Raw genomic sequence first — 133,572 nt, forward strand, 5'->3', positions numbered from 1 at the left:
GTAGAACTCTTAACTCGTGGAGTTTATTCTCTTCATATGGCAGTATGTTGACCTTTTAGCTTTGTGTTATAGCTTTAAGGGAATTGAAGTGAACTGAAGTGGAAAAGTTTGTCCGTCACGTTTTCATGTATGTGTTTTTGTTTGATCGTGGGTCGAGTGTCGGGTGACCAGACGTCCCAAATCCATTGTTTTGTCTTTGTTGTGCTTTTTTGCCATGTGTATGCCAATCACACAGTTGTCATAGCGATTCATAAGCTAAGCCCATTAAAAGGGAATTTAACTGTTAAATTCCTTCCTATTTACTTTCATCTTCATGTTCTCATTCTCATCCACATCTAATCACTACCAGGTGTGTTTTCATCATACTGGAACTAGAACTACTTCCTGCTTTTGTGTCTAAGAATCATGGGAAATGTAGTCCTACCATCCATTTTGGTCGTCTCTCGACGGTCAGACTCAACACAAGCTGAGCTTTCTAGCGGTATATTTCCAACATTACACTCTAAAAAAAAGTTGGGTCAAGAAACGGATCTTTCAGTGTAAAACAATGTCATTTTGTATAAAACCCAGAAAGTTGGGTCAACTTGACCCATAAAGTCATTCAGTCTATTTTTGAGCCATAATTGGGTTACTTTTGACAAAATAGTTTTTAGAATGAACGATAAATCCATTAAAAACGAATTTCACTGTTAAATTCCTTCTCATTTACTTTCTTGTCGCATTCTCATTCTCATCCACATCTAATCGCTAGCAGGCATGTTTTCGTCATACCGGAACGAGAACTACTTCCTGCTTCCGTGTCTAAGAATCATGGGAAATGTAGTCCTATTATCCGCCAAGCTGCCAGCTGTTGAACTGACACCCAAGCTAGCATTTAGCATTAGCGATTGTCTCATTTCCTTCTAGGATATATCTCGCCTATAAAAGATGATTCGATACATATCTCGATAGATTTCAAAGTGGAATAATTCGTTGCGCTTGTATCTTTTGAATCCAAAAAATGAATTGCCGGATCAAACCGGTTTTTGATGCACCCATAATAGGATAGTTGTGACTTTACCAAGAACAATAATAGACAAGACAAGAGACCTATCATGTCATCTACCCAAGCTACAGTTTTATAAAAACACCACTGGATGGACAGGACTCTGAACACTGCTTTGTCCATCAAACCCCTCCGCCCCCTCGCCCATCTCATCCTACTGTCATCACTCGCTCTGATGAGGCCACGAAACAGGTGGCGAGAGAATTCAAAGCGACATAGGAGCGATGGAGACCAAAGTGTTTGCGCGCACGTGTGAATGTGTTTGTGCAGAAAATCGAGCAAGAGCAGTCCAATTAAATGACTAACACAACGCACGGGGAATCTAAAACATGTTTTATTTTTGGTAACAGTTTCTCTGGCTGATCAATTCTGCAACACATGTCCACATTTCTCTTTGAATTATGTCGCCCAGTTATTTTGCGCAATTACTGCTCCCTGCCCAGACTCCTAATCAGCTGCCAGCCGCGCACATAAATCACATTCAAACTAATCAACTCCATCTTGAGACGAACCGGCTGGCGTGCAGCGCACATGAAGAGGCGAGAGCGTCCAGAGATGCTTGGTGCCGGCGCGAACGGGACTCTTCAAAGTACTGTCAAAGCAGCTGTAGCCACGAGGACGGGGTTATTCCACAATTTGAGGACATTTTCTCTTCCCGCTACCATGAATAAAAAATTAAAAAACACAATAGAAAAACATGCACTTGTCGGTTTCCTAAATAGTATTAAACTGACGAAATAGCTTTGGAATACCCTCTGAAAATATCACTTGAACATCTTTAGCCTTTTAGAGAAGGAAAAAAAAAAAGCAAGAAACATCATCAACCAACTTATTTGCTCTTTCAAAAATGTTGGTGCCTAAATTGCCCTCCAATTCTGATATGACCCAACAGCATAAAGAATGTGTTTGAACACATCCAAACAATTGCTCACCATCGTGGCTGTGCCGAAAGAGAGCAAATCTGCTCGGACATCTGTTCCCAGAATCCCCAGCAGACCGTCTGGAGACCGTGTGACGCATCGAACCCGTCGCTTAAACAACTTCTCTCCCTGTGGCTTAGCTGTCAATTGAATTAGCTTGGTTGAAGCGCCTTTCGAAAAGGGCGTCACAACTGTCCCCTGTCAAGTCCTTCAGTCTTTGCGCCTTCTGTTTTCTAATCATGAAAATTACATTCAGCAAATATTTACTTTACTTGAGTTTTTACTAGGGGTGTGCCCAAAAAAAAAAATCGATTCTCATCTGAATCGCGATTCTCATTTAGTACCATTCAGACCTGATTTTAAATGTCCCAAAATTGTGTTTAATCTATTTTATACTGTCTTGCCATTGTTTGTGTGTGCCTTTATTGGGAGCGCTGTTCATGTTGTACACAATTTGACCACTTAGGGGCAGTATGGTTCCGCATGTTCTGATACATTGTTAAGTTGTAGCCACATTAGAGAGTAACTAGAAGGAAAACGTCACGATCAAGTTATGCCAATAAAAGTTTTTTTTTTTTTGCAGCGTAGAACGAGCAAATGATGTTAAGATAGTTCTCTGTATATTCCTGAAGCGTTTTGTATGAATAGCCATTCTCTAAATAAAAGCGCCGCGAGTAGCATGCTAATTAGCGTTATAGAGTCAGACTGGAGTAGATCATGACCATTCTTTGCACATGTATAAATTGAAGCAGAAATCATTGTGAATCAAATCATTTTGAATCGAAAATGGTTTTGAGTCCATCGCAAATGTGGTATTTGTAGATTGCATAACATCGCATGTTTAAAAATAAAAAAATATGTATTAATCGAAGTATTCAAATAAGGTGCTGAGCTGTGCCAACGGCAAAGAAGTTTAGCTCACTTGTAGTGTTCTGCGCACCCAAACCGATGGGTGTGGGTTCGATCCCCAAGCAGGCGGCAACCCCCGCCCCCATTCCATATCAATGGCTTTAATACAGTATAAGAGTCGAGCATTTAAAAAAATCTTCCACCTATTTTGTATTGCAATCCTCGGCAAATTTGATATTTTTTATTAGTCAGTTCAAATTGTTAGCAAAGCTAACACATTGGAACACCTTTTTTTTGATAGCATGTCCAGTGATTGTTTTGTTATTTCAGTACGTGCAGTGTGCAAGTTAATAAAAGTGGAAGGGGTATTTTTGTCACCTTTGTTGTTTTGAATATAACTGTGAGTTCAGCTAAAAGTCACTTTATTAAGATGGCAAGGTAAAAAATAAAAATAAAATAAAAAGTTCTAGGTATCACATTACAAACATGGCTACACCACATGTTGACAAGTTTATGGCCGGCCACTGGGGACTGTTAACCTTGCAAGGCTCAATAGAGAATGAGGTATGTAATGTCGCAAATACATCACGTGTCCCGTTTAAAAACGCCAAGACCGATCTGCATGCTTAGTGGAGACGGATGAGTGTGAAAGTCAAGCTGTTGACTTTTTGAAGTTTGGCAAGTCATCAAACTTAGCTGCCACCCTCTGCCCACACACAATGATGAAGACTAAAGTTCTTGGAAATAGAGTGGCGCATATCTGTTGAGCATAAGTGGTAGCAAAATAACAACATCGCTTGGCCAAGTTCATTTTTGAAGGACCACTGGAAATGAGCAAAAAAAAAAAAAAAAGCTGCTAAAATGGTCAACTTGCTGTTTGTCTGTTTGCATGGCTCCCCGTGACTTTTTTTGTGGGCCTACTCGTGATGCACACGCCATCCAAAATGTTATGGAGGAAGCTGCCAAAATTCAAAATAAATAAATTACTAAATAAATTACTAAATAAATAAATTACTAAATAAATAAATAAATATATATATATATATATATATATAAATTAATTAATTAATTAATTAATTAATTAATTTCGAAATATATATTTTTATATCTGTTTTTATTTTCACTTTTAGTCATTTATTTATTTATTTATTTGTTTTGGTCCTCCATAAACTGTACGTTTTGGTAGCAATCCGACAAAAATCTTTCTGTCAAGTTGGTCATTGAATGACTTTTGGAAATGGGCCAAAATGACTCCAAAATGTCCGCTTTAAACCAAAATGATTGACTCCCTGTTTCTTTTCCATATTGGATCTTAAACTTGTCCAAATGTAAACCAGTTGTAATAAAAGGAGTACAAGTCTGCTATACTACCTTGAAATGTCCGTCATTGAATGGGAAAAAAAAAGAGGAGCGCCTTAGCATAATCGCTAACTCGATTGTATAGCAGTGAAGGAACCAGAAACCCCCAAATCCGTTTGATTGTTTTTAAAACAGTCTCTTTTGTTTGGAGTACTTCTAAAAGATGCGTGACAGAGGTTGCGCAAGCTCCAAGCTCGATGTGTTTCTGATGCAAACCATCCGGCGGCGACGGCGGGGCCAAGGCTTGGATGCTCTGGCGCTTTTCTCCAGGACGTGTGATGGATATTGGCCCACGCACATACACATTCCACATCAGAACTCGCACCCCAAAGCGGGCTTGACAGATTGAGCAGTTAACTCGATATACGCTCGGCCACCGCAAACGTGGGCTAAGTTTTCCTCGCTGTTGCGCAATGGCAATGATCAGCACGTTTGCTTTGTTTGTGCTACCTGTCAGCGCTTACTAACAGTACGTGCAGCTGCTTTTTTCACGGGGACTAGAATAGCACTCGCCTCCGGCAAAGTTGAACCGTTAATGAAAGATAAATGGAATATTAACGTCGGCGACTCACGCAACTACCAGCATTCAGTGTCGTTGACCACACACAAAGATTTGCCATTGCGAATATTAAACCGGTTCAACATTTAGAAAAGCCGGCCTGAGTGTTTTCTAGGCAAGATGGGAAGGAAAAACTCATTCACTCCCAGCCATATTCACTGAAGCAACCTCCTTCGCTCCCGGCTGTTTTCATGGATTTTGACAGATTTTTGCAAGGCCCACAGAATATTGTTGCTATAAAAACATGGAACCTACCAAAAGAAAGATTAGAGTCTCTTCTTTCATCAGGAAAAAAGTATATTTGTATTTGTTTCCGTTTTGCAGCAATTAGCATTAGAATATAGCTAAGTTTCATCATTATTCACATTACTGTTAAAAACACTGGCAAAAAGAGCTTGTTGCAAAAAGATATCAGCCTTAAACTCTGCTTCCACCTGCTGGCCGTTTTTTGCAATAACTACCATTGCCTTAAGCCACCTCTTCGTGTGAGAAGCTGCATCAAAGCTTTCTGTATGCTTTAGCATACAAAAAAAAAAATTCAATTTTTTTTTATAAATACGTTTCTGGGAGTGAGGGACAAAGTATTAAAAAAACGTATTTACACGTTTTTGGGTTTGAATGAGTTAGGGGAAGTCAAACCATTTTGACACTTGCTTTTGACTGAAGATGACATCCCAGTTGCTCAGGGCTCAGGCAACGGCCAATCACAGCTCACCTGTTTTCTGAAGCTGAGCTGTGATTGGTTGTTACCAGAGCCCTGAGCAACATTGATGTCATCTTCAGTCGACAGCAAGTGTCAAAAGCGCCGCCCCCGGCGATAGAAACGGCTGTTTTTTTTCTTCATAACTTATATTCCAAAAATGTAATATTAATCACAATGTCATCTTTAACATTTTTGTCAAGAAATGTTTAAGGTTGACTTCCACTTTTTAGAAGGCATCCAATGGCCTCAGTTCAAGTTGATTGCATGAAAAGGAAAATGCTGAAACTCACATACATACATCGTAAATATTGAACAAGTAACATTTATGATTTTTGACCAAGGTAGTTTTTTTTTAATGCTCAGATGGGGACCAAAAATCACTCTCACCAAACTTCCCACCCCAGAGGATAATCATTTAGGATAATCTTTTAGAGATATCTGAGTATCAACCCGTTGTTGATTTCGCATAGAATAAATAGTGAATCAACTCCTATAGGTAAAATTGAAAGAGTACAGAAATGCTACTAATGTACAGTTGCAAAATATTTGTACTTCATGGCTTCCCAGCACTGCCTGTTAGCTCACCAATATCTCCAGCGACATTCTTGCTGTGCTAGCGAGCTAAAGTCACGATCTAAAGCAGCAACACATGTAGGCAGCAACCTGACTGGCGCGTTGGACAGACAGCCCAGGGAGAGGTGGCGCCTGTCCTGTGGAATGGATCTCATTAAAAGCACGCCCCGGGTCACACTTTGATGGACAGCCAGACGTCAGTCATCTGCCAACCTGATTAGGTGGACCGACGCGCTGCCCCCCCCTCGAGAGTCCGCGGCCGTACCGGGGGGCGGACTAGGCGCCCTCCAGCCTTGGTTCAACCTCTCACCTCGACGGAACAAACGCGTGCAAGCCCAAATGGAAAGGAAATAGCTCCTCAGCTCGGGTTTCTATGAAGGTTCGATTCAGAGCCCCCTTGATTTTTTTTTTTTTTGCTTTGCAACTACTACTACTACAACTTGTTCTTGTCATGTTGGACGTGAGTGGGAATACAGGGAAGTAAGGCAGTGAAACAGTAATCGAGTGCAATATGTGGAACTTGAATGAAGGACAGAAAAAAAAGGTGAGCAGACAACCAGGACTTGATGGGAATGGCCTGACATAGCGCAACTACAGTATGTGCAGGACATGACCGGACTGGTCGCCGTGACTAGATAGGACGTGTCTGGACTGTTCGTAACTAGACTGGTCGCCGAGATTGGACAGGACGTGACTAGACTGGTCGCTTGACTGGACAGAAATGTGACTAGACCTGTCGCCGTGACTGGACAGGACGTGACTAGACCTGTCGCCATGACTGGACAGGACGTGACTAGACTGGAACAAGCGTGAAGTGACCTGACTTGCCTTGACGTGCTGTGGCGGTGACAAAGGTTTGGCTGTGGCTGTGACGAAGGCTTGACTGTGGCTGTGACGAAGGCTTGGCTGTATCTCTGACAAAGGTTTTGCTGTGGCGGTGACGAAGGCTTGGCTGGGATGAAGGTTTGGCTGTGGTTGTGACGAAGCCTTGGCTGTGGCTGTGGCTGTGGCGGTGACGAAGGCTTGGCTGTGGCTGTGACGAAGGCTTGACTGTGGCTGTGACGAAGGCTTGGCTGTGGCTATGACATAGGCTTGGCTGTGGCGGTGACGAAGGCTTGGCTGTGGCTGTGACGAAGGCTTAGCTGTGGCGGTGACGAAGGCTTTGCTGTGGCTGTGACGAAGGCTTGACTGTGGCTGTGACGAAGGCTTGACTGTGGCTATGACATAGGCTTGACTGTGGCTGTGACGAAGGCTTGGCTGTGGCTGTGGCGGTGACGAAGGCTTGGCTATGGCTGTGGCTGTGACGAAGGCTTGACTGTGGCTGTGACGAAGGCTTGACTGTGGCTATGACATAGGCTTGGCTGTGGCTATGACATAGGCTTGGCTGTGGCTGTGACGAAGGCTTGGCTGTGGCTGTGGCTGTGGCGGTGACGAAGGCTTGGCTGTGGCTGTGACGAAGGCTTGACTGTGGCTGTGACGAAGGCTTGACTGTAGCTATGATATAGGCTTGGCTGTGGCTATGACATAGGCTTGGCTGTGGCTGTGACGAAGGCTTGACTGTGGCTGTGGCTGTGGCTGTGGCGGTGACAAAGGCTTGGCTGTGGCTGTGACGAAGGCTTGACTGTGGCTGTGACGAAGGCTTAACTGTGGCTATGACATAGGCTTGGCTGTGGCTGTGACGAAGGCTTGGCTGTGGCTGTGGCGGTGACGAAGGCGTGGCTGTGGCGAAGGCTTGGCTGTGGCGGAGGCTTGGCTGTGGCTGTGGCGGTGACGAAGGCTTGGCTGTGGCTGTGACGGTGACGAAGGCTTGGCTGTGACGAAGGCCTGACTGTGGCTGTGACAAAGGCTTGACTGTGGCTATAACGAAGGTTTGGCTGTGGCGGTGCTGAAGGCTTGGCCGTGGCTGTGACGAAGGCTTAGCTGTGGCGGTGACGAAGGCTTTGCTGTGGCTGTGGCTGTGACGAAGGATTGGCTGTGGCTGTGACGAAGGCTTAGCTGTGGCGGTGACGAAGGCTTGGCTGTATCTGTGACGAAGGCTTAGCTGTGACAAAGACGCACAAACATCCACACATAACGTAGACAAGGAACACAAAAACAAAGCACTGAACACACAGACAAAAAAGAACATGAACACCCAAAACCAAACAAAAACCCAGCCCCACAGAACCGAGACGTGACAGTTCTCAAGCAGTCCGGATTCTTGAAGATAAAAGCAAACCCCAATGAAAACGACGTCAGAGCATCATTTGTATTTTCACTTGAGATGGCAGCACTTCCTTCTCTAAACTGTCGAATGTTTGTCAATTAGTATGGCGGGTTTGCGCATGTGGTGCATTTGCCTTCTTTGTAGTCCGGGTTTTGCCCTGCAGGCTCGCTGCCAATCTATGGGCGGAGAAGCCCTTTGTGTGGCTGGTTATTATGTAAATTGGTCCTTCTGTTAAAAGGTGGAAAAATTCAGAAAGAAAAGAAAGAGGCAGAAAACAAAGGATTTATTTGGTTGTTTAATTTCACACTTGATGGGCGTGCTGGCCCAACTGTTTGTATACAAGCCATTTAAAAGTCCATTTTCTTTCAAATGTCCTTGTTAAAGCTCATGTGCAAATTTTACAACCTTTTTGTTCCTGTTATCCTCCCAGGTCTGTCTTGTAGTTTGACCCAGCGTTTACATCCCGACATTCCCAAGAATTCACATCTCCAGCAATAGACCCGTGGCTCGATGCCCAGGACAACATCCATTGAGGTGGGGGGGCTCACTGGGACAAACGTGCGAGAATAGGATTCCAAGCAGGCTCTGACGTGCGCTGAAGTACTACAAAGCTTTTATTTTTTTTTCTCACTGAATGAATGAAGACTAAATGTGGAGCTGGTCAAAGTCATTTGGGTCATTTACTCGCTCGCGGAAGCTTGTGAGGAAATGTGTTTAATAACTCTCACTGGCAAGTGTGACAAGCGGGGGGGAAGTTTCCCGCATTGTGACCGTGCTGGAGTGTGACTAGAACGCCGCATGTCATCGCGCATGCATCGAGTAGATGTTTGCTATTCTGCTATATCAAGACGCATGCCAGGCTACATAATATGACCCCTTTAACGGCAGAATCTATTTAATTGGAGCTCATCATGATGCCTTTATGTGTAAAACTTCCAATAAGAATAAATGATAATTTGTGCGTGGTTTTTTTTCTGGTATCTGCACTCTACAAAAAGGATTCTGACTTTTGTCATCTCTGCAACATAAGCAACCCCACGGTGCCTCCCCTCTGCACAGCGCCCAGAGACCTGGGTCATAATTGGGTTCTGACACAACCCCCGCACCTCTGCTCCTCTTTAGATGCCATAGCAGTGTTGGGTAAAGCGATACGTATGGGAAATGTCAAGTGGTGCCGGCGCTCGCTTTTCTCCTCTTTTCTGAAACTCGAGGTTTGATCGTTTGCGTACGAGACGGTTAGCCAAACCAAAATATTAAATTTAATAAACTCATAATTAATTAAACCTAATATATTCACTTTGGATTAACTTAATTCAATTGTGTGTTTCCAATTGAAGTGATTTTTTTTTCAATTTTACAATTCACTTTGTAATCTTAAATTGATTCAACAATTCTCTTTTAGTGGACTTGGCCAGCCAATCGAAATAAAGAAATATGTTATGCTTTCTTATCACAATTTAAAACATTTCTCAAGTGTTTTAATAACACAGAGCCAGAGTGTGGAAAGTGCTCATAAAAACATTTAAAAAATGATCAGACGTTAACACTGTCATTTTTTGCTTATTTGTGTATCTGACAAAATTTAACGCAGCTCTGCTTACCTTTGGCTTTGACGTGGGGCATCATGTTGTGGGGTTGGGGGAATTTCTGTATGATAGTGGTTTGGCAGTCACTTGAAAGTGGCGCTGAATCTTCACCGTGCCTATCATTGCGCAATGGGCGGGGAAACTCAGTATGAGGGCGGGATTATGTAAATTAGCGGCGCTATTGTGTCACAATCCAGCAAAGATCCAAATGGCTTGTTTACAGAAACATTATCAGTTAAAGACAGATAACAAAAGTTACTATTAAGTCAACTTTATAGATTATAATAAGGGATGTTGAGTATGAGCATGTTCCATTTTTCAAAGATTTCAATGTTCTTAAATCAAAGGTAAGTGCAAATCTCAGCAGGGCTTCAATGCATTGACTCACCAATTGTTTACTGATAGTAATAACACATGCATTACAAACCCACATTGTAGTTTACAGAGAATTGAGCAGGATTTTGTACAAAAAGTAAATTGACATTTTAGAGAATCATTGCAGCAACAAAAAAAGTGTTTTTCTCAGCACGTTCGCCACGTTGTGAAAATGTCGCGGGTTGGTTATGCATAAAAAGCACGCAGCTGCGGTCACACTCATGTTACATTGATTTATGTTAGAGTAGATATAGTCGACGGCAGTGTGTGTATTGTTATGAACAGTGCAGGTTCTTAAATGTCAGACACAAATAAATATCTTCTATGTGTATGAGAAATAGCCAGTCCTTTCATTTCATTTGTTGTGTTTCCGGACCACGAGATCCCAGCGTGTGTTACAGAATCCAATAGCATGATAATTGCTTCAGCGTGTATTGTAGACTGGCAACATGTGCATATCTTTTTGCTCATTAGAAATAGCAAGGGAGACAGCAGGCGTCCGCCGTCGGGTAATTAAGCTCCCGTCTCTCGCTCACGTTGTTGCCTTAATTGCGTTTGACTGTCACTCAGTGAAACGGCACGGTTCGCTTTGGCTCTTTAATCACCCGTCGGCCGGGCTGATATGACGATGCTGATATTGCAGGTTAAAAGAAAGCCATGTCTTCAGGATCTTGAGATTTAAAAAATAAATAAAATAAAATTATTGAGTCAATTATCAGTCAGGAACAGGGTAATTATAGTTTTGGAAATTTCTTTATAGTTAGTTTTTATTTCATTTAGATTTTTTTTTTTTATGTAATTAGTTTTTATTAGTTTTAGTTAGTTCAAAAAAAGCTTAGTTTTAGTTTTAGTTTAACAAAAAAATTGTTTTACTTGTGTGCAAGATTTAATAAATATCATGGTAAATGAAAAAAAGTAGCACACTCGGCTGAATTAAATTAAATTAATTAATTAAATTAAAGAAAAAAGGTGAGCCATTGGAGTCAAACGCGCAAAATTGTCACCTTGAAGCAACGTCATTTGAAGGCTCTTTTCTATTGGCTGCTGCTACGTCACTTCTGTGTGACACATTTTCAAACGTCCTTATTCCGGTTAATGTCGAAATAAATATACTTACATCACATTTAAAATCAACCCCAAAGGCTCATGTAGTACATCAATTACCAAAGACTAAAACTAAGGACATTTTCACTTAATTCTAGTTTTAGTTAATTTTGTAAAGGTAAAATGTTTCAATTAGTTTTAGTTTTTTAAAAAGTATTTCGTTTTTATTTTATTTCATTAACGATTTTTTTTTTAGTCATTTCATTAGTTTTAGTTAACTAAAATAACCTTGGTCAAGAGGTAGGCGAGACTTGGGAATCCCAACCACAGGTTTGTTGTGTTTGTACATAATTAGGGTTCTGTTTTCGTGCCCAGTGTAAATCTGGCGTGAGGCGATGCGTAATTCTGCACAGGGGTGAGCTAGACCAAGTTTTGGTATTCCCGCACTGCAGTGAAAAATATTTGTCTTGCGCCGTTGTGGGTGTGATCACAGGCCAGCTTTTTGTGCCACCAATAGAAGCAGCTCCTCTTATTCCCTTCCAAATCAGAGCACGAGAGGCACACAGTCCTTGCCGGGAGACGAAGCCCAAACTTTCGAACTGTGAGGCAGACTTGCTAACCACTCAACCACTGTACTGCCCTGGATTTCTTCCTATTCCCATTCAAATCCGGAGGTCGTCCTGCGCAATATGCCGCTAAAAGTTTTGCCCCTGGCTTTTGTGCAATTGGCTCATTTCCAGGCTGTTGCAGCACTCGCAGACTTAGCTTAGCTTAGCTGCTCCTGTTCTTCTCGCAAAAGCTTTATAGGAGCTCACCTAGAACCACAAGCATCACCTCAACTCTCAGGCACAGCTCACAACCTGCTGCTATGGCCTAATTTAAAAAAAAAAATTATATTAATATTAATGAAGCTATAGCATGCTCCAGCCTTTCAACCCAGCACGGAGGTGTAAGCGCACTGACGCGCCTCGTCAAGCGTGCACGCTGTACTGTATGTGTGTCAGCAGCAGGCGTGCATGTCACGGCCCCGGAACCCCTGTGGGCTGATGTGTGCTAACACGTAGGGTTAATCTACTGCACCCTAATGTGACTCGATCACTCTTATTTGACTTGTGTTGCCATGGCGACGGAAACTGTAGAATATACTCTTTTGCAACCACAGCATAAGGTGGTGAATTTGGATGGAGGACCAAAACTGCCAAAATTAAAAATAAATAAATGACAAAGTGAAAATAAAAACAGATACAAAAATATGATTCAAAAGTCAAATATGAAAAATAAATATAAATGGAAATAAAAACAAAAAAATATAATAAAAAAAATAAAAACTATATAACTAAAAAATTAAAAATAAATGTCGAAATAAATACAAAAATAAATATATAAATATAATTAAATATCAATCAATAAATAAAAACGCTCTGCTCTCACATTTATTTATTTCATGGTGCAGCCGCGCTTTTAGTCATTTATTTAGTCATTTACTTATTTTAAATTTTAGCCCTCCATAAGTTAGAGAGTTCATAAAATATTTCTTCATATTGACGGTTTCTGATATTTTGGTTACCTATTCAACCACATGAGGGAGTCAAAATATTAGAAACAGCTTTTCATAAACTGCCGTGCACAAACTACAGCCAGAAATAGAGGATTTCAATTTTCAAAACTCAACAACAGTTAATTATTTTATTTAGTTCAATATATTTGCTTCCTCCATGACGAGACTGTCGTGCGTGACCAGCCCATCGAATTTGAAAGGAAGACGACAAAAAAACGATTAAGTATCAAAATTATGACATACCCTGTTTCTGTTTTTGTTCCCGGTTTCGGTTGCATTGTGTACAAAAACTGTTTTTGGGCACGTACAGCATATGCATAACCTAATCATATTCTGAAAATATTAATCTCGCAATATTTTGGATTACATTAACGTCAGACGTGCGCACATAAATTTTGGTGACAATTGGTCACGGTATTGGTACATTAAGCAACCGAAATGGAACTGTTGCACCTGCTTCATGCACCTGGCCGAATTCGCCAGCTGCTGACGATATAAATCTCTTTTTTCCCCTTCTCAAAGGAACGTATGAATGAAGCGCTATCTAAACTATATCGATACCAATAGACCAGGAAGCAAGTCCAAAATGAACAGTTTCATGTTCACTCTCGCAGCCCTGCCTCTCACAGATCCATCAACCTGCACTTATCTGGGAAATGATCAACATTAGGTTTAACCTGCCTCCGCGCAGAGATGTGGCACAGCGCTGTTCAGGATTTACACCTGTCACAAAGTTGCTAGATCTGTTGCGCTCTGCCTCAATGCCTTGCGCAAGTGTACCTATTGTTGTGTCCTGTTTGCAACAGGCTTTCTCAAGAGCACAAACGAGCACGGTGAACTCTGAACCCTCTCTCCCGCAAGAAGTCAGCCGGTGTGCCGTGCCACCCCCTCACCCCCCCAAACCATGCACATGACATTAAGGCTGCCCTACATATTAAAGTGGTCACGCTCTGAATTGGGGTTATCCCCGCACCCACTCCCACAGCAGACCACCCTCTGGTTGTTTCCTGCCCTCGTGCACAAACAACACACGATGTTGCGATAACAAGGCCACTCACAAATGGATTCATTCATTCCTGTTGTGACACAAGAGGAAACGCCTCCGGACTCGTACCTTTACATCCTCTCTATATTACTTGATTAGCATATTTGAAACGCGCACTTTTTGTTGTTGTTGTTGTTTCTTTGACTTTCCCCTCGGTCACTGGCTTCAGCGTGAGTGTCACCAATCCGCTCTGAGGGTTCGTGTGAACATGCTTATTGAGTTATTTTGATAATCCTGCACACACATGACCTAGATCTATCTTCTCGTCAGCGCTCACACGGCATTAATATGTTTGAACATTTACAGTAAAAGTGCTCACTTCATCTACTCATTTTAATTCATGGGCCACTTCCACCCAAATGTGATCCCAAGTGGGCTGGGCCAGTATGTCTGTTGCCTAAATAACCTATAAATAATGACAGATGTAAATAATTATGTGTACATTCTGAAACTATTGTAATTTATTATCTTCCTGCAGAGTAATCTGAAATTTCTTAACCTTTTTTTTTCATTAAATCCTGAGTAACTGCCAAATTTCAGAATGTCATTTAAGTGGTTGTCAATGCGCCCTCTAGTGGACAAAAATAATAACAACAATAATTTGACTGAAAACGGATGTTTGTGTTGTCCTCACGAGCCAGATTGGACCCCCTGAGGGTCCGGTTTTGACCCGCGAGACCTATGTTTGACACCACTGAGTTCCCTAGCAGGCTACATTGTACTTTATTATTGTGAAAATCGCTTGCCATATTTTTATACGCCTGCATTTCATTGTTATTATTTTACTCTTTTTCTTTACTTTTATTATGGAAAAAAATGACAACCAAATATCCTTGTATAGAATAAATTGCTTATTTTATATTAAGCAGGGATGTTCTCTAATTAATTAATCAATTAATTAATTAACTAATTAAACTGTTTAAATGTGTATGAAGAAAAATTATGGTACAGATTTTCTGCCAAAATGGAAAGAATAAGCCCCTATTTAGCAACAAACATGAAGTAGATACTCTTGGTTGCCTCAGTGGGCCTAAAACAAACAGTGTGGCAGTCCAGTTTTCTGCGGAAATTTTAATTTGATACCCGTGCTCTATGGCCTCCTACACCTGCCCCACTACAGGACCAATGCCTTTCAAAATGTCATATTTCATCCAAAAATGTATATTCCCTTCAAAAACAAAAAGGAAAAAGGAAAAAATAAACACCTAAAAGCACAAAAAACACTAACTAATGCAGCTCTGCTTGCCTTTTTTTTCTTTTTTGCCTCAGATAGTATAGTGACTACACTGTAGTCACTCGAAAGGGGGTTGGGATCTTCACCCGGCCTAGCTGATCATGGGTGGAAGAAAAGAAGAGCGGAGGGAGTGTGTTATTATGTAAATTAGCTGCACTTTTAACAGAAATTTTGGCAGAGAAAAATATTGAATTGGTTGTTTACTGGTGGTCAAAGACAAGAATGAAATTGAATCAAAGTGCCACTAGTGCCAGACGTTGCAGCGAAGGCACATTTATTTTTTTATTATTTGATTTTTTTTTTTAGTTCTTCTATAAACTGCTGCGTTAAAATGTCTTTGGTGTAGAATTACATTGACTCCTGCTGTGGTTGCATTGCAAAGCCCACGTGATCAGTTCCAGCCAAAACTTGCACAATCGATCCCCCAACACTTCATCAGCATAACTGTTCTCCTTACGGCCCCGAGACGCACGAGATGAACATGTGTCTGTTTTGTTCCCGCTTTCCTCTCCTCCAATCCAGCCCTCATTTCACTGTCGACGATGCTAAGGTGACAAACTCGCGTGATTGTCCTCGTCAGGGTATCGGCGACATGTTACAATGCGCCATTTAGTGGGTGACCACAATTATCGCAGGGGGACGAGGGGGCGGGGATATGGTCCAGATCCTGTGAAAATCTGGGATTTAGAGAGACCATTTAAAATAACATAAAAAAAAATAATGTGAACACAGTCCTCAATATGGTTTCACCGCTGGTTTGATATAACACAAAAAAGTACGGTGGAGGGTGCATCATGATTTGGGGCTGCTTCGCTTCCTCGGGGCCTGGACGGATTGTTATCTTTGATGGGAAATACATTGCCAAGCTTATCAAGACCTTTTGCAGGATAATTTAATGTCATGTTTCGGTTCTGTGGGTGTTGGGTTTTTGTTTGTTATAGGTGTTTTTGTGTTCCTGGTTTCTTCCCTTGTCTCATTATGTCTAACCACGTCCACCTGTGTGTGTCTTCCCTTCCCCAGGTGTATCTCATTAGTGTTGGTGTATTTAGTCTGTTGTTTGTCCAGTCGGTGTGGGTGCGTTGCCTATGTTATGTGTGGAAGTTCGTGCGTGAAGTCTTTGTCACAGCCAAGTCGTCTTCGTCACACCTAAGTAGCCATTGTCACCGCCAAGAAGCTTTCGGCACCGCCAAGTCGTCTTCGTCACACCTAAGTAGCCATTGTCACCGCCAAGAAGCTTTCGGCAACGCCAAGTCGTCTTCGTCACACCTAAGTAGCCATTGTCACTGCCAAGTAGCTTTCTTCACCGCCACGTAGCCTTGGCCACAGCCAAGTCATAGCCTCAGCCAAGTCAAGTCAAGTCAAGTCAAGTCAAATCAGGTCCTGTCACGTCATGCTCCGTTCCAGTCATGGCGACCAGTCAACTCACGTCCTGTCCAGTCATGGTGACCAGTCGAGTCACGACATGTCTAGTCACGGCGACCAGTCCGGCCATGTCCCATCAAATCATGGTTGTCTACTCACCGTTTTCTCTTTGGTTCATTAAAGCACCACGCGTCGCACTCGATTCCTGTTTTCGACGCCTTATTCTCTTGCATTTGAGTCCGCCGTCCCTCAACCAACCAGTTCCACCTTGACACTTGACCTCGACAGAGAGATTCACACCAGATATTATAAGAATATCGCAGAACTGATTTTTTTTTATATTAAAAAAATTTAACAAAAATTATTATTATTATTTATACAGGGTGTCCATAAAGTCTCTTTACCATTTCAAAAACTTTGAACAATTGATTAGATATTTTATTTAGATTTGTTCTATTGTATTCAGCGTTTATTAAAGTTTCCTCCAGAAAAAAAAAAATAAGTTTTTTATCACACTGCATTTGTGTCTTTCAGGGATCCTGTTTGTCAAAGGTCAAAGGTCGCCCACTCCTTCCTTTATATAACACTGTCCCTGTCTCCATAAATTTCTTGTGCCATGCACGAATTGACGGACGTGATGGTGGATTTCTTCCATACTTAGTTCTGTAGTTTCGCTGAGTCTGCATATCCGATTTTGAGACACATTGCGCCTTCTCTTGAGGGGTAGCCATTTTGTAGGGGTTCATTCAACATCACCTCTTTGACAAACAGGATCCCTGAAACACACAAATGCAGTGTGATAATTTTTTTTAATAAACACTGGATACAATAGAACAAATCTGAACAAAATATCTAATCAATTGCATTTTTAATAATTTTTTTAAATGGTAAAGAGACTTTATGGACACCCTGTATATTAATTTTTGTGGGTGATGGGGGGTTGTTATGGGGCGTCTGGTACAGATTTATGACCAATTTATTACACTGGAGAAAAATAGTTCATGTTCCCGCTTGGACCAGAAACAACTCACCCTGGTCACCGGGCGGCAAATTAAGCTTGGTGTTAGAGCGCTCGCACATTTTAATTAGCTGTTGAGGCAAATCCCCTCAGCTGCATGTTGTCAGAGAAGCTGTTTTCTCCATTTACGCGCCTCCCTTCCGAGTCATGAAAGATCTCCGAGCCGTGCAGCCAACATGAGCTCCGCCATCTGCGAAAGACTACAAATGGGCTGACGGAGCCCCGCTCATTGTGGCGGTCACAGTCACTGAAAATGTCCTGTTAGTTAGCATGTGTGCGTGTTTGAGTGCGGTGAACTTCCTCTTCCCAGTCAGACACCCGGAGGATTTGTGCTCCATAAACTCTGTGGCCTTTTGCACCTAAAAGGAAGTCCATCTGTTGAGGAGTGTGTGGCGCAGGCCTGCAGGCGGCGGGGATGCGTGCGGACCGTGCGGGTCAACTGTGACCACTACGCATGGATTTCCACCTCCTAAACCAGAGCTGGGAAAGACCCGGCCTGAAGGCTGCGTGCCACATGATATTTGTGACATTAATTTCGCCATATTTCCATTAAAAGGCGATCCGTAGTTTCCTCCCACGGGTGGGGGCGTGTCAGGCGTGTTGTTGCGTGGTGTGCAGCGTGCAACAATAGTGGTAAAGCGTCAGGTGGACTGCCGAGGCTTACGAGCAACAGCTGATGATTGACCTCGGTCACATCACATCTGCTGTTTGACTTATTGTGAAATGCAAAGAATCGGGAGTCGACCGTGAAGAAAAAGCAAGGAAGTCCCTGCGTACGTCATTAGAAGGCTGTGTTCGGGCTTGGGAGTATCATGTAGACTACTGGGGTTACGTATTCACGATAGCAAAAAATTGTACTGTAACCAGTTACCGGGAAAAGAAGACAAATACATTACATTCAGTAAAAATTTGGATTCTTTTGCAGAATTACATTTGTAATGTGGTGAGAGAGACGCTCAAAATAGTTGGCTAAACAACTTTCTTGGAGTTTACTGTATAACTGATCACAATATAGGTCAACGGACTGCTATTACCATTTGTTGGGGAACAAGCAAACAACATACAAACAACACAGGTTACTTACTGGCTGCTTACATATTGACATGGGCGTGGTCTGTTTCAAAATATTTTGTATCGTATTCACTGGAGTTGACTTTCGTTCAAATTAACATTTACAATGAAACGTGTGAGTTGTCAAAATCATCTGGGCTGCTGGTTACCTTGAAGTAGCTAGCAGGCTAGCCCTACGCCTGGAGTAGCTAGCAGGCTAGTCCTACGCCTGGAGTAGCTAGCAGGCTAGCATTACGCCTGGAGTAGCTAGCAGGCTAGCACTACGCCTGGAGTAGCTAGCAGGCTAGTCCTATGCCTGGAGTAGCTAGCAGGCTAGCACTACGCCTGGAGTAGCTAGCAGGCTAGCACTACGCCTGGAGTAGCTAGCAGGCTAAACTTTACTATAGCCTACTTAATGTAGAGATACTGTAGGTTGCAATACTTCTTGTTTACGCATTATATTAGATTGTTAAATTTTGCTTTACAAAACTTTACAATGCTTTGCTATGATTCTTTGTGTTATGACACTTACATTACGATACTTTACGTTGCTAGGTTTTCCAAGTTTTATGTTATATTGTGCTTCTTTATTTAATAATACTTTTGATTACAATGCTTACAAAGCTAGCACTTGAGAGATACGGAGGTGATAGCAGATACAAAATTATTGTATGATGATGTTTTATTACTTTATTGTATGGTACAATACAATGCTCTATTGTAAATACACATACTGACAAAAAGCCTTATGTCGTCGGGGATAACAGTGATTCCGATTATATCAATATGTAAGGTCTTAAACGGAATGGAAATGGAAACCTAAATGGAAACCTTAATGATTCCAACCAGCCTATTGACTGTTTTACAACGTCAATGCCAACAAAGCGAACAGCAGCGTATAAAACCTGTTTCTAGTTTAAAACGTGCAGCGGTGCAAAAGCTGTGCGTGCCAGATTGTCATGTTTGCCGACAACTTCTCTTCTTAATTCTCTCCAGCCTGTGAGGAGCGAACGTGAGCGACTGGCGCTTCACGTGCGATACTTACGGCCATCCATCTACAAGTCACGTAAGGAGATGTAGAAAGCTTAACGGGGCTGTCAACAGCACGGCGTGTTATTTGCTGTTCCTAGCGTCACGTAATCCCGGCAGATTTTCTAACGCAGACAGGTTGAGCACACAGGAGTATTCTTTTTCCTTTTTTTTCTTCTTCTTTTAAATGGAGTTTGCTCCCAAAATGTCTTCACTATCTCTTACCAGTGTTTCTACTTGTGTTATGTAAAATGTAAAGTATGATAGCTAAACTAGCTTTTCCCAGTTGCAGATCTATTTTTCCTGATGCCACCAAGTCACAGCACGTTTTCCTAATTACAGAAGCTGTCCCTCCACATCTGCAACGCTGCACTCACCCGGGATCGTAAATCTACTTGTGGTATGTTACGTCATGTATTTTCACTCTCTGCTTAGTTTGTCGCCCACCAGCAAGTACTCGTGAAATTGTATAAAATGTACCATTAAAAATATAATACATTTTTTACACTTTCCAAAACAGTTAGCAGTTAGCGGGTTATACTAAGCCTGGATGTTTATTATTTTCTTTTTATTATTTTTAATAGTGCTCGCCTATTAGCAGTAATAAATTGAATAATAATGCATATATTTGTGAAGACTGGGATCAAGTTGTATTTTACGATTTAAAAAATGTGCAGAATTTTACAAGCTACTTAGATTCGATCGATCTCAATATGAAAAGAAAATGCGCCAAAATATTACAAATACAGTTATGCCATCTAGTGGCAGAAAAATGACCTCAACACAAATCAATATCACACAAGTTTTTTACAGTACAGTACATATTTTAATTTTAACTCAATTTCATTCATTATTAGGGAATTACCGTATCAATGACTAAAAAATGCAGCTATATTTCCATTAGTTTAACAAATTTTGTTTTTTAACCACTTTTATGTTAACAAGAGTATGAAAATGTGTTGCGATGACAATTTTTAATCGCCTGACACCCCTACTTTTTATATCATGTTTGAGACTCGGCTCATTCTTTTAGGCGCGGTGCAGGGTATTTTGTACTAAATCACATGTATTTTCCCGTGAAATAACGCCATGCTTATCTCTGACAAAAGCTTTCAAGCCACTGTGTCAGTATCACAATTTAATGCCCCGCTTGCTTTTCTAGATAAACACCACCTCTCTTGTGGGCCGTCCTTTTATTAGCCGAGGCCCGGTCCGATCCGTTTTGCGGCGTCCTGACGACCAATGGGCAGAGACGGGGGGCCTGTTTCGCAGCCGTCAAGCTAAAAAGGGGGGTGCGCTCGACAGCAGAAAGGTGAGCGCTTTAAATGCTCTCCAAGGCCCCTGCTGAACATGTGCGGTAAAATACATCACGGCAGCTGGAGAACTGTCATCCCGTGTCAGGATTAATCAACCTCTGTGCACCCGGGACCCCCCACACACACGCAATGGTGTGTGGCGAAGTCAAATTTCCAATGAAAACGTTGGGATGAGCAGGAATAACGGCGGGGCTGTGACGTTGCTGGGGTACATTTAACGCACGGGCTGGAGTCAGAAGGATAAGATTTTTTTATTTTTTTTATTTTTTTCCTTTTCTTTTCTGGAGAGCTCAGAATTGTTCATTCGGTAATTTTACCGATTTGACATGTCATCATCATTGCTCTCTTTTTTTTTTTTCAAGGATAAGATGATGCTGGAGGCGGAAGAGGGGTTATTCTTCTGAAGTGTTTAGCACCCCTCCCTCCACCACCACTACCACCTCACACTGCGGGTCTCTAATTACACAGCCCTTCACATACCCTTGGCATGCTCTCTGGTCCGAGTCCCTTTCACGCAGTGGCTTGTGAGCTGAAAGAATAACAGGGACAGCTGTCGTGGCGTCATCGTTGGCTTATATGGAAGATCATGTTTACCTGAACGTTGTCTTTTACTTTTGGGAAATACAGTGCTCGGTTTTCGGATAGTTGGGTTTCCAAAGTTAGTTTTTGAAGAATTGGAATTTCCGGTTCGCTAGTAAAGTCTATATCCCAATAGTGCCACATGAAAGCATAAAAAAGTAATTGTTTCACTTGAACCATGCAGTGTAAATCTAACCTTGGAGAATTCTACTGTGAAAAGACAAAAAACAAGCAAATCCGTCATGTCAGGTCATGTATCATCTTGTTTTACTTTTCCGAAAAAAGCTGCTTGGAAGACCCTGGAGCATTCTCTCCAAAATGAATAACACATCTCTCTTGACCTGTGACCCCCGATCCCCTTGCCGCGCTTCCACATGATTGTTTTGCTCGTGTCAGAGTACAATTACGTAAGGCTGATTTGAGCAGATCTCCGCTCTGCTTTCAGGCACTCCTGAATGACTGCAATAATTTACTGGACCCTGACGTACTATTTGCAAAATGACGTTAAGACTATATTACATTAAATGCCGACAGTCATCTTGGTGCACCTTTTTAACTGTTGGTGATGCATGTGAATAGCGCATCTTCCATATTCATAAAAGGCTAATGACCAGGACAGTCAATTTCAAGTTAAGATAAAATATATACAGATACATTACCATTATTAAGACACCTTAAAATCAACAGTCATGTTAATTTCAATGCAAAATAACACAATGTCTGACGAGACAGCAAGAGGTCAGGAATTAGAAGACGGGACAGCGAGTGGTACTGACACAAAAGGTTTTTCTTCTCCACCGCGATGATGGGAAGGAAAAAAAAAAAATGCAGCTGTCATAGTTAAGAAAAACACTAAATGAAGGTCACAAACAGTAAATTGACGGAGGCCTTGAAGAAGAAAACTGTAGCTACAGTACACAAGCAGAAGTAGGCCTACTTAAAATATGTTGAATCTGGAAGAAATAATAAAGATGGATCAAACAGAACAGGCAATGTTAACATTTACGTTATTCTGGCATACTTGTGTAGAAAGGTGGTGTAGGTTATGTTTGTTTCTTCTACACCAAAATTTTTTCCTGGATCAATGTAGCCCATTATTAAAGACATATATACAATATATCCATGTATATTTATATAATAATGCCTGTATCCTTATTTTGACATTTTAAAAAATATTTTCTTTGATTTTTAAACTTCAAAACCGATAAAAGGTTAGCTTAATGCTAACATATAATGTGAAATACCATAGACGGGCTAACAGAAATTAGCACTGATATTTCGATAATTATAACCCTTCAAGCAACTGTTACTTTAATGGCCAGCAAGACATTCAAGCAGAGCGTACAAGATGGACCATATTAACATAGGGAATTATAAAACATCGAATGGGGGCGGGAAGACAATTACTCGCAGTTCTTCGCCATTCACGGCAGGGCCAAGACGGACCAACCGTAACCCCCCACGGGGGTTTACTGTATAAGAATGAAAACATTCAACAAAGCTTCCATGCTATCCTTCAAATTGGCATCCCAGGGGAGCCCTTAGCTCATGTCCAATCTAATTGCTCATTGCTATAGATTGCGGTTGATCTGCTTCCTACAAGCTAATTACGTAGTGTCAGAGTCACTAAATCAGGGTTGGAATGAGGGCTCTCACCATGTTGGCTCTGCCGCGGATGATGTCTGGGGCCTGAACGTTATCTTGATTCCTCTGCCGTCCTTATCTGCCGAGCGTGAGCCTGCAGAGAAACAACAGCCAAAGCAGACAGATATTTGGAGTGCCAGGCATGCAACGCAAAGAGAACAAGAAGCCGGTAAATACGCACGCTTGCACGACTCATCCGTTTGGCTTTTTTTTTTTGTCAGCCAGTATGACAATGTTGCACAATGTCCTTGCGAAAGAAAACATTTGGAACTGAAACTGGTTGATTGTCCACTCTCAATGTGTCCTCTGACTGTCCCCTGTCACTTCAACATGCTGATTAAACTGATGGGACAAACATTTGACGGTTAGTGTTTTGGCATTGTGCCGTGTGGATTTCGATTGAGCCCGTGTTGGCCGCAAACCCGAGCCAAGGCTGTCGATGTGCCACAATTGTTTGACATTCATTTGCTGTGAGAGAACTGTGCTATTTTGATTGCTTTTTAATGCGTAAGGGATGTGGTTGAAATCATTTTAGTATTGTGAACTATGTAGTCGTCCGTCATGCATGTTGTGGTGATAATGTGTCTCCGGAGGGTCTTGAGCTTCTAGGCACAGATCACATAAGGTCTTCTTTTATTCCTTAACTGTCAATTATTATTGCTGGCAGACTGTATGCCATTGTTGGAACTTTTTTTTATGTCTTTGTTTTGTGACGTCAGGATATCTTAATTAATAAATGATACCAAAGCCAGACACAAAATAATCTAAAAGGCTTTTTTGATGCCGGGCTCAGACTCCACGATTGTACCCTGATTTGGACCTGACAGAAACGTCACAGACAAACGGTCACTATCATGCCCTATTGTTTGAGTTATAAGTTGCGAAAGCACGCGTCGTTACCACGCGGAGTGCGAAATCATTAAAAACTGCCGATCTGGCATCTAGGACACCTCACCACGACAACATGGAAAGTCTGGCGTATCGGAATTTTTAGTTGTACCACAAGTCTTCTGAAAGAGAAGAGACATGGCGGGATGATTGAATGGACGGGAAATGGATGGACTGTCTGCTTAGAAACTCGATCAGTTTTCTTTCTTTAACCACCAAACAATCTTTTTTCGATTCTGGGGAACCATCCATCGATCCATTTTCTATGCCACGCAGCCTGGTCAGGATTACGGCGAGCTGGACCCTATCCCAGCTGACATCTACACCAGTGGTCCCCAACCTTTTTTTCTCACCACGGACCGGTTCATACATGTCCACAACTTTGGCGGACTGGCAACCCAGTGGGTTGGGGTTGGGGGGTTTGCTTGGCTGTTCGTCGGCTGATTAACTCTTTGACTGCCAAAAACGTTAAATAACGTTTAGTAAAATCCTATGGAGGAGTGCCAAAGACGTTAAAAGACGTTTGTTTCAAAACAGAGGTGAAACTAACCATTTTCTATTGTTGATTACTCAAAAACGGAATAAGGTAGAAACAAACTTTTTTTTCCGATGAAAGATGAGAGTCCAATCTTTCATTTGGTAGTATGTGTGTTTCCATAGTCCAAACACATAATTTTCTGTGGACCTTGAAAGATCAGTCAAAAGATCAGTCAAAATGCTTAAATCGGCTGGCACCCACGGCATCCCTTTTCTGAAAACGTCTGGCAGTCAAAGTTAATAAAAGGCTACGACAACCTACGCAAGTCCACTATCAGAACAAGGGTAACAAAACGCGACGGAGATAATTAGCATCTTGACATGTGTCAAGAGTCCGTCGTAAACAGAGAGAATCTGGTCACTTTTCAAAATAAAATATTTTTAAGCCTCGGCTAATCAATTAACCGGAAGTACAGTAAGTTTTTTTTATTCTTTCAACTGTGCGGCCCGGTCCAAAGGTGCCCACGGCCCGGTACAGGTCCGCGGCCCGGTGGTTGGGGACCCCTGGCCTACACTACAGGGGACTTCCTTAGAGGACCAACAAATGATTACCTGAGAATCAAGACACCATTGTCCATTCAGCCATTGACCAATATCTCCTTCTGGTTGTTTTGGATTGTCTTGCCCTGAATGATCGTCAGCGTTAAAATTTCGGGAACAGTAAAGAGTGCCTTGTTGTTTCCTGGCCTGTCCCACTTGTCCTAAGCCGGGAACACATACAATAGAACACAACTGACTTTATCTCGAGTCATCATTTGTGGATGCAGCCACTATCCATCATGATGTCATGGCCTCGGGTCTTTGCACGCTATCTGCTTTACGGGTGTCGCTGGACTCTCGTTCTTTCTCATCAAACTTATCGTCCCTTATCTTCCACTTCAAACAAGAGTTACCCACCCTCTCCTGCCCCCCCCCCCCAATGAACATTGTCTAAGGATGCTCCCGATGCTCTCCACTCACTCATAAAACCCGCCGCCTACTCTCTTTCTCCAAGGCCGAGGCACGGAATGGAGATAATCGGCGGAGCATTCCTTTGTTGTTGCGCGGAGGGGATGCGGGTATTTGCGTTAGATCTCCCGGATAGCATTGGAAGCACCCAGATTTCGTTTCACGCAAAGCCCTTTCATGCTGATGGATGATGTGATGTTGATATGCTTCTTCTTGTTATTTGTGAACGTTTGAGAGGTAAGCTTCACACTCAAACTTTAGCATAAAGTAACATCAGGAAGTATTTACAATTCATTCATTTTTGTCCCCGTTAGGGTCACGGGTGAGCTGTAGCCCTTTTTCTGAGGGAAGCAGGTTCAAAGTATGTTGTACCGTACAATAGCATAGTACATCCTAAAATGATTGTACCTTAAACGATCTTTAATAATACAGTACAATTGATACTCCACCATTCGTTATTTCATTCATTCCTTTTCTAACATGTGAAGTTCATGAGCTGCAGGCTGTTTTAAATTCAAGAATTTGATCCAACCTCCTACTGTAAATCCACCCACCCATCAACTCATCGATTTTCTTTGACTTCTACTGTTTAGGATTACAGGCGAATTAGAGTCTAATGCTACCGTGGAGACCGTGGACGAGACCGTGGACGAGACCGTGGACGAGACCGTGGACGAGACCGTGGACGAGACCGTGGACGAGACGTTTCCGGCGGCGCGATTGTACTGTAGTCAATGGACTTGGCCCGTTTGAGACGTTTCCGGCGAGCATTTCGCTACTTTGCTTTGGCTGAATTGAACTTTTGGCGCCATCGCGTTAGCCAATCGGTGTCGAGATCACAGACAAAACACAGGAAGCGGTTGTGTGCAGAACGTGTAGCGTAGCAATGGAGGATAGCTTGATCGTCGCGATTTGCAGACACCGGGAGCTTTACGACACGGCGAGCTACATGTACCGGGACCGGCCCAAAAAGGAGATTGCTTGGAGGAAGAAGTGTGGAGGTTGGCTTATCTGGTAAGTTTGTTTGTTTGTTTAATTGTTGAAGTGTGAAGCAAGCTAGCAATGCTATGATAAAGTTAGCACCACCTACCAAAGCAGAAATTCCTACTCAAATGCCATTGAGACTTGGATGGAAGTCGGACTACCCAGACAAAACCCACCCAAGCTCCAAACTGGGCCGAGATTCAAACCCAAAACCTCTCAACGCCGTGTTTCCGTGCTTTGGCACACCCTTGACCAATTGCCAGCCAATTAGGGTACATCTAGACAAACAACTGTTCACTTTTGGACATCTTCAATGAACTAACAAATGAAGGAGGAAGCCGCAATTACCTGAAGAATATATCCAACCATTTTCTACCGCCGGATTCCAGCCAATTGCCGCATACAGACAAACAAACACTCCTCTGCTGAGCTTTGAGCCCGAAAGACAACGGGATGGACAGACCAATCGTTTGGTTGCATGAGGGATGGTTCCTTATCTGCGGCTATTCTGTTAAAGCTGATAGACTGAAGAGGGATATCTGATCCAGCTTTTTTGTTTTGATGTGCTCAGACTGCTTATCTGCCAGCTAGTTGGGCGGAATCCAACCGCAGACGTACCAGTCAAGAGAGAGGCGACGACACGCTAGGGTAGCGGTTATCATCTTAACGTAGTCACGCTTCCAACGTTTGGCTACCACCATAGACATCTTGAATGTCTGTTTGATTGCTCGGTTTTCTCTTAAGTGTTATTTGTTAGGTAAGATATATAGTAGACCATCCAGGATAACATCCATCCATCCATCCATTTTCTTAGCCGCTTGTCCTCACAAGGGTCGCAGGGGTTGCTGGAGCCTATCCCAGCTGGCTTCGGGAAGTAGGCGGGGTACACCCTGAACTGGTTGCCAGCCAATCACAGGGCACACAGAGACCAACAACCATACTCACAATCACACCTATGGACAATTTGGAGTGTCCAATCAACCTGCCAGGCATGTCTTTGGAATGTGGGAGGAAACCGGAGCACCCAGAGAAAACCCACACAGGCACGGGGAGAACATGCAAACTCCACCCAGGAAGGCCGAAGCCCGGACTCGATCTCACGTCCTCTGCACTGGGAGGCGGACGTGCTAACCAGTCAGCCACCGTGCCGCCCTCCGAGATAACATTTGGAGACAAATTCTGTATGATAATATTAAAGTGTTTGGAGGAGTTTTGACTTAAAAGACTGGTAGGAGGCGGTCAGCACCAATGCCAGTAAAGAAACGTACTCTTCCTTCAGCACTCACAGATTGCTCGACATGCAGAATGTCAGAGGCGGCGGCGTCCTCTCAGAAGCGCCAATGTACTCCTCTTGTCTTACTCCTGGCCATTCCACCGACGTCCATTCCAAGGGAACGGCCTACGTCAGGCAATCCTTCCGGAGCTGTCGTCAGAGGACTCTGGCGGCGGCGCCTGTGAAACCGGAGAGCGAGCTGGACAGACTTCACAAGGGGGGCCAAGAGGTGACGGAGGGATGGTTTAGCGCTGTAGAAGAGGTAACGCACACCTCGAGTAGTGGGGATACCAGCGCTTGGTGTCCAGCCACGGAGGCTGCCAGGGTGTTGAGGAAAGCCAACCCGCTGCTTCGGAGGGGCTCCGATTTCCTCACAACTTGTTGCCTGGTGCTATATAAACCCCGGCATGCAGTGTTGACACCTGATCTAGGCTAAAAGGGCCGCGGGAGAGGTTGTTTGGGCTCGCCATTTCCAGTGATCTTTCAAGTGCACTGCCCCCTCCTGATACCCACATAAACCCACTGGCATGGTCACTCTTCATGGGGGTGAAGCTCCAACCACAGCTTTCACTCACTTTCACTCATCGCTGCTCTGCTAATGAGGGACACTTTGGGACCGTGGTTACAACTGTGAGCTGTCAAATGAATCTTTTTTTTTTTTTTTAAATCAGATGAATTGAAGAGCCAAATCGTACTTTTATACTATAAAGACATTATGGGAAATTTCACCTGTGGACGCAGCACTTCATACACCGATGTCCCTCTGTGATGGACTCCCAATCAGTCCAGGGTCATATATTGCTTCCCTCACCAAAAGCCAGCCGCAATTTGCTCCAACCCAAATCCAACTCTACTGTAATGAGGGCAAGTAGTATAGAAAATAGATGTATGGAAAAATGCAAAGCAAGCGAAAAAAAACCCTCTGTAACTTGACAGATTCCAACCCGTGACCACTCTTTGACCGCTTCATGCTGTGAAAGGATTCATGAGAGCAGTGAACATTAATTATTAAACTTAACCGAGAACCATGTGAGTTTTCTACTCTTGTAACATCAGAAAACTGATGAGCTGGCTTTTCGCCGAGTGAGGTCCTCAGTTTACATTTTTTGGGGTGAATGCTTGGGGTCTTCGTGCCCTTTTGCATGTCCCCTGTGCACCGCACAGGTCTGCCCGTCCTGTTTTTCCCATCTGCGACGCTTTAAGCCGTTTAGAGAGTCACTTCAGATGCGGATTACGATGGTGTGTGTGTATGGAAGAGGAATGCGGTGGAAAACTGGGAAAGGAGCACATATTTCTCAGGGAGTTACAAAGGCGCCACATGAGGGGCCCAACTTCTCTGCTCGCCATACTGTTTATGATGTCGACACGCAGGCCCGCTAATTCTCCTGGAGTCGGTCCGCCTTGCATTATTTATGAGCTTCAATCGCATTGTTGATACCTCATCATGGGGGCGCAGTAATGAGGGGGACAATGAATTTAAGCGCTGTCAACGGCCACTTGAGTGAACAAGTCGGCCCCGCCCACTGATGACATCAGATCCTTCTGTGTGGACGTTTTCCCTTTCAAGGCTCGTTTCACAGTGGATTATCTTTCATTTCAACTCCCCACAGGTGAATTTCCACACTCATATAGTCAGGTCTCCAAAAATGGATTTTGACTTTAATTTCATTATATACTTTTTTTTTTTTTATACGACGTCTTTCTTGAAAAAACACTGCAACTTTTTTCCCCTGGGGTGAAAAAAAAAAAGATTTATTGTTTATTATTGGCCGCAAATATTTATCTCTGGGAAAATGACAACTTTTATTTTGTAATATAACTTCTCTTTTAAACTATTCTTTCAAATTTTTTTAAATATAAAAAATTAGGACTTTTTTGTCTATAAAATAAAAACATTTTCCTCAGGACAATTACTTTTTCCTAAAATATCACTTTTTTTCCTGAAAAAACAGGAGAACATTTTCTCCCTTTTAAAAAATGCTTTAACTTTCTAAAAGCTGTCTTTTTTTCTTCAAAAATAAAATATTTTTATCCTCATATGGCAACAAATTTCCCGCTGTAAAATTATAGGCTCTCGTTCTCCAGAAATGATTTTTTCTCAAGAATTTTTAAAAATTGTGATACAACTTTTTTTCCTCCAAAAATAGTACTTTTTTTTATCTTATATTATTTCCAAAAATAAAATGTCTTTCTTGAAAGAAATTAATAATTTTACCTTTTATACACCCCAAATAAAACTTTTTTTCAAGAAAAAACATTATTGTGTTATTATTATAATATTCCCAGACAAAAACTTTCTCAAAAAATATGAATGAATCTCATAACATTAATTTCTCTCATACAACCCAAACCCCCCTCCGCCCAAAAAATGCATCCACGACTGCTCCATACTGTTACCCGTCTTTGTTGTTGTTTTTATTATTAATTAAATTACTCACGTAATTATTCCTTCCTTCCTAAGCTCTTCCTTTACTCATTTACTCATCGACATACACACATCCACCCCACTACAGCGCCCTCTCTGGTGTGGGAGGCGACAAACACCCCAAAACACAACTTTTGGTTTTGTATCATTTCAACTTCCTTCTCCCAAAATGTCTATCTATAATAAAATACAACTTTGACCTCATAACATAACAAAATGAAACTATAACTTCAAACACCTGACGACATAAAAAAAAGCGTGTGTGCATGCACGCGTGTGTATGTTGGCTGTGAGCACGTGCACGGACACGCCTGTGTATATATCGCACAGCCGACAAGCGAGCATGTTGACGAAAGAAAAGACAGGAATGTAATGAAAAGCGTGTTGGTGGTCTTGCAGTTTACAGCCCCGATGGCTTACACATCATTTAATTGTGCTGACGACGTGATTAATGTCATAACAACAAGAATCTGCCTCATGAAAATGACTTAGTTGAAATAGAAACAAATGGGAATGATGCTTTATAGGGGTCACATACTCTACACACAAACACACACGCAACTAACAATGCAGATGGACTTTGAGGCACAATACAGCTGTGCGCTCGTCGTCGGGTGTCCTTCTACCAGATGTGCACACAGTTCAGTCATTAGTTTGTTTCAAACAGACACCTCGTTACCGTCACAAGTTCTCAAACGATGTTTGGAGGGGCCAAGGCAAACCCCATAATGTTTTTTAACAAACACCCGTTTTTTAACCCCTTCATGATATTGAAACAGATATCGTAGGAAATACTTATTTTTGTTTGTTTGTGACATCGTTCCTCGTTTAACCCTGGAGAACCCAAGAACCCTTTTCTTCTTTGGACAATTATGAATTATACATTAAATGACTGCTATAAGTACAAAATATATGTTTTTTCAATTAGGGAATTAAGGATTAGGGCGAAATTTGACCCTTTGGGATTTAGGGGTATCATTTCGAAAAATCTGAATAACAAAAACTGTCAGTAAACTATTTAGAATTTAAGAAAATAATCAATCAAATACACAGCTCCATTGAACAATATATTTTTTTGTTTTAATTTGTTGCATTTTAGCCATCTTGTCACCACCACTCTGGCTCATGTAAGTGCAATATTCATCCACTAGATGGCCCCATGCAGGGGTCAGAAGTGGCACTCTGGACTTTTGAAGTTAAATTTGTAAGAAAAAAAAAAGGTCTTTGTTATTTGAGTAGCAGAATTTATAGGGGCCAAATTTGACCCCGTGGGTTCTCCAGGGTTAATGACAAATTCAATTAAAAACTATTGAATTGGACCACCTCAAAAATGAAACCAAACCAGGTTCCCAAGTAACACAACATATGGTGAAGTCCATTCTGTTGTCAATTAACAATCGGCCGCGTGGCTGAAAGAATATGAGCAGTCATCGCGTAGCACCTCATTACAACAAGCGTGCAGCCGCACCACATTTACTAACCGGAGACCAGGCCGGAAACCATTGCTGTTCTGACCTTTTAACCCGGAGCGCAGGCATCTCTTGCTTTTCTGCAGGGACCAATGCAGAATTCATGAATTGTACAATATCGCGTATGTGTGTTTCTTACACCCAATTTAGCATCCATCAGTGAAACTGGTGTCAAGGACTGACTTGTTTTTAACATTCAAGTCTTCTTCACAAAGTCCATTTTGGGATTTGTCATCAACAGCGAGCCTCAGTTAACTTAACTTAACAAGCAGGAAGACGTTCTTTGGTGCAGCTCTCCTGCAGATTGTGCATGTGCGCCATATTGCAAAAGGGGTCACGACCATCCTGGTTTCATTAGAAGGCTTAACCTTCAATAACACAGCCCTGCATCGTGCTTTGCCCTCCGGTCTGTTATGGCTGAAAGGAAGCTGGAGAAAGGCTGGCGTATATACTGTCGAGGATCATCAAAAAAAAAAAAAAAAACGCTTAAGTGCGTCGCTTCAACTGATTAAATGTTTACATTTGAACGAGTAAGCTATTTAATTGCTTGCATCAACTTTTCTTACATACTGAAAGGAGACATATGTATTTTTTCCACAATTTAAAACAGTTGCCAGATGTCTTAATAAAAAGTATTTGACATTCTTTGGATAAAATACACAAAGGATAAAGGGTTACACTACATAGCCAAATGGGTTTCATTGCCATGACAACTGGGGGGGCGGGGCTATTCAGTGTTGCTAATTGAGCAACTTTTCCAATTCGCTATAGAAGGGTTTCCCATCCTTTATGGATCAATGGCACAGGGAACACCATCAAGCTAAAATGTCACCCAAAAAAGTTGTTCAATTAAAATAATTATTGAAATAAAGGTTTTACCTTTGGCTATCTAGTGTGAAAGAATTTAATTAGACGTCACTAGACGTCACGAGTATACAAGAGATGAACAAAAATATACTGTATTGTTTGTAGTAATACAGAATTAAATTAGCCCATTTTGAGGGTGTGGTCCAGTCCAACTTTATTCTCATAAAATGTTGAATTTTCTAAAAAATAACTAAATAAATACTACAACTACAAATAATAATGAATACATAAATAATAATAAATTTAGTTTTTTTTTTCATAAAAAGATTTTTCAATTGTATTATTTTTATTTTTTTTCTCATAAAATCTGCACTCTTCTAAACTTAATATGTGAAATTGTTTTTTAAAGAGAAATTTTAGCCTTACCCTTTTCATGAAAAAATATAACTTAATTCTCACAAAATTTATATTTATCTAAAAATAAAATGTGACCTTCTGCTGTAATAATGTAACTTTTTTTCCTAAATAAAAATACAATTAAAAATTAAAAACCCAGGGAAAAAAAACTTTGTTCCCTGAGTATTGTGTATTTTTATTTTTAGACGTATGATTTTTTTTGTAATATTTTTATTTAATTAGTTTAGGATTAGTTTTTTTTTTTTTTTTATCTTTAAAATAAGTTTTATTATTGCAATTTATTAGTCGCCCCCCCCCCCCACCCCCACCCCCACCCCCCCAAAAAATCTTTATCCTTGAATCACTGGAGCTTTTATTTAAAAAAAAAAAAAACAGATGTTGCTCTTGTTGAAAAAGTCTTAAAGAAAAGATACACAGTATAGGCCTATATTCTATAATATTACAATATTTTTGCTGCCCCCCCTCCCCCCCCCATTTTATTTTTCCAAGCCATCGTGCCTTATCACCATAATAATTTTCCATATTTCCAGACCAGACGTACGAATTGCATTCGGGTGGTTGAAGTGAACGTGCAAATGAAGTGATAGCCAAGGTGAGTGTGTCTTCTAACCAGCTGTCACACCTTTTGCGGCTTTCATTTCCTCCTCGCCGTGCCCCCGCAGTCCATTTGAGGCTTTTTTCACGCCTCCTCCTTCCTAGTCTGCTGGCTTGATGAGGCCCAGATGTAGTCCACGTGAGGGGCCCCGCGCCATCCGATGCTGGGACGCGAGAGGAGCTGCGCGCTCCGAGGGGGGGGAGCATCCATCAATGAGGAAGTGTAAAGTAGACTCTGTGAATGTTCTGCCTTTTAACCCCTTCGTCAGACAAGGACGCGGCAATATTGGGTGACTTGAGCGGAAGATCCTCCCACACCTCATCGGAGGCGTGTGTGTTTTCCCAGGCAAAATTGTCATGGTTAAATGGTCATCAAACTTTGATGCCATGCTCTACTCACGTAATTATTCCTTCCTTCCTTCCTAAACTCTTGCTTTACTCATTTACTCATCGACATACACACATACACCCCGCTACAGCGCCCTCTCTGGTGTGGAAGGCGACAAACACCCAAATGTGGCAGTTACACTTTTTTCTATTTGGTGTTACTGAGCGAGTTTTGGTGTCCGTGTTGAGAAATATTTAGCAGGATAGACACTCTTGCAAAAAAAAAAAAAAAAAAAAGAGTTTTCAAGCATGTTGAGGTCATTCATTTTGACACATGAACACCAAAATGATAGCAATAAGGAAAAGTAGAGTCGGACATACAGTGCAGGTGTACAATATGTTACGTGTTAGGGGGACAAATTGCGACCATATTAGTGTGCAGGCAAAGCTGATTGCTGGCAAGGACTAAGTACAGCCGTGTAGCGACAGCTGTATGATGTCATGTCTTTGGCAGAGATCGCACAGATGTGATTAAAAGCATGCCGGAGATTAAGCATGTTGTCCGCACAGAAATTCCAAATCGTTAAGTGGAGCGGCGGTCTTCAACCACCGTGATATTTGGCACCAGGCTGCACAGAGACGCTCAACAAATACAGTGTGTGAAGTTGGATGTTCAAATTCAGGTCCGTCCGCTTGTACGTGTCTCATATCAAATTTTGCAATCCAACTTAAAACGTGAGAATATCGCTTAAGGTGATTCTAAGGAAAGCTAAAACCAAGATTCCAACCAAGAACCAAGGCAACCAAGCCATCAGTCATAAGATCTGAAATCAAATCACCACCAAAGGTGTAACGCAGCACTGTCCAACCATAAAGCTTTCATTGTGCGCCGAACACCCCCGAGGATGCAGGTTGATCCGTCCGGCATCAGGGGCGGGCAAGTGAAGGATAATGAACGGTTGTCGCACCACCGCAGACGACGTATAAATTGCTATGTAATTTCAGACCCCCGAAAAATGATATTCAAATAAAGGACGGAAGGCCGCGAAGCGAGACGTACAATGGACGAGGAGGACAGACCATATCGGAACTCCTTCTTGGGTTTCACCAGACAACAAAAGAAGATGTGAGAAAATTGAAAATGTGGCCAGAAATGGCCGACACAAATAAAGCCACATAAAAGTGGCGTTTTTTTCCTCCTCCTTCTCGTCTCTGCAACACAATCTCGACACTCCTTCAGCTAGCTTTGTTTTATTGTAATTTTCCAATGAGCTAAATGAGGGTTCAAGACACACTGAAAAAAAAAAAAAAAAGAGCAGTGTAAAATTAACACTTAACAGAGTTGTTTAAGTCTCTAGTGTTAATCTTCTATAACTGAATGTAGTGCTAAAGAGTGTTTGAGGGAGAGTTGATTTTCGAGAGTGTAGAATATAGAGTAAATAATCAACACTGCTGGGAGTCATGTTCACTTTCTCCAGAGGTTTTTAAACTGTAGTTACTGTAATTGTATTAACACTGAGCAGTGTCAAAAAAATGTTTTACTTTAACTTTACATTGAAATTTTAACACTGTGGAAAGAGTTACTTTAACACCAATAAATGCAACTATTTGTATTAGCAAAATTTGCTGCGCACAAGAATAAAGTAATTATAATTTTACACAAATTAAATATCTTCATCAAATAAAGACAATGAAATATATCCATACATTATGAAGTGTGAAACGTAACAACCAAGTAAATATATTTTATATTTATATTTATATTTAATTATAAGAATTTTGCAGGCCTGTGATTTAACAGTGCAGCTAATTTACATAATTCCGCCTCCACACTGAGTTTCTTTGCTAATGATTTAGTAGTAAGGGTGGGGCAAGAGGTGAGTTTCTTCAATGACATGACAGAGACATAAATTTAAAATAAATCTATATTTTTGTTGGATGCACAGATTAAGTGATGAAGTGCTGCCTCCATGACTGAAAATACAAGCCGTGCCTTAACCGTCTTTATTGGTTTCAAATTGTCCAACTCTCAGCCACCCTCTATCCCACCCCTGGTTGCCATGGTAACTTGGACCCGCAAAAGAGGGGGCAGGGTGAGCAATGCCTCGTTGTGTAATTGTCATGGTCATAATTTTATGACAATAAAGTTGTAATGTTATGAGAACAAAGTCATACATTTATGAGATAATCTCATAAAACTACCAGAAATCATCTTAATTTTCCATGAATTAAGTTTTAACATAGTGACAAAAAAAAGTGTAGTATTTTGATGAAAGTATGACCGGGTATTAAGAAAGAGTTTTAACTGTAAAAACAATGCGTTTTATAGATTATTATAATATAAAATGGGCATAATTGTTTTTGGGATTGCATCCCATTAGTATACAAAGGTGCTTGCTAAATATAACAGGCCTAATGATTTCTTTGAAATCCAAAGTCAATAAACATTAGTGAGAATTTGCCTTTCATGATGCATATGTGTGAACTTCTGCATATTTTTGTTTGCATATCGGGGCCGTACATTACGCGTAAGAGCGCAGGTTTCTGCGATCCCTCAAAGGAGACAATCATCCAACATTTTCTCATGCTGCTGCTGTTGCTGCCTCCAGGACACAATGAATAACAATGAATAATTTCCTGACTACCTTTTTTTTATTTTCACCGCAGGAGTTGGCTACAAAGCGGTGCGATTGTGTTACGGTACTTGCAAAGAAGAAAATAACCTGAAGCTACTTTTAAATGTTGGCTTGGATTCTCAGGTGAATACAAAGTTACGTCTTTGTCATGCTCACTCGAACCTGACGCTCTTGGGTCCCGGGCTACATTTACAACTGATCGTGCGGAACTGTGCCTTAACGATATGGATTGATTGCCATTAATAATAATAATGAACAATGTTAGGGCAAACCCTGGAAATGGCCAAAATGACCCAAAAATGGACGCTTCAAAACAAAATGGCGGACTTTCTGTGTCTTTTACAACATGGATTCCAGATTTTTTTTTGGGGGGGCGGAATTTTGGAGTGACAAAATGGAGTCTGCTTTATGACTAATGTAGACTAAAACCCAAAATGGCTGACTTCCTTAATTTGGCCCGAGAACAATAATGACAAAATAGACTTTCCATATTAAACAGCTGAATTATATATTTTATCATGTTACAGCCATTACACACGTTCCCACGGGTCATCATAACCGGACCGGCATGTTGACAACTTTACTGCCAACAATATGGAAATCTCCTCAAAATATTCCCTGCTAAGCACACATGTACCCGTATTGACAGCATATTATCGTTTCCGCCTCGGTGCTCACTCCGCCTAATATCGCATTAAATATTTAATGTAGGCCGTTAATAATATACCAGGGTGGAAATCTAAATATGAGAGTGGTCCAACTTCATGAAAAATGAGATTAGCTTGACGTGATGTCATAATAACTGTGCTCTATCTTTCAATACTTAAATGTATCTAGGTAAGAAAAAAAAAATCTCATTACCAAGATCCAGGATACCCCTAAAGTCACAGCGTACCCCATAGAAATTTAGAAGAAAAAAAAATAATCCCCAGCAACAGTTTCACAAACGGAGACTAAATTGGGTGGACAAGTTCTTTGATGGATTCCTACTAGGAAATTCGCCCAATCGAGGCATTATCTGAAGCAGCTATTTGATATGTTTTAGTAAAATTGGGTGACAGAATGCATTAAAGAGTCTCAAGGACCCATGCAAGAAATCGAACCGGATGTCAGACATTTTGTTTTGAAGTAGTCATTTGGGGCAAATGGGCAGAATTCCAATAACAGGAAATAAGGGTTAGAGAGCGAGAGAGGGAAAACATCTCATCTTGGCCTTCAAATGCCCTTGGACTAAATGGCCCACGTTCAAGACAATGGACGGTTGTCAATTTGATGTGAGATTTCCGACACTTGTCGCTTTAAAGGGATCGCAGGCCTCTATTATTTGTAGGTCGGCGTGTCCTGTGGCGACAGTCAAACAAACACAGATTGAGACATGCAGTCTGTCTTTTGTATTTGCATATAAATGAACTATTTATCGCTGACATCCACACGGGTTGAGCCCGACTTTGCTTTTCCTGCCCGAGACTCCGAAATGGGGGATGAGACAGGAAGGAAGTATAAGATTTCATTCAAACAATAAAAAATCTCAATCCTATCATATCACCCTTTTCTATTTTATGCACAAAGACGTTTACACTCACATTCCCACCGCCGGATAATTTTGAGTGTTGGATGAACCTAACATGGATCTGGAATGCGGAAAGGTGTGGCTTTTAAGTCCAATTTGAAACACAAACAAACCATTGAAACCCGGACTTGGGTTTGAAATCCCAAATTTGTCCTCAAACCCTGATTTGAATATCTAACCCAGGCTTGAAACTAATCTGAAATCGTAACTGACTGGAGGCCCCATATTGACCCCCCTTCCCACTGCAATTAAACCCTGACTTGAGGAGCTTCAAACTTCAAGTTCTAACTCAGCATAAGCCCCCCCCCAAAAAAAAATTAATGATGTATTGTCTTCTTAGGACAGTAAAAAGCAGAAATGGCCCCAGATAGCTTGAAAAAAGGCTCAAAGGACATACACTGAATTTTGCTGCCTCCTTGTGGTGAGGAGAGTGTACTGTACTTCAGGACTCTTGTAATATACTCACAGGGTTGACATGGGTCTGACTAAGAATACAGTGGACCCGTGCATATTTACGGTTTGGCGTTTGCAGAATAACCTATTCATGGGGTAATCAACAATTATTCAATTATTTGCTTTTGTAAATACTCGAGTAGGGGTCCACTGTGCTTTGTCATGTGACACAAGATGTTATATACTCACCTACCTACAGTATGTATTTACTGATTTACATTAAATTGCATATTGTACAAATATTTATGAAATTGACTTGACTACAGAATTAGTCATTGCATCCAGCACCTTACATGATGTAATAATGCTCGACTTCCTGAACATTTTTTGACCAAATTCTTATGCAAAAACATTGAAAATGAGAACAAAAGTTGAGTTCAATATTTTTTTATGTAGAAAAAAAAAATGCATTTAATATTACATCCACACACACACAAATGAGGACAGGAAATAAAGTTGAAGCTTTAAAACAAACTTTAACCGTGAGTCTGTGTGGGTTTTCGTAATTACAAGTTCATAAAATATGGCCTTCATGAAGGCCGCCAAAAAAACATCCCCATCTTTGTGATGTTTTTTGTTAGGGCTTGTGTTCACAATGTAACAAAGAGGGGGGCGAGGGAGAAGGTTTTCTTTCAGGTTTTGGTGTGAGGTCACTCCAGTTCCTTAAAGCGTGCAAACATGGCCTTGCGCACGGCTTGTTTGTAGGTGGCGTGGTCCCAAGCGACATGTTCTTTCTTCTGGCGTCTCTGTGGACATGGGTTCAAAACTGGTGTAAATAAGGAGAGAAACATGTGCATGAAATTACAGGCAGAGAAATAGGACGGCACACTTACGGGCGGAGGTTCGGAGCCCAAACCAGGTCTGTCACTTGCTTTAGTCATCTCCCTAAGAGCCAAAAAAACAAACAAAAATTTTTTTATTCAAAAGTGTCTTAACTCTTTCACTAGCGGCCATTTTGAAAGAAGAGTATATTGACAGCTGTTTTAACAAGACCATTTTTGACTTATCTTTCTAGACCCACATAATATTGTGTTCTTTGACAATAGTAGCAATGAACCTAACAAAAGAACAAGTAGGCTCTTCTTTCGCCTGACAGAAAAAAAAAAAAAAAAAGCTTTCTAGCCTTTTCCGTTTAGCATCAGTCGAACACGAGTTGGCTGCACCAAAAACACAGGTTAATTAGAGCTCAGACTCCAGTCAAAATCTACATTCACTAATTGTACTTTTGCCAAAAATACAGATCATGGTCATCATGGTAAATTGAGTGCATTTACATAGCATTTTGTCTACATCATGTTGTCCACAGTGCATTACCCAAGCCTCATATTTCCCTTTTTGAACATAGCGGCGTGTACTAATGAGACTGTATGAGGGACGCCTTACTTTTTAGTTTAAGAGAACTTACTTTAACCTCCAGGATTCCTCGCATACCATGGGCCGTTGGAAGAATCCAGGGTGTTTTTTCCACTTCTGGTCAAGTTTTAAATCCATTCGCGTTCCGTACTAGCTAGCTAGGGCTAAGATAGCTAGCTCGTGGAGGGTTTGTCTCATCCGGGGTTCAACATCCAAAGTTTGCAAACTCTTTCGCGCTAGGATGGCATCAGAGGCCAACAGCCAAGTGACGACAAAGGCGCTTGATACACTGCCTAGATTGATTTTATTGACCGACTGCTTAACAGTTTAATGTAACGCTCGTTAGCCGGCTGAACAGCCATTTCACTGATGATAGCATAATATATTACATTGTATAACAAAATCCCAGGGTGGTGATGTTGAATAGGGAATGAGTGAAAGATTTCCAACAAGTCAATAATAAACAACTTAACGGAGGTTGTGTTGAGTCGTACCTGGATCCTCCGGCCCAGCTTTTTTTATGATGAGGATGATGCTGTTGTTGCTGGTGCTGGTGCTGGTGCTGCTGCGGCGGTGGCTGTTGGTGATGGTGTTTTCTCTTCTTCTGTTCTGGTGACTTGACAACTTCCATGGTGCCGAGCTGTGTGGGGAACGTTTAGGAGACATTTAGAACACCCTTAACTGGTTGCTAGACAATCGCAGGGCACATATCAGCAGCCGGCCATCATTCAGTCACAATCAAACAACCACATGCAATGATGGAACATCCAAACTTTACAAGGCGCTGATTCACTTCACTCACTTCTTTTTCCTGGTTCTCCAGCGCCTCCAACTCTTTTTTGGACCTCTTGATCTTCAAGTGGATCTCCATGTTTTGCTGAGGGTACAAACCAGCGTGAAAAGGAGACATCGCCACGGTCGGCGCTAGCAGTGCAAGCAGGCAGTACTGTACTTTGTGAAGGTCCGAAAGTTGCTGGTGGCGAACGAGCGCGTCCTTGTTGGGGAACTGCCTCCTGCACAGCAAGCAGGCCATCTTCTTCCAGTCCGTCAGCTTGTCCTCACGCTCGACCGGCGCCGCTTTGCCGACCTGGCCGCCGCGTGCCATGTCCTCCTTCTCTTCCTCCACCTCCTCGTCGCTTCCGGCGGCATACTCTGACGCCAGCATGCCCAAGGAGCCCGTCAGCCGCTGGCGACGGGCAACACAACGTGTTAAAATCATGTGTTGACTTGTGGGGGAAAAAAAACGAGTTAAAAGTTTATATTGTGTTTTATCATTTTGTAGTGCACATTTTGAATCAATCTTTTTTTTTTTGGTGTTTTTACAGTATACAGGTAGGGCTGGGCAATATGGCAAAATTCATATCACAATATTAATTGCAACCCTTCACAGTAAAAACAGGGCTGCTCGATTATGGAAAAAATAATCATCACGATTATTTTGGCAATAATTGAAATCCTGATTATTCAAAGGATTATTTTTTGGTACAAAACGAGAAAATGTTTAAGCATTTAAAAATATTAAGACCAATTAAAAAATAAATAAAAACACTATAGTTATGTAGGTTTATTTTGTACCTAACAATGTATAATAAATAATATATATTTATAAAAAATATTTTTTGTTATTTATTTATAATTGTATTCATTTATGTTGGCAAAAACTTGAAGTTGGAGTGCAGCTTGTGCACTGTGCAGTAGAACAATTATTTATTTTTTTGGTACAAAACAAGAAAATGTTTGCACATTTAAAAATATTAAGACCAATTAAAAAAATAGAAGCACTATAATATATAACAGAATTTACAATAATATATATTTATTTATTTAGGTTTGCAAAAACTTGAAGTTGGAGTGCAGCATGTGCATTGTGCAGTACAAAACAAGAAAATGTTTAAAGGTAATAAAAACAAATACAAATCTTTGAAACACTAAATTCATTTTTGAATGAAACAACATTTATTAAATTAGTTATTTTAAAATTGAAAAAAAAGGTCCAAATGTATAAATTTAAACAAAAAAATTAGTATTAATAATCTTTTTTTAACGATTAAATTAAATTGATAATTTGTGAATATGTTAATTGTGTACTGCATTAGAGAATCTAAATTGATAAAATAAGGCGCAATAAAACATGAATCAGATTAACATTTTCTGTGCAAATCTCAACTCAGAATTAAATATTAGCATACTTTAAAGCAAAATAATGTAAACAAAACAACAATATGGCTGATTTTCAAACAATACTATACAACTGGCTTTCAGTTCAGTTCAGTCGTTACACATAACAGGCAGATGTTCGGAACTGAATAATATCGCAATGTAACTCCCGCGATAAATGGGGGGTCACTCCGCCTGAACGTCCTTACCTTTGACTTTTCATCTTTTTTAATTGGAGTAAGAGGCTTCTTGAAGAGTTCTTCACTGCCTGAATTCTGTGGGCACAAAACTACGTGAACGACTTGAAAGTAACGGGATGTAAACCTTGGCGGATGCGCGTTCTCCCAACCTTCCTCTCGAAGACGGCAAACGCTGCATCAGCCGTCTTAGATTGCTTCCTGTCGTCATCCACGCCGCCTTTCAGCACCGGTGACGGGGAACGCACGCACTCCTTTTGCCGGTTTTGGATCTTGGCCCAGCGCTCCATATCTTTCATGATCTGAACAATAAACATTAATTCAGTCACTCATTCTCCCATACATACACAATTTTAAGTCGTTTTAGCAACAACCTTGACAGCAGCGAGACTTTTTGGCTTCTCGTCCCTTCTTAGCGAGTCGTCGTCATCTTTCTTCTCAGGAAACGGACTTTCATGGATGTCAGCAGAAACGGGCGGTTGCGTGCTGGGCAGTGGAGGCTCTAGGCGTTTCTTCATGTCCAGAGGAGCGTCAGCAGCCGGGTTGGAAAGAATTGCTTGGTCCTCGGCCGTCATGACCACAGGGTGGTGCCCCGGATTGCCTCCGGGCACCGGGACGTACGCCTTTGTTGCCGCATCCCAGTACAGGTACTCTTGGTTCTGAGCATTGTAGAAGTACTACGGAATAGCAAAAATTTGCGTATAATTAGAATTGGAAAAAAAATAAATAAATAATAATTCTATTTATTTATTCAAACCATCAGGAAAAAAAAACTCAGCAAATTGGGAAAAAATATCACAGAATAAAAGAGACACCCCCCCTCCATAAAAAAAAAAAAAAAAGAAGTATTGGCCTATTGTGTTGTCTTCTATACTCACTCTAGAGCCAGGGTCATAGTACAGGGTGGTCTCAGGGTCATAGTAGAAGCCTGATGTGGCATCGTACAAGTAACTTGACGTATCATGCGTATCAGCATCTGAAGGGATTATGACAAAGATACTTTTTTTTTTTATGATGAAAATGCATAACTTTTCTAAATCTTACTAAATAATTTCTGTGACAGGCTGCTGTACTGTAAACTGAATTTAGGTCATGCTTTTGTGTGAATCAGTTTCTTCTTTTCCATTACCAAATTCAGGCACTTTTTAAGGACTTTGAAGGTCAATTTTCCAGTTTTTCCAGTACCCTTCAAAAGGCGAAAACCAGTGTGAAACTGTGCATACGCATAGCTTTGTTTGAGGTTACCAAATACTGTCTGTAGGAAAAATACCGAAAATCTACTAAAACCTAAGCCTAACATTGAACCAGCAGTTATTAAATGAATGGGGTCTAGAAAATGAAGCAGTGTTTTTGTATACTACTCAATGTCATTGGTGTTGTTTTGTCAAATTTCTTGTTCTTTTTCTTATAACACTCAACGACGTCGAAGAGCACGGATTGATTCACACCATATTTCCGCATGTAAACTTACCTGCATAATGTGATATAAATGTTAACTTATTTTCTAAAGACAATTTACAACTGTAGGCTAGCCACTCTGTTTACTAGGGGTGTAACGGTTTCCAAATGCAATTCCACGCCACTGCGCTAGTGACTGTATGTTGTCAGCATACAATTAGATGCCAATTTTCAGTGTGCTAGAGATGTTCTTACCATAGGATTGGCTGGCAGGAGCGGCAGCATCGCCAGGCACATGAGCGCCAGTCGCCTGAGCGCCAGTCGCCTGGTGGGACGGATCAACAGCTTGACTGGCATCACAGTCGATTCCCTGTGAGGTGTTACAAGAAATCTAACAGTACCTTTTCGAGAGCACCCAATTTGAAAATAAAGCACTTAATGCACCTACCTGGCTAACATTGGCATCTACTGACAGAGGTGGATTACCGCTACCGGTGCCACCTTGCATTCCGGGAGGTGGCTGCATGAAGGGTTGCGGTTGGGGGTAAAACTGTTGCTGCTGAAAGGCCAGAGGGAATAATCACCTGACAGGTCGGATCATTTCCATCACTCTAAACAAGAGCATGACTGACCTCCATTGTGCTGCCTGCGAGCCGATAGTCTGGAGAAGAACTGTTTGGTTTGTCAAACTCTCTTTTGAAACTACAACAGGCAGATAAGAAATGAGGTGAAAGCCCGTCCGTCGTAAGCAATAGTGGCTCGTGTACACAGTGTGATGAATAACAAAATATGACCAGATGACTTACCCCTGGTTCTTTAGGGGTTTTGCAACCTCTGCATACACTCTGACTCCGTCAATATAAAGGGAATTGGGCTTGGCGATGAGAAGGTCCACTAAGCGTGTCACTTGCTACAAAACAAAAAGAAGACTTGCTACACAAATTGTAGATGCATGTTGAACATACAGTATAACGCATGCCGATTTCCCTCAAGGCACCTCATGGGAGTCCATGTCAACAAAGCAGAAGCACTTTGCTCCGGGTGTCTTGGCCTTGATTAGACGAACGTTTCTCTCATCCAGATAAGCAAAGGGATCCAAGGCTTTGAGAATGGCCTCGATTGTTGTGGTGGGCTTGATGTTTTTTATGATCATGGCTGTTCGGGCAGGCAAAGAAAGTGCAGTTATAACAATGAACAATAGACTATTCCAAAACTTTACATCTAGAGAACAAGTGCACATACTTTTACTGTCCTTAAAGACCGATTTAGACTGATGGGAATTGGAGTGAGGGGAGTTTTGGTTGCCCCAAGACTCTTCTTGCATCTCACTTTCCTGCTGCTGAAACTGCTGGTCCACCTGCTGCTGCCAGGCCTCTGGAGTGAGGTCAGAGTTGCGCTGCCACTGGCTGGGCGGCAGCGTCTCCGCGAGGCCTTCAGGCGTGGACCCGTTTTGGTTGGACTCAAATTCTTCTGATGGCTGATCGGGTGTAGACAACTGTGACTCCTGTGGTGGAGGCAAGGTGTGATGGGATTCCTTTGGCACAAAAAAAAAGAGAAAAAAGCAACCCATCACCTTAGCATTCAAGCCCGGTTAATCTTAATGTCAAATTCCACCATTCACAGTACTTACATTAACACTTCTTTCACTGTCATCTGGATGAGAGTAGCTAATGGAAACTGTTCTAGTGCCAACCTTGAGGGAACCCTGCAACAAGAGCACACATACGCAATCAAAATAAGCCATTAAAAGGGTCGATAATGCCTAATATAAAACCAGTAACACCCAAAATGCACTGTGGCATGGGCACTTAGGTTGGTACACTGATCCAAGAGCCACTACCATTCTTGAGACGACAATAAGCCCCACTCGAGTAAACTAGTTTTGTGGTAGCTTCAAAGCAGAGGCTGCATGTATTTATTGTTGTCATACTAAATGAACCCGGTGAACTGTTTCAGTCAAATGAGCCATTTTGATATGATAACGCCAGACAACTGAGTCAAAGCATCACAGCCTCAAGCTGTCCTCTTCATATTGCACATTCTGTCTGACCATCAATCTAAAACCCAAAATGACAGACTTTGATAACAGAGAGAGAAGATTCTCAAAGACACAAAATGGAAGTTTGCTTTGCTTATCCGGCTTTACCGCTAATTCATCTGACTTCCATTAGAGGATTCAAGCCACAGGATGCTAACAAAATGCCATTTCCATAATCATGTTAAAATCCCAAGAATACATGGATACTTAGAAAAACAATCTAATCTTTTGCAAGAGTCCGCAGATAAATCGAATAACTAGGGTCACTACAAAAAAAATATAATCCAAAAGGTGAATTTATGCAGAGAAAGTCACACAAATATAGCACAAGCACTATTCTAGACAGTTACCATTTGGATCTTGAACGAGACAAAATAAGACTTTCTTTTAAAACACGTTTTGGTTTTTTGCTGAACACAAAGATAAAAGTTAGAGAAATGGCAGCACCAAACAATCAGGGAACAAAAAAACAAACAAAAAAACAATCCATTCATGTGGTTCCCCCACTTATCTTAAGATAGAGAAGCCCCGGCCAGTGCATTCCATATATCACCATATTCAATCGACTCAATACCATGAAAAATAATGAAGTGGTTGTGCAAAGAAGAATCTGAACATAAACACAAGAGAAACAAGTCACCAGCCACTTCTGGGAATATTCTACATTTGACCCGATTGTGCATACACTGTATACATAAGAAGAAATACAAACAGGTACCCTGTTTTTTATGTATATAATTAAAGCTTGATGTCAATGATTCATATGGTAAATCCTTCAAAGATGCTGAGAAATTTCACTCTGAAGCACCTATGTTGTCCACATCACTTTAGGAAAATTCCAGAGAACCAATAGACATGAGACACAAAGGGCTATTTCAAGGCCACTATTCAAAGAAGTTAATCACCAAGTCGTCTGGCCTCGTCATGAACATTCAAAAAGATCCATTATGGAAAAACCCAAAGCATAATTGAACCATCTTGTGGTTCCAACAAAAAATTACCACTCCTAAGAAAGACTAGCAATCCTTGACCAGAACAACCACAAAGCCTTGATTAAAATATAATTCCAATTTCCCACAGACCAGAGTCAAACTGCATGGCCAGTAAGTGCTCTTCTCATGTGTTTAGTTAAACAAGGGCCAAGCGTCACAGTGAGCACTAAAGCAAAAGACACTAAGGTTCCATGCTAACACGATGCTAGTCCAGTTGCCTGCCAATTATTTAAATGTCATTGATATTTGTCTTCAACTGTCAACTCCCTGTGTGTGCTTTCACCTCCAAACAAGCTCACTCACTCGTTTCCCCCATCGTTCCAGTTTGCAATGTTGGGGCAACTGAAAAGGAGAAGATCTTGCCATGTGTCTGTGGGCAAAACTAGTTGTGACATTAAACGTCCATTTTCACAATAAAGTGGTAAATGATCAACCATCGCTCATCTCTACAGTATAGTATTTTCTGTTTTTCCATTGTTACAGGAGGGAGTTAAAAAAAAAACAACAACTTTTTATTCACTGACAGCTAGCATTAAGCAGATGCCATTTCAGATGGACATTGAGAGCACCTGTGTCCTTATCATATTTGAGGATACACATGCATAGTTTGCAAGCAACTGTGCTATCTGTCTTATTTTTAACTAGAATAGTTCCACACACTTGGAGGCACTGCCGCTAGTTTGGAGTCCCCACCAACCAACCACCTGTTGATTTCAGCAAAGCATCAGGGTTGCTATTGCCAAACACGTGATAGAATAATTGACCTTGAATTAGAATGTTTGAATCATCTAGTGGCAACAGATGTTCGTTAACAGATTGCTCAAAATCAAGAGGAGCTCAATAGTCCATTTATATTGGCGCTAGTAGTAAAAACGCACCTTGCTTGGGAACCTACCATTGGAAAAATAGGGTCATAATTACTCATAGTCATCATTACAACTAATAAATATTTAGACATAAGACCATCCCGTTTAAACCTGAATCCTATCTTGTTAGGAATAGTTTTAGATAAAGGGAGAAGGCTCAAGTTACGGCGGAGTTCCGGTCCTACGCTGGCGATGTAACCCGAATTTCGATTTAAGTCGGATTTGTCCGTTAAAGTCGACATTTACATCAAAATACTTTGTACGGTAATTTTAAAAAACATTTGCGCGACCCGGAAGATAACCAATAACTCGTGTTTCCGGACGGACATTCATTCTATAAACACGGAAATGTGACGTGACCTGACCTGGTGATGGACGTCCGTTACTGGAGGTCACAACAACACAACTTTAAATAACTGAAATGGCGTGATTACTGTGGGAAATTAACAAAAACGGAGGTGCTACGGAGGAGGCACGGGCGCCATAAAGTCGAAACGACGTAACTCGAGGACTCCCTGTAATCTAAAGGAATAACTCAACAAATAAACTGAAGGATTTGGGGAATTTTGTTTCTGGGCACACGCCACGGGGGACGACCCAGGACACGCTTTAGAGATGTAGCCTGGAAACGGCACATTACTGCAGAAGAGCTGGGAAAAAGTGGCTGTGGAAAGGAAAACCTGTGCTTCCTTGTTAAAGCTGCTGCCCCCACTACCCCACCCTGCATAAGCGCAAGAAAATGGATGGATGGATAGAACGATCGACTTTTGGAATTCAAATTCTGTCAGACATTTGTTGGGGTTTATAGAACAATGACTGATTCCTCGATCTCTGTAGTCCAAGAACTAGGAAATCAAAGCCCACTCCCTCCCCAATTGTCTTCGTCCCCAATCTACTAAATGCCCTCTCGACCCCTCGTAATCCTGTTGGGAGAGGCGGCCTTGGTCGAGTGACGAGGATAGGCCACCTTGTTGGACTCCATGAAGTGGACTGCATCCTCGACGTTTAAAAACTCCACATAGGCCGTATCGTAGCTGTAACCTGGGGACAGCATTTGAAATACAGATGGGTTTTTGTTAGTCAGTTCCAGTAAGCACAGTCAGGCCGCTATAACACAAGAAGAGAGCAGTGCGTTAACACATCGAAATGATTGAACATTTCTCTGCGAGAGCTTTTCGTTAGCCACTAAAATACTGTACCTTCTCTGGAACACTGCATTTTTACAGGTATTATGCTAGTCCATCTTCCGATAGCAGTCTTTGTCAGGGAAAGCTTTTTTATAACGCCTTAACATGAAAAGGACATTTCAATAGTGGTGACTGACCACTTGTGTGGCATTTGTCATGGCTACAGACCAATGTGGTATGTGTGTTTAATTCTTTTTGTAACATTTGGGCAAAACAAAAACAAAAAATATCCCTAAACAGTATCGAGTATGCCCACAAAAATGTTCACTCTAATCAAAGGTCATGACAAAAGCACCTACACGTAAAAGTCTCTGAAGGACACACACACACACACACACACACACACACACACACACACACACACACACACACACACACACACACACACATGAATCAATCCCACTCAAGGGTTCACAGTGAGTTCTGCAACTGCTGGCAATGGCCCAACATCCCCAGACATGGCAAATGATGGCATTACGGACTTTACAGAGCACCACCCTCCCCGCCCCTCTTCGTAACTGGTCGAGGATCACACAGGCCAAAGACAACAAAAGCAACCATGAAGATAAAAAAGGAAGCGTGCGGAGGTGCCAACGTCGAAAGAGCGTAAAATCGAGGGACATGTAAGCGATCGATTGCCCCAAACAGTTCCACAAGTTCACAGTTTTACCTGGGACAACATTTTGCATCTTCATCCCCGGTTGTGGCACCCCATCTTGCAGTGTAAAGGCACCAAGAATCTGTAAAAACAAAAATAAGGCAAAATGTTCAAGCACCTCAAAAAAAAATAAAAAATAATCAACCTTCAAAAATGAATGAGTGTGTTTGCTAACCTGCTCCATCGTAGCAGATTTTGGAATGCCAGTTATAGATATTGTTGTGGAGACTTTGCTTTCCAATGACACGCTCCTGTAATCTTGATCCTTTTACACAAGTGTCCAAAAATTCCGTTATGACCAAAATACAAGCATGAGGGATGAGAACAATCAATTTAGAGTTCTGAAAGACTGTGTGGAAGTGATGGAGTTGATGAGTTTCTATTCATTTTAGTCCGTAAAAACAGGCTTACCTTAGAACCAGATGCAGTGAATGGTGGAGGCATGACTGGTTTGGATTCTGCAACCAGTGGTGGTCCCCGTAGATCCCCCTGTTTGTACTCAAACATCCTTCCAGAAGCGGTCCTGTAATCGATGTCTCTGTAGTCTTGGTCCTTGCTTTGAAAATCTTCCAGTTGTGCCATCTTATCCCTAGTCTGTTCTTTACTGCATGTGACCTTGAGTCCTGTAAAACTGTCATTTGGCTTGATAGTCTCATGAGTTGGCTGGTTCTTGTGGTACTTTTCACCAAGATTGGATTTGTTCTGACTCTTTCTTTCTGCGAGCCAGCGATTACTCTCATTTCGTCTTCCTGGAGTGGGAGCCGGGGGAGTTCCTTTTTGGGGAGAGTTTCTACCAAGCGGAGGCCGATCCATTTCAGCAAAGTGATCACCGCGAGCAAAGCGGACATCTTTCCCCGGAAAGTCAATAGGTGGTCTGTCCCTGTCAACAAATGCTGGTGGAGCTCGACTGGTCGCATCTCTCCTAAAACCTGCTGGATAGGTGGGCTCAGAAGCACCTTCCATTCCTTCGTCTACGAGAGGGGGCTTATCCTTTTGTCGGCTTTTCCATTCCTCTGCAAGAGTCATCTCTTCACCGCTCCTATAGTCCATAAGGGGGCTATCACTCGATTCTGGATCTTTATCAATTCTGGGCTGGCCATCTGGGCCCTTGAAGTCAGATCTTTGTGACCCGCTAGCATCGGCTGGCATGCCAGCCCTGTCCATTGGAGGGGCATCATTTCCAAATCTCAAAGGAGAGCGCTCCCTGTCTCGGAATTCAGGCAGCGGACCAGGGCGAGCTCTGAAATCCATATCAGATTCAAATCCACCTCTTGGATTAAAAGGCAGTCCTTCTCGTCGATCTATGTCCATCATCCTCCTTTCTTGAGGAGGCATGTCCGTGTTAAAACGACTTTTATCATCAATGCCCATTGGAGGCCGCATGTCCCTGAAGTTATCATTCTTCTCCATTCTGTCCATGGGAAACCCTCCTCTCCCATCCATGTTGGGATTATTGAAGTGAGACATATCACGAAACATGGCCCTGTCTCTCATGTCCATATATCTCTTGTTTTGCCCCCACGTGGGGACATCTCTTCCTCCCATATCAAATCCTGAGAAACCCGGTGAATTCATCATTTTGTCTCTAAAGTTACTATCACACTGCCCTCGGAAATTTAAATCCGGACTTGGCCCAGATCTGAAAAAATCTCTGTCCAGCTCTCTACCACGCATATCACATGGATCCATGCCACGCCCCCACATTGGTGGACCTTCCATTCTTCTCATGTCCATTGGTGGTAGATCCAGAGGACCCATATGGCCCATGGGTCCCATATTCATCCCATCTCTACCCCAAAAACCAGGCATGGGTTGATCTCTTCCCCCAAACATTTCTTCGCGGTGATTACCTCTGTAATAAAGTTGATAATTATTAATAGGGCAACGCCAACAAATTAAGGCTGGATTTACAGGTCAAATGTCCAATTTCAATTTAATGTCTGGCTTGGACAGTATTTGTTTTCTCGTTTTGACTGTGTATTGCATGCTTATGTCAAGTGAGATATACAGTGTCTGACATAGCTGTGGAAAAGATTGCTGCAAATATGTTCCTTATCCAATGGATATTTTTATGGATATTTTTTATAGATATTCATTTTTGCTAAATATACTACGGAGGGATAATAAAAACAGTGGTTGAAAGTACAATTTTTGTTAAGTCAAGTCAAGTTTATTTATATAGCCCTTAATCACGCAAGAGTCTCAAAAAGCTTCACATGCCCACAGTTAACAAATATCAACGACATCCCCTAATCGAACCACAAGAGGGCAAGGAAGGTAAAAAAAATAAATAAAATAAAAACAGGCAAAAGATGAGAAAGGCATTAAGGCATTTATGAATAATGAGTTAAAGTAATAAGTGAGGTATAATCGGGATAGGACTAGATAAGCAGTTGCTTAATTCTATTCCATTTCGAACAGTAAGTCTTTTTTTTGTAAATAAGTTTCTTTGGAAGTCATTACTATTATTTATTTAACGAAAACAGTTATATTTCATCCTTTTTTGTGGAATAACTTAAATGTCTCTGTCTGTTTTTTTTTTTTGACACAATTGTGACATTATGCTTTTTTGTTTTATTGTCATTTTAAATGTTCTAAACAAACTTGAGATTAAAAAAAAAGATATACCTCTAACTTTGCATATCTGTTTGGTAAAAAATTATAGATGTATTTAATGTGTTCATTTGTGCTATTTCATGAGAAAAGTGTGCGTATACATCTGATAGGCATTACATGTGCGTATACATCAGCGAGTGGCATATTTCGATTGAGGTACTATCTGATAGGCATCACATTTTTAATCAAATTTGAAAGAATCCTAAACTTTGGAAATCTGAATTTAGGAAAAGAGCACACGCCTAGGACACACCAAAAAGCTGTTTATTTACCTAAATGGAGGTCTTCCCCTCGGTCCTTGCCCTCGTCCATCCCACATTTTCTACAAAGAGTATCACAACAAAAACATACATTTTATAAAGATCTGAATCCCGGCAAACATTGCTGATTTAGCTGACATTTAATTACAGCCAATTTGTAATTCGCATGCTCACATATTCTCATGAATCTTCCTGTATAGTTCACAAATGAAACTATTAGCTGAAAAACAATTATCTGTGCATTTTCATGTATATTTTTATGTTGTTTCTGTCAAGCTCAAAGATGCCACCCAAACACCCTACTCCTTTCTCCTTCTCTGGCAGCCATATTCTAGCAGAGTAGTAGCCAATTTAACGTGATTGCTGGCCAGCAAAATGCTGTGTGATGGAAGTCCAGGTTTGACAAGCAAGTGAGGAGCCTTGAGGTGTTGATGTTGGAAAAATCCTGATGTAAACATCTCAAAACCCTCATCTTAACCCTCAGAGCAGGGTTATCAGGGAGTAGGATACACTTTGCGTCAGTAAATTCTAGTTATTAAAAACAAAAACGTACAGCGCGGGAATCAAACTTGTGACCTAGCACTTTTGGGGCGACTGCACTAACCACTTGAATGCGAGGTGGTACACATTCACTGGCGCAGAATGAGATGTTTGTAGTTCTTGCGCGATTCGCGGTAAAATAACGCTTGGTGGCCAGTTGCCGGTCACGGCAAAATAACCACTGCGTAAACTTTAACACACAATCGGACATTGATTCATAAAAATAATGTAAGATAAGTTAAACATATTTAAGCGTTTTGACATCAAAATGTGTAGTTTATTGAGTGTTAAAATAAACTATAATGCGTGCAATTAAAAGAAATCTAGTTGCAAAGTGAGGGGCGTCCATTACATGCCCATTCGAAATTTCGCATCAATCATGATCACGAAACCCTGAGGGTTCACGGCACATTACAAGTGGACGTTGCTATAAATGTGAGTGCCACGTTCCTGTGAAGCTTAAGTTATATTTATGGTGGTGGGGGCAAAAAAAAAGTCTGCTCGCGTCAATCAATGACTGGTAACATGCTTTGCTACTAGTGGGCCAAAAAAGGCCCGCTAACATTGGATAAGGCTATCCACGCGTAGGTAAACGTACTAAAACGCCACCTATTCGAGCGGGATCAGAAGGTAATCTTCGGGTGGTGTATATACTATAATATAGTAATCTATTGTTAATTCTGATTCAACTCATTTATAAGCGCTTATACGTAGCGAGGCGGCCAGTGTTAGCATTAGCGTGGCAGACTCTGCTCAACGCTTAGTTCCTTGAGCTACGCCGTTCACGTTTCTAAATATAACGACTACCCACGATATTTCTGCTGATGTCGACTCTTTTTAATGATTATTATGGACCCACCTCGGCCGCTTTGAAGGGTCGTCGTCAATGAACTCCGCACAGGGTAGACGGTGACAAGGTACCAAGACCGACAACTGCAAGAAGCTACGGCGAGTCACGTGACTGACAGTCGCAGCAAGAGACTTCCGGTAGTCGTAGCTGTAGGGGGGGTGTCCTCTTGTTACGTCTTTGCGAGGTTGTCAACGTCACGCTACGCCGACCGAGTCGGTCGTTACCTGAGGCTGAGCCCAGTTGTTATATATGACAAATGTATGTCCGTCCGTTAGTATCTATCTATCTATCTATCTATCTATCTATCTATCTATCTATCTATCTATCTATCTATCTATCTATCTATCTATCTATCTATCTATCTATCTATCTATCTATCTATCTATCTATCTATCTATCTATCTATCTATCTATCTATCTATCTATCTATCTATCTATCTAATGCAGCTAGGCTGTCTGTCCATCCATCCATTCATCCATTCATCATTAAAAGGTGAGGGAGTTTAACATGACAAACAACCAGACAAATATTGCTAATTTTATTCTTTTATAAGCGTTGTAGCAATTTGCTAACTCTGCTAAGTGTTACTAACTACACAAAAAGCAACTACATAATGCAGATAACACAGATACAGCATCAGAAATGAATAAGCAGTACTTTACCACGATCGACAACACAACATCAGCAAAACGGCTAAAACAATACTTCACATAAAATCTTTGTCTTAAACGGCATCAGCACAAAGAAGAATTGGGGGCACACAAGAAAGAAAAAAAAATATTACAGTACGATATTAAAGTCGTAATCTTAGGAGAATTAAGTTAAGAATTATTTTTTAGGGGAAAAAAAGTTATATAATACCGGCATTTTCGAGATTAAAGTTGTAACATGAGAGTACAATGTTTTCGATACTTACACGATAAATTCACATATTTGTATATTTAAGTGGTATATTTTATAGATTAAAGTCATGATTTTAAAATTATAAAAAATTATATATTTAGAGGAGAAAAGTCTGATAGTTTAGCGATACAGTAATATGATAGTTGTGCTTTTATACTGGGAAATAAAGAGAAGATATCAGTTGACTGATACTCCTTTAATAAATACTGTATTCTGATATTGATGTACCATAATACAGTACTGAGTAGGCTATTGTATTTAATTTCATGGTAATCCGGAATTATTCGAAAAAATATCCAATTAAAAATATTAAACTTTAATTTTTAATTAATCTAAAAATATACAACTGTCTCAAAAATATAAATTCGTTCCTCTCAAAAACAAACATTTCTAGATGAAAAATATATGAATTTATTCTCATAAAATTACATAATAAATAAAACCTTTTTGTCTCAATATATACCATTGTATACCACTTATTTCCTACAAATATACAACTACTCATATAAAATTATTACTTAAATTTCAGGAAAATATTACTCTTGACAAAGTGTATGACTTAATCTAAAATAATATATAACGCTTTTCCTTGAAAATACTTTATAATAATGTAATTTTATTCTTGTAAGATTAAGACATTAATCTTGTGGAGTATTTTTTTCCCTTTTCTGGGTGGCCCCAATAACATTGGTAAAATGGAGGGCATACAGTATTTATTTATGAAGCGGTCTAAAAGACTCTAAAAAAGAAGAGCAAGTGAAGCAGCTAAAACATTTCAAAGAAATTATAAATAGGCCATTTTAATGGAGCTGTTTCTTCGGAAACGTTTCTTTACTGCAAAGAATATTAAGGCACTTTAACTAAAAGGGGGTGAGGGCGAGGGGCGGGGGGTGTAAGCATCCTTGCTGTCATTTGAGTGTGAAGTTAATTTTTGTGTGAGTTATGCAGTATTTCTCATTGTACAGTAGCTATGGTCAGACATGAGTGAATAGGGGATATACCAATGACATTCATAACTCTAGCAGAAATTGTGTTATTGGCTGTATTACTATATTTGTTGTTCTATTAAGTGTATTTATAGACACATAGCTGTTCCGTGTTCCAGCCTTGAGGCCAAAAAAATCCACAAAACAGGTGTCTGATTGTTATTCCAACACATATCTTTAAGAAGGATCATTTTGATCGAGATAAGTAATCAGGTGAAAAAATATTTTCAGGAACATGATTGACAAATTTGAACAATCTTACTATCTGCATTAAGTTTTTTTACATATTGATTTAGATATAGTCTTTTTCTATTTAAAAATAAATAAATAAATAAAAATAACTCTACGACATGAATCCAGATCTAAAGCTTACCGCTAGCCATTGGTTTGAAACAAATGCACACTATTTACATATACATACAGTCAGTTGATGACCAAAGATGAAATTGATTTCACTAAATTCCACTTTGCATTTGGAGAGTTAGTCGGGAGGAGGGAAAGGGGGCACAACAGAGGAGCTACTTTGAACTAACTACATGTATTTTTATTTTATTTTATTTTTTTAAAGGGACCTGCACACAAAGTAACAAGAGTGGTGAATACTACAGAACAATCAGTACAGTAGGCAAAATTGATGAAATACATAACATAGGATAAATCAGGGATAGTTGGACAACAACAACACCACCTGCACCAGGTTATGCCAACCATGTTGACCGTATTGAATCATCTTCTTCTTGGTGTTTGTTAATCCCCACTCTTCTTTTCTTTAGAGAACATCACCATTGCAGCGTTCCTCCGGCTTCTCCTCTACTCTGGCTGTACTTGGCTGAGGATCCGCGGGCGTGGCGGGAGTCTGTGTGTCTGGAGCGTTTGCGCTAAGAGCTGCCTTTAGGCTGGCGGCAAGGCCAAGGCCTCCGCCAGCCGCTACCGGAGCAGCAGCGGTGCCTGCGGGTGCTCCGGCATCAGCTCCGGAAGCGCCTGAATCCCCTTGCTCGGATGCCCGCAGTCTCTTCATCAGGGTGGTGACTCTGACAGCTTTCTGTGAGTAAGCAAACATATGGACATGGATGTCTAAACTTCCCTGCCATTCTTGAGCCAAAGTACATATTTTACATTGGAAAAATGTCACAGCCAAACAAATGTCACCAGCACTGACCTGCATTTACAACCTAACTCTAATATTTGTTTAGTGAAATGTTATTGTGGTGACCGTGGCTCAGGGTGTAGAGACGGTCGTTCGGTGACCATAAGGTTGGCTGTTTGATCCCCGCTCTCCCCCCCCAAGTCACGTGTCGTTGTGTCCTTGGGCAAGGCACTTCACACACATTACCTCCAGTGCTACTCACACTGGTGTATGGAAGCCGCGAATGTTTGCGTCAGGCTGCCCCAGGGCTGTGGCTACTTAAGCAGCTTACCGCCACCACAGTGTGTATGTGTGAGTGCATGAATAATGTGCCCATTCCATTGGAAAGGGTCTTTGAGTGTCTAGAAAGGCGCTATATAAATCTGATGCATTATTATTACTTTCTCAATTTTATTACTAGTTCCCAAACTCTATGCACTTGATTTCTCTTGGCTGCCGTGGTTTCAGTATGTGTATTTTCCGAATGTTTTGTCCATTCAGATTTCAGCCTGTATGTGCTGTCATGTCAATTTAATCTGTAAGAATCAAATATATTCACAAGATGAATTTGTTTTTTTAACCCAAGGATGTTATCGTGTCGATCTTATTTTACATCTCTTCACTGCTTTTCTATTAGTGTTAAATAAAAAAGTAACATGTACTGTTACTTCAAATAAGGTAAATATTTGTACAGTCGATTTTCTTTTATTTTACATTCAGAGCAGAAATCAGCCCTAAACTATAGGAATTTATACCTTCCACTTGGCTTTTGCGAAGTTCTTTTCTATTTGTGCACAAACACCATCTTTGATGTTCTTATCCGAAGCAGCATTCCCAGAAATCCTGTGGAAAGACAACACAGCTTAACTTAAGCGAGGTACACACATATATAACACACGATGACTTTTCAATATATACTCCTTCAGAGCATAGTGATTGTAGTAAGTGTGTGTGTTTTTGGTGCGTTGTGGGATTCCACCACCTGGCTAAAAGAAATAGGCCTACATATTTTAATCTTTAATGTTTTTTCCTCCCTAGCGGGTTAACCAGATCAATCTCACATTTGCTTAGAAAAGTGTTTAGGTCTTCATGATGTTGAAACACGAAGTTTGTGATTTTTTTGAAAAACGCTAATTTTTAGAGTCTACACATAGACGATAACTCATGAAACTTCGCACACACATTAGGTCTGGCAAAACAATAATTATTTTTTTATAGTTTACGATATTGTGAGATTTTTCAAAAATGGTGCAATAACACTACACATTTTCAACAAAGCAGCAACCGGTTGTATGTTTCACCAAGATCCACGAAAAGTTGGGAGACATATGAAAGAGCCCAAGACCTACAAAAATGTATTTTGTCTAACAGGAAGTCCGCCATTTTGGGTTTAGTGTTAAATTATGCACATTTTTTGTCCTTTTAAAGAGGTCACATTATAAATTCATTTACATGAATCATGTAATGACTTTTCTCAGCCTAATCACTTGATTTGCAAATATTGGCCTTTTTCTTCTACGGAAGCCTAACGATGTAACAATAACGTAATTGTAGGTATCATTAACATGGCAACATAGCATATTCCTTTCGCACTCTGGAAATCCATGTGGATTAACAGCGTTTTTTTTTTTAGAAAACAGTATTTCTTACCAGTCATGTGCAATAGCCTCCTGTGCAGTCAATCGCTGGTCTTGGTCCACCTCCATCAAAGACGCCACTAAGGTTTTGGCTGAAAAGACGACCAACAGTGAACTATTGATAGCTTTACCACAAACCGAGTGGAATCGCTTACCAGAATCGGAAATGTCGTCCCAGTATGGCGAGTCAAATTCGTAGTCCCCCGACAAAATCTTGAGGAAGAGGTTCTTGTCCCGATTGTCAGGGTCATCTTCATCGGTATCATCGTAAAAAGGAGGATTCCCTGACAAGCTTTTGAGTCAGCAAAAATAACACAGTTTAGGTTTATCGTTATTCTTAACATGGGGGATAAATGAACAAACAATAATCACTTTCTGTTTCAGCGCTGGTGTTGAGTACTGACAAATTCCACACCTCGCTTTTAGAGTTATTGTTTTGACTTGACAAGTGTTTGATTGTTATGCCACAAATGCATAGTCGACAACAGGACTATACACACCTGACTAAATTCCTAAGGATCAATTTATTTTTCCCAATCCCTGATCAGCGGTACTTACAGTATGTACATGATGACCCCAATCGCCCAGCAATCCACAGGTCTTCCATATCTCTGCCTTCCAACAACCTCAGGAGCTGAAAGTCAGAAAGAAGCTCTCATAGCTTTCCATAGTTTTGGGATGATGTTCTGCATGTCAAACTTGACCCACCAAGATACTCCGGAGTCCCGCACGGATCCTTAATAAGTCTGTTTTCCAGTTTTGCCAGTTGAAAGTCACTGATAACAATTTTGGAATGCTTCAAGCGATTGAAGTACACTAGATTCTCCAGCTGTGTGAGGAGAGCAAGCATTTGTTAATAGACTGAGCTGGAATTGATGTCACAAAGTGTTCCTTACTCATCACTCGGTGTCAGCAGAGCCTCGTACCTTTAAGTTTCTGTGGACGATATTCAGAGAGTGCAGATATGCTACGGCCTCTAGCACCTGCCTCATCACATTGCTGGTGTCCCTCTCTGAGTAGTAGCCCTGATCTAAGATCCAGTCAAATACCTCCCTGCCTGTTGCGCTACAGAATAGAAACTTACTGGTGAGGAGGCTCACTGCGGCATTTTCGCGAGGTGAACATACTTACAGTTCCAGGAAGATAAAGTACTCTTTCTTTGTTTCAAAAGCATCAACCAGCTGGAGGATATTGTGATGTTTTATCCTGTGAAAGGGGAAAGAGGAATAAAAGAAGGGATTGGCACAAAAAATGTGACTAACAAAATAAATTTTGTACAGGGGCAATATCAATGGATGTTCTTATTAAAATTGTATCAAGGCTTGTTAGCACCTCACAGTTCTAACATTTCGGGTTTGAATCTTGCCTCCGGCCTTCCTATGTGAACTTTTCATGTTTTCCATTTATTACGGCTTCCTCCCACATTCCAATAACATATTAGGTTAGTGGAATCTGTCTATCCATCTATTAGATTAATTGAATAAACTAGTCCCTAATTGATGAATTGTGACCATACCGATATAAAACAAACATTATCCAACATGTATTATGATAAATATGTTGCACAGATTATTTTGCCCACTTGGGGGCAGCAGATGCTTTACCAGGACAATTATTGTTTAACACATGACTGTTACTTTATGAGATTACAGTAATTGCTTCACAATCCCACTGTCACATAGTGACACAGATGAAAAATGTTAACAAAAGACACTAGTCAATGGAGGGAGGCGCTAGTGGGTAATGATCTAAAGTATTGTATAAACTCTCAGTATTCTGCCATGACATCTGTTTCTACAGTATTTGTAAAAAAAAAAAAAAAAGTCTCAAAATGTCTTCACAAGCGTTATAGCTGAGCTCCACTTACATCTTTAGGATCGTTATTTCATTCTTGGCCGCTTTCCTCACGTTCCTGCCATCTTTTTTGTTGAACTTTTTGCAGGTGTACATTTTCAGCGTGTTCCTGTCCTTCGCTCGAAACATCTCGCAAAACTCCTCTCTGCAAAAGAAAAAGGGCTTCATGTTTTTGGGGTAACATTCTCTCTTAACTCTTTGACTGCCAGACGTTTTCAGAAAAGGGATGCCGTGGGTGCCAGCCGATTTAAGCATTTTGACTGATCTTTCAAGATCCACAGAAAATTTTGTGTTTGGACTATGGAAACACACATGCTACCAAATGAAAGATTGGACTCTCATCTTTTATCAGAAAGTTGAAGTTTGTTTCTACCTTATTCCGTTTTTCAGTAATCAACAATAGAAAATGGTTAGTTTCACCCAAATGCTCTGTTTTGAAACAAACGTCTTTTAACGTCTTTGGCACTCCTCCGTAGGATTTTACTAAACGTTATTTAACGTTTTTGGCAGTCAAAGAGTTAATCCGGTGAGCAGCCTGACTTACGACTTAACGACTTGTCCCAGGTCATATTTGTCGGTGACTTCAGCGGGATTGTTGTAATCCTTCTTCTCCCCCAGCGTCAGGCAACCAAATGGCATGGCAGCTCCTGCCCTAGCCAGGGAATCTTTTGCTGAACAAAAAAACAAGGACAAAGAAAATTAAAGATAAAAGCAGCGATGACATCTGTTTCATGGTGCATCCTCAAAAGGATCATCAATTCACCAACAACTTAGATAGCTTAAGCAAAAAAAAAAAGAAGCATTGTCCATCTGACTACGATCCATTTTCCGATTATTGGGGTCATTTTGGTGAATTCCCTGGTAATAGTTGGTCACAGTACGAGCCCTGGAATTCACCCCAAATAAATACTAAAGTGACCGACTTCTTGTTCAATTCGGCCATGGGTCCTTGAGACTTTTTGCGCGTCACCAAACTTTGTGCCGATCGGTGAAACTGCTATGGGGAGTGATTTCTTCCAAAACTATTCAAAGACTGTTCGAGGACTGTTTCAGACCCCTCAAATACATAAATTGCCACCAGAATACACTCGCACATTTTTCAAAAACTGGTGTGAGCAGCTTTTTTTTTTTTTCATTTATTATGAGCTGCAGCTCAATTTCAGGGTGTTGGCAATCTTCTTATAGCCTAGGCCATCTTTAGCAACAGCAACAGTTATTTTTTTCAGATCTTCAGAGAGTTCCTTGCCATGAGGTTGAACTTTCAGTGACCAGAATGAGATAGTGAGAGAGCTGTAATACCACATTTAACAGACCTGCTCCCTATTCACACCTGAGACCGTGTAACCCTAATGGGTCACATGACATTGGGGAGAGAAACTGACTAACTGTGCTCAGTTTCACCTAGGGGTGTACTCACTTTTGTTGCCACAGCAGCTTAGTTATTGCATTTTGAGTTATTTTGAAGGAACAGTCAGTTTACACTCTTACACTCTTATACAAGCTGTACACTGACTACTTTAGACTTTATACTGTAGTTTCTTCAGTGTTGTCCCATGAAAAGATCGAATTAAATATCTGCAGAAATGTGAGGTGTGTACTCACTTTTGTGAATTACGGTACATTTTCAGCTGGATATACACAGTTGCAACAATTAGTTTTCGGTCAAGTTGAGACCTCACAAACAGGCAATTTATTCATCATGGCCATCATGATCATCATCATCGTAAACCTATGCCATTCCAAAAGGTCTCTTAATACTATTGTTTCATAAAAACAATACCATTAAAATAATATAAAAGCCAGGCTGGGATCATTTTTTTTACTTTGTACTACAGCAGTATCATTATTCTTCTCACTGTTTTTTACTGCAAGAATTTTCTTCACTTGACCATCATTTCATTTTTCACTTGAGACCTTTCTTTTTAACGTTTACAATTGCTGTTATATATGCACTTAGCATACAGCGTAATGTGGTTGAATGGTAGCTCATTACATTCAACAAAGCATTTTAAACTGAAGATGACCACACTCAAGGCCAGTGGTGGTCACAGTACCTACAGTATTGGTCACATTTTCTGGCTATACTATGCATTCATAAGACAAAAAAATGATAGTGCTCACCGCTCAGTTTTGAGTGATATTGTCAGAGACACATTGGTTCAATTATGCATGTGTACCTAATTTTGTAGCCGACGAGTGTACGGCGTTAAGAACTAATTGATGGTCCATGTTTTACTCCACGCTCCGAAAACAATCCAGGCTACCATGCCAATCTAAATATTGTATGCTTTTATGGTAAACAGGCACTTTCTTGGCAAGCACAAGAAGTAAAAACAGCAGCCAGCAGAGAAGAGTGGGAGTCAAAAGAGAAATCCGACTGAGCTCGCTGCTGTCTGGAGCCTCAGTCGAGACCCCACCAAAAAGCAAACGATTGCTCATGGCTGTAAAAGCGCGGTCATATATTATGTTTCTTCTGAAAATACATTTTGGGGAATGAGAATGCGAGGAGGATTGGCAAAGCAGCTTGCTTTAATACTCTTTATTGCTTACAAGCAGGTTCAGAGTCATTGGAGGGTCCGCAAGGGGGCTCATTACTGAGACTGATATCTCTGCAGATGTGCTTTATTCTGTATTGTGGAGCAGATACAACCTTTATTAGCCTCGGTATGTTTGTATTTATAATCAGAGTTTGGTATATACGGCTATGAATTACAACCATAATACCAAGCAAATTGTTAAACGAAAACCTATAAATAGTGTTTTGATTGACTCAATTATTGTATTCTCGAGTGATAGCGGTTGTGGTTGTGTGATCGTGGTTTGTAATGTAACATTTTTCCTCAAATCATTCTCACAGGCTTTTATTTATTCCACCGCCGATTACCAGGCCTCTATTTAAAGAAGCACTAAGCAACTTTTCAATTAATCCTTAATAAAATATTTTCATAACTCTTCTGATGAAACATTGATTTTGAACTAGTTGAATAGTATCTTTGCCATAGCCTGAGGTGTCTATAATTTTTTACTGGCACTAAGCAAGTTTGAGGAGGGTGGTAGGAACACTGCCACACAAAAAAACTACAAATGTGCTGACTGTTTTATGGCATACGTCACTAACCCCCTTTTCACATTTGTTACAAAGACGCATGATTACCGGTACTCCTTTCATGGCAGAAGCTGCAGAACAACTGAAAAGTTTTGTTTGAGGAGACATAAAAAGGAAAAAAAAACGGGAAGCTACCCGGATAAGAGGAGAGTCGAGGATGGCCCGGCTTTCACTCGCTGGTATAAGCTAAAAAAAAATCCGCAATGCTCTTGTCCTCATGGGAAATGTGGTCTTCCTTTAGGCATAACATTACCGCTGTTGTCCATATGGCACTGCCATAATCAACGTAAACTGAAAGTTCCTTAGTGTTGCTTTCAAGGAGGTAGACTGACAATGGGGCCCAATTTGAGCGTCCTCACTCCTTGCAATTGAAGTCAACAAAGGCCCGATTGTCAGATCTCTTTTGAAAAACTATCCTGAGAGAATATTTTGCGGTGAAGTCCACGGAAACCACGGCAAGTTACTAAAGTCTCAGTTTCTTTCTTTCTTTTTTTTAATGGACATGCAGCCCATTTGGTGGGAAGAAGACAGAAAGTAAAAGACAATATTAGTGTTATTAAATAGTCTCACTAAGTAACAAGACAGCAGGATGGTGTTGACTTCTGTTTCACCCTTAACTCCAGTTTGGCAGTAATCCATGGTTGCCAATGCCTCAAAGGTTATTCCTGTTTATGCAGTACCAATCTTTCGCAGCGCACATCATCGCTGAGAATAAAGTGCAGCTGAGCATCAGCCCAGAGTAGCAGAAGGGGGTAAAGCCTCCTCGACTTTCAAGTACAGCCGAGACAGTTTGACAAACTTGACGGGGCTGTTTGTGTTCCAGATGTACTGTATATGCCCAAGTAAAGAAAAGCCTTCCTTGGGGTGGGTATGAGTAGACAATAGCTACTCAAAACACTTAGCTCCACATTTGCCCCGAAATAATGCGAGTCGTCTTTGTCCTCAAGGGGAGGACTTTGTGTTCACTTCGAGTCTGAAGGATTATCTGAGTCACATGTTTTCTTCTTATAATATAACACCCAGTGCCACCGTTAATGTTTTGTATCTGCCTACCTCCTAAATCCATCCATCTGTGCTGTTATAAATTCCATTTATTTTAATAATATGTGCCTTGTTTCTTAGCAGTGAATCAGTCATCCATCCATCTATTTTTTATGCCGATTATCTGGTTATGCCAATTGTTCTAACCTAACTGGCTTCGGGCAAACGATACACTACATCCTGGACTGGTCGCCAGGCACATAATAGAGACTGACAACCATTCCCACTTGCATTCATATGTCGCTTAGTCTGAGTGGGAACTGAACCCACACTTTCTGATAAGTCCGAGAATTAAGTCAGGAAAGCGTACCACTACACTATCAGTGAACAGCAAAAATGACTTAGGCAATAATTCCACATTCATGAGACAATAGATTATAATTAGAGCAACATGATAGCCTAGAGGTAAACAAGTCTACTTCACAGTTCTTAGGTTTGGGGTTTAATTCTCATCCGCGATCTACCTTGCCCTAAAGGCATCTAACTGTAATTGGATGATCAAGTTGGGGGTGGGGCCTGTGCAATTGAAGCTGACAGGGAGAGTAAGTGAGTGGGTCTGTTTGGAGGCACAGAGCTCATTGATTGACTGGAAAAAAAAATATCGATTACCTCATCGATTAGGCAAAGTTAACTCGACTGTCATCACCTTGGTGTCAAATTAGGGCTGTACATTAACTAATTTGCTCCCAAATATGTATAAATACGTTCTATTTAAAATATTACCATAGTCCCCAAAACATATTTTTACATTTTTTTATGTTTTATTTTTTTTATGCTAGAGCATACAGAAGGCTTTGATGCAGCCTCTGAACTGAAGAGAAGGCTTAAAGTAATGATAGTTATTACAAAAACGGTCAGCAGGTGGCAGTAGAGTATAAGAGATCAACCGGGGCCATGTTACAAAAGGTTGTGATTTGTGACTAATGATGAAACTTAGCTATATTCTAATGCTAATTGCTGTAAAACGGAAACAGATAGAAAAACACTTTTTTTTCCTGATGAAAGAAGAGACTAATCTTTCTTTTGGTACGTTCCAAGTTTTATTGTTTATAGCAATAGAACACAATATTCTGTGGGCCTTGCAAAATCAATCTAAATCCAGTAAAACAGCCGGGAGCGAATGGGATTGCTTCAGTGAAAATGGATGGGAGTGAATGAGTTATTTGAAATTCAATAAAATTTCAATTATTACACTTCACAATTACAAAATCAGCATAATAATAAAAAAATAAAAAAGGATTATTAATACTAACTTTTGCGTTGTTGAAATTTATACATTTGCACATTTTTTAAATTTTAAAATAACAAATTTAATACATTTTGTTTCATCCAAAAGGAACTTACATAATTATAGTGTTTTAAAGAATTGTATTTGTCTTAATTTTTTTATTTTGTTTTTTTTTACGTTTAAACATTTTCTTGTTTTGTACCAAAAAATAAACGATCGTCCTAATCGTGAGTTCAATTATTACTAAAATAATCGTGATTGATATTTTCTTCATAATCGAGCAGCCCTAAGTCAAATTAAAAAACAAAATCTGAATTAAAACCCCTTGCCAAAAGCCATGTGAAATGGGTTCCAGCTCACCAGAGACCCTAAATGACAAGCGCTAGGAAAATCTCTTGAATTCAACATAATGTGCATGCCCAACTGTATCGTGATTGATCATCAGTGCCTTCCTGCGCTACGAGGCTCCCACCAAACGCTTTCACCCAGCTCGCAGATAAAGGCAGTTCTCCTTGACAAAGACGACGGCAAAGACCATGTAATGCTGACTCAAGGCGTCTTTTATCTGTGCCTTTTGGGGACGATCTGAATAAAGAGCTCTTCATTAATGCTTCGGAATTCACTCGCAGCAATTGTGGAAACCCTTCAGGGGGGAATGACAAAGTTGTTTCCCCAGAAGCAACTAAAAGTTAGCTTGCTATTATTGTCTAACAATTAAGTGTCATGTTAAATTAGATAATTGTCAAGGGTATATTAAATCGACTTTTTAATGGATTGTATGCAAACACTTGGTTTCCTGGAGTGCCTGCCCACACCTGAAGTGTTAAACAACCAAGTACATGTCAAGTTATCTGACTAGTTCCAAAATCCAGAGCCATTTTGAATTGTGACGTAAGAGTGAAGCTAATTTACATACCACAGCGATTTTCGGTGGCAATGGCGGGTGGGTGAAGATCTGACATTTTCAAGCATCTACCAGACTACATGAAAACATTCATGCCAAAACCAAATGCTAACTTCATACGGGGGGTCCTCGCCCGGTTTACGATGGTTCCGACATTTGCGGTTTTGAGGCTACGAATACCGTGCAATTAACTTTTTTTGTGCGGCGGCGGAAGAATTCATCATCACCAAACGCCCGCTTACTGCCATTCTTGGTGTTTTTCTTTGGATTGTTTCATATTTATAGACTAGATGTGTTTTCCATTCAAATATTGAAGTTATGACTACTAAGGCTAATCCGGAAATTTGGCGATGCAGCCCACACTTTTGCCGTTTTTTTTTTCTAGACTCAGGACTCAACTCAATGTAGCTTTGTCATTGTAATAAAAACTCTGTTCGGCATTGGCCCACCAGTAATAGGAGTAGGTTGAGCAATGACTCATTTGCATGAGACACAACAGGCTAATTTCAGTGAGGCTACAAAAAAAAATGTGAAAAGTGTACTATAATTCTTCATCTTTGGGGTATTTGTGATAAAATAATGCCGCAAATATGATTTTAAAGCACTTTGAAATTGTGGAATATAATGCATAATTTTCCACCTTGAACTGAAGGGAACTTATTATTTTAACATTTAGAATAATCAATCACAAGACACTTCGTTTTGAGTTAAGAGTTGTAGCTTTTCACCCCTAATACATTTCCCCTTTTTTATGCACTTTAAAAACATATAATGATGTTGTATTGTATGCTCATGTCATGTTTGTTGGCGTTGTCGTTTGTTGCATGGCGGCATGCCAGAGCAGCGGGTTTTCGCCAAAGTGGCACCTCTTCAAAGGCTTGACGATTCAGGACAGATGGTCTTGTGTTTGAGCCAGGCTGCGAAGAATGTGCTTCATTTAGCCTTCATTTATGATACGGACGTCAATTGTGACAACTAACAGACCCTCTGTGACCGTATGATCAATGAAAGGAGGTGTCGGTTTAGCAACGAAGACACACATGAGGATGCGAATCGGCCCCTTTGACGACCATTCATGTCTTCTTCTGTCATCTGACCAGCTTCTCTCTGATGTTGTTTAGTTGCCATGGTAACCGAGTGCTACAGTATGCGGCTGCGCTGCTGTCGATACAGCATCGTGCTTATCATTGCTGCTTGATGGGACTGAAAACTGCGGCTCTCCGACGTGTGCTTTTACATAACGGCAAAACAATGAGGAGGCCTGGCAACTTTACAGCCAATGACTGGTGTTGAATGTCCATGTTGAATTTTGCGAGATTAGGCCAACTGAGGAAATCTGTTTTGTCTGTGTGGCGATGCCACTTATAGAAGCAGGGAAGTAAATATGAATGAGCCACATTTGGTCACCCATTCATTAATTTTTAATAGCATTTAACCTGGTTGGTTGGTTGGTTGGGTCATGGATGGGCTGCAGTCAATCGCAGCTAACTTTTGATGAGAGAAGTGGAGTTCACCCCGGACTGGTTGCCAATCAATCACAGGGAAAATCCATTCAGTCATTGTTTTATATTTAATATATATTGTTTTATCTAACTGGAGCCTCCCATCTGATTTTGGTGACTTGTTGACATCAATCACAGGAGAGGTAGCATTTATCCTCGGCGTCGAGGGTGACCTGGAGCTGATCTAAGCAGACTTTTGGCGAGAGAAGTGGGTTACGCCCTGGATTGGTTGCCAGTCAATCGCACTACACTTATAAACAAACAACCATTGACACTTAAAATTCCCACCTACAGACAATTGTGATTCTTGAATGAACCTAACATGTTTGTTTGTTTTATGGGGGAGGAAGCTGGATTACTCAGAGAAAACCTACACAAGCGCAGGAAGAACATGAAAACTTGGGATTCGAACCCAGAACATCATAACAGTGAAGCAGATGTGTTAACCACTAATTGTGCTGATCATGAATGACACACCTGTTTATTTAATAAATGCATGCATTATTTTTGTATTGCTCTCTCTCTCTCCCCCCCCCCCCCTCTCTCTCTCCCTCTCCTCATCCCTCATTGTGCCGCCTAGCGGGGTGCACGATGACTTTTCGGGTGCGAAAGGATGACTAGTCATGACAATCTCGGGGAGTGTGAGGCTGTGAACACGTTAAGCCGAGAAGCAGCTTGCCTCCGCGTGGAGTTTGGGCAAAGTCTCGGGCTGAAAAAAAAAATGAAGCCAGATGGGCAAAGTAAGGAAGCCCAATTTGTACTTTTACACATAAATGACACCGATCTTCCAAGTAATACACAAGCAGATGGTCTTCAAATGTCCACGTTTTTGTACAAAAGATGCTCATGCACTTACCTCAAAAGAAGTGAATCGGTTATGTAAGAAGTATCCAACCCTCTCTCGTTTTCTTTATTTCGCGGCACGACTTTCGAGTCCACTTTTGACCACTCGACCGCTCAGATTCAGCAGACTCCTCGCAACATTTCCAACAGGTCAGTTTGCTCTCGGGAGCGCGCACGTGTAGCAGCGAGCTCAGCTGTGAGGCGGAGAATGAGGAAGGAGGAGGGGGTGGTGCGCGCGCGCGCGCGGGACGCACGACTGCTGCGTGCGTCAGAGGCGCTGCGTTCGTCCTCGCATCATCGTCATGAATGAAAACAAGTTCGAGAGGGTCCTCGGCTTACGACGGAGTCTAGTTTTAGATGAGAACACAGTGCGTTAGTGGTAATCATGTCTGTCTCTCAAGCAAGAGATTTGGGGTTCGAGTTGAAACTCCAACATCCTCCCCCATTCTGAAACCGTTTCCCCCGTGCTTACGTGGGTTTTCTCTGCTTCGGCTTCTTCCCACATTCCAAAACATGCATGTTAGGTTCATGGAGGACACTAAATTATTCATAGGTGTGAATGTGACTGGTTGCTTGTCTGTATGTACCCTGCAATTGAATGGCCATAAGTGATAAACAACACATTCAGTGTGAACATTTTAATTGCCGGGGTAAATGAACTCAGATTGAGTTAACATGTTGGTGTACTATAGTGATCAGCACCTGCGCCTCACAGTCGAGATGTTCTGGGTTTGAATCCCGACTGAAGGCCCCTCGTGTTTGTCCTGAGTTTCAACGTTGACTTCGTCGACATTTAGGCTATTTATCTAATTTACCTTTGTCAATATTCATTCATCAAATTTGGAGTGCAGCACAGTTTAATAATGGTTAGCACATATCCCTCACACTTCAGCGGTAGGTTTTAATCTCATTGAGCTGCCCATACTTTTGTGGCAAATTGTGGGTTTTCTCTCTCTCTCCCACATCCCAAAAATATCCACTGAAAATAAAGTCGTTTACATTTGCTTAAAAAGGGACACGTTTTCTGAAGCTGAGCTGTGATTTGTCATTACCCGAGCCCCGAGCAACTTGTTATTTTCAGTCGACAGCAAGCGGGAAAAATGGCAGCTCCCTGGATAAAACCATAAATAAATAGATAAATTAGGTGTGAGTGTCAATGATCGGTTGTCGATATCTGTATTTAATTATCTGGAGACCAACCCTTGGCGTACCTGCTCAGTCGTGACCCTAATGAAGATAAGTGTCATAGAAAATGGATGGACGATAAATATCTGCAGAGATTTTTAGGTGGTAGGCAGACACTTAAGCTCTGGTTTATGTAACACAAGTGTACCTGTATCTGTCCTACAATGAGTAATGCTGCTAAAAGGGCTGTATGCATTACAGGTAAAACAGCACGGGGAGAGTAGTGGAGCATCTTTAACCTGCTCCCTACCCATCTGCAAATCCACCTACTCTCCATTTTCTAGCTGCTAGTGCATTCGTGGCTCTCTAGGACCTTGCTCGCTATATTCATCTGTATAACAAGTGCTAGATGGAATCCTACATGTCAGCCTTCATTTTATAGGTTGAGTTTATAATCCCCCATATGGCAGGTAGGAGTCAATCACTGCGCTAGCTGTCAAATCTATCTTCTTTAAGAGTATTTTTAGGAAGGAAGTGCACCAGGAATTGAAAATAAACAGTTTTCTGCAAAAAATAAAAATCAAGACTGGAGTAGTGTATTGTTTGTGATTAAAAAAAAAGATTCAGGGAGCGCCATTTTAAGACCAGCATTTTAGACTAAAAAAATATAACACATGAGCAACTTGCTGCACTTTCCAGTCTTATGGAAGAGCTCATTATGATGGAATTTTTTTGGATTGTGAAAAACAAGTTCCAGCAATTGACTAATTCCTCTCATTTGGTGATTACCTTCCATTAAATGTACTTCGACGCGCAGGAACCGGCCACTAATGTGTGATTTATGTCACCATAGCAACAGCAAGGGACTTGGATATTGTTTGACACTAATTTTGCACTCACATAACGGCCTGTTCAGTAATTAAAAAATAAGAATTCAGTCCATCCGTATGAGTTGATAATGGTAGTGTGTTCCTAGTAAATTGTCAAGCATTGTATGAGATGATCATGAAGTTGCATGTCATTACGGAAACTCAGAAGTCAATTTTCTCTTTCTCTACATTTCTATACTCACACATGTAAAAGATGAGTCAATGTATAGTTAAATTTAGTTGTCATGGCAACCGAAAGTATGCGAGCAGCTCTGGAAACCACTGAAGAGCTCAATGTTTTATTCTCACAAGCATCAGCGAAAGACCTTGACAGCTTTTTTTTTTTTTTTACAGCAGTGGATTTTTCTTTTTTGCTTTTATTTATTTATTTTGGGGGGAATATGAAACCAGTCTTAAAGGAAACTGCAGCCTGAATGATGGAGCGGATATGGCAAAGGTTTTTTCAATGGAGGAATCCATGAAGCAGCCAGTTACAAATGCATCGTTCTAGTTAAGAAATTTCAATAAAAAAGACTATTTATGTTTGGTTTTCAGAAGCACAACAACAGTTATTGTACTGCATCATTCTTAGAGCTGATTTAATAGTGGATTTTAGTTACCTTATTTAGCAACAAAAAGTACTGTAGTAAATTATTAGAATCAGCTCAGAGGAACACTGCAGTTGTACAGTACATCACTGCAATTCGTACTGCAAGCACACACACAAAAAAAAAAGGAGCAAGCAGCAATGAATGAGCTTTCACAATCTGGAAACGATCATCAATCTTTGACACCGAGCTTCCGCTCACATTAGATTGCGTCTGCAGAAATCCTTTGCAAATTAGCGTTGCCCAGCTGTCTACCCACCTGAGTTCAATTGGGGCTCAATTAGGTGAATTCCCGAGTAGGAGTGTGTCAAAGTACAAGCCCTGGAATTCACCCCAGATGGCTCTTCCAAACCAATGTGAACGACTTCCTGTTAAGTTTTGTTGTATTGCTCCTCGAGACTTTGACGTGTGTCCTGTTATAATGGATATGTCCACCTAATTTTGTGTCGATCAAAGAAACTGGCGACGGGTTAATTTTCTGGTGGGCATTTATGAGTGGTGTCATGTTCAGGACACTCTGTACACACGTAGCAGGGTATTTTTTTTAAACGGATATTTCCCTCCTCTGGGTGTAAAAAAAAATAGTGTCCACACCACCACGTTTGTAAAAAAGAAAACATCCACAGCTAACCGCATTAATGCGTTTAAGGACAGTGTTAGCTCTTTGACTGCCAAAAACGTTAAATAACGTTTAGTAAAATCCTATGGAGGAGTGCCAAAGACGTTAAAAGACGTTTGTTTCAAAACAGAGGTGAAACTAACCATTTTCTATTGTGGATTACTGAAAAACGGAATAAGGTAGAAACAAACTTTTTTTTTCTGATGAAAGATGAGAGTCTAATCTTTTTTTGGTAGTATGTGTGTTTCCATAGTCCAAACACATAATTTTCTATGGACCTTGAAAGATCAGTCAAAATGCTTAAAATCGGCTGGCACCTAAGGCATCCCTTTTCTGAAAACGTCTGGCAGTCAAAGAGTTAATTAACAACTCCAGACCTTAACGTGGCAACAGTTCCCCAAATCCTATCCAATCAGAGTACGCCTTCGACTGGCGACGCCACTTCCACAAATTGGGCCTACAATGAGATGCATGCCAAGCCCCTAGGTGGCAGTAGTTAGCCAAATACTGCTCATCTCTTGACGTCACTTCACCATACGTCACACAAGCACGGACTGTCAGCGTGCTGCAGACTTTTTATTTTTTTATGAATTAAACAGTCAATGAGTACATCATAAACTGAGCATAGAGCAAAACAAAGAGGATAAATACAAAATCTTAAAAAGCTTCACTTGACTTTTTTCAACAACTTTTTTCCCCCACTCTCACCACGTACAAACATGGTCTCCCCTGTGGGGAAGTTCATTAATTAATTTATTTATTTTTAATAATATGAGGTATGTGATAGAGTGACGTGTGTCGAGGACGACGTAAAACTTTGTTTACTGACGGGACACATGGGACCGCGGAGCCGGAGAAATGCAAATCTTCACTTTTCTTTTTTAGACACCTTCGTTTGTAATGAAAAAAAAAAACAACCCGCAGACATGTGGATGACAGGGCAAGCCGCAGAAAAATATCTCCCGTTTGCAAAAAAAAACCCGGCTACGTGTATACATGACCTAACCAGGATAGATATATTTGTTTGTTTTTAAATGTTGAGTTTTGGGGCAGTGAGGCCACCAAAAAGATTCATCATAACAAAAATAAGCTAAACTTTGAATACATGCATGGTGGACCAAAGGTTAGCATATTTGCCTCTCGCTTATGAAGTTCTGGGTTAGTACTGCTGCTTCTTCACACTTTCCAAAAACGTGTAGATAGTATACGTACAGGCATATATTCTTTATTCTCTCAGAAAATAGCTAATATTACAGCATCTTACGGGGTCACTTAGAATAGCAGTAGAATAACTACTCTTCATTTAGTTTGTGTCCACATGACTGCATTATACTGCCTCCTGGTGGCCAAGGTGGGCATACCAGGAGCAGCATAATGAATTGCAGCATTAAATAATGATGTACAAACTGTTATCGGTAATTCTTCACATACCATTTTGTTGACTGTGGCTCAGTTGGTAGAGTGGGTCATCATCCAGTGACTGAAGGGTCTGCGGTTCGAATCCGAGCTCTGAGTGTCTGCTGTTGAAGTGCCCTTGTGCAAGACACTCAACCCTAATTTGCTCCCAGCGGACCTGGCACTGTGGTATGAATGTGTGTTTGTAAGAAATTGATTTTTGATGATGATTTTTTTGCCAGATTGTGACATCACAAGCAGTGTGTCTTCCGCATGCACCTCATGTGTGGATGAGTTGATGCGGCTTGGTGAAGAAGCGCTGCTGAGTGAAAATACAATCCCGTTTTTTAATGTCTTCATAGGGGCTCTATTTTGCTAACCTTCTGGTCTACGGCTTTACTTCTGCAAGGATCCGCTCACCTCGTTGCAACCCCTTTCCTGCGACCCCGGTTGTCATGGCAACCAAAGCCATACTTGGCCTTGGCTCTACTATCCTTGGCTTTACTGTCTTTATGGAAGATTGATTGCAATTTTCTGTTGGCTCTCACATTTTTAAGAGTCTGAGCTCAATAGGTAATGCTGACCCTGGTTGTCATGGCAATGAAAGCTGTATGCAACTTTGACCTCCTAGTAGAGGGGACAGGGTTGAGCAGAGCTCATTTGCATGACACCTAACCGTCTCAGCAAAGCTCATAAATGAGGAAATAAAGTGTGCAATAATTTCATTTAAGAATCAGTTTTAAATTGTGGAAGAAGAAAAAATAGAACTCACAGAATCATTCCTGCACCAGTAACTTCTTTGTATACAGTTCTGGAAGTTACTTCCATTTGGAACGTTGTGCCTCTTCACAGTGTCACAGATGATACCCTCACACTTTGGAGTAGAACATTTGGTGCTTTTTGAGGTTACCATAGTTACCACAACATTGTGAGACCGGATGTCCATAGTGTTGATCAGGGTGCATCTATGATTTCTGTTGTCAAAGCAACCACTCCGTTTCATCGTGTGCATCACTGGGGGAGGGAGGGGGAGGGGGGAGGGGGGGGTTAATAAGTCATGAGCCATGCACTTGTGCAACTCCAGAGCTGAACTTTGAAACTCAAGTCTCGCAAATCACTGGTAAAAAATCTGCACTTTAATTTGATTTTTCATTCATGCTCTCTAGACTGAGCCCCAGGTTTCATATCCTCTTGATTACTTAATCTCTACCCATAAATGAAATTTATCTCTGCCTTCTTCTCAGCTAATACGGAGTTTATAAGGCCTGTCTGTCTCGGGCGCTGCCGGTTAACTTGCTTTATTAAACAACAAAACCAGCTTTCAAATGGCTGCTGTTATTGCTGGGAATGAGTGTTAAACTTTGTAAAGCTTCATTCATGCATAGTTATTCTTCATACATATGAGCATTGACCTATTGGAATGGTTTCTTATTGTATTTTTTTTTTAATTGTGTTTGTTCTTACTATGTTTTTATGGGAGGGGGCTCACTATATTAACATGCTTTAATGCAACATGGTACGCAAATTAGTAGCCTGTTGGTTCTGTCCTAAAAATTTGGGGATTTTATATGTTGTAGTACAGTTGATATTAAAACGTTAACACGTATAAATAATAATAAAAACAAATTAGAAATAAAACGCTGCATATTGATAAGCACACACCAGAATTAATAATAATAATGCACAAACGGTTAAATTATTTGCATTCTATGTACTTATATTATTGTTGTATGATTTTATTAAGTACAATATTGTGCCATTTGAACTAACTAAAAAAACATTACAACGGTTTTTGTTTGGTGTTTTATTAGGGGGGGCTGTAACAAATAAATTTTGTCCATGAGTAAAATTGTTCTTTTTCTCTTGACAGTTGCTTGCTTTTTTTTTTCTCCCACTCCCGTTGTCAGGGATCCGCCTCATCCGGCACATTTTGCTTGATCAAGAAAGCCCCCTCTTACCATGCTGATTTCAGCAAGGATCTATAAAATGGGTGTAAAGTGTGCTGTGATTCTTAATCTTTGGGGTACTTTGACGAAGGCATACCACAGACATTTTATTAAGAAAACTGACAAAATGCACCATACGTGTCCTTTAATGTTTTTTTTTTTTGAAACCTTTATTTATTTATTTCAGAAATGAGAATGTTGTTAAAGTATTTGAGTATTTAGGTGTTTCATTTTCATCTTGAATGTTATTCGATTGCCATTGCATTCCTATTACTCAGAGATCCGTATCTGTATTTAACATCCAAAGCTTGAAGTTACTGAAACAAGAGCACTTTGTTATCATTTTTACTTTGAGCTAAATGCATTCTGATTCATGAATGTGAATACGCTCTGGCATGGCCTAGCAATACATAAATGGATGTCATATTCTAGATGTGCAATGTGTTGACACAATCATCTTACACACACATATAAGTCGACATGGATAAATTATGGACCATGCATAAGGCAGTTTGCTAATTTTTAACCATATTTTTCCGCCTTCCTACACACCTCTGGTATCAAATGATGGTTGCCATAGAAACAAGCTCACAAGCCACAACATGGCTTTTGGAGGACAAATACAGATCAACATAAGAGAAAGTCTCATTTCTATTTTCAGTCTTTTTTTCTTCTTTTTTTTTTTTTTTACATTATGATAACATAGTAGATTTGCATTAGCTGAGCCACGTATCAAACTGATCCAAATCCAAAGTTTATGTGGTTTAACTTGTGACTTGGGTGTGTACATAAGAAGTTACGGGTCGCAGAGAAAATTCTTAAACAGCAAATTGGATGAAAAATAGCTTTTCTCTCTCTCTCCCGCTCTCTGAAAGAAACACTCAATTGTATTATTCAGTCCATTCACCAAGAAACGAAACCCATCCTATGCTCAGCTGCCTCCAAAGATGGAAGCTGGAGTGTAAATAACTCAGCTGAACGGTCTCAGCCACAGTGCAAGTGTGCTTTTTATGGCAGTAAGTAGTAAGCACAATTTAACCTAGACCCAATGAAGATAAACCTGTCTTGATATACGCGTTAACCCAATGGGATCCTGGGATCAAGAATGACAATACAATTTGCACATCATTTTTTATTTTATTGAAATCCGCCAAATTCCACATACTGATTGAGTCCATGGCGAGTATGGATTTTGTTACCATGATGACTACAATTGTACTCACTTCCGTTAATCTGTGCATCCAACAAAAGTATGTGCAGCTCTGCTTACCTTTTGACTTTGAGGTAATTTTTCTACCTGTTCTGGGCCAGACTACAAATGAACGGCGCTCGGGCAAAAGTTCCTTTTTGCCTCGTCAGCACTTCTATCTGCTACCTCCATTTACAGATGCATGTAAATAATTGAAGCCACTTGTCTGTATAAGTAAGGTGTGTCAGAAAAGTTTCAAGAATGGTGTCAACAAATGTACATTTCAAGTCCATTTCATGTCGCAATCACAGAGTCCGTTGCTTGGCCTAATATAGTGTTGCCAACACACTTAAGTATTTGCTATCATAAATAATTAAGGGCTTCAACATTTACCAATGTCAGCCAGTCGCAACCATTAAAGCAAATTAAGAAGGAAACCTCTGAACCTTGTTTTATGATTGCCCACCTTGATCGTTCTTGAGCAGATCGGGGAGCCAAAATCCCTCTTCGCACTCCCCACATCCCTCACTCAGGATAATCTTTTAGTGTTAAAAATGCTCAAATGAGGCCTGATAGTTGGTAATTGTGCAGCCCACTTTATAGTTGTTAACCCTCATCATTTTCTTAGCAGAACAGGAATAAAAACATCATTTTAATACAACCCACACAACAGGATAATTGGCCTTGATAATCCAACAATTGGGCCTTTGCTGATTTTGATCAAAATGGAGCGGAAATGCACACATTTTGCCAGATTGTCATTAGTGTGTGTACCCTGATTTATGCATTTTCCCTAAGCCTACAATGTCGGCGGGCATATTGATAACAAGATGGTTGACGATTAACAAGTACAGTTTTTGAGCAGTGTGCCCCGCATGACGTCTAAAGCACTTTCATTGCTCTGCACATTTGTCTTTCAGCATACTCCCCATCTGTGAAGACATTCACTCAGAGATTGTGCGAGAGAGCGAGAGAGAGAGAGAGAGATAGACGGGAACAAACATAACACTTCTCTCCATCTGTGACCTCCCAGCTCCTCCATCCACTCTGTGAATGCGAGTGCAACAATGGAGGAGTGTGACAGAGAGCGAGGAAGATTGCCTCGCTATTCAGGTATGTGCCGATGGTAGGCGAGCTCAAGGATAGCACGTTGGATTCAGACGGGGGAGAAAAAGTGGCTGTGATTAAAGTTGTCTTTTTTCAAAAACAAAAACACAAGCCATTACATTTGTGACGCCTACATGTGTTCTCATCCATACATGTGCAGTACAGACGCTCCCCACCTTACGAACGAGTTACGTTCCGAGCTATCGTTCGTAAGGTGAATTTGTTCGTAAGTTGCTTCAGTGCTATATTTTGTATTATAATTTATGTTTAAAGCCTATATAAGTATATTGAAGGTTTATATAAGTATGTTTAAGGCTTGTACAAGTAACCTGCATTGGTTTGTACTGAAAAAAACTTTTAATAAAATGGAGAGAATACGTACAGTACTGTACTGTACTACGTATGTTAGAGAGAGAGAGCGAGAGACACACATAGTATGTACATGTACGTAATAAGATAAATAAAATGAAGTTTAACTTACTTTTGGAAGATGTACTCGATGCTTGAGGAGATGATGGAGGAGGAGGAGGAGGAAGAGGAGGATTTTATATCATGAGAGGGTCTTCGTCGTCGCTGGAATCGGTTTCAAAAGTTACCTTCTCCTTCATGGGGACCGGCGTTTCTTCCTCCTCCTCCTTGACACGTTGCTCAGCCTCCAATGAGCTCTCACAGCGCCAAGCGTCGGTATTAGCGGCGGAAAGAAGCACTACTCGGAAAAAGGCGCGCATACAAAATCTAACTTACAGCATCTCTTTCCGAACATTTTTCGACATACTGTACGCGCAGACATGTTCGTATGTACCGTTGTTCGTAACTCGAATGTTCGTAAGTAGGGGAGCGTCTGTATTAGTAAAGTCAAATCAAAGATTTGTTTTTAAATATTGTTTGAAAACAATTGCCCAAAAAGACCGATCTCTTTAGTGCAAAATTGTGATGTTTTCCTGATCGCGTGGACTATTTAGGAAAGTGAACAGTGAATGATTAAAGAGGAATTCAAAACAACAAACACATTTTCTGTACATTAAAATGTTGTATACGCCCCCACTAGTCTAAACACGGCATTCTGATTAATATTGCGTTTGTGGACTATGAGTTAAGCAGCGAAATCCACACTCTCAGGGGGTGGCCATTTTGTCACTTACTGTCGACTGAAAATGACATCACAGTTGCTCAGGGCTCAAGTAACGACCAATCACGACTCAGCTTCAGAAAACAGGTGAGCCGTGATTGATTGTTACCTGAGTCCTGTGCAACTATGATGTCATTTTCAGTCCACCGCAAGTGGCAAAATGGCCGCCCCCTGAGATGGATCAAATCAGGTGGATTTTGCCTCTTAACTCTCTTAACAGAATACTGTGTTAAGGCAAGTGGGGGCTGCATAGAACATTTTTGGGTTGAAACAATGTACGTAATTCTCCTTACACTTAAAACAAAAAAAAACTTTCCTTTTCTGCTTCTGAAAACCTGGCCAGCATTTGGATAAAAACGGGGATCTTGACAATGTTTAAAATCAAGACCCAAAAGAAAATCCAGACAGCTTTTTTAAAAATCTTTTTGTTGTTGTTGTAACAAGTACCGCAATGCCGAATATCATGTGCGAGGTGTAACCATAAAGACCAACATGATCGCTTCATTCCCAATGAGGTGGATTCTGAATGAATAACTGCACTGAAGTCTTTGTCAAGAGTCTGAACAGGGAAAAAAGTGAGCTTGTCTATTTTGTTACCAAACGCACGACCACTGCCGTATGGTATTCGCAGCAGAGCGCAGTGTGTAAGTGTGCAAGTGTAAAATATTTATAAATATGTATACTCAAAGACAACAAAATTAATATTTGAAGAGGCTTCAGGGGTCTGCCCTCAGCCTTTTCAGCTATTGCTCATTCTGGGTTGGCCCCTTGTGACTGTGTGTGTGTGTGTGTGTGTGTGTGCTTGTACTTGTACATACTATATTGTGAGGACCAAAATACATTTTTTAACCAACAGATTGAGGACATTTTTGTGAAGTGAGGACATTTTGGCCGGTCCTCACAACTCCAAGCCTCTTTTTGAGGGTCAAGACTTGGTTTTAGAGTTTAGGTTTGAATTGGGTTATGGTTGAGGTTAGGGTAAGGAATAGGGGTAGGCAATCATTTTCGATAGTTGGGGTTGTAAAGGGGCTAGGAAATGCATTATGTCTATGGATGTCCTCCTAATTATATAAGTACAAGTATGTGTGTGTGACTCTTTTCGATATAAGAACAACATGGAAATGTTTTTGGGGGGTTATCTTATGTTTTTAGTTGTTTTGTTCATCAATAGTGGTAATCGAATTTTACAGGATACTTGTATTCAAGGATCAAAGAAAGCTATTAGAACAGTCTTTGAATTTTACATGAATTGTAAAAGCTTCATAGAAAATGTAAGTATAAGTAGAAGTGGAAACATTTGATTAATTGTGATTAATTATGGAAAATTGTGTGATTAATTAGTTTAAAAAAATTAATTGCTTGACATTGTCATATATTCACAAAAGCCCGATTCACTGGTAAGCAGAAGCTTTGCTTTCTCTGGGGTTTAATAAAGACACAAACTCCCCTGCTAACCCGTTTCATCACATGTTTAAATATTTTGAGCTCAGTATTGTTCATTCGATTTGACATCATCATTGCTCTCCTTTTTAAAAAAAAAAAATTAAAAAAAAGTTTTTTTTTTTTTTTTTTTTAAATATATATACGTACATATATATATATATACACACATACACATATATATATATATATATATATATATTTTTTTTTTTTATGTGGGTGAGTATGTGTATGTGCGTGTGTGTGTGCGTGGGTGCTTGCGTGTGTGTATTCATCAGTTCACCTAAAGCCCATTAAAAAAAATCCCATACTAATAATATAATATAATAATAAATTGCCAAATGCAGAAACATCAATGTAAGTTATCACGATGTAGTGGCTCTCGCTAACAGACAGAATTAAGTAACCAGAATTAGGTTAAAAAATTCTATATACTGTACGTAGACCATGTTTCTATGAATTTTGATATTTGTTTTTTATTTGAGGCAGATATTTTTTCCATTAAAATGTGATTTATGAGGAGGTTAGACCATTGGTCGATATTCAGAGTTTGTTTATTTTTCCAGTTAACAAGAATTGTTTTTTTAGCGATAGTAAGGGCTACGTAAGTCAGTTGTTGTTAAGTCACCTAGCAAACACAAGTTTGGAGATAAAGGTATCCTACAGTCCAAAATAGCGGAAAGTTTTTCTAAGACTTTAGTCCAGAAATACATAACCGGAGTACATAACCATAAAGCATGAACATAAGTGTCTGTAGTGTTTTGTAAACATTGGAGACAAATGTCGGAGTCTAAGAGTCCCATTTTCTTCATCATATATTGAGTAATGTATGTTCTGTGAATAATTTTATATTGGATAAGTTGTAAATTTGTGTGTTTTGTCATTTTAAATGCGTTTTCACAAACTTGAATCCAAAAGTCAGATTCCGGTGCTATAGACAAGTCTGTCTCCCATTTCGAGATGGGTAAAGACATTTTATCAGTATGTAAAAGTAACTTATATATTTTTGAAAGTTTTTTTGTTGTTGTCGGAGAAATCTTGTTAATATCTTTAGCTAAAACAGGCGGTTGGAGCGTGCCCCGAAGTGTTGGAATTTTTTTCCTTTATCATATTTTTAACTTGTAGATAATGTAAAAAAATTCCGTTTTTTATATTGTATTTTTGGAGCAAGGATGTATATGATATAAACATATTATCTGAGAAGAGATGGTGGAGATGTGTAATTCCTTTCTGCTCCCACACACCTAAATAAAGCCGTTGGTTGTTAAGTTGAAAGTCGGGGTTATGCCATAGGGGAGAAAGCCCACAGGGCTCCACTTGGGCTTTTGTCAATTCTAGTGCCTTCCACCAGGCAGTCAGGGTGGCGGAAATCATTGGGTTTTTAAAACAATTATGTCGCTTAATCGATGTTGTAATAAAGAGTAAATCTCGAAGTCTGAGGTTATTACAATCCTATTTTGAGCTGTTGACCTTTTCTTTTTACCTTTATTATCAGAACACATTTTATTAAATTGATTTGAAGTTGCAGCAACGGGATTTTCAATTTTTATTTATTCAGGATTCAAGGTGCCAAAGATGGGTGAGACAATACTTGAAAAAAAAAAAACAAAAAAAAACAGTACAGTCTGCTATTTACATTTGAACCTTTACAGTTTAAAACATGATTTGGAGCTGGGTAGAAGCAGAGACCATGCAGCGAAGCCAGTATGAAGACACCTGGGACAAATAAAGCCTATTTTTGTTGAGTTTGCCATGAAATAGTCATCAACTTGAATAATAGCCTTGAAAGTCATTACTACAATAAATAGACACACAGATGAGGTGTCCAGTGGTTTAGCAGATTTTGGATGCTGGGATGCTTGGGGGGTGTTTGTGTAACACCTTTACTGTAATGTTGACGTCGTGAGGCGCATCACTGCGGCAGCATAACAGTAGGAACGTCAATGGAAGTCCTTGGGTGCCTTCTAGTGCTGACAAACAGTACTGCGCCAACACATGGACCATGTGCACAGTGACAGTCCAGAGAAAGTAGCATTATTTGGGGTGGTTCTCAAATATTTGGGTGCGGGGTCCTCTTGCAGTGGAGATTTATTTTCCCCAAGGGACCCCACATGCTAACACTAATTAAACATAATCTTCCTATTTTGCAGAAGAAAATCATTGGAACGTTATACTGTAATAACATAATTTGAGAACCCTGGTAATGAATAAGGTTAACTAAATAGGAGGAGTTCATCTTCATCCAGTGCACTGGTTTCACATGTACTTGACATAATGTACTGTATATTCAGAGAAATGATTAATACAGCCACAAAAGTTGTCCCCTGAGTTTACGTTAGCATTCATGTCAACGTTCTTACACAAATGATTAGAAATCTACAGCGAGACTAAAGCTTACATTCATTTGGCCACACTTGTATTTCACATCTTTTTTTTCTTTCTTTTTTCTTTTTTATTTCAAGCTCTTTTTTTCCTTAAGATTATTTGATGTAACAGGATGGGGAATTTGCACAATGTTCCACCAATCATTGGCTGGATTTAAACTGCAAGAGGCTAATTTCATTTTTTTAACACATTTGTAAGTAACATTTAAGTAACCCCGCAAGATTAAACATGGGAGTAATACAGTACTTAAGTAACACAAACATTAAATGTTATCTTGTGTTTAGTTAGCCTGGGTTGACATCCCCCCCATTGATTCAAATAAGGGAAACCTTATTGTCTATGCTTTTGTTAATTGGAATCTAAAATTAACTTAATTGGTCCAAATATTATAATTCAGGGCAACATCTCATCTCTTTTTGTTAATCTGTCTAGTTCAGCGACAGATAGTGACAGCCAGAACAATTAAATGCTCTACCACTAGATGGCAGAAGCTACAATTAACCCGTGTCATTCACACACATAATAATAGCTTTGTAAGCACAGTAAGTCAAATTGCGATGAGATCATCACTATTTCAGTTTATATATTTTGTGAAATTATTATTTTTTTTGCTTGAGAGAAAAAAAAAATGCAATTGTGTCTCTTTAACCATGCAGTGTAAATCCAGCCCATACACTGTCTTGCAATCCAGACAACATATGATAAATAAAACAACTCCTAGTAAGTCTCTCTTTGAAATCCTGAAGCGCTGGATTGTGCGTTCTTATCAGTTTTAGCGGTCCTCAGCTGCCATCTTGACCGCTTGTGTCTGACTCCGAGCCCTCGGCCTCGTCCGCAGACGCAGTCAGTGAGGGGTAAGCTCTGGCTTGGTCTAAGTTGACATAGTTGACCTTCAGGTTGATGTAGTGCTCTCCCGTGAGACAGGACAGGATGTGTTGCACGTCTGTGACCAAGCTGTGGAACGTTGGCCTACGTTTAGGCTCCGGGTCCCAACATGCCAGCATGATGGAATAGCTGTGGAATGCACGTAGGCTATAAGAGGTGACTGGGCAAACAAAAAAAATCATGATGCTGCGGTGTCTTACAGAGCATCAGGGCAATACTGTGGCTGAGGTAACCGGCGACCCCTTAGTAAATAGTGTGTGATGTCATAGGGGTCCACTTCTGGGTATGGACTGGCTCCTCTGGTCAACAGCTCCCAAACCAACACGCCATAAGACCACTGTAAGAGATAATATTCAACTATAAAAATCATTTTTTTACCCTATGCAGGTAAACAACTATATTTTCCATCCATCCATCCATCCATTTTCTTGGCCACTTTTCCTCACAAGGGTCGCAGGGGGTGCTGGAGCCTATCCCAGCTGGCTTCGGGCAGTAGGCGGGGTACACCCTGAACTGGTTGCCAGCCAATCGCAGGGCACACAGAGACAAACAACCACACCTATGGACAATTTGAAGTGTTCAATTAACCTGCCATGCATGTCTTTGGAATGTGGGAGGAAACCGGAGTACCCGGTGAAAACCCCACGCAAGCACGGGGGAGAACATGCAAACTCCACCCAGGTAGGCCGAAGCCCGGGCTCGATCTCACATCCTCTGCACTGGGAGGCGGACGTGCTAACCAGTCAACCACCGTGCTGCCCAACTATATTTTGACATCGTAAATTATTTTTTTTGAACCAGTACGTGTGGGGTTAGCACATCTGTTTGACATTTCTGAGGGTCCGGGTTCAAATCACCTCTTTGCCCTTCCTGTTTGCATGTTATCTGAGTAATCTGGCCTACTTTCACGTTACAAAAAAAACCATACATGGTCGGTTCCTTGAAGACTTCGGTGTGACTGGCTGTTAGTCTTTATGCGCCTGCGACTAACAGGCGACCAGTCCAAGATGTATCCCACCTCTCACCCAAAGTCAACCGGGATAAGATACGTTAACCGTGGCCCCATTTGTGAATGAGTGTACTAACGTTTCATCTGGTGAGTGAACAAATGCGGCTTGTCTACGCACCACATCCGACTTGGTGGTGAACTTCTGTGTCTGCAAGCTTTCGATGGCCATCCACTTGACTGGTAACTTTGCACTCTTGTGGTCTTGAATACTGTAGTACTCCTTGTCGTAAATGTCACGTGCCATGCCGAAGTCTGCCACCTTGACAGTGAAGGTCTCATCCAGCCTTAGGAGTGAGAAAGTTACTTCATTACTTTGTATGTGAGTAAACTAAAATGAACTAATAGGAATATCATATAGGGTTCACACTCACATGCAGTTTCGTGCAGCCAGGTCTCTGTGCAAAAATTTCTTCCGCGCTAAATACTGCATCCCCTTGGCAACCTGCAGTCCAAAGCCTATCAGGTCTTTTACTGTTGGATTCTGAGAAGGACAAATGTACAGTAAACGTTCAACACAGCAGACGTATCCATTGATTTAACCCCCCCCCCCAAAAAAAACACAGGTTTGCAGAGCAAACATAGACAGTCAAAGGTCCCAAGAGGTTTGATTGTGAAACGTTACCCTCTGCGGCGAGCGGATAAAGTGCCGCACGTCGCCGTGCTTCATGTACGGCAGGACCACCAGGGGGAGCCCTTCTTTGGGCAGCATGATGCCGAGCAGCGATAGAATGTTGGGATGGTGGAAGCCCTTCATGATTATTCCCTCTCGGAGAAATTGGTCCACTTCCTTTAGGTCTGTGATTCCTGTTGACACATTACAGTCTTAGGGGGAAAAAAATCATTCAGACTTAGATAAACCACTGTTTACATACGATTCAGTGATTTAACAGCACAGTGGATCTCTTGCTTATTGCTGTCCTTCAGATATCCGTGATACACGGTCCCAAAGTGACCTGCATGTGAAGAAAAAAATACAGGGAATGTGAGTAACTTTTGTCTTTGATGACTTTTCTAGAGCCCCAAAAAGGTGCTTCATTCATTACCTTTGCCAATGCTCTGGCTATCTTCAATTCTGAGCATCTCGGCGGGGATGAGGACGTCCTTGACCTCGTCAAGCAGCTCAGAGCTGAGGCTGATCATTGAGACGCTGTGCCGCGGAATCAGCGGAACGGCGAGGTGGTCATAGCTGGCTGCGTACAGCGGACCTTGAAAGGCCATTCCTCCTGATGCGGATGTTTGGCTGGAATCTACTGCACAACAGATGAACAGAGTGTAGTCAGGAGGAAGTTGAAGCCTTCATCCAGTTTTTTTCGTGATCAATGAAACAATGTCTCACCCTGCCTGTAGTCTCCTGTTGGGGACATTTCACCGTGACTTCCCATGCGGTTCATCGAAAGCCTGGTGCTTAAACGATTCTCAATCATGGCTGAAATCACAAACATATTAAAACAGTCATTAAACGCTCAAACTAAAAATTGTGTTTACCAAGTGCTGATGCCTTACCTTGCTTCTTCTTTCTCAAGTGGAACATCACCACCAGTGCAATTGCGGCGCCCGCCACCGAGGCGAAGATTACGCCCAGCACAATGCCCGCGATGACTGAGTCCTGATTGTCGTCCTCATAGAGGACAGTGCCCACGTCGTGGGGTTCGCCGTTCACAATGACCTATAATGGTAGATGACATACAGTCATCAACCACAATATTGTGTACACCAGCGCATGTTTTTCGGCTCGGGGCTCAACAAGTCGCATGATCCCCTAGACCACAGGTCAGCAACCTTTATTGTCAAAAAAGCTATGAACAAAACTGTGTGTCAGTGTTAATGCAGTGTATCCTGCCTGTTTTCCATGTCTCCCGCAGCCAACACGGGTGTTTCAAATGCTCAGTTCATCAGCAAGCTCTGCATGAAGCTTGATAATGATCCTCAGCTGTGTTGGCTGAAGGAGACATGGAAAACAGGCTGGATAGGGGTACTTGAGGACCGGGGTTGAGAACCAGTGGTCTAATGTACTGAGGATCCAAGAGCTAATTCGAGCTGCACTATAACAGAAAAATATGCAGCATACATTACTTTGAGATTAATTTTCTTCTACCTTTCATCTTTAATTTTGGGATTTATTTTATTTTGTTTTAATTTTTCATACTTCGTTTTCATAAATTTTTAGACTTTTCTGCTTTTTTGTCAAATATCTGAGATTTTATGGAAATTTTCAAATGTGGGCATCGTCATTGACTGGAATTGATGATTGATGGAAGTGCCCACCTTTTCAGCACTTTCAGCGAATGCTTGATAATGCGAAGCCTTGAAAAAATGCACAGACTGTGCACCAAGTGAGGCAGGATTACTTCTGTCGATCGCGGTGAGTACACACGGTCCTGCTCAATCTGTGTATTTTTGTGAGGCTTGGCATTATCAAGCATTCGCTGAAAGTGCTCAAGCACATTTCTAAAGGTGGGCACTTCCATCAATCATCAATTCCAGTCAATGACGATGCCCACCTCTGGTAATTTTCTGCTTCTCCTTTATTTTTTTGACATTTTATGGCTATTTTTTAAAACTTTTTTTCAGACTTTTTTTGCTGTAAATTTTCTGATTATTTTGGCAATTTTGTTGACATTTGATGATATTTTGGGATTTCTTTTTATGGTTAGTTTTAAAATGTTTTCTTTGCCACATGTGGCTCCAGAGTTGCAGGTTGCAGACCCCTGCCCGAGACATCAAATGAAAAAAAATGTCTGTTGTTTGAAAGCTTATCTCACCCTGACAGGCAACCCCTCGCTAGGGATCACTTGGTTCTTGGGAATCCTGCAGGTCAGCTCATTCAACAGAACCTGAGCGTTACAGTTCATGTCTCCGATTGTCATGGTGATCTTCATGCACAGGTTCACCGTGTTTAGTTTGTGATGCTGTTTTCAACATGATATTTACAGGTTGCTTGTTATTACACACATACCAGGCAGGGTGGGTGGAGTAACGTAACTGTGCAATTTGCAAACATACGTGCAAGGAAACTTCGGTCTCTCCTGCTTTGAGGAGCAATACGTTGTCTTCGTTTTCAAACGGGATGACTTTTGCATCAGGGTGGTAGTCAAAACGTTTCCTCCATACATTTTTCTTGCCGTCCATGTGGATGGAAAGCTCTCCGGTGTCTGACCTCTCTCCTGACTCATCAAACGGTAAAGCGGGGGCCTGGCACGTCATGTGGGTCGCGTTCCTTGTGCCGTCACATTCCTGAAAGGAAATGATCATATTTAAGAGGCAGCAGCTACACTGAAACAAAAAGTCAGCGGCCCATGATTATTTTTCATCTATAACAGGAAAGTTAGACTTACCAGTTTATGGTATTCCAATGGGGAGTTTTTGGAAGTGTACTGAAGCACAGTTTTGTGTGCAGAATCAAGATTATGACCACCGATCACTAACTTGGAGCCACTGAAGGACAGCATCAATAAGTACATGAAAAACTGTATTTAAATGCAATAGATGTCGTAATGTGTGCTGTATAACTTTTTGTTCATTCCGTCGTACCTGCTAAAACTGCAATGAGGATACACGGACGTTATAACAGGGTTTTCCTTGTAGACGAAAGTCTTAGTAGTGGTGACCTCAAAGTTGTCGATAACCACTTTGATTGGAACGCTCCCGAAATTTGTGGCAGCCGCGGTGAGGCATACAATTGAAGACAATGTCCCATTTCCTACCAGAGGATCACTGGACACAATCGTCAAATGCGGTGTGAGGGATGCACATGTATCAATAATCTGGTCAAAATTTTGGCATTTTCACGCACCTCTGATCAAAGTCACCAAAAACTTAATTATTGGATGGCTTTGCAAAATTATCCTGAGAGAGATCCTGTGGTATGGGGTTTGTCTGTATGATTTTTTTCTTCTCATATCTGCTTCCTAATTGGCTATCTGTCTGTGGCTTGGCCCATACTTGGTGATAACCACACAGCACATTTAGAGTAAATGTAACTCTATTTAGAGTAAATTTGACTCTATTTAGACTGGGACCAAATAGATACACTTTTAGAGTAATATTTACACTTGGAAGAATTGAAAAAATTAATAAATACAAGTCACTCAAGGGTTGAGGAACAAACTCACAACCTACAGCTTGTGTGGCTCTGGGAGTAGATCGGCTGAGGGTTGTGAGTTTGTTCCTCAACCCTTGAGTGACTTTTTTTTGTTTTCAATTCTTTATTTTACTCTCTTCCACGTGTAAATAATATTACTCCATAACTGATTCTATTTGGTCCCACTCTAAATCGAGTCAAATTTGCGCTGCAGAATTTACTGTGCAGCTACATCATACCATTGTAAATATTGAACTGCTTTAACATTTGTGATTGCTTTCTGAGCAGATCTTTGAGGGGGAATCAAATTTGACACATCGCAGGATAATCGGTCAGGATAATTTATCCGAGACATCCGATATCGGATCTTTGCTGCTTTGATCGATTGACGGTATGCGTGTAAGTTAATGAATCAGCCACAGGAGCATAAAAAATCTATTTTCTATGATTCCATAATTCATGAGAAGACATTCCACTGATCATTTTAACTTTACTAGCATGATAATATTGATGCATAGTCCTGCGTTGCTTACTCTTCAATGTGACACTTTTTATCTGCGATGAAGGCTTCCCTCTGCATCCCAGAATCAAGGTTACGGCCCGTCAGTGTGACAAGCGTACCGCCAAAAGCAGGGCCATGCTCGGGTCGGATTTGCGTTATGCCAGGCTCCTGAGTAGACACATGAGGAATCCTTTCATCACCATCACAGGCCTTCTATTTTTTAAGCTTTCGTCATCTCACCACAACAGAAAAGCCAGACACGCGGGCTGTGCCTTCGATGGAGTACTCGGCCCACGTGCCACCCTCGTGCACTTCCAGCGTGATTGTCAGATTGTTGTTTGACACTTTTTCCTTCAGCGTGCATACCAGCCTGCGTCAAGAAAATGATACAGAGGATTCAGCATTAGTAGACCTCGAGGGCTTCATTGTGTCTTTTGCATGTATGCCACTCACACTTGGCTTTCGCTTTTGTAAGGCAGAACAGTGCACATGGTCCCTGATCCCACAGTGACTGTGTGGCTGACACCATTGTTAATGGGCGGTCTCCGAGGAGATCGAAACGCTCTCCCGCAAAGTGTCAGCTCAGTTTCCCCACCAGCTGGTGCCGTTTTGGGGAAAAACTGCAGATAAAAAAACAATCCAAACTAATTAAGCACTCCAGTAAGTGTCATCGACTTTCATTGGGTCGAGCTGGCTGCAAAGCTACCTCTGTTATGACTGGCGCGCAAGAGCTTTTTTTCCACATCGAGGCGCACTCATCTCGCCTCGAGCACATTCCTGAGCACCAGCCGCAGTTCATGAAGCGCGGAGCCATCAAACACATGGAGCATGTCACAAAATGTTTACAGCCCGGGCCAATCGTAGGCACCCGAAACAACTGGGCCGGGGACAAAGCAAGACAAGGGTTATGACAAGCTACAAAAACCATCCAAATGCAAAAACTATTACCAGATTTCCAGCCACGAAAAGAAGCGAGTCATTGAAGATAGTTGCTGTCCTTGATATTGGCATCTCTCCAAGAGAATAGTTGGCAAAAACGAAGGGTGTGTCCATTTTTAGAATGACCTAAAACCACAAGGTAGCAGCAATTAGTACAATGATTCAAAAGCCGTCGCCGTCACAAAATTGAAGTTAGCTACCTGGAGGATTCTTCCATCAGAGGTCCCAAAGTGGCCCAGAGTTTTTCTCTCGCTAACGGTAACCAGGACGGACGTGAAAAGGACATTACTCATTTGACGGTTGAAGAGGTCGACTCTGTAGTACGGTTTTGACACCAGAGTGGGCTTGTCTGTGCACGACGTGGTATTGCCCGACTGTCAAAACACAAAAAGACCAACCCCCAGACAAATTACTTTATGCTCATATTACCCATACCCAGATCCATGAGTGGATGAATGTGTGCGTGAATGTGAGACTTTCAAAAGCGGTTTGAGCACCACATGGTGTAGATAAAACCGCTATTATATAAACGCACTCCATTTACCATTTATATTGTAGATGGTTCACTGGACATTCTTCTGGGTGTAACGTATGATCTATACATTTGTGTTTGAATGTTTACATGCGAACTTATTAGCGCACTGTATGGTTAGAAAAAGGCTTAATGGCCATAAAATCTAAAATACTGTGGCGGTTGTTTTGATATTTTCAGAGGTTGAAATTGACATGAGTAGAAATGTGAATTTGGTGACGACTCACTGCATGTTTGTGTCATTAAGTGACACCCACATACAAAAAAAAAATTAACAAAAAAAAAGAGAGCAATGATGATGACATGTCAAATCGGTAAAATTACCGAATGAACAATACTGAGCTCTCCAGAAAAAAATAAAAAAATAAAATTAAGTGACATTTAGATTTTGTGCATTTGTGCTCATAAGTTTACATACCCCAAAAGTATGTAAACTTTCAAGCACAACTGTATGTGGCACAGTGTCATGGTGAGTGGTGGGCCGATTACAATGGCAGACATCCAGTCCCCTAGGGGCAATTTTTCAATGAACCCTTCATCTTAATAAATTTGAATATCATGGAAAAGTATGCTTGTTTCAGGAGTTCAAATCACAAAGTGTATCCGTTTCATTAACCACAATGGTAAAAATATTTTTTGGTTTTGTTTCTTATGTACCATTACATTTCTTGAGCTGCAGAATTTTTTCCCCGTTACCTGTAAGATATAACAATTAAAACTATTAAAACAAACACAATCATAAAATATTTTGTATAACATTCACCTGGCTTGAACTACTGAATTTCAATTTGTTTCCCCACAATATTCACATTTATTAAGAAGCACTTGTGCATGTGTTTGGACTGTGGGTGGAAGCTGGAGGCACCCAAGGAAACCATGGAAACTCCCGAGTTGAGATAAGCACCTGGAACCTTCCAATTGGGAGTGACCAGGGTTAGCCACTCATCTACTGTCTCAACTCCATTCCACCATTGCTATTCATTTACTATGTTTCTGTTAGTGTACTTTATTTATGACATTTTTTTGTCCTTACTTGTTCTTGTCTGTTGTGTTTATTCAGAGATTCAGCCTGCCTCAGCCTTCAGGAAGCGTCCATTTCCTGCCAATCTGTTCCTGCTTTTGCCCCTTTGGGGACCCAGGGCCCACCTACCACAACCACGGTAAGTACTTTTCACGCATTTACTTTTGTCTGTTTGTTTCTCTCGGTCTGCATCAAAATTCACGCACAATTTTGTATATATTTAAAAAAAGGATGTTCTCCTCCACCTTGTCTGCAGTCAACCGTGACGAGCATGCCATACAAACTGCATGGGCGCACACTCCATATGTTGACTGAGCGTCTCAGAGCAACTTAAAGTGGACTTTTGAAGCTCTCAAATGTAAACATTGACTAAGAGCAGTTAATTAAAAAGAATGACTGTTAGAAACACGCGAAAACATTCCACTTTGAAGCTGTCTAAACATGTTCCAGCATGCGACTCTTTCGGTTGTCTCTGGGTACACTCCACTGTGACAACATTTCTAAGCAAATTAACGCAAACTATTTCAATTTCTTGGTTTGAACACCACATGTATCATAGAATATTTTCCACCGTCCTCCAATTTCCTGTTTGAGAGCAGCCCCTCCCCCCCTCTTGAAATTCCACCTTTTTATCAGCAGGATTTATTACATGTTTGTTGGCAGGCATTCCTGTCCGTTTACACACTGCTACTCAAAGGACACGGTTTGAACCCCATAAAAAAAGGAAAGACCACACCTTTAAGCAAAACCTTTGCTTGCAACTCGTGAGATAAGATGCCGAGCTGGCCCGCTTGACTGCACGGTGGAACCAAATTTATGGCAAACGTTTTTATATCTGGTGTCTGTCTTGTCCGCTGTAAAGCAGTCATTTGTTGAGGGAAACCAGATCATGGTAGCGCGCACTCCTGACTCATGCACCCCTCCCAGGCTTTTCATTTGCCTTGTACTCTTTCGCACACCTTCATTCATTTCTCGTCCGGAGATTTACTGCTGTAATATACACTCACTGGTCACAACTTTACAGTCTGGTGATATTCAGAACTGCAAAAGTGATAAACATGTTGCTAAAGGGGACATATTGTAGAAAATGTACTTTTTAATTGATTGTACAAATCTCTTAGAGCAGAGGTAGGCCATCTCGGTCCTCCTGCAGGTTTTGGAGGTTTCTCACTTCCAACACAAGCTGATTCCAATCAACAGGATCGTTATCAGGTTTATGCAGAGCTTGCTGATGAGCTGATCATATATCAGCTGTGTTGGAGAAGGACTCCGGCCCTCAATGCCCACCTCTGCTCTCGAGCGTATACCAGCCTATTAAGTGTGAAATACACAACCAAGTAATTATTTTGTCAGCTGCCTTTTCCTTATAAACCCAGTGTGTAGTCCTAGCGGTCAATAATAGCATTGGAATCACGCACATTACGGTGGCTCAGAGAGACCACATTTTCGCAAGCCTACCAACAATACTTATACTTATGCTGTTTAGAACTTCATCTCAGTGTTTGTTGAACATGCTTAGTGAAATGGACCCTTGGCAAATGTTTTAACAGGGATGTGATTTTCCCGCTAATTCGCGGAATTCCGCTTTTTTTATCTCCCCCCCAAAAAAAATTCCGATTTTTTATTTTTATTTTTTTAGTTCATTGTGTATGCACATGACTCCGACAGATAACATCTTCTGCTATAACAAAGACATTTGTGGTATGCTCTAATATGAGTTACTTTTCATTTGGTCATGATACAATTATTTGTTCATGAAATTTGAACTCTTCAACATTATTTATGTGTTAACTTAGTAATCACATTAGTTAGATATGATGATATTCTCAGTGATAGTTTTTAAAAGCAAAGGCAGTCCAATGTTTTTGAATGTGACTGATTTTGAGTTGACTAAAACTGCCATTTTATATGGGATAGTTCAATATACATTGAAAATTTATGCTGTTGTTTTGTCTATTTCTTTGTCATGTGAGTGCATTGAAAGTACTTAAAAACACGTAAAACCCATGAGCTCCGGGGGGCTTCGCCCCCTTGTCCCCCCACCAGGGCACTGCCCTGGACCTAGCTGGGTGCCAGCGCCCCCCAGACCCCCGGCTAATTTTTCAGATAATTTCACTTTGGTCAAATCACATCCCTGTTTTAAATAGTGAAAAATACAATATGTCTCCTTTAACGTAAACAAGAAAACAGCAAGGCACAGTTTACTCTAATCTTCTGAAACCGAAAACTCTTGAGACCTCCCCAACTGCACTGACTGGTCACGTCTCATCCCTGAACACGATGATCTGCTTATACTTCTTACATTTCAAAATCGGAACGGATGCCTACTTCAGAGTCAGGAAAAATCCGTGTGGAGTGTACGTATTGTCCGTATGCTCGCAGGGAGTAGAAACTCAAAACTGGCAGATCTGCTGTCCTGCTATTAACATGGAAAATCTGGCACGACTAAAGCTGGATTTATCATTCAGATTTTTTGCTGTCAAGCGGCACAATGGGGATATGTATCAAGAGAAAGAGTTCTGCTCATTTGTCCTAATAGGAAGTATTGGATTGGATTTTACTAGATTGTGAAAGTATAGCAAATATGCTGTAGCTCATACGTCATGGTTACTTCACTTGTGGCCAAGAACTGGTAAACTCCTTTGTAATTACTCACCTCATGTGGGCAATTCTCACACGACTGAAAGTGACACAGCCCTCTGGATAATTGTTCTTTTCCGGGCTGGCAGCAGTCCTCGACGCCCTTGTCTATCTTGCTGTTGACGTCGCTCAGGGGGAAGGCGCACATTGCCGAGTTTTTTTGGGGTTCTCCCCTCACATTCACTTGCGCAAACACACCGTAGAGGATGTCCTCTCTCTCGTCCACCCTCAGCTCCAGAGCCAAATCCTTCCCCGCATGGCCGAAGTGGGCCGCCATGAGCCCGTTGTACACGATATCCTTGTACGGCGCCCTTCGCCGCCTCTTGGGCTCGTACCTGCACTCCAGCACCAGCTCGCGATACGTCCACACCTCATGAGTCCCCACGGGCAGTCGGCCTAATCGGGTCTGAAAGGCCGAATCGTCCTTGGAGGGGTTTTCCCTCTGCAGGGATAGGAAGTAGACAAACTCCCGGGTGGAGAAGCTGTAGATGTAATCAATGCTGTACGAGTCCCTCAGGTGGGGTAGCACCGTCAGGCCCTCCATCACCATTTGGAATCCGTCTTCGGTAGAGAGTGGCCGCACCACCGACACTGACCTGCGGGGGAACTTTTGCGTCACTTTGTCATTAACAGAGGCCGCCACGAAGAAGTAGGACGTGGCTGCCTGTTCCACAATGGTGACCTTGGTGCCAAGAGGACTGGCCAGACAGTCCGGGCAGTAAGAGGGCGAGTTTTGGTTTTCTTTGTACAAACACTGAGGTTCTGGCGGCATGATTTCGAAGTCGATGAAGAAACAGATGCCGTGTTGGGTACTGCTGCATACGTACAGGTACGGCAAAAAAGTATCCAAGATCAGCACCTCATTGTCCGTATCCACCGGGTCACTGGGATCTACTTGGATGTTGCACAGGTTGCAGGTTTTACACTCCGGACTCCCCACTGGTCCTGTTTTCACCTCCCACAGTTTGCTCAGCTTGCCATCCACTGCCTCCACCATGTTCCGCGAGGCGACATACACCGTTAGGGGGAGCGGGTTGGCTGCCACGTTCTGAATGGGATGCTCCGTTTGGAAACGAGGCGGCGCGTATTCGACCGAGAAATCCACCTGACTGCGGGGACCCGGAGGACACGTGCGTTGTTGTCCTGGGGAAATGTCGGCCCGTATCCACGTGGATAGTGTCAGCAAGGTGGCCGCCCACGCCAACATCTCTGTGGCGCGGCCCCTCATATTCGGCGGGCTACGTGGAAGACGCCCCTTTGGATTTTGACGCCATTCTGGAGGAGCAGTGCAGCTCTGCGGGAGGACATGTTGAAATTTTATAGGCAACAAATTCACTCTTTTGATACTATAAACATCCATTCATCCATTACAATGCGGAACAATTTGAAAAAAAAGAGAAAGTGAATTAGAGGTGTGTGTAGCTCCCAATAGGTCAGTACAGTACTCTTAATATCTGCAAATAGAAAGCTAGCATAGCGGAATTAAGAGGATTAGTGCTGGCTTGTAACCATGGTTCTAAGCACTATTTTGTTTAATGCTGTTTTTTTTTGTTTTTTTTTAGTTTTCAAAGCTTGTAACAATTCCATCTTAGTATTTACATACATACACATTTATTTCATATTTTTTACGAAAACGAGGAGCCGATGCTCAAAAACATGACGTGAAATTCTGAAACCAATTTAGGTTTCTGCACCCAAAAAACTCAACAAAAATTGTTATCTATCCTATCTATCAACAATAAGACAACCTGCAAAACCACATTGCATTTATTCATTGTATTGTATTGTCACTGCCCAGTGTACATTTTTATTTTAGGAAGTTTCTCAACTAGCGAGACGTAGAAGTATTTATGTTTGGTGACGCTTCAGTTTTGTAGTTATTTACATGAAGTTTGGGTGTCTGGGTATACATTTCATGTGTTCCTTCTGTGTAACCGTGGACATATGGGATACATTCTGTATGTGCCACTTGAAATTTACATAGAAATACAAAGTCCAGGAATTGGCCATTTTGGAAATGTCATTGTAAATCCAGTCAAACTAAGGAAAGAGGATGAGCTATGATAGCATATTGTTCTGGATGTGACTGGAAAGATACTGATGCATGACAGTGAAGGCGGCCTGAAAAACAGTGGAGCTATATTGTTTAGAGACAAGTCATGACTTGCTTTGACAATTATGATCAGCAACCATGGAGACTCTACAAGTCCTAAAGCTGCATTTCTCGAGTATCAGCATAAGAGAAATGCTAACAAGTTGCAGTAATAAGCCGTAACAACAAACTGTAGGCTTGACTATGTCACATTAGTATACTTTTTATAAGTGAAACTACAATTAAAGTCACCCTAACATTTTGTAAGTCTACTTATGACAACATTTTGTTTATGATTAAAATTAAGTTTAAAAATCAAACGTCCCGAAAAGTGAGTGGGTTGAGGCTCACCTGGCAGATGACTGGAAGTGTATGTGGTCTGAGCAGAGTTCAAGCTGCCACACAACTCCAAGCTTGTCAAGCGGGCTGTAGTGATAGCAAGACAATACGGTTCACCTTCAAAATAAAATCACATCAAAGACTGCGGTGTCAAGCTCCACACACAAAACATTGTTTGGACATAATTCATTCAAGTATTTACATAATGAAATATATGAAAATATTTAATAAATATTCATTGTTTTTGTATGTATATTGTATAGCTAGATGTCAAATGTAAATGACATGTATTTAATTGCATTATTAAATATTATAAAATAAAAAATAAATGCATTTGAACCACAATAATTAAAAAAAGATGTAAATGCATATTAATAATTTTTTTAATCAAATATACTTTAATGAGAAAAGCATAACATTGAACAACAATAAAATAATTTAAAGTATAATAAAAATGTGATTAAAATGGGTTAACATTTTATAAAATAAATGTTTGTAAAAATATTAAAAATAATTTTAAAAATGGCAACAATGATAAACATAATTCACAAAATAAAAATAATAATAATCTTACAATTTTTTTTTTTTTTAAACAAAATTATTTTGAAAGTATGAATGCCATAAAATTAAATATATTGATTTTAGCCACAATGGAAATATTTTCCAAGCTACTTCAAAAAGTTTTGATTTTTGTTAATAAACTACTGTTAAAATATTATAAAAAGAAAAACGTTGTTGAACTACAGCTCAATACAGTTAAAAGTTATTGATTAAATTGTTAAAAATCCAAAATAAATATTATTAGTAATTACATTTTTAACTCATTTACTGCCATTGACACCTATAACGTCAAAAATGAATTTGAACTATTTCTATTAGTTTAACTCCCCCCCCCCACTTTTGTTAACAAGAGTATGAAAACCTAGACATTTTTTTATATAATATTTTTTTAATTAAAAATTATTAAAAATTATAATGAATTTTTTAAATTGTAATTAATCGCATGACTTCAATAGTTAACTCACGATTAATCACAAATTTTATATCTGTTTTAAATGAACAATTATTTTTTTCTAGGTTTTCATACACTTGTTAACAAAAGTGGGAAAAACGTTAAACTAATAGAAATAGTTCAAATAAATTTTTGATGTCCATAGCCATTGATGGCAGTGAATGAGTTAATAAAGCATATAAAAATACCTCTATTTGCCTTAGAAAAATATAGTAAAAAAAAAAGGTAATAAAATTATTTATGAAATTATTGTAAATAGTAAGGTGAAAAAGCGTTATGTAAATGAAGTACCATTTACCATAAAAATATCAAATATATTTAAAACACCATTAAAACTCAATTTACAAAAAAGGTTTATATTGCGCAAATGTAGCTTGACAGATAGCTACAGTGTGCTAGACCAATTTAAAATATGTCTTAAACATCTATGAGGCATGGGAAATGTGATGAGATTTATTATGAAAGGTGCTGACTGGAAACTGTTACTTTACTTTTCATGTGATCCTTGTGTTTGCTTTTGTGTGTGTGTGTGTGTGTGTGTGTTGCCTAGTCAGGCCGCACCCGCTGTGGAAATAAAAGACCATTGCGCAACCTGAAAACCACCAGACATCCTCATGGTTTCGTCATATGTGTCATATATTAATGTCACGCGTTTCCTGTCCGATTTGTCCTATATAGATTTGCCATCATTGAGGCAATAGTTGCTCTTCAAACAGTCTTCCTGTCTATGCTTATTTTGCCAAAAATGCATTTGTGCGTGATGAGTAATGATCTCTTTCACTTTTAGAGTGGAAGGTTACGGTATGACAAGAATGTCTTCCCTCTCTCTTCTCAGACCGCCTGTAGAAACCAACAGGAATACACATTAGCTAATACAGGAGGCATATTGTATGATGGAAATTGATTTTCATCTGCTTGTATGCAATTAATTGTCTCTCTCGAGTACCGGTCCACCCATCACATAAAATAACACAAACTTTTCAGAAAGATTTTGAGCGTCATATTTCTGAAAATGTGACTGCGAGCAAGCCCTTCTGAATTGTGCCTGATTGTGATGTAACAGTCTGGCTCATTTGCATAGCTCCGCCCCCGCACCCTGGTAAATTGGCCCTCTCTTCACTCATGCAGACAAATTCACTTACAAATTCCCTACTTAAGACAGGCACTATGTGTGTGTATATATATATATATATAATTGATACATGGATGTTCCCTGTAATTTATTACTTGCCAGTCCAGAGTGGATCCCGCTTCTCTCGCCAAAATCAGCTGTGATGGGCTCCAGCTCATCCACATCGCAAATGAAGACAAGCGCTATAAAATCAAAATGGATGGAAGCGCCCCGTGAGTTATGGAGGACTAATCCAGAGTGGATCCCACTTCTCTTGCCAAATAACAATGAGAGGCTCCAGTTTAGCCATAACGCTAATTAGCAATAGCACATGTGCAATAGATTGTGGATGAATGTCCAGGGTGTGCCCTGTTTTTTTTTTTTACCAAGTCAGCTGGAACAGGCTCGGGACCCTAACGACGACCAGCGCTGTAGAAAAATAGATGGCTGGATGATATGATGGGCATTCCTCTTTGTAACGTCACCAGCAGATGGCGCAAAGAACTCGTGCTGTGTGGAGTAACTAAAACTACTGCTACAATTACAGAAATGTTGTAATAAAGAGCTCATCCATGAGAGGGCAGTATATAATCACAAATCACATCTACGCCCATCCACACGTCACACTTTTTTCATGGAAGCAGTCAGGTCGATAAAGGTTGGTCGTTTTGTACAAAGTGCATTTTGTGATTGGACCAGTCACTTGTTATTTGATTGAAATCGTTTCCATTTGTGAGAATTCTGCTAGTGATATGTAAAATTCAATTATTTTAAATGTACTGAACCAAAATAGCAACAAACAAATGATGATCATTATAAAATAACGTACTGTAATATTATTAGATTAGTATGACAATACTGTTAGAAAATGTAGTGATATATACTTTATTGTTAAATAATATAACTACTATAAGATAATTTACCATTTAAAATTTTTGTCCTGTAAAAAAAGTCTGAAAATAATAATAATATATATATATATATATATATATATATATATATATATATATATATATATATATATATATATATATATATATAAATATATATAACGCAATAAAAAAAAAACATTTCAAAAGATATTATTTGTATTGTCAAAACGTTATAAAAACTAAATACTGTACAATTATTTAAAGCACAAAAACACTTATTTAAAAAGTTCTTAAACTGATTTATTGTTGAAATCCTATCCTGGCTTCTCATCACTGGCTGCCCGTGCAATTTAGAGTCCGTTTTAAGATTCTTTTACTTGTTTTGAAATCTCTAAATGGTTTTGCCCCACCTTACCTTGCTGAGCTCTTGCACCCCTACGCACCTGCTCCGTGCCTCAGGATCGAGCCTTTGCAGTTGCCGGTCCCTCCCTTTGGAATGACCTTCCGCAAAATATTAGGCAATCTCCCTCTCTATCTACTTTTAAAACACGTTTAAAAATCTGTTTATATTCTTTGGCAAACTTTATTTACTTGTAATGTTTGCTTTGTTCTTGTTTTACTTATCTTTACTGCATGACTGATTTATGTTCCATGTACAGCACTTTGTATACAGCAATGCTAATTTGAAAGTGCTTTAAAAATAAAGTTGAATTGAAATATTCTTTAACTCATTCACTGCCATTGACGGCTATAGACGTCAAAAACTAATTTGAACTATTTCTAGTAGACAATTAATTGTTATTAATCGCATGATTCAATAGTTAACTCACGATTAATCACAAATTTTATATATTTTCTAAATGTACAATTTTTTTTTTTTAAATGTTCATACTCTTGTTAACAAAAGTGTGTGTGTGGGGGGGGGGGGGGGGGGGAGTGAAACTAATAGAAATAGTTCAAATGAATTTTTGACGTCTATAGCCGTCAATGGCAGTGAATGAGTTAAAAAGAATACATTTTGATATTAGACAAGTTTCAGTTATTTTGATGTATGTAATGGCCTCTTTTCATCATTTTGTCTGTGCATCCTCACCTAAGCTCCTTATATTTTCGAGGGAGGAACATGGCGCAGAAGAGGACACCGGTGAAGGTTTTTAACCAAGTGACTCAAAGCCTCCCTCTTGTCTTTCACTCTTATCACCTTCTCCGCAGCCTCGTCGAGGCCTTTAATCCTGTTAGTAGTTGAGAAGCTGTGTGCTTTGTCGTTGTGAAATAACACGCCACCATCCTCCAGGCTGCTTCCTCTTCTTCTTGTCCCTGCGGAGATGTAGGAAGAAGGCTCCTTAGGCACCAGGCAGGTGGGCTGGAGACACATCAAAGCTCTTGCTGCATGGGCGAATGTCACCTTCAAGTGTGTGGATGGAAGCTTGACAAGTTCTCCCAGACATCGACCAATCAGGGAGCGAGCTGCGAGACACGATTGAGCGAAGGTCAGAGTCGTTCAAAATCATTTCATTACAGCAAGTGGTTGCTTTGCTTTCTGCCGATAATTGCTTTGATCTTGACTGTAATCTTCATCTTGAAATTCATTAAAAATAAATAAGTGCAAATAAATAAGAAAACATTTTTATATTCATTTTTTCATTAATATTATTATTAATGATTACATTATTGAATGAAAATAAAATACATGCATTTGAACCACACAAAAATAATTTAAATGGCAATGATTAAATATTTGTTTAAATATTTTAAATACAAATATGTTTTTAAATAATAATGCAATATTTTGGAATTTAAAAAAAAATCATTTAATTTGTAAAATTATTATCCAAATATTTTTTTACTTGAAATATAATAGAAACCATTTCTAAAAGTCATTAATTTATATTGTTTATATTGCTAAAAGATGCAAAAATGAAATAATATATATGAAATAATTCATATACTTTTGTTTTAGCTAGAATAGGATTTTTGAAGTTATTAATTTAAAATGGTTAAAATAGAAAAGCATGTTTGAACCGCAAATTATTCATTCTATAATTTTTATTTATAAATAATAATAATAGGATTTATACTGTATATTGCATGGACAGACAATATAATAGCACACAGTCATTTATTGTTTTTCTTCTAGAAAGAACAACCAATATTCGTGCTGATGAGCAAAGAGAAGAGTTGGGACATCTCAATGAACAGTCTAGCTGTCTTATATTACCCGGCACACCAGAGATACTCCCACAGCTTCCCTGATCCATTATAAAATAAATAAATAAATAAATAAAAACACCATAGTCTTCCACCACCCTCCCTCCCACACACACAAACACACTTTTCCATTGGCAGATCAATTAAGAGATTGCATGGACAAGATGGAGGGTGCGGTGAAGTGCAGGATATCAAATGTACGTCTAATGCGTTGTGTGCAGAATATGAGCTTCACCATCAGGGGAATTATCGACAAGATTCGTAATGGGGGAAGGGGGCTGATGATATATTTGACCTCCCGCCTGCCATTTCCTGCCTCCAATGTATTTACTGTAATACTGGCATCCTCATGGTAATGAAAATCGAATGCTGAATTGCTTACCTTGGCCTCCAGATGCATCCTTATATGTTATGTTTGACAACAAGGCTATTAAAAAAAAATATATAAATAAAACATACCGTGTGTTTTAGCACAGGAAATGTATGATCCCGCCCTTATTTGGCCATGAGCATGCGTCATCATTAGCGAGGACATACACGATGGCTGTAAAAGGTCCGAGGGCAATTTCACCATCAATTTCACTCTCAAGGCCTTCCTCCCCCATCTTTAATTTGAACTTGTCCTTGCCCCACTCTGGTGAAGTCGCCGCACGTGCCACTGGGCTATACGATGAATGGATGGATGGATAGCTAGACGGATTAAATTATTGTTAACGCATGAAAAATTTGAAGTGAAAATGTATTTGAAGCTCAATCCATGAACACAATCCAATACATGACTATGGACATTTTTATGCAATTGTAACTGATAACAATATCAAAGTCATCTTTATTAAAAATTGAATGAAAAGACAGAAGTCTAAAATCCACATGCATCACTTTGCATTGGAGCACAAAAAGCATTGATTACAAAACCTGACAAAGGAGCAGAGAGGGGCTCATATGATCACATGGCCTACACACAAGCACACACGCAAACACACACGCGCGTCAGATCCCCATCTCGCAGAGGAACCAAAGCCCCTCCACTTCCTGCACACACATGCACACTCTATCACGTCGGAGGAAAAATGGCAAGAACAATGTAGGAGCCCATCTAGAGGATTGGTGTGAGTGTGTGTGTGTGTTTGTGTGTGCTGACTGTGAGATTTGAGGTGTAGTGAATACATTGTCTGGGCTTGTGGGGGCTGCTCTGTATTCAACTCAAGCATGTCCCAGCTCCTTGATAAAAATGCATTACTTGCACCTCTACTTGGGGGGTTGGGGGGGGGGTGGTTACAGTACTGTATATGGTGTGTGTGTTTGCTTTTTTTTACATTAATAATAACATTTTGCTGCATGGGTGCACAGCAGTTATAAATTGAGCCCTCCAGAAAATCATTGGCGGTGTAATTGCTTCCACTTCCGCTTGTCACTTGGGCTTTGGTGTTTAATTACACTCAGCCTCTGCTGGAGTAAAAAAAACAAAACAAACAAACACTAGGATAGTAGACCGTGTTTGCTGCTCTGATTAAATACAGTAGCAATACACAACATTCTTTTTTCCTCTTTTTTCCCATGACTACTACAACCAAAAAATGCTATAGTATTATTTTGTATAAAATATTATAGCAATAATAAAATATATTTAATCCAACTATGTGTATATTCAGAAATTTGATTAAAAAAATATATTTTAAGAAGTAAATACATATTACAAACAATAAGTGTGAACTGTGAGTTGCTCACAAACAACAAACGACACGCTCGTTCATCATCACCATCTGAGTCCTTCAACGCAACGTACCCACACACGCATGTAAACATATTACACTTCATAAGCGGTGATGTCTGAGCTGAGCACTGAGCTGCTTATTGGAGCACGATGTCACACCAGAGGACGCAAGTAAACGCTTAAAATTGAGCATGTTGACATTATTTTTGGTCCAAAGACGCGCTCACAAATTATTAACAAACCTCCCGTAAGTACAAAGCAAAATGTTTAAAAATGTAGTAGTAGTTTCACTCCGCTCCAGCAGGGTGTGCTAGTGTTTATATACGCTGGTGGCTGCGTACCAAATACATGAAGGAGAAGACAAAAAAACATGGATGATAAGAGAAGCTCTGACAGCAAAGGTAAGATGTTTTGTTTTTGTTTTTGAATGTGTATCTTTTATTTTTTTGCACTTTTATTTTTCATGCTAACTATTAGCTACTGGCAGTACAGCACAAGCCTATGGTTCTTTTAAAGGGACAGTTTCTTACAGAGACAGAGAAAATGTTAATAAACTGAACTTAATTTTTTTTTTTGGGGGGGAGGGGAGTGCTGTAGTCATCCAGTTCAATCAAGTTGAACCGTCGCTGTTAAACCCTGAGTACATTGGATATAAAAAGTGTACACACCCCTTTCAAAGGCCAGTTTTTGTGGTATATAAAAATGTTCCTGCGTTTTTTTTAGCAGACGTTTTTGTGCTTACAATGACTTGCATTTTAACTGTTCGTATTCTACTCCACTTTATTTAAGGCCCCAGTTCCAGCTGAAGAAAAACAACATGATTCTGCCACCGCAAATGCTTCACTAAAGGTAGGGTGTGCTTTTAGTGCTAATTAAATGGTGTTACGTTTCAAACTCCGGTTGCAACATTTTATCTGCATAGCTTTTGACTCAGTGATACTTTTATTTTTAAAGTGCTGTACATATATAATAATTTACTTTTTTATCTTAACTCAGGTGCTTACTGTACCTTGCGTCGAGCTCATTAGCAGCTATTCCGCCATTTATCGCGTACCTTTCAAGACCTCTGCTGTCAAGATAGCTGTCTATCTCCTGCGCTAACATAGCATAGCTAACTTTAGAAGGAGCACCACAGAAAGTCCACAAAAATTGACAGTTAGGCGCAAACCGATACGTTCCGAGTGAAAATTTTTAGTTATGTTCTCTCGTAAAAAAATGAGTGTTCTGCTTTTCGTGTGACCTCTTCAAGCAGCCCGAGGTGCTCACTTTCAGCCATTGCTAATTGCGCTAGTTGGTATTTTAACATGAAATGGCATCACCCCCTTGTTACAAACCTTGTGGGCTCTTGGTACTCCGCTTGTGCAATGAGTCAGGAAATGTGTGTCACTGCTTCCAGGCCACATAAATGTATGATGTCGCTCATCGCCGCCACCGGCGACCATCCGCACGACTGCAAATTCGGCTCATCGGAGCCAGATGACAAACAGAAAACATCGTCTTAGTGGGAGCTTGTGTCTATTTTTAGTGCGAGTCAACTGAAACCATAAACCCGCAACATAAAACCTTAAAAAATTTAGTGTGCATTACTCACAAATGTGTATTATTCATGTCGGGCCTTGGTCTCTAACCCCTGAGAATAGCGTGGCTCTATTGTAGTTCCAGAATCTAGAGCACTGCTAATTGTTTCATGCTAATTACCCAACGTTAGCAAGCATGCTAGCAGGGATCGTGCTAAAATACCTTCAATCTAATAATAGTAGGTTGCTCAGGCTGTATATAATGACTATCTTATATAAAAATGACTTTTTGGGGGGGGATGAATTGGTGCTGGAGAGACTCAAAGAGAAGCTAAAATTAGCAATAGCGCATGTCTCTGTGGGCCCGAGGCTGTGTGTGGTTCCTGTGAATGTGCATCTCCAACGCATTCCTATATCCACCCGTGTTTGTGTGGCGTGGAATCAGTGGCCCCCCGGGGCTCCAGTCACAGACTGTCCAACTGGTTTTAGCGGGCAGTTGCTCCTGGGGGTCTCGCAAAAACACAGGGGTGGTTGTTTGCAACAGACGGAGCCTCACACTGTGGCCCTTGTTGACCCCTTGAAGGGACCGTGACACGATTTCACATTTATGATTCTTGTCACGATGTGATGTATATCATTTGCTACTTGCTTTTTCCCAATGAGACCATTAACTTGTTAGCCGCCAGACCAAAATGTTAGTTACGCCTGCGCAGTCTAATGAGAAACAATACAGGCTTTGTTATTGATTAATCACACATTTTAATCAAATAAAAATGTAGCCACCCTCAAATAATGGCCTAAGTGATATTTTGACATTTAAAAAAATAAAATAACCATAATTGTCTATCTCTTCAGGATGCTGCTAAAATCGGCTATTTTTTTGTGTTTTCTGTCAAATAAAAAAAATAAATATTATTATTATTATTATTATTTTAGGAAGGTGATAATATGCATTTCAATATCAAAAATACTCATTTTGCTTGAGTCCACCGTTGCTAACAGCCCAAAAAGTTGAAAGCATTTTTTGACATTTGTGTAGAACAAATGCTAATGCTAACATAGGGCTTGGCAATAAATCGAATTAATTCGATACATCGTCCTTTTTAAAAATCGAATCGTTGAAAATTTGCTACATCGTGAAATCGAATTTTGTCTTTTGGATTATTAAAAGTTGTGTTTCTTATGTTCTGCTACATCAAAATATTTTGTGAGTTATAATTTTGCACAAGTGTCAGAATTTACAAGACATGTTTACAATAGCCAATTCCTTAATTGTGGCATTTAAGCACAAACTATGAATGCTAAGTTTATGTTAAACCTGATTTAGAATCAGTATACATTAGTGTTTAATTCAGCAGGGAATCAAATGATCCCCCCCCCCCCCCCCACATTAAGCATCAATGTAATGTTTCTTTCCAAAGTCACACCGCCACCTACTGGCCTGGCTGGCATATTACAGTTTATTTGCAACACACTTGTCTTTACTCAGTCATACCTTTTTGTTTACATTACATTTACGTTATAAAAATGTGTCAAGCGCGTAAATGCACTTAAGCATTCAAGCTTGCACGTGAAAGCAGACAATTGACACACATTAATGTTCTCCCCTGTATCAACTATTCAAAAAGCTCTAACTGCGTGCAGACATGCAGAATAAAAGCAACTCGCGTGAAAGTTTAATATGTTATGAAAGAGCTCCGCTGCCGCCTTCTCGTGGGGTTCTATTGTACAAAATGTGACCCCCAGAAAGCTTTGCTCCCAAAATAAATCTCTTTATTCAAGTATACATGGAGATAAGTGACTTCCCAAGTCAATCTATCTTTTACAAATTCCCATGAGTGGTTCACCAACATGGCTGTGCAGTGACATTTTTGTGTTGGTGGGTTATTGGGACTCAAACCGTTGCGCCCTTTAATTGGCAAGCCGCAAGCAGCTGCACGTACTTTGAGATTCAAAATGCACGTTTCATTTTGGGACGTTTTTAGGGGAGGACTTAATCACAGGGTAAAGAGACCTCCGTCCACTTTCGCTGTCTTCTACGCCTACTTTAGCTTTGTCTCATTTGTACGCTTCATTGGCCCTCACCACTGTCTTTAAGCCGCCTCTCACATCCAACGTTAACATTTAGTTACAATCAAACCTATTAGAATGAAGCGCTTAGCTATGCTATTAGCCTATTATACAGCTATGCTATGCTATGCTATAATAGGGTGACCATATTCCCATTTCCCCAAAAAAAAGAGGACACTTGCCCCGGCCTTGAAGTTGTGTTACCAGTTGCAGTTACACAGTGCACTTCACCTTCTATTAGTCACACAATGGAAACCGGACATTTTCTGGAATTTATAAAACCCCCGGACGCCTGAACAGGACGTAAGAAAATGGACTGTCTTCCCAAAAGAGGACACATTTGGTCACAGTTTAATTGTGTGTGTGTGTGTGTTTTTAAATAAATATTCAAAATACAATTTTATTTAACGTTGATGTTCCAAACATTTAAATTCATTATTAAGCCCTATTTTGAAGCACATTATTAATATTCAAACTGTGTAGTGTTACAGTGGTTTACAATACTATTAACTATACTTTTACTATACATTTAATTTTTTTAATTTAAAAAAAAAAAAAATAGGAATTAATGTTTTTGATGAATGTTTAGGACGTTCATTTCATTCATGACTTAATACTATTTATGTTTGCCACTCACTCTCTATATATTTGCACGATTCCACACCAACCCAAGATGAACTTGAATGAACTTCTAAGCCGAGCAATAAGTCAGCAGAATCAAAACAAGTCAAACTCTTGTCCTTAAATGGACTTTGCCAATGGCTGTCAACATTTTTAATTCCAGTTAACTGTATATCTTCTACCCAAAAAAAAAGCCTCTTCTGCTACACAACCACACTGTATGCCCAGGACCTCATTTAGCTGTGACACACACTCACGCACACACACATTCCACTGCACTGCTGCTGTTCATCCTCGGGGGAAGTGCTGAGTGTCTCATCTCATCCCATCATCCTCCTCTTTCTCCTCCTCTTCCTCAGACTAAAACGAAGCGCAGGGATGTTTCCACTCTCTCGTCCCACTGCTGCTTCCTAAAAAGTGGAGCTCTTCCAGCTGGAGAGATGCTTGAAGAAAACAAAATGGGTCACCTAAACCTGACAACAATACACTTTCCAACAAAGTAACCGAAACATTGCACAATCATATTTTTCAAAAAGTGGAGAATGAATGGATGATCAGTCGAGTTTTATTATTTTTATTTAGTTGTTTTTTTTCTGGCAAACTGTACGGTTACATTTTCCCCTTCCAAATATGGGGAAAAATTTGAATTGTTCAAAAATTGAAATTGGGGATGACCGATACCAGGCCAATACCCAATCTTATTACAAGGTATTAGTACTCACGACGGCGGCCAATACATGTATCGGTCATCCTCTTGTGGCAGTTTTACAATTAGGAACTAGAAATGAGGAGAATACAAAATTACCATTAACTCATTCACTGCCATTGACGGCTATAGACGTTAAAAAATCATCAGAACTATTTCTATTAGTTTAACTTTTTTTTCTCACTTTTGCTAACAAGAGTATGAAAACCTAGACTTATTTTTATTGTAAATCTAGAACAGACGTAAAATTTATGATTAATCGTAAGTTAACTAATGAAGTCATGTGATTAGTTACAAATTTTCATCGCCTGACGCCCCTAATTTAAAAAAAAAAGGGGACGTCAGACGATTACAATTTTTAATCGTAATTAATCGCATGACTTCAATAGTTGACTCACGATTAATCACAAATTTTATATCTGTTTTAAATTTACAATAAAAAAAAATCCTAGGTTTTCAGAAAAAATGAAATGAAATGAAAAAAATGTTAAACTAATAGAAATAGTTCACATGAATTTTTGACGTCTATAGTCGTCAATGGCAGTGAATGAGTTAATTTTAGGTGGTCTTAAGAAAAAAATGCTGTTATTGAGGAAGAGTCGTAATGTGATTCTGAATTTCTGTCTATTCTGGACTTTGAACTCGATTTGTTTTCCCAGAAAATGTCAACTCTCCCTACATTGGTGATTGAAAGAGCAAATTCAGCTTCCTAAAAAAGGACTTCCGTTTACTAAATCCTTTCCGTTCTTCATCCTGTGTGCATGTGCTTCGTGGTGGGCTTATTTTTGCACAAGCTTCCAGGAAATATAAAAAGCAAACTTTGCAGTTCCCCAGCTAGGCTGTCCTAATTTAGTCCATCTTAATTAGCATGAAAGTACTTGGATATACTTTTTAATTCTTTCGCCTCGCATGCTATTAAAAAAATCTGGGGAGCGATGATATGCTGACATGAGCAGGAAAGATGGAGATGAAGAAGAAACACACATGAAACTTAAAAAGACGAAGTGTAAGGTGCAAGTCACATATTTCATAGTCATTTAATTCTCCAAGTTTTATGATTAGGCTACATCTCATTTCTTCATGAGTTCTGTCCAAAGCAAGAATCTTAGCCTCGAATGGTAAAGGCTCGAATGAGAATTCTTCATCCAGATGTTGAGGCATCGGGTTAAACCCGATAGATATTGAATGATTTCGGGGCAAGATGGCCAAGTAACAAAACCAAAATGATCCTTCTCTTAGCTTTCGGGGATCAGTGTCAAAGCACGAGTTTTAACTCGTTCACTGCCATTGACGGCTATAGACGTCAAAAATTCATTTGAACTATTTCTATTAGTTTAACATTTTTTTCCACTTTTGCTAACAAGAGTATGAAAGCCTAGATTTTTTATCGTACATTCAGAACAGATATAAAATGTGTGATTAATCGTTAGTTAACTAGTGAAGTCATGTGATTAATTACAATTAAAAAAAATAAAATAATTATTATTAAAAATAAGGGGCGTCAGACGATTAAAATTTGTTTTTGTAATTAATCTCATGACTTCAATAGTTGACTCACGATTAATAACACATTTTATATCTGTTATAAAAGTGCAATAATTATTTTTCTCGGTTTTCATAAAAAATGAAATGAAAAAAATGTTAAACTAAGACAAATAGTTCACATGAAAGTTTGACGTCTATAGTCGTCAATGGCAGTGAATGAGTTAAGATGCTGATGTTTTGCTGACTCGGTGAGCTAAAAAGAAGCCAGCAGGTTCTGGAGCGTTCTCTATTTGGGCTCCAGTACAGCATCATATCAACTGTTGGCTACTTGCAACTGGGCTCATCCCAAAAGTGGGATTTTTGTGATCACTTCTCAAAGGATTCTTCTTCTCTTTTTTTTCCTCGCAATTTTTTTGTTTCTCGTCCAGATGAAGGGCAGGACATAGTTGACTTGGTGAACTGCAGGTCAGACTCTTTTATGAAAAGGGGCTATACAGTATAAATAACTTGACTTGAAAATCTGCATCAATGTGTGACGTAAAAAGTGACGCATGGAGTCAAAGTTGACTCGTGTTGAGTAACAGGATGAACTGTTAAATAACTGTGCGTGCGTGCACGCGCGCGTGTGTGTGAAGTGGAGATTTGTGTTAAATCTGGATTAATGATTGCGAGCAGGCCCCCATTTGGATCACTTATGACTTAATGAAAACCAGGGCGGGGACGTTGGCACCCTGTGGCGACCAGTGTGCGCGTGTGTGTGCGCGCGTGTGTGTGTGTGGCTGTTTCATAAGAGCAAAACCCTACAGAGATAATACCACATAATTAAGGTTTTGCTTGAAGAGGGAACTGAAGAAGCTTCATGACAATTGATGCAATTTTTTGTCATTAGTACAGTCATCCAATCATCAACACTACAGTCTGTAATTTTTTTTACCACACAGGAAGTAAACTGTAGCAGCATTCCTTGCATTGGCATGAGGGGGACTGACGGGGGGGAACATTCCTGTGCAATTCAGTCCACCTGTCAAGAGCATCCACATGCATCAGTCATGGCTATAGAGGAGGCAGAAGATGAGGAGGGGAAAAAATAACGTAAAAATATACGTCTCAATTGTGCCAACTGAGTTATTCAGAGTTTAAAAGATTTTTGTTAATTTTCCTAATTTAAAAAAAAATAAAAATCCCATTGGGAATGAATGTGAAATCCATGACAAAGCTAGGCATGTTTTTTTTATGGCATAGAGCAGCCAACATATGTGACACACACCTTCATTTGGACTTTGAACTTACTTTCCAAAATGAGTGGAAACTCATACATGTTTTATTTTATTTTATTTTATTTTATTTGCCGTCCTAAAATAGGGTGTAATTGCGCCTCCACTACAGTAGGTGGCAGTGGCACTCATATTGTCAGAAAGTGCGCAAGGAGAACGAGCTCCTCTGCAGAGGTATATTTACAACCAATGATACTATTTATAGTCGCGGCAGAGAGTTGGAGTTGGAATTTTACTTCAATCACTGCTTGGCAAATAAACTTTCGTAAGTGTGTATCACAAAATCGCTAACTATTGAAGTTGCTAAAGAGCAACATTTAGTTCCAGGATCTTCAATAAACTCCAGAAGGGTTGCTTGACCTCAGGGAATAAACATATTTTGTTTTTGTTTTTTATGTTTTTTTGCCATCCTAAAATAAATTGTAATTGCACTTCCACTACAGTAGGTGGCAATAGCATTGCTATTGTCAGAAAGTATGCAGAGCATTAGCTTCTCTACAAAGGTGTATTTACAACAAAGGATACTATTTATAGACACGGCAGAGAGTAGTGTTAATTTTTTTCCGCCATTTTTAAATGTAGTCCCTTTTTTAGTCCAGTTTCAATCATGTTTGTTAGCGTTTACCGAACACCAGTCAACTTCTTCCCTCTTTATCTAGTCCTTTTTTAGTGGACTGTAAATCTAGCATTTTAGTCTTTATTTTAGTCCAAGAAAACATTAATTTTATTCGTTTAATTTTATTCAACAAAAACTGTCAACATTATAGTCTAGTTAGTTTTTTTTTTTTTTTGTCATCAGATTATGTTGAACATTTCGGATATAAAACTATTTCACATAAAATGTTCTCTCATCTTTTTAATGAAAAACTATTTCACACACACTTACAGTATATCAAGTGGCCACTATGGCTCCATGCTATGAGCTAGTAAGTTAGCCAGCATTAGTTAGCGGTCGGATCACCATTATTGTTGGAACGTTATAGGCGTTTGGATTTTTCTTAACCATTCACCGAGACTCCGCCTCCTGTCTGTTCCATGTGTTTGTGCATGTTGCACTCGCTAGCTGCAGATTTGAAAGGGGGTGTGTCACATGACAGTGTCACAGTGACAGATTAGCACAGACAAAATTTGACAAAATCATATAATCTTCTTCTCGTTTTTGTTCATGAACTAAAATGTCCATAGATTTAAGTCCAGTTTTTATTACATGAAGTACATTTTCAGCTTGTCTTTATTAGTCGATGAAAATGCATACTGATTTAGTCCAGTGAAAAATGTACGTTTAAAAAAAATATTTTTGTTTCGTTTTCGTTGACGAAATGAACACTAGCAGAGAGTTGGAGTTGGAATTTGACTTCAATCACTCTTTGGATAATGAACTTTCGTAAGTGTACATCATGTAAGCTCTACATTGTGTCGTACTTAGCTGGTGACCTATTTAACACAGCAGGGGGGGGCCTGTTCAGAGGCCACATCTGCACACGCTGCTGCTTCTTCTGCTTCCCAACACTTTTGTGTCTTTTTCAAACCCTGCAGCAAAGGGGAGAATTATAAATGCATTTTGAGCGTATAGCATACTGCAGTGGCATTAATAATGTTCCATGTGGCATATTTGAACCCGTGCGTGTATGAAGTCCATGCAGTACATCAGCAGAACAAGAGACTGGATCGTAAGCAGCCGGCCAGATGTTAAATCCCGCAATAATTCGCCCCAGTTTTAACTCTTTATCTCGCGCTCAAATCTGGTTTTGCTGTGTGGTTTTAGGGGCGTGCACGCGGTCCTCTCCAAAAGTATTGGGACGGCAAGGTTGATTCCTTCCTTTTTTTTTTTTTTTACTGAAGACATTTAGATGTCTCTACATTGCTACGTGCATAATTTCTGGAAGCTCTGTATAGCGGGCGTGTCTGGAACGAGGGTTCGCTATATAAACGGGGCCTTATTATTGAGCGTGCATACAAATGGAATTGCTGAGGAGCGGTGGTGGTGTTTATGTACAAAGGTTTAGCGAGCCGCCATTGAAGAGCTCTCATGTTTCCTGTGGGAGAAAAAGCATCGCTGAGTGACGATGATTCTCCGCTTCTTCTTCGTGGTCTTCATGCTGGCCGATTATAAAAAGTGAAACGCGAGCACATTCCAGCGTCGGGGTCAAGGCGGAGCTGGTGGGGCTGCACAGCTGAAGGATCACGGATAGATGAGAGACGTGGTTGGGAGGAAATGAGAGCACGTAGGACTGCATAGTGCCATACGCAGGCACGCATTGTTGTACCCCTAATATTATCATATTTGTATATTTTCTTGAAGTTCTGTAACAATGGACACAATCTTTTCATTTTATGTCTGAGATGATGAATTGTTACTATATATTTTTTCATTTTTTTATTTTTATTTAACCCTGGAGAACCCAAGAACCCTTTTCTTCTTTGGAAAATTATGAATTATACATTAAATGACTGCTATAAATTCACTGAACACCAAAATATATGTTATTTTTTCAATTTTAACCCTTTATTCCTTAATTTAGGATTAGGGCGAAATTTGACCCTGTTGGGATTTAGGGGTATCATTTCGAAAAATCTGAATAACAAAAACTGTCAGTAAACTATTTAGAATTTAAGAAAATAATCATTCAAATACACAGCTACATTGATCAATATATATTTTTTTGTTTTATTTGTTGCATTTTAGAACTGGATTTTGAATGTACAAACACACTTTGGCCAATGGAAACAAGAACACAGGGACAAAATCACTGCTGGAAAAAAAAAGGTCTTTGTTATTCGAGGAGCAGACTTTATAGGGGCCAAATTTGACCCCGTGGGTTCTCCAGGGTTAAAGTTTCTCTCTTTAGTGTGTCGTGTAAACGCATTGTAAACTCTTTTCAGTGGTTTTGTTCGTGACATTCCTTGGCGTAAAGTATCGGTTGTTGCTATTTTGCGGATTCACCTGCACCAGTTTTACAACAGCCCCGTTTTTTTGTCAAGTGGAGAATATTGCGGGTTATTAGACTGGGTCTACGATGTTCCAACTGAGGGGAGCGATGACCGAACAGCTTTGCTAAAGCGACTTGAGTCTTGGCCTGTGTGAGAGCGACAGCTGACAAGTGGAGGCTGGAGTGGGAGGAGGGGTGAGAAAGTGAGGTGGGGGCTAGGCTAGGCGGGGTTCAATGTCCAGACAGTCCGCTGCTGGGATCCCAGGGGAAACTGAATTAGATGAGAAGGCGGCACTACTGTTGCAGCTGTTAGTCTCTTTCTCTCCCACACATTTGCAGGCTCTTCTTTAAGTCTGGTCTTGATAAAAAAAATGTAAAAAATTGGCATACAAATGGGATTGATGGATATGCAATTACACACTACAGTCCGTGCTATGATATTAGCAATATACTGTACTTGTTGGGATTAATTGGACATATAAATAGGAGATAAAAGACCCAAAATGGTGTGTGGAAGAAAACAATGGATTTCACTTTCCTTTCCTTTCTTTGGTCCTTCCTCGGGTCTCCTGACGGCCTCACAACTCTGGCTGGAAGTGTTCGGTTTAGGTGAACGGTGTGGGATTTTTTAATAAGTTTTAGGTGAACTAATGAATACACTCACACACACACACACACCCACATACAAAAAAAAAAGAAAAAAAGAGAGCAGTGATGATGACCGAATGAACAATACTGAGCTCTCCAGAAAAAATAAAATAAAATAAAAAGCAATATACTGTACTTGTTGGGATTAATTGGACATATAAATATGAGATAAAAGACCCAAAATTGTGTGTGGAAGAAAACAATGGATTTCACTTTCCTTTCCTTTCTTTGGTCCTTCCTCGGGTCTCCTGACGGCCTCACAACTCTGGCTGGAAGTGTTTGGTTTAGGTGAACGGTATGGGATTTTTTAATAGGTTTTAGGTGAACTAATGAATACACTCACACGCACGCACGCACGCACACATCCACATACAAAAAAAATGAGATAAAAAGACCCAAAATGGTGTGTGGAAGAAAACAATGAACATTTTTGGCATGGTACGATTTCACAATAATGGATTCATTTGTCCCAAAATTGTGTGTGCAGAAGAAATGAAAGCAAAAACGATGGTCGGCCATTTTTGCAGTTTGATGTTGGAGCAGTCACAACAGTGTATGGCATGCTGGTTGCTGTTAGGAACGACGACATCGGTGTATTTTGACTGAAAATGGAGTGTGTGTGTGCTATATGTTGGCAACATCAAGTCTCCACAACTACGACAAGCAAAGCTTTGTGTAAATCTATTCATTTTGACAAGCAAGTATGATATCATCAGAGTGGAGCCGAGAGAAATTTGTGAAAAAAACCTATGTTGTTTGTTTCTGTTTTTTGTTTTGTTTTTCTTTGCCCTGCAGGCGCACTAAAGTTGATGCGGTCAGAAGCGTGTTGCACGGTCTCAGCGTTTTACTTATTGAAGATGCTGTATGACTGCCGCTCCATATTTAGAAATCAATTTAGAGCGCAGCCAGCGAGCCGGCGCTATCAACTTTTTAGTCATGCAGCAGCTCTCTAATCCACACGGAGTAAAATGGAGAGGGAGCTGCTCGAAGCAAAATCCACGTTTCGTACTGTACATGCATTTACTTTCAAATCTTCTGCCACATTAAGTACAATCTAAGGAGATCCATTATGTTATTAAATGTATCAAGCAATATTTTCATGCATTGTAAGAACAATATATATTTAATCTCATGTATAAATATTAGTTTTTTTATTTGCAAATTTGATTTGACACTGGTCTGCATTAAAAAAAAAGACGAATATTTTCCATATCAGTTTTTTTTGCAGTGAAGAAAGTGGTAGGGTTCATTATGCCCCATATGCTCCAGGTTGTCTATTACACGTGATGTGCTTCTTTTTTTTTTCTTTTTTCTTTTTCAGCTACACAGCTTTTTTTTAAAATGCAGACCAGTGTTAATGACATTTTTTAATTTTATTTATTATTTTTTATTTATTTTTTTTAATCATTTTTATTTTATATCTTTTAATTTACTAGGGAATTGGTCTACATTGGTGTATTGTTTTCAAAAAGAAAATGTTTTTAAATTTAGAATACAAAATTGTTATATTTAAAAGTGATGCACAAAACTGCAATTTTTTTAAAAGCAAATTTATTGTATACAAAGAGTCAAGTGACAAGTCTACAAAACACATGACGCACATTTATCACTTAAGAAAAAAACAAAACATCTTGATGCTGAGAATGCCCAACTTGTGAACAAACAAATCAATAAACTTGACATCATTATAGAGCGAGAGAGGCCATTTTGCAAAATGTGTGTGTGACCTGGATCCTCAGACTGCACCATATGGATCATCTGGCCAAGCGGCTGCATAAGAGCTGAGGCCTAATCCCAGATGACTCCTCTTGATTGGTCAATATGAAGAAAAAAAAAAAACTCAAAAAAGAAGATTGTCCTTGCATTCTACCAGTGGTCCGAATGTAATAAGCACAAAATCAGTACATTTCACCCATACTTATTTTAACAGGCCCATTCGTATTCTTTATATAATGTTCTGATAGCAGATGGCAGTGGTATGCTGTGCCATGCTCACCCCCCCCCCCCCCCCACCCCTCCATTCTGCCAGTAACCCATGTGGACTGACAGTTGACTCAGTGTGCGCACAGCAGAGTCATTAAGAATATGTGACGTGACAGCTGGCAAAAAGAAAACGGCGCTAGAAATTCAACTGAAGTGAACTAGTCATGCACTCGATTGCTTTCATGTCCTGCTGGGGCCAAGATGACGCAATGATGGGACGGTCCAAAAAAAAAAAAATGGATGGACCACTCAGAATCCTGGTTGTGTTTTCAGCCTCAAAAAGTCAGATCTTGTTAAGCATTGGAAACCGTTTTAACGTCCGGTAAAATAAATCCATTTTCCCCTGAATTAAAACAAGTGACCACTGTTAGAACCTTTGTTGGTTTCAAAGGGGGTAGTCCGTAGTTTACATCCTCTTGTTCCTATTAAGGGGACAGAATGAGTCAAATTAACTTTCTAATTGGTTGTGTATGTATAATTTGTCTCTCAATTTCATGTCGACCATTCAGTGGTGATATTAACTCATTCACTGCCATTGACAGCTACAGACGTCAAAAATCCATTTGAACTATTTCTATTTGTTTAGTTTTTTCCATTTTTGTTAACAAGAGTAAGAAAACATGTACATTTAGAACAGATGTAACATTTTTGATTAAACGTGAGTTAACTAGTGAAGTCATGCGAATTATTACGATTACAAATTGTAATAGCCTGATGCCCCTAATTTTTTAATTAATATTTTCTTTTTTCAACAATCTTTTTTTTTTTTTTAATAAAAGATTATTAAAAATGAGGGGCATCAGGCGAGTACTATTTTTAATTGTAATTAATCGCATAACTTCACTAGTTAACTCACGATTAATCGCAAATTATATATCTGTTCTAATATAAAATATAAAACAATATAAAAAAAACACACTAGGTTTTCATACTCTTGTTAACAAAAGTGGGAAAAATGTTAAACTAATAGAAATAGTTCAAATGAATTTTTGACAGGCGAGTACTATTTTTAATTGTAATTAATCGCATAACTTCACTAGTTAACTCACGATTAATCGCAAATTATATATCTGTTCTAATATAAAATATAAAACAATATAAAAAAACACACTAGGTTTTCATACTCTTGTTAACAAAAGTGGGAAAAATGTTAAACTAATAGAAATAGTTCAAATGATTTTTTGACGTCTATAGCCGTCAATGGCAGTGAATGAGTTTAAACAACCAAATACATTTATGGTTGTCAGCCTTTTTCTGAAAACATGTCTGAGATTTTCTCAAAGGCCAAACTACGCTGTCTAAAACACTATCATGCAGAAATGTAGTCGTGTTAGATGCACAAAAAATTGTGTTAGCTTCTAATAAGCGGCAAACGACTTGATTGCGCAGTGAAGTTGTGTTCGCAGTGATGACGGGGTGGCTGGTGTTAAGTGTTGTCAGAAGCGACGTAGACACAATGTAGTGTATGAAGTGCTGCCTCAGCAGGTGAAAACGTTTTTGTTGCTTCCCCCGCCCAACGTTCTTGTAACATAAGCCAGATTTGCTATTGGCCCAGGACTGTATGGGGTGGGGTATAATGACAAAAAAACGTTGTAGAACACTTTGAAACCGTTTTAAATGGTAAAGAAATCTTTTAGTTTCCCAAGCATCTTAAAAACTGAAAGAATGTTTTTAAGTGTGCGTATAGTGATGTCATATATCAAACATAAACCCATGCAACCACCGTAGTGTCTGGTAAAAATAATAATAATAAAGTAGCGACTTCTGGGGTAGTCAGATCCAGTCTGACATCCAGAGAAGAATGAAAACACATCGATTGTACAAAAGACACTGCAAGAAGAAAGTTGAAAGTTATCAGATTGTCCGACAAAACCTGATCACAAGGATTGCAGGTGTGACGTTCAGGTTCTGGCAGCCTGCATCTGCTGCCGGTCCAATGCGGTGCCAGCCATCAGACCCACACTGCTGTGTTGTAGTCAAACAAGGGCTGCATTTTCTGAAGTCTTCCCTCTGGAGGTCTCCGGTCTAAGTAAATCCCCGCAAATGGCTTCTCGTGGAACTGCTGGAAGTGGTTTTGGCTACTCGGAAGCGTTTCCGACCGTTCTTTAGCCTGCTGTCCGTTGGCCCAGAACGGCAGATAAAAGCTGCCCTTTGAGCTTTTTGGAGACGCTTTTTTGGGCCTCTTGACCAGGTCACCCTCTGAGATCTCTGGTGCCATCCAGCCGGGCCTCTCTTTGAGCAGCTTGTCCCGGTCGGGACGGACACCTCGGAGGAACTTCTTGAAGATGTTGGTGGTGAGCGAAAACTTCCTGCAGATTTCCTGCGACCGGCTGAGGCGCAACGGGTGAGCCGGCGTGTCGGGTCTGTCGGCGCCGCCGTCGGCCACCCTCGCCTCCTTCTTCTCTTCTTCCTCCCCTGCTTCTTCCGGTTCTATGTCCGGCAAGTCCAGCCAGTTGCCTACCAGGTCGGCAAAGACGTTGTCACCGAGCACTAAGGGTTGCCGATTGCGGCATCGGCTCATGAGCGACGAAGTCCAGTCGCCGGCGTCGTCCATGCTGTCCTGAGAGTAGTCGTTGTCCAGGGACGGACCTTCTCTGGAGAGGCTGTAGAGGATGCCCGGCAGGTCCAGCGGTTGGTTGCGCTGGGGAGGCTGCATGTAGGGCTCGGGTGGCGGGTTTCCCACCGTGGGTCCATAGAAATCCACCTGTGGCGCCGCGTAGCCCGACCATCTCCGCGGTACAGCCTCCAGGTCTCCTTCCTCGCTTCTGTCCATCTCCAGACTGGAACTCGACGAGGACAGTGTCCCTTCACTGTATCTGCTTTGCGACAACTCCGTAGATGGCTGCGGACTTGAGCTCGGGTCGTTGGACGAGCGCAATCTGGGATCTGCTATTGAAGAAGTGTCAGAAACAGTCACGTCCTGCGGATGTTTCCGTCCTCGGGCTGAGAGGTTGAGGTTGTCTAGAGCGGTCTGGACCTGAAGGAGTTTGAGTTCTTGGAGAGCGCCCATCATGGAATTCATCTGCGCGTGGAGACCATCTCCTGCCTCCTTCATGGACACCTGGAGATTGAAGAGAGCGATGACAATCACAATTTGTCCACTTCAGCGTCACAGTGTCCAAACTTGGACCCTTCAACTGTTCCTCTTTTTTTAATCCAATTACAACAGCGTGACTTGACAGTATGAAACATGACAGCAGGTCTACGAGCTGTTTTGGCCGGACGTCCATATTGACCCATATGGCCCGCACTCAAGAGTGAATCCAACCCATGACAGCTGCAAAACAGACCGGCTTTCCCCTTCACTGTCTTTCCGCCTTTAATCAAACCCATACAATATTGTATGTATGTTATTCTCTTAACTGTAATCTAAGATACACCCACAAATCCTTCTCACCGTTTACACATCTTATTATTACAGTATCGTACCTTTTACTGCTATTTGGTACAATCAGCTAAAGTTAGGAGATGGAGTTTCATGTTATCCTACAGAAAGTCCATGGAGAATTTTCATAGCCTCCAACTTATGATGTAACACGTACTTGCTGAAAAATGTAATCAGGACACTCGTGGTTGTTTTTCACGCCCTTTTTTTTTTGTCTGCTTGTGCTGCAATCATACTCTTGTCATCTCTTCGCATACGCCTCTCATCCGTTTCTCGAGGCTGAGTCACGTGACCCGACATCATCTCTTGAAGGCACACAGACAGACAAAAAAGCCCCCGCTGGGCCAAGTTCTGAATCATTTGGCCTCCTTGACCCACTTTGTGAATCAACCTCATGTTTTGTTTTCAACCAAGAACATTAGTGGATACTGTACAAACAATACACAAGCATGGATGGATTTTGAAAACTTAAGCTTACCTTACTACTACAACATTGCCAAACCAAAATGGCCGCCTTTCGTTTCAATTTCAGATATAGGTCTTTGAGACTTTTTCATGCATCCTGTTACAATAGACAGTTCCTCCATATTTCACGTTCATAGAAACTGGCTAATTTTCTTCCCCCACTTTCAAGAAGGTGCTACTGTGCATAGGTAAAAAAAAAAATAAAATTTTTTTAAAGATTGGCAATTTAGCATCACCCAACTGTCCAAGTATGAATTTGTCAATGTATGAAAAATGCATTTTGCCCAAAATTGCAGCTTCAAAAAAAAAAGTCTGACTTGCAAACCCCAAAAAACAATTCATTAGAATGCTAGCAAACTGCAATTCCAATCTTTGTAAGGATAAAAAAAACACCATCATTCAAGTCATCATCTTACCGTCTATGAAGTCAGCCTGTCACTGTCATCTCACAAATGCACCAACCTGACTGGCTCTCATACGTATGGATGTATTTATGGAGCAGTCTTGCGTGGGGGCAACCAATCAGAGCTGCAAGTCTAGACTAATCCCAAACTGTGTAAGGTGAGGGGGTTTGGGGGTCACTCGGGCGGTAAACGGAGTGACAATGAGATGAGAGTCTGCCAGTGAGAGTCAGTAGGGCGGGATTATGGGGGGGTGGGGGGGGTCCTCGGACATGTGTTAAGATGCCGATGAGAGTCCATGGCTTCAATTATAAATGATTACATATGGCTGATCGAAGGGTCGGTGTAACAGCAGCAGACTGTGATATGTGATTGTGACCCCCCCCCCCCCACACACACACACACACACAACAAGCACACACTCCCCCATCACACCCCCTCTGTATGTAAGACAACCTGTAAGCCCCGTGGGAGGAGGACATGTTGCATAATGTTTGTAATGTGGGGAAAAAACACAAATGTGATGCACAAGGAGATGTTTCGAAAGTCAATTGTGGCGATGAGCAAACAGCCAGTAGCAATAATAATAATAATAATAATAGAATGCTTTGAAAATGATATTTTTAAAATATGTCAAAATCTTGATTTGTTACAAGGTTCAAAATGATAAGGAATATAGTATTTATTTTAGCATTAGGTAAAATAATTTTAAAAAATGCATTGGAAAAAAAAAGACTTGAAAATGCACATAAAATATTTTTTTTCGAAAATAATAAAACATTTGAATGGAGGTAAATTAAAATTTCAATTAGAGCTAATTCAGTCACTTCAATCAGTTTTTTAAAGCATCAAAAATAATTAAAAACTGTTTTAAAAAGATTTTTTAAAATATATATAATTCAGTTTTTTTTAATTAAATTAAAGGTTTGAACAAAACAACTTCATAAAACAAATACAAAATGTAGTAAACATTTTAAATACAAAAGTAGCATATAATGAATACAATAATTAAATCACATTAAAAATAGATTGTAAATTTAAATAAAATTATTGATTGTTAAATATTTTTAGAACTCAAATGTAATATATAAAAAATCTAATGTAATTACATAATTTGCCATTCAATACTGTATATTAAAAAGCTAACAATAAATACATTTAAAAATGAAATGACGCAATTGATCAAGAAGTGCATTAACCAATTATTTAAAAATATATGATTTAAATACATTTAAATAAAAGAAAAAAGTATAAAAATAGACAGTCATTGATCTATTCTTTAAATGTTGTTGCCTGACACATTTATCTCCAAATCATATATACTTGAAACTTTTTCTTTCTTTTTTTTACATGAAAATGTATTTGCTTTACATATAATATTCTTGTGATTATGCCGATGTGTGGCCAATATCATGCATCTTAAACTTGTAACCTTTGGCTAAGTATGTTCAGCTAATGAAAGAAAGTGTGATTGAGTCATAACCAGATATTGGTAGAAGGCCCACACACAGACTATTTTTCCATTTTTCAGAGGCCCCATTAATAATTTGTATTCCACCACAAAGTAAATCCCACACGTTAGCTGACCCGCGGCTGTAGCGAGTGGCCCAAATATGTCAGCCTCTTCAACCTTTAGCCGCTTGGCATTTATTTGCTTTAAAACGACTCGAAAAGTCAAGCGCAGATGTTTTTGGACGTCTCTTTTAAAAGGCGCCAACAGCGCGAGAAGCTCGTTAGGAAACATCCGCCCGGTCTGATTTGAAAGGCGACGATGAAACCCGACGCCGCGGGGAAGCCGTTGACTGCCCTGGTGCGCTTCTTGCATCATCGAGTCTGCTGCTGTGATCTTCAGGCTGAGATCCGACCTGCTTGCGTGGCGACTTGGCAGCATTTCAATAACGTTTTGGATGACTTCAGAGCCCAACTGATGCATGAAGAGTCATTTGTACTAGAGTAGTATAGATTATAGAATGGCTATAAAAAGTCTATATACTAAACACACAAGCGCCTCTTCTGTGGCTCTAACATGAGAGTTTTGTTGCTTGTTCGGTGGGTTGGGGGGGGGGGGGGGGGGGGGGCTTTATAACATTGAGGTTATCAGACTCCTTCCTGCCCTCGCACCCGGCTCATTAAAAATGAATGCTTGTGTGTGTGTGTGTGTGTCAAGGGCGCAGGAATGAAGGCATCTGTGGAGCACAAGCATAGAGGCTCTCTCTATACGGAGGCAGGTCAACATCAACAGACTAATAAAAGCGTGAAGCAAATAACAGCAACGGTCTCGTCTTGAACAAGCCAAGCTTGTTTTCAGGCCTCGTGGTCACGTCCACGCAGATAAACATGAAAATAACATTCCATGTGTTCATGTTTGGAGCTTGGTAATCAACTCATTTACTGCCACTGACGGCTATCGACGTCAAAAATTCATTTGAACTATTTGTATTAGTTTAATATTTTTTTCCACTTTTGTTAACAAGAGTATGAAAACCTAGTATTTTTTTTTTATTGTACCTTTAGAACAGATGTAAAATTTGGGCTTCATCGTGAGTTAACTAGTGAAGTCACGTGAAAAATTTTAATTGCATGACGACCCTAATTTTGTTTTTAATCGCGTCAGGCGATTAATTTTTTTTAACTCATTCACTGCCATTGACGTCTATAGACGTCAAAAATTCATTTGAACTATTTCTATTAGTTTAAAATATTTTCCCACTTTTGTTAACAAGAGTATGAAAACCTAGAACATTTTTTATTGTACATTTAGAACATATATAAAATTTGTGATTAATCATGAGTTAACTAGTGAAGTCATGTGATTAATTATGATTAAAAAAATAATAATCGCCTGACACCTCTAATTTTTTATCATCTTTTTTTTTAAAAAGAAAAGAAAATATAATTTTAAATTAAAAAAAATAATAATATTACTTTTTTTTAAAGAACAAAAGATTATTAAAAATTAGAGGCAACAGGCGATTAAATTTTTTTGTAATTAAACAAATTTTATATCTGTTCTAAATGTTTTGTTTTTTTTTAGGTTTTCATACTCTTGTTAACAAAAGTGGAAAAAAATGTGAAACTAATAGAAATAGTTCAAATGAATTTTTGTCGTCTATAGCCGTCAATGGCAGTTAATGAGGAGACAGTTTCGCTTAGCAGCATAAAATTTGGTAGAAGTGTTTGTTATGAGTAGACCCACACACACAAAAAAAAGTCTCAAGATGCCTTTTTTTTTTAAACACACAGGAAGTTGGCAATTTTGGTTGGAAGTGAACATTTTAGCATCATTTTCAGGAGCTGTTCAAAGAAAATTGAGGTTTTTCACGAGTATACAGATTTATTTTTTTTAATCTGAAAAGATTGTTTGTTGAAATTTGTTTAGCATGTCTATCCTTAGTGAACCTAACTTAACCAAAGTCTGAAAAACCTGTACCTGAAAATCAACAGGAAGGACCATTTGGCTCCAAACTGCCATTTTAAAGACACTGTAAGCTCCTTCGATAACAAACTTAAACAAGCGTGATTTACACAAGCTACTTCTACAGCTTGGTTTATGCATTCAAGATTTGATGTTCACGTTCCAAAGTCATGTTTCACTAATGGCCTTGGGTGTCAACCAAATGAAAATAACAACAACAAAAACCTTACTGTATCGTGTCTAAAGATTTGATGAAACAGGTGTGAAGAGTACTTTTGCACCGTGACTCACAAGCGCGCAGAGTACGGGTCCGTCTGTCTGTACGTCTGAGTCATCATGACTTTTTTACTGCAAAAGCGTACTGACTTCATCGCCTGCAATATCACGTCAAAGGTAACCCTTGAAAATGTTACCCTGTACATTGACGCCATTGCTGTTCCACTCCAGTCCTGTAGGGGTCGCTACATCTTGCAGAAATAACGTGATTGTCCCCAGATTTGGGGTCAACATTAGTGTTGGGGGAGTTTTTTTTTTGTTTGTTTATTAAACATTTTTTTATGAGAAAATGCTTTTTCAGCAAGTTTGTGGAATGTATCATATGAATTTGAATCATTTAAAGGAAAATTCTAAACTGTCACACTGTGAGATGTCCAACACTATTTATTTACTGTATGTAGCTATCTTGCCTTTACGCATACTAAATCACAGCATCGTGTTTAAGTTTTACTGAACTGTAATGACAACGCTGACAGTTCACTGTTAGCTTCCAATGACATGTTTTTAAGATGTATACAAGAAAATGACACTGCCGGAGAGAAGCATCTTACGCTGACACGGAAACTCGACTCTACTCTTGACTGCACAAGTTTGACACTTGAAGGGGTCGGCAGCGCCCGCGCAGCTTGTGAGTTCAAGGGTCAAAAGTGGGAGCGTGACCTGATGTCACCGCGCCGTGACTGACACCAAAGCCCCTTACTACCTCCCGTCACCCGGCAAGTGTTCACATTTTTCATGTGAACTTACAAAATGATGAGTCGGCATGTTGTCGACTGTCCGTGATGACGCTTACGCTCAGTTTTGTTCCCAATGGCAGGAAGAGTGACAACCTCTTTTTTTTTTTTTTGGGTGGGGGGGGGGGGGTTACAAATAAAACAGCAATAACAATAAATAAATTAAATAAATGATATCTTAAAAAGAAAGAACTGTGTTTTAAAATCGCTCTATAATTACTATTAGCTATTAATAATTACACACTTTCATTATGAGATGTTTTATTTTATTTTATATAGAAACAAATATAATCAATATGCTATATTATGCAACATCATATAAAAATAAAGCATTAATTCAACATGTCCACAATATCAATAAATGAAATTCAAAAGCCTAAAATATTTTTTTAATAAATTGATGTTTTTTTTCTTCATATAATATGTACTATAGTTGTTTAATCGGTCATCAGCCATGTGTTGCTTTAATAGTATTTTTTTATATATATATGTGTGTATATGTATATATATATGTATATGTATTTAATTAAAAAAAAAAAAAAAAAAAAACATTTATTAAAATTTTTTTAATTGATTTGTTATTTTTTTTAAAAAAAAAAAAAAAAAGGAGAGCAATGATGATGTCAAATCGAATGAACAATACTGAGCTCTTCTGTAGAAAAAAAAGAAAAAAAAAAGTATTTTTTTTTAAAAATAGGTAAAATTTTGTTTTTTAAAGAATATATTTATATGAATATGTGCGTTTTTAAACATGCAATTAGATGAAAAAAAACAAAGTAACAGTGGCAAGGAAACAACTCTAGCTAGTCGCGCGCGCGCGCTCGTCAATCAAAGCAGTGCAAACACATGTAGGTCAAATATTACACTAATAATAATGAATTATTGTCATGAATTCGTCACTTAAGTTTCACACGCACACAAGTCAACTATAAAAGGAAGAAAAAGAAATGAAACACGTACCAGCTCCTGTTTCAATCTACGCAGACAAACGTCCATGCTCTTCTTTTTGGACATGTCGAGATGAATAGAGGTGGAAAGAAGAAAAAAAAAAAAAACACGTCAAATGTCACGCAAACAGTCGCATGGCGACTGTGGAAGACTGAGGATGTCTTCTTTGCTCCGATGCAGCCTGCGCGGGGCGACCAAACGGCAAGTGTGCGAAATCCTCGCGTCGTGTGACGCCAAAGCAGTCAAACGCCGAGTGACGAAATGTGTGCGTGCGTGCGTGCGTGCGTGTGTGCGCGCGTCCATTCAAGAGCAGCTGTGACGTCGCGTATCCAATCCTGAGCCAACCTCGTGGGCGTGGAATTGTGTTTATGTGAGAAACCATGAGGGGAAATAAATAATATCATTGTGTGTGTCAAAATATGTGTTTGTAAATATGACACGTTGTAGAACTAAAGTCAATATGAATGCATTAAGAAGACGTGCATGTTATTATTATGATGACAATTTGGAATCAATTCATCCGGGCGTGCAGCTGCTGTTGGTGCATACGCTCGCTTCCGTTCAGCTGTCACAGCACAAAGGGGATAGGAAACACAAACACACACACACACACACACACACACACACACACACAATTCAAGTTAGCAGCACGGTGCCTTCGCGGTTATACATCTGCCTCACAATTCCGAAGTTTGGGGTTCGAATCTCGACTCGGGCCTCCTGCATGGAGTTTAATTGTGTGTTCTTTGCTTTTCTTGCACATTCGAAAACATGCACGTGACGTATGGGTTCACTGTAGACTCTAAATTATCCATAGACGTGAATGAAAACGGTCGTTTGTCGAAATGTGGTCCAGGGGCGTTTCTAGCCCATTTTTAAGGGTGCTCAAGCACCCCTAAATTAAACCCCAGCACCCCTAAAATGTAGCTTAAACAAGGATATGTGGTTCTCCTACGCAATGTCAACACACATTTCTCATTTTTGCTGCATTTTATTGTAACTTACTGTATACTGTATGTTGTTAGTTGGGCTATAGCTGATGTTTTTTTCTGGTTTAGAAATGTTTCAGGTGGTCAGAGACATCGGCACTGTCCTTCTGTTTGATAATAAGAGAAGCTACAGGCTGTTGTGTCATGTGCATGTGTTTCATTTTACAGCCAAGGTGTGGCTAAAAACATGCACAGCGCTAAACCAGGGCTAGGGGGTGCTATAGCCCCATCAGAAATCTGCCTCGTCCCCATTCAGCACTCCAAGCAATTAATTATTTGAGTTTCGACCCAAAGTTCACAAGTCGCCATTCTGTTTTTTTTGTTTTTTTTTCCAGGAGAGCTCAGTATTGTTCATTCGATTTGACATCATGATTGCTCTCCTTTTTTTTAAAAACAAACAAACAAATAAATTAAAAAAATTTAATAAATGTTGTTTTTTTTTTTTTTGTCGCCATTCTGTTTCATTGCAACTCCTGTTCCTGCACGCGTGGCCATACAGAAGTGAAAGTTGCGTGTGAAGAGTCTCGTCAGTGTGACTTAGTCACGCCTTAGCTTCGAATGATGTCATTCAAATGATGCATCACGGGCGGCAATGACAAATCATCAAGACAATAACAACTGGTCTGTTTTAAAAACAATAATTAGTTTTGCTGTGTGGTTATGGTATTTTTGCATGTTGTGTTTACATTGTGTGATCTGAATCAGATCTGGATAAAAAAAATAAAAAAATTACCCAGTAATTTCATCCATCAATTTTTTACAGCACTTGGGCTCATTCGGGTCGCAGGGGAGTTGGAGCCTATCCCTGGTGACTTGGGCGAGAGAAACGGGGTCAACACTGGACTGGTCGCAAGTCAATCACAGGACAAAACAGCAATGGAAAAATTGCCCTTCAATAAACATAATATGCAAGGTTTTACAATGTGGAAGAAAACCAGTACTGTGGAAAAACCTCCATCTGCCTAATTATTATTATTATTATTATTATTATTATTATTATTATTATTATTATCATTATTCTGTAATATTTAAAGACAGTAAGACTCATACACAGTTTACCTTGGTTTATCATGGAGTAAAATTGTGCAGAGGCATGAATAGTGCGACACTGCTCTCTAGTGGTCATAACAATTAACTGCACCAGCATTTATTTTTATTTATTTTTTATTTAATTTTTTTTTTCAGGGGGGAGAGCTCAGTATTGATCATTTGACATGTCATCATCATTGTTCTCCCTTTTTTTTTTGTATGTGTGTTTGTGCGTGTGTGTGTGTGTGTGCGTGTGTGCGTGCGTGCGTGCGTGCGTGCGTGCGTGCGTGCGTGCGTGTAATAAAAAAAAAAAGAATTCCCATACCGTTCACCTAAACCGAACACTTAGATTTAGATAACTTTAACAATGTTGGAATAAAACAAAACTCAGTTTTAGCTGTTGGGGATATAATTTATAATTCTATTAACGATGTATTTGTTAATTATATTTTTTATGCATTTTTTGAAGTTAGTAATACTTTTGGAATTTACTTTACCAATGTACAGTAGTTGTAATTAATACTTCTGATTCAATTTAATTAAAACAAATAATATTGTTTATCCACTCAAACCAAAAAATCCTTAGCAATCACTTGTAATTAACTTTTCAAAATTTTCATGCACATTTTTTTTTATGTGTTAACATTTTTTTAATTAATAATTTAATACTGCCTTTTAAAATTTCTTACTAATACAGCACTAATATTTTTTACATATTTATTAACTGTAACCATATTCTTCTATAAGAATTTTGTAGTTTTATGAGATTTCAATCTCGTTATACTTAAAAATAATAATAATAATTTAACAGTTTATGTGGATTTATTATTTCAACAATGATTCAAGTTTTAACTTTTTTAATTGTACTACTTTTGAAAATAATGAATAATTAGCATCAAGAGTAATAAAGTAATATATTGATTCCACTTGTTAATAGGAATTAGGAATAATAATAGGTAATAATATTATATTTTGTGTCATAGTTGTGGTCCCAAGCCAGACAAGACACACAAATGTGGACAGTTGCAGCAGATTTTAATGGTCATGTGACACTTGTCAGAACAAACACAAGGGACACACACACACACACACACACACACACACACGAACAGAAGCTAAAGAAAAGCAGCACAAACATCCAAGCCAAGACTTTTACAGAAACGACAAGTGAACAGATATTAATGAACTTTTCTGCATTACCAGCGACAAGAACAATCTTGTAGTTTCACATGTGCGTTACTTTCAAGCACTTTTCCCACAATATTTTCTCCCTCTTGAGTTTCTACCGAAACAAAGAAGAACGTAACACAAATAAATCCAATTCCATTGAACCACGTCTATTGTCTTCTCATCATAATTTAGTCATAAATCATACTAAAAATGACGGATTTGTTTTCGTATGAAAATTTATTTATTTTTGCTCAACTCTGACAAAAATGGGCTCCGACACATCACAAAGTTCGTTATTGGCTAAATAAGTTGTTCCCACAGAAAGGCCTTGACAACAACAATTAAACTGTGTTGTTATACATATATTTTTTAAACTGTTTCTTCATTTAATTTTAACAGTTTTGAATACATTTTAATCATGTTGCCCCTTCATGTTTAAAAATGTAGTCAAATCACTCCAATTTGTATATTTTTATCAGAAAAAAACAGCAAAGATATGGACCCCCCCCCCCCCCCCAAAAAAAATAAAAAAAAATAAATAAAAATCACCATTGGTGGTCCATTTTGGACCCTTACAAATAAAGTAATGATTGTGTACAGTTCATTCAACATAAACAATATACAGTTAGAACAAGTATTTAATTTGGATCGACTCATGGAAACTGTGTAAAATATTGTTTTTTTCTTAAATGAACGAATTCAATGAAACACTGACCCAATACTTTTGTTCATACATATCATTCATTGAGTGGTTTCTTCCACAAAAACTTCGTTTAAAAATAAAAAAGCAAACCAAATGTAAAAAAAAGAAGACACATGATGTTTTTAAAATGGACGCTTAAAAAAAAGGCCATTTGATGACACACACACAAACGCACAAGAAAAAACAAATTCAAGTAAGCACAGTCAACACTTTTCCGACAACAAAACATTCTTTGAACTATTGAACCAGACTTTATGATTTTTGAACAGTGCCACCTGCTGGACTGATATGCTAATTGCACCGCAGTGTCTCTCAAAGCGCCCCCACTGTGACCCGTGTCCGTCGTGGCGTATTTACAAAAGTCTCCGTCACAGGGCCGACACTTTGACGACGTTGGCCGAGCTGCTGGTGGTCTGGATGCTGGGGCCCGGGGAGGAGGGGGGCGGCCTGCGGGCGGCGGGTCCGAGGAAGTTGTCGCCGTCGGGCGTGGTCAGGGCGGGAGGCGACGGGAGGCTGACGATGGCCGTCGTGATCCGGCCGGCCTTGCAGTTGAGCCTCCCGACGTCGTCCGCCTTCAGGTTGAGTTTTGAACGACTACCAGGAAACAAAACACATCATGTCGATTTCATATCAGCTGTTGAAGTCTAGTAGTTTTATTTATTTTATTTTTGTCTATTAATTATTTTTTGATGATTTAACATTAGAACGGGTCACGTTGACCCATGAACATTGATAAGAAACAAACACAGCAGGGGGGCTAATAATTTGGTTAGTTTCATTTTTTTAACGTGTAGTTTTTGTTCTCAAGTGTTGATATTATTATTATTATTATTATTATTATTATTATTATATCATTCTCATACGTATTATTTTATTATTATAATATTTATTCTTCTAATAATAATAATAATAATTATATATTCTTATATATATCATTGTTATAATTATGTATAATAATAGTAATAATAATAATAATAATAATAAGAAATATTATTATTATTATATTTTGTTACAAGAGGTTAAGAAAATGGATGGATGGATAATTATACATAATTATTATTATTATTATTGTTATTATTATTATTATATTCTTAAATATATTCTTATATATATTCTTTATTATTATAATTAAAATAAAATACACAATCACAATTGAAATAAAATACTATATACGTAATTTCCTTATATTGTGACACCCGACGTTCAAAGTTTGGCCTCATTAAAAGCTGTGGTACAACGTGCCTATTGCGAAGTACTACTTTCTTAAATGTACCGTTGGCTGCACGTCTACGGTATTGTAAACATGGTCAGTTAGTTTAAAACCGCAAACAAACTGTAATACATAACATGTAGTCAAACGGCTATAATCCCATATAATCTTTAATACGTTCTGTCCCATCTTTAAAAAACAAACAAATAAATGAAGGTCAACTCCGAAATTAGGATGGAGGCTCTTGTCAGTTTCGCGCATGCTGGGATCAACGTCACCTGGCAGAACGCGACGGCCTGTCAGCACACTGGATGTGGATGGCGCTCAGCTCCTGCAAGGGTCCCTGTTGATTGGGTCCAGGCTGCAAGGCGGCATTGGGCAAGGCGGTGGCGTTCCTCTTGGACCTGCGGCCGCAGCAGGTCGGCGTCACGGCGTCGCGGCTGCTCGCCGACGCTCTGCGGGCGGCGGGGAAGCTCTGCATGACGGCTTCTAAATAGTTCTGCTCATACAACTGCTCGTCTACGAACTCATGAGCCTGCAAGGGGGGGGGACACGCGTCGGAACGTTTAAGGACATGAAGACCAGGGAGGGGAGGGGAGAAGTTGGAGGTGTTGCACCTACAGTGGTTTTCTCCAGACAGTGCAGCAGATGGTGATGTTGACTCTCTAAAAAACACGACGACTTGGACAGCTTCTGCTCACCTGAATTTGCACCCTGATACAACAAAGTGACCAGAAACATAAACCAAGCAATGTTTCTTTGTTTGTTTGTTTGACACATTTCAGTTCAATTTTTCAATTCAATTCAAAAAAATTCTTTCATTCTTTGAAAAAAAAAGAAAAAAGAAATGAAATGAGACAGAAGTAAAACTTATGATTTCGGCCCCTGATCAAAACAAAATAAATGACAGCAAGCAGTCAAGACACTTTCAATGTGCTGGTCAAAACATTTGAAGATCCTCGAAAAGTTGAATCATTTCCATAATTCTATTCAAAAAGTCAAATTTATCATAGATTATAGATTCAGGGCTCACAATTTAAGTGATTTCAAGTATTATTATTCACATTTTTTGACATCCTGTTTTAGTGGGTTTTTATGAGCTGGAAGCCCAAATAATGTAAAAAAAATAAACAAAGAAAAAATTGAAATTACTTCAGTTGTGGGACCTGAAACTATAATCTACGAAAGTTTGATTTGAATGGAATTACGTAAATTATTCAGTTTTGAGGATATTCAAATTTTTTGACTAGCACCTGACACAATTAAACACAAATAATTCAACAGCATGACCTTGTGCTATATATATTTTTCCCAGCAATTGTGCTTTTTGATTCGATTCGATTCAATTCCGATTTTTGGGTGTGTGATTCGATTCAGAATCGATCTTTGATTAAGAAAGATTTTTGATTCACAATGATTTAATTGACAATGATTTTTGCTTCAATTTATAGACGTTCAAGGAATCGTAATGATCTACTGCAGTCTGACATGCTAATGCTAATTAGTGCGCTACTCGTGGACACTTTTATCACTCAGAAGAACGGCTCCACGCTGCAAAAAAACAACTTTTATTGGAGTAACTTGATTGCGACTTTTTCCTTCTACTCTCTAATGTGGCTACAACTTAACAGTGTATTAGACCGCGTTGAACCACACTGCCCCTCAGTGGCCAAATCGCGTACAACATGAACAGCGCTCCCAATAAAGGCACACACAGACAAAGGGAAAACAGTATAAAATAATTGAAATAAAATCGATTTTGGGACATTTAAAATCGATTCTTAATCGTATTAAATGAGAATCGCGATTCTTATGAAAATCGATTTTTTTTGGCACACCCCTAGTACACAGTAAATTTTACTCTAAACTGAGTCTATTTGGTCCCACTCTAAATAGAGTAAAATTTACACTTGAGAGAGAGTAAAATAAAAACAAATAAAAAAGTTACACAAGAGTTGAGAAAAGAACCCACAACCTTCATTTTGGGAGACTGCCACTCTACCACTACTGTTTACTTATATCCAAGAGGAGACCAAAAAACACCCAAGATGTAGCTCAGTTTCATAAAGGCGAGTGACCTCAATGATTTGCATTTACTAAATGTTTAAAAAAAAAAAAATCTAATAACGGATTAAGCTCAAATAAACATTATAAAAGCCGCTGCCACTGTTCATCCACTTGTTGATTCAGAGAATCACAAGCTTGTCTACTTCCCGTAA

The 133,572-nt window shown here is 39.9% G+C and overlaps 7 protein-coding genes and 2 long non-coding RNA genes across 13 annotated transcripts in view; 2 read left to right on the forward strand and 7 right to left on the reverse strand.

Annotated features, from left to right (window-relative positions):
• Nucleotides 1–532: 532 nt before the first annotated feature.
• On the reverse strand, nucleotides 533–12,557 carry LOC144056827 (uncharacterized). Its single transcript, XM_077573915.1, has 2 exons — nucleotides 9,816–12,557; nucleotides 533–8,761 (listed from the first exon to the last, which is right to left on the reverse strand). Exon 2 carries the CDS (start codon nucleotides 8,134–8,136, stop codon nucleotides 7,147–7,149), a length of 990 nt encoding a protein of 329 aa, XP_077430041.1. The 5' UTR covers nucleotides 8,137–8,761; nucleotides 9,816–12,557; the 3' UTR covers nucleotides 533–7,146.
• A 1,230-nt stretch (nucleotides 12,558–13,787) lies between these two features.
• On the reverse strand, nucleotides 13,788–33,816 carry LOC144056829 (uncharacterized). Its single transcript, XR_013295121.1, has 5 exons — nucleotides 33,425–33,816; nucleotides 23,067–23,148; nucleotides 17,076–17,194; nucleotides 16,578–16,698; nucleotides 13,788–15,151 (listed from the first exon to the last, which is right to left on the reverse strand). It is a non-coding gene; the product is annotated as an uncharacterized LOC144056829 (long non-coding RNA).
• Nucleotides 33,817–38,753: 4,937 nt separating this feature from the next.
• rbm6 (RNA binding motif protein 6) lies at nucleotides 38,754–53,663 on the reverse strand. 2 transcript variants are annotated; one of them, XM_077572944.1, is made up of 22 exons: nucleotides 53,504–53,663; nucleotides 52,117–52,166; nucleotides 49,640–51,080; nucleotides 49,404–49,493; nucleotides 49,241–49,310; nucleotides 48,351–48,424; nucleotides 45,118–45,192; nucleotides 44,730–45,021; nucleotides 44,485–44,642; nucleotides 44,294–44,397; nucleotides 44,120–44,189; nucleotides 43,936–44,043; nucleotides 43,743–43,857; nucleotides 42,968–43,065; nucleotides 42,464–42,766; nucleotides 42,242–42,391; nucleotides 42,102–42,167; nucleotides 40,688–40,921; nucleotides 40,538–40,612; nucleotides 40,230–40,375; nucleotides 39,216–39,267; nucleotides 38,754–39,128 (listed from the first exon to the last, which is right to left on the reverse strand). In XM_077572944.1, the coding sequence occupies exons 2-22, from the start codon at nucleotides 52,161–52,163 to the stop codon at nucleotides 39,033–39,035; spliced, it is 3,864 nt and encodes a 1,287-aa protein (XP_077429070.1). In that variant the 5' UTR covers nucleotides 52,164–52,166; nucleotides 53,504–53,663; the 3' UTR covers nucleotides 38,754–39,032. The 2 variants fall into 2 exon arrangements, with proteins under 2 accessions (XP_077429070.1, XP_077429069.1); XM_077572943.1 differs by having other exon boundaries at nucleotides 43,936–44,046; nucleotides 53,504–53,662.
• A 351-nt stretch (nucleotides 53,664–54,014) lies between these two features.
• Nucleotides 54,015–68,871, reverse strand: camkva (CaM kinase-like vesicle-associated a). Its single transcript, XM_077573704.1, has 11 exons — nucleotides 68,639–68,871; nucleotides 60,546–60,672; nucleotides 60,015–60,146; nucleotides 59,279–59,353; nucleotides 59,074–59,212; nucleotides 58,856–58,976; nucleotides 58,706–58,781; nucleotides 58,303–58,439; nucleotides 58,161–58,239; nucleotides 57,266–57,353; nucleotides 54,015–56,426 (listed from the first exon to the last, which is right to left on the reverse strand). Exons 2-11 carry the CDS (start codon nucleotides 60,638–60,640, stop codon nucleotides 56,154–56,156), a joined length of 1,215 nt encoding a protein of 404 aa, XP_077429830.1. The 5' UTR covers nucleotides 60,641–60,672; nucleotides 68,639–68,871; the 3' UTR covers nucleotides 54,015–56,153.
• LOC144056699 (uncharacterized) lies at nucleotides 55,955–102,134 on the forward strand. Of its 2 annotated transcripts, none has more exons than XM_077573705.1 (5): nucleotides 55,955–56,428; nucleotides 77,297–77,489; nucleotides 91,446–91,545; nucleotides 100,798–100,962; nucleotides 101,610–102,134. In XM_077573705.1, exons 2-5 carry the CDS (start codon nucleotides 77,430–77,432, stop codon nucleotides 101,723–101,725), a joined length of 441 nt encoding a protein of 146 aa, XP_077429831.1. In that variant the 5' UTR covers nucleotides 55,955–56,428; nucleotides 77,297–77,429; the 3' UTR covers nucleotides 101,726–102,134. The 2 variants fall into 2 exon arrangements, with proteins under 2 accessions (XP_077429831.1, XP_077429832.1); XM_077573706.1 differs by lacking the exon at nucleotides 55,955–56,428 and adding an exon at nucleotides 60,133–60,178.
• mst1ra (macrophage stimulating 1 receptor a) lies at nucleotides 81,586–96,504 on the reverse strand. Of its 2 annotated transcripts, none has more exons than XM_077573703.1 (21): nucleotides 96,490–96,504; nucleotides 94,063–95,340; nucleotides 90,054–90,227; nucleotides 89,863–89,979; nucleotides 89,621–89,791; nucleotides 89,368–89,534; nucleotides 89,155–89,284; nucleotides 88,946–89,082; nucleotides 87,863–88,045; nucleotides 87,667–87,766; nucleotides 87,335–87,565; nucleotides 87,094–87,240; nucleotides 85,835–85,997; nucleotides 85,668–85,757; nucleotides 85,375–85,578; nucleotides 85,204–85,284; nucleotides 84,954–85,135; nucleotides 84,703–84,812; nucleotides 84,450–84,615; nucleotides 83,523–83,659; nucleotides 81,586–83,451 (listed from the first exon to the last, which is right to left on the reverse strand). In XM_077573703.1, exons 2-21 carry the CDS (start codon nucleotides 95,272–95,274, stop codon nucleotides 83,220–83,222), a joined length of 4,134 nt encoding a protein of 1,377 aa, XP_077429829.1. In that variant the 5' UTR covers nucleotides 95,275–95,340; nucleotides 96,490–96,504; the 3' UTR covers nucleotides 81,586–83,219. The 2 variants fall into 2 exon arrangements, with proteins under 2 accessions (XP_077429829.1, XP_077429828.1); XM_077573702.1 differs by having other exon boundaries at nucleotides 85,375–85,581.
• A 1,618-nt stretch (nucleotides 102,135–103,752) lies between the features above and the next one.
• Nucleotides 103,753–110,986, forward strand: LOC144057002 (uncharacterized). Of its 2 annotated transcripts, XR_013295153.1 has the most exons (4): nucleotides 103,753–103,795; nucleotides 104,184–104,243; nucleotides 107,962–108,101; nucleotides 110,735–110,986. It is a non-coding gene; the product is annotated as an uncharacterized LOC144057002 (long non-coding RNA). The 2 variants fall into 2 exon arrangements; XR_013295152.1 differs by lacking the exon at nucleotides 110,735–110,986 and having other exon boundaries at nucleotides 107,962–108,508.
• A 6,263-nt stretch (nucleotides 110,987–117,249) lies between these two features.
• On the reverse strand, nucleotides 117,250–126,510 carry inka2 (inka box actin regulator 2). Its single transcript, XM_077574448.1, has 2 exons — nucleotides 126,265–126,510; nucleotides 117,250–119,689 (listed from the first exon to the last, which is right to left on the reverse strand). Exons 1-2 carry the CDS (start codon nucleotides 126,316–126,318, stop codon nucleotides 118,580–118,582), a joined length of 1,164 nt encoding a protein of 387 aa, XP_077430574.1. The 5' UTR covers nucleotides 126,319–126,510; the 3' UTR covers nucleotides 117,250–118,579.
• A 3,482-nt stretch (nucleotides 126,511–129,992) lies between these two features.
• Nucleotides 129,993–133,572, reverse strand: part of LOC144056896 (A-type voltage-gated potassium channel KCND3-like) — a 78,592-nt gene continuing 75,012 nt past the window's right edge. Inside the window, exons 9-11 of the mRNA XM_077574023.1 lie at nucleotides 131,975–132,067; nucleotides 131,632–131,888; nucleotides 129,993–130,737 (exon numbers count right to left, since the gene is read on the reverse strand). Coding sequence (XP_077430149.1) covers nucleotides 130,512–130,737; nucleotides 131,632–131,888; nucleotides 131,975–132,067 — 576 coding nt within the window. The 3' untranslated portion in view covers nucleotides 129,993–130,511. The remainder of the gene's footprint in view (nucleotides 130,738–131,631; nucleotides 131,889–131,974; nucleotides 132,068–133,572) is intronic.

This window comes from Vanacampus margaritifer, chromosome 8, assembly GCF_051991255.1.
Source record: "Vanacampus margaritifer isolate UIUO_Vmar chromosome 8, RoL_Vmar_1.0, whole genome shotgun sequence".
NCBI lineage: Eukaryota > Metazoa > Chordata > Actinopteri > Syngnathiformes > Syngnathidae > Vanacampus > Vanacampus margaritifer.

Excerpts from the sequence above, each read along its gene's own strand:
- LOC144056827 (XM_077573915.1), bottom strand. The coding sequence starts at position 8,136 with ATGTTCTTTTTTGTCTGTGTGTTCAGTGCTTTGTTTTTGTGTTCCTTG.
- rbm6 (XM_077572943.1), bottom strand. The coding sequence starts at position 52,163 with ATGTGGGATGGACGAGGGCAAGGACCGAGGGGAAGACCTCCATTTAG. Across the intron at positions 49,311-49,403 it reads AATCTGCTACGATGGAGCAG|ATTCTTGGTGCCTTTACACT; the intron begins GTTAGCAAACAC and ends TTGTTTTTACAG. Across the intron at positions 43,066-43,742 it reads TCCTGCCAGCCAATCCTATG|ATGCTGATACGCATGATACG; the intron begins GTAAGAACATCT and ends TAATCCCTTCAG.
- camkva (XM_077573704.1), bottom strand. The coding sequence starts at position 60,640 with ATGCCATTTGGTTGCCTGACGCTGGGGGAGAAGAAGGATTACAACAAT. Across the intron at positions 59,213-59,278 it reads TACTTTATCTTCCTGGAACT|CGCAACAGGCAGGGAGGTAT; the intron begins GTAAGTATGTTC and ends TCTATTCTGTAG. Across the intron at positions 57,354-58,160 it reads GAGGCTATTGCACATGACTG|GATTTCTGGGAATGCTGCTT; the intron begins GTAAGAAATACT and ends GTCTTTCCACAG.
- LOC144056699 (XM_077573705.1), top strand. The coding sequence starts at position 77,430 with ATGCGAGTGCAACAATGGAGGAGTGTGACAGAGAGCGAGGAAGATTGC. Across the intron at positions 77,490-91,445 it reads AAGATTGCCTCGCTATTCAG|AGATTCAGCCTGCCTCAGCC; the intron begins GTATGTGCCGAT and ends GTGTTTATTCAG. Across the intron at positions 91,546-100,797 it reads GCCCACCTACCACAACCACG|ATGTAGGAAGAAGGCTCCTT; the intron begins GTAAGTACTTTT and ends GTCCCTGCGGAG.
- mst1ra (XM_077573702.1), bottom strand. The coding sequence starts at position 95,274 with ATGAGGGGCCGCGCCACAGAGATGTTGGCGTGGGCGGCCACCTTGCTG. Across the intron at positions 89,083-89,154 it reads TGTCTGGCTTTTCTGTTGTG|GAGCCTGGCATAACGCAAAT; the intron begins GTGAGATGACGA and ends GTGTCTACTCAG. Across the intron at positions 85,136-85,203 it reads TGCTGTTAAATCACTGAATC|GAATCACAGACCTAAAGGAA; the intron begins GTATGTAAACAG and ends ATGTGTCAACAG.
- inka2 (XM_077574448.1), bottom strand. The coding sequence starts at position 126,318 with ATGTCCAAAAAGAAGAGCATGGACGTTTGTCTGCGTAGATTGAAACAG. Across the intron at positions 119,690-126,264 it reads GTAGATTGAAACAGGAGCTG|GTGTCCATGAAGGAGGCAGG; the intron begins GTACGTGTTTCA and ends TTCAATCTCCAG.